The sequence below is a fragment of the Heptranchias perlo genome, chromosome 16, assembly GCF_035084215.1.
Source record: "Heptranchias perlo isolate sHepPer1 chromosome 16, sHepPer1.hap1, whole genome shotgun sequence".
Classification (NCBI taxonomy): Eukaryota; Metazoa; Chordata; class Chondrichthyes; order Hexanchiformes; family Hexanchidae; genus Heptranchias; species Heptranchias perlo.
The window spans coordinates 13,793,406-13,921,855 of record NC_090340.1 but is presented as its reverse complement, the minus strand read 5'-3'; the positions used below and the strand labels follow the sequence as shown (position 1 = coordinate 13,921,855).

The following is a 128,450-nucleotide window of genomic DNA, read 5'->3' as shown; positions in this document are numbered from 1 at the left end:
GAGTGTGTGTGTGCGAGTATGAGTGTGTGTGTGTGCGAGTGTGTGTGTAACTCAGTTGAGGATCTCCGCAATGAAATCACCTGTGAGGCTCACATAAGAGGAACGGCCATTTGAGTGAGGTACTGGTTGGTGATTGGTTCCGATCGAACTGTAACACAGCGAGGAGGAAAGAGAAAGCATTTAAACACGATGGATCATTGGCCGCGAGCTCCAGTAATGATGTTTTAGAGCAATTCGTCCATAACCCATTCCCTAACACTGTCCTGCCAACCCTCTTCCATCCATTGGCCACTGAGATTAGAATTTATCTGAGTGGAGGATCCAGTCTGAGTGTGGGAAGTCCGCTGAGATTGGATATAAAGATCATGGGTGGTAGGAAGGGGAACGTCGGCCAGGGTTCACGCTCCAGGCTGCTATCCAATCACCCCTGCTGCATGTGAGGACACGATTGGCTTCAGCTGTGATGCCCTCCACAGGCAAATAGCCGACTGGCACTACCTGTCTAGCTCACACATGATGATTGGCCATTAGGGCAAGGTATTGGGGAGCAATCAGTGCCTGGAACCCGTACCCCAACAAGAGTCGCCATCTTCAGGAGAGGAGGGAGAAATTAAAAAGGAAAAAAACGATGTAAAAAGAAAGACCTGCATTTATATATAGCCTTTCACTCCCTCAGAACGACCCAAAGCGCTTTACAGCCAAATAAGTATTATTGAATTGTGGTAAGAAAGGTCAGGGTTCCGTTGCAGTGACCCCATCAATGGGATGTCCCACCCTCGGCCCAATCTATATAATCATCATCTCACTGGTCCACAGTAATTGGTAAGAGGGGCTTCCTCCCCCCCACCAAAATTCAACCATGGTTAAGCCCAATGAAACCCTCATACAAGCAATGTCCAGCAGGGTCACTGGTTAGTGGCCAGGAGCAGGAACCCTGGCTGATTCTTCCCCCTCCCTACCTCAGGGGGAATTCAGGCCAATTGCAGTGCCCCCTCTGAACCCTGTGTAGACCAGGATTATGAAGCTGGCACCTTCCCAATCTTGGCTTCAGACCAGGAGCTGCACTCTCCCATTAAGACAAGGAGCGGGGGTGTCAAACTTCACAGCACATCCAGCTCTCCGGGTCTATGACAAAAGATTGGATACCAGAAATAAAAAGACAAAATTGCTGGAAATAGGACAGCAGGTCAGTCAGTATCTGCGGAGAGAAAAGACTACGTGCGGGAATCACCTGGGAGCCTCTCCCGCTCCACCACTGCACCTAGACGTGACTGCGACAGAAACCAGTTTATCCGTGTTTACAGCAACAGAACGGGAGCAGCTCCAGGGAAATTCCCGGCCACTGTCTATTCAGGCCATTGATCCTCCTGGGTACCTCTCCCATGCGGCCTTTCATTAAGTGTGAGCTAGGCAGTCAGCCACATCTGGCTATTTGCTCATGGAGGGCGTCACGGACAAAGCCAATCCTGTCCTCATGTAGCAGGGCCACACTTGAAGGCAGAATAGATATGTTCAGTGAAGCAATCTCTTAATCTGTGCTTGGTCTCCCCAGTGTACAAGAGACCACACTGTGAGCAACAGCTACAGTGCACGAGACTGGGGAGAGTGAATTACTGCCTCACACGTCAGGTTCCACAAATAGGCTGACGACACTCAGCTCTATTCACCACCACTTCTCTCGACTCCTCCACTTCTCTCATTTGTCACACTGCTTGACTGACGAGCAACAATTTCCTCCAACTAAATATTGGGACGATCAAAGCCATTGTCTTCGATCCTCGCCACAAACTCCGTCCCCCAACCACCGACTCCATCCCTCTCCCTGGCCACTGTCTGAGGCTGAACCAGACCGTTCACAGACTTGGCGTCCTATTTGACCCCGAGATGAGATTCCGACCACATATCTGCTCCATCATCAAGACCGCCTACTTCCACCTCCATAACATCGCCCGTCTCCATCCCTGATCTGCTGCTCAAACCCTCATCCATGCATGTATTCCCTCCAGGCTTGACTATTCAATGCTCCCCAGGCCGGCCTCCCATCTTCCACCCTCCATAAACTTGAGCTCATTCAGAACTCTGCTGCCCGCATCCTAACTCGCTCCAAATCCTGTTTTCCCATCACCCCTGTGCTCACTGACCTACACTGGTTCCTAGTTCGGGAACGCCTCGATTTTAAAATTCTCACCCTTGTTTTTAAATCCCTCCATGGCCTCACCGCTCCCTATCTCTGTAACTTGCTCAAACCCTACAACCCTCCGAGATCTGTGCGCCCCTCCAATTCTTGCCTCTTGTGCATCCCCGATTTTAATCGCTCCACCATTGGCGGCTGTGTCTTCAGCTGCCTAGGCCCTAAGCTCTGGAATTCCCTCCTTAAACCTCTCCACCTCTCTCTCCTCCTTTAAGACACTCCTTAAAACCTACCTCTTTGACCAAGCTTTTGGTCACCTGTCCTAATATCTCCTTATGCGGCTCGGTGTCAAATTTTGTTTGATAATCGTTCCTGTGAAGCACCATTTTACTACGTTAAAGGCGCTATATAAATGCAAGTTGTTGTTGTTCTTTGGGGACAGTGGTGCAGAAGGAGGTAAATGAAGGATAATGGAAATAACTGTTGGAGTTAGGGTCAGGGGCTTTGGCATTGATGTCTGAGGAAACCCCGCCACCAGAATGGAGAGACAGAAATCCAGTGGGGGAGGGAAGAGTCAGAGATGGACCACATGAAGGTGAGGGACGGTTGGAAATTAGGAAGTTCAGTCAATGAAGTTCTCCAACTCAAAGCAAAAGCAGGAAGCAAATTAACAGAGTCATCAATGTAATAGAAGAAAGTGGAGGCAGCTGAGTAACATTCAAATAAAGAGCATTCCAACATATCCAACAAAAAGACAAGACATTGCTGGGACCCAGGCAGGTTCCCATAGCAACGCCCCTTATCTAAGGGAAGTGAGTGGAGATAAAAGAGTTGTTCAAGGTGAGAACAAGTTCAGTCAGGCAGAGGAAGGTGGTGGACTGGGGAGCGGGGGAGGGCTAGATGGGCCTCTGTTCAAATTGTTGATTAGTGTCCAGAGAAAGAAGTTGTGAACATTCTCTAACTATCCCCCCACGACTTGCTGTTGCAGGGGTGCCAGATTCTGACTGTCCAAACTAGGGCTACCAATCCTCCCATATTGCCCTGGAGTCTCCAAGAATTAAAGATTAATCTCCAGGACACTGCTGCGAGCCACAAGGCAGAAAATCATAGGGGCATTCAAAAAATTCTGTATATTTTAAGGATAAAAATGGCTGTTTGACTGGGCGGGGTGGTCAGAAGCGGGAGGTCATGTGACAAAGCAGCCCACTTGATTGGCACCCCATCCACCACCCTAAACATGCATTCCCTTCACCACCGGCGCACCGTGGCTGCAGTGTGTACCATCTACAGGATGCACTGCAGCACCTCCCAAACCCGCGACCTCTACCACCTAGAAGGACAAGAGCAGCAGGTACATGGGAACAACACCACCTGCACGTTCCCCTCCAAGTCACACATCATCCTGACTTTGGAAATATATCGCCGTTCCTTCATCGTCGCTGGGTCAAAATCCTTGAACTCCCTCCCTAACAGCACTGTGGGAGAACCTTCACCACACGGACTGCAGCGGTTCAAGAAGGCGGCTCACCACCACCTTCTCAAGGGCAATTAGGGATGGGCAATAAATGCTGGCCTCGCCAGCGACACCCACATCCCTGAACGAATAAAAAAAAAGAAACCTTCGGGAATATGTCCAGAGTTGGCAACTCCACCCACTCACTACTGCAAAAGTACTGCGCCCTCATGCCTCAAAATACTGACAATCATGAAGCAGCCTTTTCTCCGTTCCCAGTTCCAGTCCCAGGCCCGTTTGCTTAAAAAGGCTGACGCCCACACCCCAAATTCATGTAACCTTTGCCCAATTCACAAAAGATGTGGGCCTTTCATCACATGGATAAAAACAGCTCCGGCCCCCGATTCGGTCGTTGGGCTGGCCCGGCAGGAGAATGGGCAGCAAGGTAATGAGCCGAGGAAAGTCAACACCAGAGAGAGCAAGAGTTAGTTGAGGGATAAGTATTGGCTAGGACACCAGGGAGAACTCCCCTGTTCTGCTTTAAATAGTGCAGTGGGATCTTTTACGTCCACCTGAGAGGGCATCCGAAAGGCGGCACCTCTGACAATGCAGCGCTCCCTCAGTCTCTGGAGTGGGACTTGAACTCACGACCTTCTGACTCAGCGGTGAGAGTGCTGCCACTGTGGCACGGCTGACACCCGGGGGCCGATTTTAACATAACCTGCCTATCGTGAAGCTGACTGGGTGGGACCCCACCATTGAAGTCAATGGAGAGCAACACTGGGCGGGGAGTAAAACCGTCCTTTCGCCCGATCCCGTGGGTTAGGTTAAAATTACCCTCTGGAAGAGAATGTACGGATAAAGTGAGTGCCAGAACTGGCAGAGAGTGAGACCGGCCCAGTCTCAGCCCACACCACCCACCGCCATTGTCTCACTGCCTGCTGAGCACTGAGTCCTCCTGAGGGGGCGGGGCCAAGTGTGCCTCGGCCCCGCCTTCCTGGCCCACGTGACTCCAGCACGGCCCCGCCCCCCCCTCCGCTGACGACTGCACGGCCCCCCCTCGCTGACGATAGCACGGCCCCGCCCCCCTCCGCTGACGACAGCACGGCCCCGCCCCCTCCGCTGACGACAGCACGGCCCCGCCCCCCTCCGCTGACGACAGCACGGCCCCGCCCCCGCCCCCGCCCCGCCCCCGCTGACGACAGCACGGCGCGCCGGAAATAGGTGTGAAGTGCTGAGCTGTTCTTGTCGCAGTCCATTCGGACCCTCGTTGAATGGTCTAAACCCGGCCGGAGCGGGTTCCCAGCCGCCCGAGGCCCTACCAACAGGCGCCGGGCAGCGCCTTCGAAGGGAGAGCGGGGATCCGGCCTCTGAATATCTCCCATTTGATTTAAAGTGGGAGCCGCGAGGGTCCGGAGACATGGCGGTGAGTGAGGGGTGACGGGCAGCCCAAGGGGGCCTGCGAGGGGCGAGGGGCGGGGGGACGCCGGGGAGGGGGAGCGGGGGACGGGGGAGCCGGGGGACGGGGGAGCCGGGGGCGGGGAGGCGGGGGGAGCGGCGGACGGGGGGGCGGGGACCCGGGGAGGGGGGGACGGGGGCGGGGGGAGCGGCTGGTGCCAGTGACGGGCCCTTGCTGCTCTCACCATCACCTCAAATCTAAACACTAACCACAGGCAGTGTTAACCGGGGGGAGCAGCCTCCCGCCCCCGGTGAATACACTGACCCTCGCCGGGGTGTTCCGCCCCCCCCGGCCGGTGGATACACGGACCCTCGCTGTCTAATCTAACTGTTACTCCCTAAAGCCAAATCTAATGAGATGAATGGATAGATATAATTTAAATCAGTTTTGCCATTGGCTATAAAGATTGTTCTTCGCTCCCCTGATCTTCTGCCCCGTTACCTCTCGAGTCCCCCACGGATCGATCCCTGGCCCCTCCTATTTCTCATCAACATGCTGCCCCTCAGTGACATTATCCGAAAACACGATGTCCGATTCCACGTGTCCACTGACGACACCCAGCTCTACCTCCCCACCGCCCCTCTCAACCCCCTTCGTAGCCTCCGTGCTGATTGTCCGACATCTAGTCCTGGCCGATCTGCAATTTCCTCCAATCGAACAGTGGGAAGACTGAAGACGTTGTCTTCGGTCCCCGCCACAAACTCCATTCCCTAGTCACCGATTCCATCCCCCACGCTGGCCACAAGCTCAGGCTGAACCAGACTGTTCACAACCTCGCCGTCCTATTTGACCCTGAGCTTCCGACCCCATATCCTCTCCATCACCACGACCGCCTGCTTCCACCTCCGTAATATTGCTCCCCTCTGCCCCAGTCCTAATACCGCTGAAACCCTCATCCGTGCTTTTGTTACCTCCATGTTTGACTATTCCATTACTCTCCTGGCCGACCTCCCATTCTCCACCCTCCATAAACTTGAGCTCATTCTAAACTCTGCTGCCCGTATCCTAACCTGCACTAAGTCCCGCTCACCCATCACCCCTGTGCTCGCTGACCTACATTGGCTCCCAGAATGCCAGTGCCTCAATATTAAAATTGTCATCCTTGTGTTTAAATCCCTCCATGTCTTTGCTCCTCTCTATCTCTGTAACCTACTGTATTCCTCTAACTGTGCTCTCGTGCATCGCCCGCTCCCTTCTCCCTACCATTGGCGGCCGTGCCTTCAACCATCTAGACCCTAAGCTCTGGAATTCCCTCCCTAAACCTCTCCAGCTCTCTCTTCCTTTAAGATCCTCAATGAAACATACCACTTTGGCCAAGCTTTTAGCCATCCGTCCTAATATTTCCTTCTTTGACTCTATCAATTGTTGTCTGATTACGTTCCTTTGAGGAGCCTTGAGAAGTTTTGCTATGTTAAAGGCTCGATATAAATGCAAGTTGTTATAGGCTATTCAGGGGGAGAGGGCTTCACAATCCTGTCAACACAAAACATAGACCCACATATTTTCCAGTAAGGGGTCCCTGGCTGTGGATCTGGAGCAGGGACACAGGCTAATTTTTCCAGTTCTGAGCCCCGTGTTGGGCTAATTGAAGCCCTGCTGCTAATGCCCCAGCTGAGATCAGGTAGCTGAGCATCGGCAGGAGATTAAAGCTGGGACTTTCCTGGTCTGAGTGGTTCAGTACCACACCTGGCAGACTGAGTCACTATATTCTTGTGTACCTGTTTTCACTGTGCCCCTGCCCCCTACTTTCTCCCCCTCCCTTAGTGAAGGCTGGGAAACAGATCTGTGGGCTGTTTCCCCTCTAATACTGAGCCCAATTGGCCATGGGAAGTGGGGTTCACTTCACCGCTGTCTTCAGCAGATGCCACCACATGCACTTTCCAACCGGGGCTACCAACGTATAGTCGAATTGAAACAGAAAATGCTGGAAATACACACCAGGTCAGTCAGCATCTGGAAAAAGAAGTCAGGTTCTGCTCTTTCGGGTGCGTGACCCTCCATTGGAACTCCAGATCGAGAGATAAACAGGAATTTCACTAAGGGTCGGAGAAACGAGGGCGACAGAATCAGCGGATGCACCAATGAGTTCTGATGAAAGGTCACCGACCTGAAACGTTAACTCTGTTTCTTTCTCCACAGATGCTGCCTGACTTGCTGAGTGTTTCCAGCATTTTCTGTTTTTATTACTGAGAATGAGTTGATGGGTCAGTGGATCTGAAAGCTGCTTAATAGAAAACAGTTAGATGCTATGAAAGGTCAGCTGTGAGATAATAGACGTACAAAAATGGGGGGGGGCAGGGCAGGGAGACATGGGAGAGATGCACACAAACCGAACATGAGAGAGTGAGGAACGAGAGAGAGAGAAGGAAAAACACAATCTGTAAATGGAGCACATCTTCAACTCAAGAAAATTACATAGAATTTACAGCAGAGACAGGCCATTCGGCCCAACTGGTCTATGCCGGTGTTTATGCTCCACACGAGTCTCCTCCCACTTTACTTCATCTCTTCCTATCAGCATAACCTTCTGTTCCTTTCTCCCTCATGTGTTTTAAGGTGTTTCACTTGTTTAATTTAATATATCTATGCTATTTGCCTCAACTACTCCTTGAAGTAGTGAGTTCCATAGTCTAACCACTCTCTGGGTAAAGAAGTTTCTCCTGAATTCCCTATTGGATGTATCAGTGACTATCTCATATTTATGGCCCCTAGTTTTGGACTCTCCCACAAGTGGAAACATCTTCTCCTCGTCTACTCTTCTTAATTTTAAAGGCCTCTTAATGAGCCTCCAGAGCTCTGGCAGAACGTGGCGAATCCATCAGTTGGGAAAAGAGGCCGGTCGGCACCGCAGACTCCCCCTGCCCAGTGCCGTGCTCCCGCCTCCGCTCCGTCTCTTCCCCCCCACCCATAATCCCACCCCACGTCACAAATACCAAAGTTAACAGTGAGTGTTCAGACCAGCAGAAAGATGAGATACTGTCTATCCCTGAAGTTTGTGTTGAGCTTCATTGGAGCGGAGCTAGTGATGAAGAACTGGAATTGGTTTCAGAATTCTCCATATTCTCTGGTGACGCTATGGGATGGGGAACAAATTGGAGGCAAATTGTTAAAGAGCAAAAATAACCTTGGTTAATACCTGATTCTGATGGAGTCATCGACCTGAAACGTTAACTCTGTTCCACAGATGCTGCCTGACTTGCTGAGTGTGTCCAGCAATTTCTGTTTTTATCTCAGTTAATAATGTTTGTTTCTGAATTGCAGAGTCGTGGTGCCGATAGCGTTTAAAATGCAGAGTCATATTCCCTTCTCCACATAACCCTGATGCTGACAAAATGATTTTCCTTCTTGTTTGAACAGCCGAAAGGAGGCAAGGTTGGAACAAAAGGGAAGAAGCAGATTTATGAAGAGAACAAGGAGACACTGAAGTTCTACCTGAGGATAATTCTGGGAGCGAATGTGAGTTAATGAATTGTGCTGATCTGTGTGGGAGGGGCCCCGAGACCCGGACCTCAACAGGCAGGACTCCAGCACTCAGTACAGGCTCTCTACAGACCAGGGGACCGGTGCCTGGACCGGGGGCGGGGCGGGGGGGCGTGTGCGCGCGTGGGGCGGGGGCGTGTGCGCGCGTGGTCTCTCCCAGGGGACCGGTGCCCGAGCATCTCTCTCCACGTTATTTTTCTCTGTCCCATTTCACTCCTCCATCTGCTGCTCCCCCCCCCCCCCCCCGGACACTCCAGCAACAGGCTGGACCTGAGGCCTGTGCCAGTTGTAGCCGTCTGTGGACAGTCTGGGTTGAATTTGTATCATGTTTTTTCCTCCTTCCCTTGAGTGAAGTATGACTATTCTGTGTCTCTATTCCAGCATCACCTGATCCTTTCCTCCTTGGAATAATCTACTCTATCCTTCCCTTCGTAGATTCCACCCTACTGACCTCTTTGACAGTTAATGACTTCATCGATCCCTGGGGTCAGTCTCCACACTCCAAACTCCAAACTGTACTGCCCGAGCCTCTGGGCGTGCGCTGCCCCGCTGTCTCCCGGCGGTGCCCGAGCCTCTGGGCGTGCGCTGCCCCGCTGTCTCCCGGCGGTGCCCGAGCCTCTGGGCGTGCGCCCCCCCCTGCCCCCCAGCAGTGCCTGATTTCAAGCAGGTATGAGAGGGTGGGATGGCACCAGCTCAGTGGTGTGCCTATCTCCTGCTCCAGTTCAGTAAGGTATGTGTGTAGGGTTTAGCAACAGAAGTAGGCTATTCAGCCCCTCGATCCTGTTCCGCCATTCAATTGGATCATGGCTGATCTGTATTTTCACTCCATCTACCCATCTTGGTTCCGTCACCCTTACCGAACAAAAACCTATCAATCTCAGTTTTGAAATTTACAATTGACCCCCAGCCTCAACAGCTTTTTGTGGGGGGGAAAGAGTTCCAGATTTCCACCATCCTTTGTGTGAAGAAGTGCTTCCTGACATCACCCCTGAACAGCCTGGCTCTAATTTTTAAGGTTATGTCCCCTTGCTCTAGACTCTCCCACCAGAGAAAATAGTTTCTCTCTACCTACCTGATCAAATCCGTCCGTTCTGACGAAAGGTCTTCAACCTGAAACACTAACTCTCTTTCTTTCTCCACAGATGCTTCACTTGCTGAGCTTTTCCAGCATTTTTTGTTTTTATTTCTATCAAATTCTTTAATCATTGTAAATATCTCAATTAGATCACCCGTAATCTGTTATATTCAAGGGAATGCAAGCCTAATCTGTGCAACCTGGCCTCATAATTTAACCCTTTTAGCCCCGATACCATTCTGGTGAATCTATGCTGCACCCCCTCCCAGACCAGTATATCCTTCCTGAGGTGCGGTGCCCAGAACTGAATGCAGTTCTCCAGTTGGGGGTCTAACCAGAGCTCAGCACAGCTGTAACATAACATCCACCTCTTTGTATTCCAGCCCCCTTGAGAGAGGCCAACATTCCATTGGCTGCTTCATTTATTTTTTGTACCTGTCCACGAGCTTTTAATGATTTCTGTACTTGGATTCCTGAATCTCTCTGCTCCTCCACAGTTCCTAGCTTCTCACCATTTAGAAAATATTCTGATCCTTCTTTCTTGCCACAGATTTGTCCACACCCAATCGAAGTGCCTTTTGCAACTTTTTGCTCCAATCTACACTATTTACTGTGCCACCTAACGTGGTGTTTCCAGCAAATTTAGATAAAACGTTCTCTATTCCATCATGCTAGTCATTTTATAAATATAGTACAGATCCCTGGGGGACATTGCTAGACGCACCCTGTCAATTTGAGTACATACTCATTATCCCTACTCTCTGCCTCCTACCTCCTAACCAATTCCATATCCAAGCCAATAAGTTGCCTCCAATTCCATGCATTTTTGTTGACAGTCTCTTATGTGGAACCTTGTCGAATACCTTCTGGAAGTCCATACAAATAACATCAATAGACACTCCCTTATCTACCACATTAGTTACCTGCTCATAAAATTACTATCTCCTGCTCCTGCTCCGCGTGGTTACACTCCCTGCATTGGAGCAGGAGACGGCATCCCCTGTGTGGGTTTGTTGCCCTCGTTGCTAATGGCTGCGTTGTCTCTTCCACAGGCAATTTACGGGGCAGTGAATGTCTTCCTCTTCTACAGTTCAGTCACCTTCTGGACCTGGGTAAGTCGGAAGAATCTGCTCTGGGTACCTCCTGGTTGTTCCTTTATCACGGTTGAATCCGATGGTATCCTTCTCACCTGATCACACATACAAGCTTGCAACTCTGGCTTGTTTTTTCTCTCCTTTGTAGCCCATTGGTGCTGAGGCCAATTAGGTGTGGGTGGTGTTCATGCATTTCTGCATTTTTAAATCTTGCTTCTTCTAAAGACTCTGACAGGTTTTAGGGTACAGTTCCATGAACACTGACAACCACCACTGCCTCACCCAAGTGTCCGTTCTGGGATCAGACCGGGAATGGCAATGGGCTAGTCAACCACAATGTGCATCGCAGCAGAGCTGAATCGTGTCCTTTCCAATGGAGGGCACTGGATAGTGGTTAGGAGTGGGAGGAGTGGAACTGAGGCCAACTCTAGCCCCAACCGTAATCAGCCAACTGAGCACAGGCTGTGAATGGAGCCTGGGATCTGTGTGGCTCGATTACATTTCCCTTCATTTTCACCACTGAGCTCTTGCTGCACAATCGGTCTCCTCCCCGCTCTTCCCCACCCCCCCCCACCCCTGGGGGGGAGGGGGAGGTGCGGAGGGGCGCGGTGTGGAAACTTAATACTTATTCTATATAATGCATTAACACCCAAACAAAGTAGTACAAGAGAGAATTTATTTTTTACTTGTATACAAGTGGAAGAGCACCTCAAGACAATGTTTGAGAGTACATCTTCGCCGAGTTCAAGAAACAGCTCACGTTTATACAGCTCAGTAACAACGGCCACCTGTCATAGAATATGGGCGTACACATACATTCTTTATTGGCTCAGGTAGTTGGTCAATCAAAATAGGGAACCCACCCTAGAGTTCCCATAGCCATCTTGATATCTTGGACACAGGCCTGGGAAAGTGCTTTTCCCTAAGAAACTGTCTTTCATTATCAGTAGGTCTGTAGCTAGTCTCAAGGCTATATGGTCATTTATTCCTGTAGTCAGCTACCTCTCTATCTAAAGGGAGGACAGCTATCAGCATAAGAAACTCATAGTAATTACACAATTGTGCTTCTATGTGTTTTCGTGAGAAACTTTATTATGTGAGTTTAAGTGAATTAGCTAGTCAGTTAATATGGTCAAGTATCCTTTCATGCATTTCCACATTCGTGAGTTAGGTGAATTAGAGAGAGAGTTAATATGGTCAGGTATCCCTTTGTGCACTTCCACGGGGGAGGGGGGGGGGAGGGGTGCAGTGGGGGAGGGGGACGGGCGCGCAGGGAGGGGGAGGGCGTGGCGCGCGTGGATGGGGGAGGAGCGCGGGGAGGAGGTCAATGTGGGAGGAGGAGGGAGGGTCGGATGGTGTGTGAGGGTGGGTGACGAGCTGTGGATATATCCACATGTTTCCCAGCTGATAGAACTTGTACTTTTTTTCTCGTCCATTTTGTCTCATCCTGACCTGAGGGGATTGACCGAACCCCCCCCCACCACCACCAGTGACGATTCTCAGTGTGAGATCCCATGCTGGCCGTTCGATATCTTGGGGTGGGGGGGTGATGTGGAACAGCTGTGCCTGGCGGAAGCTCCTTGCTCAGTATGGCTCCGCTGCGCATTGTCCAAACCTGTTTCTCTGCCTCCCTTTAATGTGGCCCTTTCTCTTTCTCCGACAGGGGTTGCTTGCCTTCGCCCTTGTTGTCTACAGCTTCAGCTACCGGTGGATGCAGGGAATGGCTCAGCCTGTGTTCTCTGAAGACCGGGCCCTACTTGACGGAGGCATAGACTTGAACATGGAGCAGGGTATGGCAGAGTGAGTGTCCACAGTTCCACAGGGTTCGGACTGACACTCTGTGCTGGAATAGCCCGGGCAGTGTTTGAACGTGCGAGTCTTTGCCAGATAAAGTCTCCACTGGGTGTTCCTCGATTGTACGATTATATGATTGTACGATGGCTTTAGCTAAGAGGTGAAACACAATCCAGTTACTTAGATTCCTGTAAACGGAACATACTGATTTGCTTCTTTGTTTCTTTACTTGTCCCATTATCATCCCCTTTTGCCTTGCACTATCATCCCCTTTTTGTTATTTAATCACTCCTGTCTTCCCCACCCCCCCCCCCCCCCCCCCCCCAGACCAGGGTTTCTACCCCAAGATCACTGTATACTTGATAACTTACCACAAGGGTGAGGTGACAGGGAGCTGCTGGTCTGTGTACCACTGGAGCTCAGCATCTTCAGGTAGAGAAAGAGGGGAGACATTTGCTAGAAATGAGACAGGACAGGACACGGAATGAGCAATGACTGGGCCTAGAAATGAGTGACCTGAGTAACAACAACTTGCATTTGTACAGTGCCTTTATAAAACAGCGATTATCAAACAAAAATTGACAGAGCCTCATAAGAAGATATTAGGACAGGTGACCAAAAGCTTGGTCAAAGAGATAGGTTTTAGGGAGGGTCTTAAAGGAGGAGAGAGGTGAAGAGGTTTAGGGAGCGAATTCCTGAGCTTAGGACCTAGTCAGCTAAAGGCACGGTCGCCAATGGTGGAGCGATTCAAAATCGGGGCTGTGCAAGAGGCCAGAATTGGAGGAGCGCAGAGATCTCGGAGGGTTGTAGGGCTGGAAATGTTAATGATGTCAGTGATGGGACTATTTTCCTTCTCCGCTCTTTTTCCCCACCACCCAGCTCCCAAATGTTTGCTGATGTGTAACTCTGGGGTGACAGCGGGCATCAGGTTCGATTGGTGAGCTTGAGCAGTAAATCCAAGCAAAGAGGAGAGGGGAAGATGAACAAAAGAGAGGAGGAAGTATCAGTGGGAGTGAGCTGTAACCTGCTTAAAAGAAAACGGGGAGGTTGTTAAAACGGCTGAGATGATCTTTATAACTCAGACAATGGAGAGAAGCAGCAAAGACATTAGAAGGACAAAACATGTGAATAGCTGAGGCAGTGGAGGCAACCCAAGGAAAGGAGACAGATTGAAAGCCTGCAGATCAATTTGAAATTAAAACAAGAGAAGCTGACGACCTAGAGTGCAGTGCTGCAGCCCCGAGAAGAGAATCCGGCCACGCCAGGGGTTCAGACTCTCCCCAGCTGTTCGCAGTATTAAAGCGGCTGGCTCAAGGAAGATTTTTTTTTTCCCCTTTTAGTATCTCAGTACCAAAATACTAACTGAGCCAGTGAGCACACTGGTTGCCCTTGGTAACCTCCAGCCCTACAACACTCTGCGCTCCTCCAATTCTGGCCTCTTGCACGTCCCCGATTTTAAGCGCTCCACCATTGGCGGACGTGCCTTCAGCTGCCTAGGCCCTAAGCTCTGGAATTCCCTCCCTAAACCTCTCCGCCTCTCTCTCCTCCTTTAAGACCCTCCCTAAAACCTACCTCTTTGACCAAGCTTTTGGTTTCCTGTCATAATATCTCCTTTTGTCACAGTGTCAAATTTTGTTTGATAATCGCTCCTGTGAAGCGCCTTGGGATGTTTTACTACGTTAAAGGCGCTGTATAAATGCAAATTGTTGTTGCACCTGTAAAGATAGATGACCGTGCTTTGTAGAGTTCATCTCCATTGGTGCTAACCTGTTGCTCTTTGCCTTCCAGGCATTTGAAGGACATGATCTTACTCACTGCTATCTTGCAAGTCCTCAGCTGTGTATCCATGTACTTCTGGTACTTGTGGCTCCTGGTAAGTTCTTGCTGCATCCACCAGCTCTTCACCAATTTGAAGCGATCTTTGTGCTGAGGGAGTTGCTATTTACATCTTCATTGCTGTTTTAATTCTTTGTATGTGGGTGGGGGGCAGCTAGAGAAGTAACGAGACCCACGGGCAGAAGGACGTGTTGTGTAGACCCCCGTGAAGTGAGGGTGGCAACCGTTGCCCAGCCTGAACCAGACGGTATCTGCCTGATATTAGGTTGGATTGTGCTCGTGCACAACAGCCCACAGGGTGGCTCCCTCTCGCCCGCCCACGAATAAATCCTATATTCCGTACCTAACCAGCTAGTGTTTCTGTGTCAGCCTGGAGCACGTGCTCGTCTCTGGAGTGGGACTTAGACCCATAACCTTCTGACTTGGAGGCGAGAATGCTGCCTACCGAGCCACCGCTGACACCATCTGTGGAACCGTGCAGTGGAATAAATATTTCTAATCCAACTCTCGTTATTCTGTGCACCCTCTATAAAAAGAGAAAGAACTCTCATATTTATACAGTGCTTTTCACAACCTCAGGACGTCCCAAAGTGCTTTACAGCCAATGAAGCACTGTAAAGAGTTCCAGTTGAACCTGTATGGCCGCACTAACTGACTGCTCTGTGTTTCAGGCACCGGGGAGGGCTCTTTACCTGCTGTGGGTGAATATCCTGGGGCCTTGGTTTACCGCGGAGCCCCCCACCAATCCGGATATATCTGAAAAGAAACAGAGACGGCAGGAGCGACGACAGATGAGGAAGCAGTAGGAGGAGGATGAGATGGTCCCGGGCTCTTATTTACTGACCAATTACCGGAAGCCCTTCAGCTGGCCCCCTCGCTGAGATTCCTCAGGCGCCTCGGACCGATGTCCTCCCGTTAGTTGTGTCTGTACTGGGGGGACACTTGCTGCTTCTCAACCATCCCCCGCATTTCCCGTTACCGTGCCGCAATTATTTCAAGGCCAAAGAGAGCCATAATGGGAGATCGCTCGCTATGTGTACACACTTCTGCTGGATCAGTGCTCGAGCGTTTCCAGCTTCAATTTGCCCCCCGCCCCTGCACCCCCCCCTCCCCCCGCTTTTGCCGGCAGAGTGTCGCTGAACCAGTGGGTGGGGCGAAAGTGAAGGAAGTGCTGACATTTGTGAACCAAAGTCGCTCGGCTATGAATCACTACCTCAAATGTTTGCTTGTGTAAATTAATCACCATGGTTCCCCCACCCCCCCCCCCCCCCGCCTCCTCCAGACATCCCTTACTGGGGTCTAGTTCCTCGGACGTTAAGTTGCCTTTCGAATACCTCGGCCAAGTGGACATTGCTGATGTGTGACCTTCAGGTGATGAGTGTGGGCCAAGAGAATCATGGCTGAGCTGGGCCCTGTCCTTCCCCGGTATCCACTTTCCAGCGCAGGGTAGCAGCTGGGAACAGGAACCTGGACAGGGCCGTCGCAACCAATTGGAACCTATTGCTGTCCCAGCTGAGCCCAAGTAACTCGGTACAGGCCCGAGATCAAATCCGGAGCCTTCAGCTCAGTGACTGTGAGTTTTAACTTGATGCCATTCAAGAAGTCCCTGTTCCGTGCTCGTGACCAGGGTGTTTGCCGATATCTCCGTGGCTTTCGTCGGTGCCACTCGGTAATGGACTGTCATCAGCGGTGCCTCCCTGTGTCTGCACACACACACAACCCCCCCACCCCTCCCCTCCCGAAGAAAACAATGGATTGCCACCACTGAGCATCCCAGTTGGGAGGGGGCATTGCAGTGTTTGCTCAGGGCATGCTCCTCCCTCCTGCTGGGAGACTGCTGCTCCTGTTCCCCACTCACTGTGTTCAGAAGGGCTGAAATGCTCGTTGTACCCAACCACCCACGGTCTGCCTTCAGATCTTTTCCCATTTTGCTTCTTTAATATGTGCTCCCCTTTTCCCCTCCTGCATGTCAGCTGTGGCCCCAGAGTGAACCAAAGTTGTGGGTTCGAGCCCTGTTCCTGAGACTTGAGCCCATAATCCAGGCTGACACGTCAGTGCAGAACTGAAGGGGTGCTGCACTTTCGGGGGTGCTGTCTTCCTGATGAGACGTTAAACCGAGGCCCCGTCTTCCCCCTCGGGTGGACGTAAAAGATCCCACGGCCACTATTCGAAGAATAGCAGGGGAGTTCTCTCCAGTGTTCTGGCTGATATTTATCCCTCAACCAACATCACTAAAACAGATTATCGGGTCATTATTTCATGTGGGATCTTGCTGTGCACAAATTGGCTGCCACATTTCCTACATTACAACAGTGACTACACTTCAAAAGTACTTCAGCGACTGAAAAGTGCTTTGGGACGTCCTGAGGTTGTGAAAGGCGCTATATAAATGCAAGTCTTTCTTTCACCTGAATGAATCCCTATCCAGCAAGTCAAGTCTTAATATCTCCGCAGAATAAACGGGACCAGCGGAGAAATACCAATCCACGGGGCACCGTGTCAGGGAAGCTCATTGCGAGGCGTTGATCTGTGCAGCGGTCTGCGGTGTTTCGCAGCTGAAGAGACTGTACAGGGGTGGGCAGCGGTGGCGGAATGACCCCAAGGACCAAAGGATTTCACATCTCTTCACCTATCGATATCTTAACCCATCGCCTGTGGGAGGTGAGGGGTGTGAACAAGTGCACAATGGCCTGTGTAGGTCAAAGGTCACCGCTGAAGGTCCTCCATTTACTGTATTACATCAGTGTCAATTAATTGTATTTAAAGTTTTATTAAAATATATGAAACAATAATTGTTTACACAATCAAATAGATACTGAATAAATATTGTACAACATGCTACACCGTGCTGGTGACTGCCTCAGATTTAATATTTGGGCGATGGGTCTGATGGTACGGTTGGCTCCTGTGGGGAGTGTAGAGGGAACGCTGTCACAAGTGTATTCAAATCTTCCCACCAGCTTCCCTGATTGATCAGCGGCTACAGGAGTGTGTCCTACTGAGCTTGGACCAGTGATTCCGAATGTAAAGTGCAGGCATAAGACCAGGATCAGGCTCGACTATGATGCCGACTATGGTGTACTATTGTGCTGACACTCAATACCCAGGCTCTCTCGTGACGAATGGTCGCCTGGGCGAGGCACTGCAGTGTTGCTGTCATTCATTCAATGGCTGACTTGCCTTCAGCAAAGGATGGGGGATAATTGTGAGGGGGAGGGCTGCTAGTACTTTGTGAAATGGATGGTATGCTTAAGTATGCTACCTGGATGTCTTACAGTATTCCTTTCCTTCTCTTAATTAAGAATGTTGGTCTTCAGTATGGATCATACAACAACAACAGATTGCTTTTAGATAACTCCTTTAACGTGGAAAACCGTCCCAAAGCACTTCACAGAGGCATCGAAAAATGGACGCCGAGCCAAAGGAGAAGACATTGCAAGGGATGACCACAATCTCGGTCAGAGAGGTAAATTTTAAGGAGGGTCATAAAGGAGAAGAGGAAATTCAGCAGCAAGAGGGGTTTAGGGAGGGAATTTGAGAGAAAGGGGGTTTCAACAGCTGCAGGCACGGTGAACGTAGTGAGGCAAAGGAAGAGGGGATGAGCAAGAGGTCAGAGTTGGAGGAATGGAAAGTTCAACAACAACTTGCATTCATATAGTGCCTTTTTAATGTAGTAAAATGTCCCAAAGCGCTTCACAGGAGCGTTATCAATCAAAATTTGACACTGAGTTACATAAGGAGATTTTAGGACAGGTGACCAAAAGCTTGATCAAAGAGGTAGGTTTAGGGTGGGAATTCCAGAGCTTAGGGCCTAGGCAGCTGAAGGCACGACTGCCAATGGTGGATTGGGGATGTGCAAGAGGCCAGAATTGGAGGAGTGCAGAGATCTCGGAGGGTTGTAGGGCTGGAGGAGGTTACAGAGATAGGGAGGGGCGAGGCCATGGAGGGATTTGAAAACAAGGATGAGAATTTTAAAATTGAGGTGTTGCCGGACTGGGAGCCAATGTAGGTCCGTGAGCATGGGTGATGGGTTAATGGGACTTGGTGCGAGTTAGGTTACGGGCAGCAGAGTTTTGGATAATCTCAAGTAACAGAGGGTCGAAGATGGGAGGCCGGCCAGGAGAGCATTGGAGTAATCAAGTCTGGAGATAACGCAGTCACGGATGAGGGTTTCAGCGGCAGATGGGTGATGTTAAGGAGGTGGAAGTGGGCGGTCTTGGTGATGGAGCCGGTACGTGGTCTGAAGCTCATCTCAGGTTCAAACAGAACGTCAAGGTCGCGAACAGTCTGGTTCAGCCTCAGACAGTGGCCAGGGAGAGGGATGGAGTCGGTGGCTAGGGAATGGAATTAGTGGCGGGGACTGAAGATAATGGCTTCGGTCTTCCCAATATTCAGTTGGAGGAAATTTCTACTCATCCAGTACTGGATGTTGGACAAGCAATGTGACAAATCAGAGACGGTGGAGGGAGGTGGTGATGAGGTAGAGCTGGGTGTCGTCAGCATATATGTAGAGCCTGGCATATTTTCGGATGATGTCTCCGAGGGGCAGCATGTAGATGAGAAATAGGAGGGAACCAAGGATAGATCCATGGGGGACTCTAGGGGCAATGGTGTGGGAGCAGGAAGAGAAGCTATTGCAGGTGATTCTCTGGCTACGACTGGATAGATAAGAATAGAACCAAGTGAGGGCAGTCCCACCCAGCTGGACGATGGAGGAGAGGTGTTGGAGGAGGATGGTGTGGTCAACCATGTCAAAGGCTGAAGACAGGTCGAGAAGGATCAGGAGGGATAGTTTACCACGGTCACGGTCACAGAAGATGTTATTTGTGACTTTGTTGAGGGCCGTTTCAGTACTGTGGCAGGGGCGGAAACCTGATCGGAGGGATTCAAACATGAAGTTGCAAGAAAGATGGGCACGGATTTGGGAGGCAACAACACGTTCAAGGATGATCCTGTAATAGTGAGCAGTTTTGGCAGAGGAGAGCAGGACCCTATAGTGCTTTATGTGGTCCAGCCAGATATGGCGATAAGTGGCTAAACCAGTTGTCCGCCATAAACGTTCAAGTCTGCGTCCCTTGGACTTAAGGGAGCAGAGATGAGGGCCATACCGGGGGAATGACCAGGGTGAGAGAGTGTAATGGTTTTAATGGGGACAAGGGCATCAAAGATGGATAAGAAGGTGTGATTGAGCAGATCGGTAGCTGTAGAACTATCGTGGTGAATGGAGGGCCAAAAGTTACACAGTTGGGAATTTGAAAGTGCCGTCGCAAGTGAATTGGGGGAGAGTTTTTTCCAGGGGCGAACACAGAAGGAAATGGGGTTGAGAGGGAGATGGGAGAGGGTTACAAGGAAGTGATCAGAGATGGTCTTATCTGTGATTGACACAATAAGAGTAGAGAGGCCACGTGAGATAGCAAGGTCGAGGGGGTGGCTGTGAATATGAGTAGGGGAGTTTATGTGGAGGGAGGATAGGAAGACGGTGAACTTAGAGGAGAGAGAGCATGATGAGTTGAGATGGAGGTTGAAATCACCAAGGATGAGAAGTTACTTGTTGCAGAGGCTGAGGGAGGAAAGCAGTGAAGATATCTCAGTGAGAAACTTGGCCTGGTACTTGGGTGGGTGGTAAAGAACGAGGATTTTAAAGGAGGTGAGGGGGTGGAACAAAGTGAGATGCTCAAAGGAGGGGAAGGTGCCAGAGGAGTAGGGGGACAGACCAGGGAGTGATATGGTGATAAGGGCCACACCGCCACTGCGGCAGTCTGGGCGGGTCAAGTGGTGAAAGATATAGCCAGGTGGGGAGGCTTCATTAAGAGGGAAGGTGACATCACCTGTCACCCAAGTTTCTGTCAATGCAATCACCACAATAAGCTCGAGGATGGCAAGGGCCTTGTGAACAAACTGGAGGGAGATGCGGAGAGGGGCGGTGTTAGCTGATCCGCTGGGAGAGTCCACAGGGTCAGCACTGGGAGGGGTGAATGGGATGAGAAGGAGATTGGCAAGATTAGCCCCCAACCGGCGCTCTGCGCGGGGAAGTCGGTGAGCAAGTAGGATGGGGCAGTTGGAGTTGCTGCTCGTAAGGAGGCAGCGATGAGTGCCTCGATGGGCCCTTCGTAGGATGCCAAGAGAGGTGCAGAGGGAACTGCAGGCTTATCTAAGAGAGAATCAAGCCTGGGACGGCGACAGTAGAGTAGGAAGGTCAAGGAGTGCTGAAGGGTGAGGTTAGAGATTTGGGGGAGCAGAGTACGTGAGAGGGGAGAAATGAAAGCAGGCGTGACAACAGGAGAGAGGGGGGCCTAGGAGGGGTAAAGAGAAAAGAACAACAAAAAAAGGGGAAGTAGAAGTGATTGGCTCGGGTCCGGAGCAGCAGCCAAAATGGGCTCATGAATGGACACCGGGAAAGTTCGGTGGGAGGGAGGGGTGGTTGTTGGGCTGGACGAGGGAAGAGCGAGGCCATGAAGGGATTTAAACACGAGGATGAGAATTTTAAAGTTGAGATGTTGGGGGACTGGGAGTCAATGCAGGTCAGCAAGTGTTGGGTGAATGGAATTTGGTGCAGGATAGCACCAATGGGCAGCTGTAGAGGCAGAGGGTGGGAGGCCGGCCAGTGGAGTCTGGTTGTCACCGGTATGGATTGCAGGGGAGAGGGATTTAAGGAGACGGTTGGCCATGGAGAAAAGAAACTGGGGGTTATTTTTGCTCTTGAGAAAGATCCTGGAGTAGTGAGAAGTTTTGGCAGAAGAGAGCAAGGCCCAACAGCACTTGATGTGATCCAGCCAGATCTGCTAATGGATGTCTAAATCAGTTATGCACCAGATATGCTCGTCTGCGCCCCTTGGACTGGAGTGAAGATGGGGACCATACCCGGGTTAACGACCAGGATGGGAGAGAGTAAAAGTTTTGCTGGGGACAAGGGCATCAAAGGTGGAGGTGAGGAAGTGGTTGAGCAAATCAACAGCAGCAGAAGTATCGTGGCAAATGGAGGGCCAAAGATTAGGCAGTTGGGAGTTTGCATGGGAGTTTAAAGTGACTGGTTGGGTGAGTTTTTTCTGAGGCAGATGAAGAAGAGGATGTGGGTGGTGAGGGATACAAGGAAGTGGCTGGGGGTGACCTTGTCAGTGAACGAGATCACAGGAGTAGGGAGATCACGGGAGGTGGCGAGGTTGAGGGAGTGGCCTTGATTTTGGGTGGGGTAGTTTATAGGGAGGGAGAGGTTTAGGGAGGTCAGAGGGCAGTAAATTCAGAGGATAGAGAGCAAGAGGATTGAAAGCTGTTGCTCAGTATGGAGCCTGGGGGAGGATATCGCGTTGTGAAACTCAGACTGGGGCTTGGTAGACAACGTGGATTTTAAAGGAGAGGTAAAAGGGGTGGAACAAGGTGAGGTACTCGAAGGAAGAGACAGTCCCAGAGGAGTGGGGGAGAGAGACCAACGGGTGATAATCAGCACACATGGCCGTTCAGTGCTTCAGTCCCTCCCCTGGGTCTTGTTTCTCCTCCTCTTCTGTAAATAGTTAACCCCTTTCATAGGAGCCAGCACTTTCCCGCCCACTCAGCCATTCTCCATGCATGTACCTAGGTGATGAGTGTTGGTGAGCTATTTGACCATGGGATGCCTTCACTCAACATTCACACACATGCACTTTGTCAGGAGTTGCTGGATAATTAGCAAAAGTGAGACCCTGATTTTTTTTCCCCGAATCACTCCACCCTCCGTAGCCCATGGATGCTAAAGCCAATTGTATCATCCCTGCTGCCACCCACCCAAGACCAGCTAAGTCCAAGCCAAGCATTGAACCTGGGATCTTGCTGGTCTGTAGCGCCCACCCATTTGGATTTACCCATACACTCTGATCCCAGGATCCAGCTTCTCTTGACTCAGTGTATTTGAAGTAAAAAGCCTGTCGTACATATTGAAAATTGCTGGTTGCTTCACAGCAGGTGAAATGTTTCAGTTTAGAAGCCCGTTTCCTTCTCCTGATGGGCAATCTGCTGTCGTGTTTAATTTGAGTAAGTGGGGGGATGGTTTAATGGACGAGGGTGGGAGATGTGATAGGACAAGACAACAGCTGGAACTTTAAGCCTTGGCGGGGCTGCAGAACGGCCAATATTGGAGCAGCCGTCAGTTTTAAGTCACGGCCGATTTTCCTTTCCACTGACTCAATGGACATCTGATCTGATATCGCCCGATTTACACTCCCACTGTACTTGAAAGTTTCGCCTAATCTCTCCCCGTTGCTTTGAAACTCTTTTTTCACCTTTCCTAGTTATAACAGGCCAGCTGTGTCGTGTTCTCTGCTAACTTGCCGTCGAAGGTCGAAGGTGACGCCTTAAGAGGGTTTGGGATTTCTCGAGCTCACCAGCTGTTCGAACACTGTGGCTGTTTGGGTGGTGACTGTTCTCCTTGGACCATCCTGTCTGTCAGTTGCCCAAATAGGCGGCCTGCGAGCAACCTCCAGAGACGGAGGTGGGTGGCGATCACAGAGATGTGGACACAAGGTGAGGTCAAAGGGCAGGGCCTCGAATTGTTAACATCTGGTCACCAGTTGGAAGCAAAAGAGCTTTCTGCTGCATTCTACATGGAAGGAAACCGTCTCTTAATTGTAGGATCCCGGCCCATCCCCGGGATGGTAATGAGCAGGGTGCCCTTGTGAAACAGAGGCCTGAGCATATAATCTAGGCTGACACTCCAGTGCAGTACTGAGGGAGTGCTGCACTGTCGGAGGTGCCGTCTTTTGAATGAGGTGTTAAACTGAGGCCCCATCTGTCCTCTCAGGTGGGCATAGAAGACCCAGTGGCTCTATTTCGAAGAAGAGCAGAGGAGTTCTCCACGGTGTCCTGGCCAATATTTATCCCTCAACAACATCACTATAACAGATTATCTGGTCATTATCTCATTGATGTTTGTGGGACCTTGCTGGGCACAAATTTTCTACATTACAACAGTGACTACACTTAAAAAAAAAGTACTTAATTGGCTGTAAAGCTCTTTGGGACGTCCTGAGGTCTTGAAAGGTGCTGTATCTTTCTGCGCTCTCCTGCCCCACGAGCCCCCATCCTTCTAAGTTATCACCATAACGCAGTAACAATTAGTCCCGATGGCCCTGAAATTCCATAGTGGTTCTTCCTGTCTCCCATGGTAACAAGCGGGAGACCAGCAGAGCCCACCGGCAAACAGCCTTTTTCCACATTTCCCAGGGATCTCTACTAGTTTCCCACTGAAGTTACGTTCCATTCCCAGTCCTTCCGGCTCCAAGTGAGTGGGAGGATGAGATCAGGCCGGTGCTGCGATGCCTCATCTAATTGAATAGTCTATTGCTGCCCGCCGGCTCACGTATGAAAAATGGCCGTTTGGGTCCGGGGGAGGGGGCTGTTGTTCGGTAGCGGAGGGTTAAGGAGAGAAATTTGAAAAGAGTAACAGAAGGAAGCTTTTCCCAGCACTGCCCAGGATACAAAGGGGTGAATCTGCCGCCCGATTTACGTTTCCATCGGGCAGGGTGTAAAATGGGAAGCCGATCTGGTACTGACCGTTCTCCGCCCGGTGGTAAAAGTCACAATTCACCCCAAAGACTTTCCCCTAAACACAGGTCCTTGCCCCAAGCACTAAGTTAACCATTGATAAATATTAACTCCCTTGTACTATGCAGTGAAGTAAACCCTGCTAACATCGGTCCACGGGCCTGCTCTGCATTTACAGTGCGATTACCAACGGCCTTACCTCAGCTATTGAAATACTAAATATCGCAGCATTTTAAATGATCTCTCAGTTTTTGCAGGAGTTGGAGTATTACAGGCTGGCCTCAGTGCCCCTGGGCTATAAAGGGCAATAATCAGGCCAAGTCCCCACTCCTGATCCCTATCTGGTAACACGTGTTGAGTGAGGACAGGGTCGGGACAGACTGAGATGACACTATGGTTGAATGGCCTGCTGGTACTTCCTGCCTCACATGAAGAATGGTCATGTGGCCACTTACAGGCGGGGTGGGCGGAACTGAAGTTTGGGAAGGGGAGAGAGAGAGGCTTTTTTTTAAACTTTAAATGTATATTTGTTATAAAGAATAACACAGCCAGACTGTTCACAGGTATCTTGGTGTTGAGATGATGTTGATAAAAGCTGATTGAGCTTCATTCTTGTCGTTGATGAATTACCCGAGTCCTTTGTTGTGAAATGCTTTGTAATCTGTTCCAGGGTGGGGTGGGAAGAAGCATAATGTCTGACTCTTCCCTTCGCTTCCCTTACCTTCCCGGGCTTCTCTCCTATCCTTGGCGACGGGTTTTCCACAAATACCTATTACAAGCCCACAGACTCCTACAACCACCTTGATTATATCTCTACCATTCGCGCCCCCTATAAGGACTCTTTCTCCACCTCCCGCACCAGTTTCTCCCTCTCTGTCCCATTTGCTCCGATTTCCACACTGGTGTCAGCGGTGGCTCAGTGGGCAGCACTCTTGCCTTTGAGTCAGAAGGTTGTGGGTTCAAGTCCCATTCCAGAGGTTTGAGCCCATAATCCAGGCTGATACTCAAGTGAGGGAGTGCCGCACTGCTGCAGGTGCTGCCTTTCGGATGAGATATTAAACCGAAACCCCGCCTGCCCACTTAGGTGAATATAAAAGATCCTATGGCCACTATTCAGAGAAGAGCATGGGAGTTCTTCCCAATATCCTGGCCAATATTTATCCCTCAACTATCACTAACACAGATTATCTGATGTGGAGATGCCGGTGATGGACTGGGGTTGACAATTGTAAACAATTTTACAACACCAAGTTATAGTCCAGCAATTTTATTTTAAATTCACAAGCTTTCGGAGGCTACCTCCTTCCTCAGGTGAGGAAGGAGGTAGCCTCCGAAAGCTTGTGAATTTAAAATAAAATTGCTGGACTATAACTTGGTGTTGTAAAATTGTTTACAGATTATCTGGGCATTATCACATTGCTGTGTGTAAATTGGCTACTGTGTTTCCTACATTACAATAGTTACTATACTTCAAAAGTACTTAATTGGCTGTTAAGTGCTTTGGCACGTCCTGAGTAGTGGGATCCTGTTATAGGAGATATTAAGAAGGAGATATTAAAGAGATGAGCTTGTTCACCGATCAAACATGCTTGGACTGTAAGGACTTTGAACATTTTATTACCCTACTCTGTCTGGGTTTCCAAATAATTGCCCATTGCTGTCAGTCCTCTTCCTGCTCATTTCCAAAAGTCAAATAATAGTTGCAACAAATTACTGTGGATTATTGTTCAGATCTGTCTCAACCACAAGCTTCCTGAGTCTCTGAGAATCCGTCAGTCAGGCCTTTTGTTCCTAGGAGATCCAGCAGACGGCCTGTCCCCACTTCATTTACTGTTCTCAACTGTGATTTGTAATTAAAACTGCACCACCTCCTCTCGGAGCCTGAATCAACCACTTTCAAAACCATTCCCCCCCCCTGCCTCTGATAAAAGAGAGACATTTCGTGCAGCCTTATCCGGTGTTACTCTGTCGAACAGTATCCAAGATAATTTTGTGTTGGGAAATGAGAAGAAAGTGTATTTACTATTCAGTGGGTTGGATTGATGGCCGTGGTGCCCGTGGTGATTTATTTTATGCAGCTGCAAAAGTTTTCTTTGCAAGCATGAGAAGTCCACTGGGCACGGCAGAGTCCGCCTGGAAGGGTCTCACTGGCGCACAGTGCCAAGGGGAGCGGAGAGGGTGATAAGAGATACTTGACGCTCAATCTCAACTGTGCTGTTGCGCCATGCGGAGGAAAGCTGGGTGTCTCCTCGCAGGGAAGGTGGGGCATTAAGAAGGGGAGCAGAGCTTGCCAACCGTCCAGGATTAGTCCTGGAGTCTCCAGGAAAGAAAGAACTTGCATTTATATAGCGCCTTTCACAACCTTAGGATGTCCTAAAGTGCTTCACAGCCAATTAAGTACATTTGAAATATAGTCAGTGTTGTAATGTAGGAAACGCAGCAGTCAATTTGCGCACAGCAAGGTCCCACGACAGCAATCATTGGAAGTTCCTCTGCATGATTTGCACTTTGCAGGCCGCTAACCTTCTGTGGCACTGCACTACTTTCCCACTTTCCAAAATCCCTACCCACCTAGCTGAGTGTGTGGGCTCACACATGGAGAATGGCCACTTGAGTGAGGTACCAGGCACCCGCTGGTATGGAAACATACCCGGCATTCACCACCTTCATAACAGGGAGAAAGTAAAGAAAGAACTTGCATTTATACAGCACCTTTAACTTAGTAAAACGTCCCAAGGCGCTTCGCAGGAGAGTAATCAGACAAAAAAATTAATACCAAGCCAAAGGAGACATTAGGAGAGGTGGCCAAAAGCTTGGTCAAATAGGTAGGTTTTAAGGAGTGTCTTAAAAGAGAGAGAGGTTTAGGGAGGGAATTCCAGAGCTTCGGGCCGAGGCAGCTGAAGGCACGGCCGCTAATGTTGGGGCACTGGAACTGGGCGATGGACAAGAGGCCAGAATTGGAAGAACACAGAGATCTCAGAGGGTTGTAGGGCTGGAAGAGGTTACAGAGATAGGGAGGGGCAAGGCCAAGGAGGGATTTAAATACAAGTATGAGAATTGGACCGGTAGCCAGTGTAGATCAGCGAGCACAGGGGTGATGGGTGATAGCTCCTTATCACAAACTCAGGACATCCCAAAGCGCTTCATATCCAATGGATCGCTCTTTGAAGAGCAGCTACTGTTGTGATGTAGGCAAACACAGCAGGCAATTTGCTCACAAGGTCCCACAAACAGCAAAGGGGATGAATCCATTTTTGGTGGTGTTGGTTGAGGGAGGAATATTGGCCTCATTAATGGAAGAACCCCCTGCTCTCCTTTGAATGGTGCCAAGGGACCTTTTTGGCTCCAGAATTTACGGGGAGGTGGGGAGGGAGTGGGGTGGGGTCGTGGCGGCCGGGAAACGCGGAAATGCGGGTAACACGGAGGCCCCGCCCAATTTAATGGTAGGAACTCATTTAAATTCTTTGTCTCCGTTTCCCGGCCGCCGGCCAGCCAGATTATGAGGCTGATTGGCTGCCATGCGGGAAGACCTGTGGCACCAGGCCGCAGCCGGGGAACGGAGAGGAGGGAGGGAGGGAATGAACGGAAAGGCCTTGGGCAGATCAGAAAGATCGAAGCGGGTGGGGGCCGGCCAATCGTGGGGGAGGGAAGCAGGTTTGCTTGAGGGGCTGGGGGAAGCACTCTTGCTCCTCCTGGCCCACGAGCAGTGCTGGAAAGGCACTCACCTGCTGGATCCAGCCATTCCCCCCTCCCTTCAGCTGCCGGGTTTCCCGAGCTCTGGGAAAAACGGTCCACAGGCATTAAACCTAAAACTCTGCTAAAATTTGAGGCACGCACTCTCATTAAAATATTTAAATGATGGCCTGCACCAAGAACTGGAAGGAGCGGGTCGCCAAGGCCAAACAGAAGCTTGGTATGTGGGGGGGGGCCGCTCCCTCTCCATGGCTGGCAGGAACCTGGTGATAAGGTGTTAGGTGCTCGTGGTTTTGCTTTTTGTGGCCCAGGTCTGGCCCATTCCCCACCGCTCTGCCATCACAGTCACCTGAGCCATCTTTCACTTTGGAGGTCCAAGATGGACTGTGTCCGTAGAGACACCAAGTACAAGCCCCCAGACAAAGTGGGGAAGGGCGTCCCCAATGCCGCTCTGATCCTGATGGCCACCTTTGAGTGTGGCTGCCTCAGGATGTGTGTAGAGCCCTGGTACGCAAACACCAAGTGTCACTGTGTGCTGAGCTTCTACCTGTCCAACACACTGCAAAGGTTGGGTCTGGCGATGCTGGCCGAGCAGACCCAGGACATCTCGTCCAGCTGGACCGTACCCCATCGCCTGTCCCAGGGGGAGAAGTTCCTGAAGAGGAACCCTTTCGACTACAAGGCCGTCACACAGTGGTCGGCACGGTACGTTCTGGGGGTCCTGCAGGGAAAGGAGAGGGTGGATCCAATCGGGCAGTTCCCCAACCAGACAGTTGAAGCAATTTGGCAGAACGTCTCGTCACTGGAACTGACCATCCAGGCACCAGGTTGTAGCCTGGATGGTGGTGAGAAGGGCCCTCCCAGTGGAGTCTTTCCTACACGCACGGAATCTCAGCACCCTCACCGCGAGCTGCCCTCGAGGCTGCAGCGGGGACGAGACCACCGTCCACCTCCTGGTGGTCTGCCCCTTCGTGCAGAGGGTGTGGAGAAAGATGCATTGGTATCTGTCCCGGTTCACCCCAACAGTTCATTAACACAGGACGCTGTGCTCTACAGGCTGGTCCCCGGGACGCACACCGAGACAGATATCAACTGTTGCAGGAAGACCATCAACTCGTTGAAGAAGGCCCTTTGGTCCAGCCAAAACCTGCTGGTCTTCCAGTTGAAGGAGCTGTCCACAACCGAGTGTTGCCGACTGGCACACTCCAAGGTCCAGGAGTACGTGCTACGGGACGCACTTAAGTAAGGCGCGGCCTACACAAAGGCTCTACGGGGAAAGGCCACCATGTAAGGCCACCCCACTTTGTATTGTACACCATGTATTAGAAGATATGCACTGTGTTTTGAATTGTAATAATGGGATCGGAATGTGTACGATCTGTATTGTTTTGAACTGTAATATTTACATTGAACTGTGTGTATCTTTAAGTTTTATGAAATAAAGTATATTTTGAAATTTATAAAAAGTCAGTCTAGATTATGCGCCAATGAGAGGGTTTAGAATCCTGCAAGTTTCTCTCTCCGAGCTGGGAGACTGCGACCACTGGGCCAAAGTGACATCAAGTTAAATTAAATAAAGGAATTTTAAAATAAGGCAGTTTGTAAAGTTTAGTCTCGGGGTTAAGAAGGCTGGGAGATTCAGGCGTTAAATGTAACACTGGGCACAATGGCCTGCTAAGTGTGTGTCTTCATTGATTCAAGACAAAAGAGAGGAGACGGGATGTTAGCAGCTTCTTATCCTGGCACCGAGCTGTCTCTGTCTCTTCATCACTATGGCGATGTACTTTTGGACAAAGTAACTCGGGGGAGCTGTTCTGACACAGTTTGATTCACCGTGTGCAAGGACAGCCCACCTGGTGTAACACTCTTGGAAAATCTAACGAGTTTTTCTTTCTTTCCTTCTTTGCAGTCTCTCACCTCCCTCCTCCAGACTCTCTCACAGAAGCAGGCACTATACCTTTTCTAATGAACCCATAAGGAGATTAGTTTAATGAGGCAGTGTGAGTTTACGTATCATTGCTGCATTCACCGACATGTAACTATGTAACAAGTAACAAAAACAGAAAATGCCGGAAATACTCAGCAGGTCAGCCAGCATCTGTGGAGAAAGAAACAGAGTTAACGTTTCAGGTCGATGACCCCTCGTCAGAACCGGAAGAAGCTGAACATTAAGAACAAAAGAACATACGTAATAGGAGCAGGAGTAGGCCATACGGCCCCTCGAACCTGCTCCGCCATTCAATAAGATCATGGCTCATCTTTGCCCTCAACTCCACTTTCTTGCTCAATCCCCATATCCCTTGATTCCGCTAGAATCCATAAATCTATCTATCTCGGCCTTGAATACACTCAATGACTGAGCATCCACGGCCCTCTGGGGTAGAGAATTCCAAAGATTCACTACCCTCTGAGTGAAGAAATCCCTCCTCATCTTAGTCCTAAACGGCCGACCCCTTATCATTAATATAGATTGTAAATAGCTGAGGCCCAAGCACTGATCCTTGCGGCACCCCACTAGTTACAGCCTGCCAACCTGAAAATGACCCGTTTATTCCTACTCTCTTTTCTGTCCATTAACCAATCTGCTATCCATGCTAATATATTACCCCCAACCCCATGAGTCCTTATCTTGTGTAACAATCTTTAATGTGGCACCTTATCGAATGCCTTCTGAAAATCCAAATATACCCTGTGAGTTACATCCTCAAAAAACTCTTAATAGATTTGTCAAACACTATTTCCCTTTCATAAAACTATGTTGACTCTGCTTAATCATATGATTTTCTAAGTACCCTGTTACCACTTCCTTAATAATGGATTCCAGCATCTTCCTGACGACTGATGTCAGGCTAACTGGCCTGTAGTTCCCTGTTTTCACTCTTCCTCCTTTCTTGAATAGCGGGGTTACATTTGCTATCTTCCAATCCACTGGGACGGTTCTAGAATGTAGGGCCCTGTCAACTACAGTGGCGGAGAACTCTCGGTTGAGGGAAAAGGAAGACATATCGGAAGCACTGGTGTGGAAAGTGGCATCGTCAGAACAGATGCGACGGAGATGGAGAAACTGGGAAAGTGGAATAGAATCATTACAGGAAGCGAGGTGAGAGGAAGTGCAATCAAGATAGCTGTGGGAATTGGTGGGCTTATAATAGATATTAGTTGACAGCCTATCCCCAGAAATGGAGATAGAGAAGTTGAGGATGGGAAGGGAAGATTCGGAGATGGACCATGTGAAGGCGAGGGAGGGGTGGAAATTGGAAGCAAAGTTGATGACATTTTCCAGTTCGGGGCGAGAGCAGGAAACAGCATCGATACAGTCATCAATGTACCGGAAAAAAAGGTGAGGGAGGGGACCTGAGTAGGACTGGAACAAGGAATGTTCCACGTATCCCCCAACAAGGCAGGCATAGCTGGGACCCATTCGGGTTTATTTGGAGGAAGTGAGTGGAGTCAAAGGAGAAGTTGTTCAACATAAGAACAAGTTCAGCCAGGCGGGGAAGGATGGTGGTGGATGAGGACTGGTTGGACCTCCGTTCAAGGAAGAAGGGGAGGGCCTGCATGCGGTCCTGGTGGTGGATGGAGGTGTAGAGGACTGGATGTCTATGGTGAAAAGGAGACGTTAGGGCTGGAAACCATTAAAGTGGTGGAAGGTGTCAGAAGAGTCACGGATGTAGATCGGAAAAGATTGGACAAGGGGAGAAAAAATAGAGTCGAGATAGGAAGAAATAAGTTCCATGGGGCAAGAACAGGCTGAAATGATGGGTCTAGCTGGAGCAGTCCTGTTTGTGGATCTTGGGAAAGAGATAGAAGTGGGCTGTGCGGGGTTAGGGGACTATGAGGTTGGAGGCCGTGGGGGGAACATCTCCAGAGGAGATGAGGTCAGTGACAGTCTGGGAAACTGTGGCTTGATGTTCGGCAGTGCGGTCATGGTCCAGGAGGAGGAGTCGTTCAATCTCCGCAAGGTAGAGGTCTGTTCGCTAGACAACAACAGCGCTGCCCTTGTCAGCAGGATTAATGACAATGTCAGGGTTGGACCTGAGAGAACGGAGTGCTGCAAGTTCAGAGGGAGGGAGGTTAGAGTCAGTGAGGAGAGCAGAGAAATTGAGACAACCGATGTCACCCTGGCAGTTCGCAATGAAAAGATCAAGAGAGGGTAAAAAGCCAGAGAGAGGGGCCCAGGTGGAATGAGAATTGTGACTACGGGAGAAAGGGTCTGCTGTGTGGGGGGGAAGACTCCTGGCCAAAGAGCGAAGGCAACGGAAGAAGAGCTCAGCATTGTGTCGAGCTTGAAATAAATTGAAGTGGGGGCGTAAGGGGATGAAGCTCAGGCCTTTGCTGCGGCCTCATCGTTCAGGGTCAGAGAGGGGAAGGACAGATGGGATAGTGAAAATATGACAAAGGGTGAGATTGGAGGGAGGGATGAGGCCAGAGGAAAGTGAAGGGGAAGAAGGATCAGGAGGGGCGTTGGTATCTAAGAGTTCTTGAAGGAAGAAAAAAGTTTTTTTTGTTAAAGTGTCAGATGAGGCGAAGGATGAAATGGAACTCTGAAACAGGACAACTCTGAAATAGAGTGAGTCGGTGCTGCTGGAGAGAGAGGTCGAGAGAGTGCGTGTGGTGGTGCCTGGAGTGTACATGTAACAAGTAACTTGCCTACTAGTAACCTAAGATGCTACGCCGTATGAAATTTATTTAAGTTTTCTTGCTCAGTTGAATGCGGAATGGAGCCTATTTATCTCTCCTGTACTGACTGCTAACTATTCAGGTTACAGGATAACGCTAATTCATTATGCATGTTCAGGGGCTCCTGAGACCCAAGGACGACCTTCTCCAGACAGCAGAGGGCTAGTATCAGACAGGCATGGTTATTAAAACTCACGAGGTGAAATCGTGCCATGTGTAATCAGTAAGGAGCACGATGATGAATTTCCCTTGATGACCACCCAACTCCCCTTCCTGGCCCCCATGTTAACTGACATTGTAAACTGCTCCATCTCCTCAGATACTGCCCACCTCCCCATCAAATCTGCCATCACCACACCCCTCCTGACAAAACCCACCCTTGAACCCTCTGTCCTTGACCAGCCCATCTCCAACCTCCCTTTCCTCTCCAAAGTCCTTGAACGTGTTGTTGCCTCCAAAATCCGTGCCCATCTTTCCCGCAACTCCATGTTTGAACCTCTCCAATCATGTTTCCGCCCCTGCCACAGTACTGAGAAGGCCCTTATCAAAGTCACAAATGACATCCTATGTGAATGTGACCATATTAAACTATCTCTCCTCATCATTCTTGACCTGTCTGCCGCTTTTAATAAGCAATTAATAAGCAGAACCTCAAAGGTAATAATCTCTACCTGAGCCACGTGCAAATTGGCACAGGGACAAAGAGATTAGATGGTTAAATGCATGGTTCAAAGAGTGGTGTGGGAGACAGAGGTCGCTAGAAAAAAAGTACTTGAGAAACTAATGGGACTAAAAGCCAATAAATCACCTGGACCTGATGGCCTACATCCAAGGGCTCTGAAAGAGGTGGCTGCAGAGATAGTGGATGCATTGGTTGTGATCTTGCAAAATTCCCTAGATTCTAGAATGGTCCCAGCAGATTGGAAGGTAGCAAATGTGACCCCGCTAGTTAAAAAAGGAGGGAGAGAGAAAAAAGGGAACTACAGACCAGTTAGCCTAACATTAGTGGTCTGGAAAATGCTGAAATCCATTATTAAGGAAGTGATAACAGAGCACTTAGAACATCATAATATGATTAGGCAGAGTCAACATGGTTTTATGAAAGGGAAATCGTGTTTGACAAATTTATTGAGTTTTTTGATGATGTAACTAGCAGGTTAGATAAAGGGGAACCAGTAGATGTAATATATTTGGATTTTCAAAAGGCATTCGATAAGGTGCCACATAAAAGGTTGTTACACAAGGTAAGGGCTCATGGGGTTGGGGGTAATATATTAGCATGGATAGAGGATTGGTTAATGGACAGAAAACAGAGAGTAGGGATAAATGAGTCATTGTCAGGTTGTCAGGCTGTAACTAGTGGAGTGCCGCAAGGATCAGTGCTTGGGCCTCAGCTATTTACAATCTATATTAATGACTTGGATGAAGGAACCGAGTGTAATGTATCCAAGTTTGCTGACGATACAAAGCTAGTTGGGAAAGTAAGCAGTGAGGAGGACACAAAGAGTCTGCAAAGGGATATGGACAGGTTAATTGAGTGGGCAAGAAGATGGCAGATGGAGTATAATGTGGGGAAATGTGAGGTTATTCACTTTGGTAGGAAGAATAAAAAAACATTTTTTTTTAATGGTGAGAAGCTACTAAATGTTGGTATCCAGAGAGACTTGGGTGTCCTGGTATAAGAAACACAAAAATTTAGCATGCAGGTCAGCAAGCAATTAGGAAGTCAAATGGCATGTTGGCCTTTATTGCAAGGGAGTTGGAGTACAAGAGTAAGGAAGTCTTACTACAATTGTACAGGGCTTTGGTGAGGCCTTACCTGGAGTACTGTGTATAGATTTGATCTCTTTATCTAAGGAAGGATATACTTGTCTTGGAGTCGGTGCAACGAAGGTTCACTGGATTAATTCCTGGGATGAGAGGGTTGTCCTTTGAGGATAGGTTGAGTAGAATGGGCCTATACTCTCTGGAGTTTAGAAGAATGAGAGGTGATCTCATTGAAATATGTAAGAGGGGGCTTGAGAGGGTAGAGGCAGAGAGGTTGTTTCCCCTAGCTGGAGAGTCTAGAACTGGAGGGCATAGTCACAGGATAAGGGGTCGGCCATTTAGGACCGAGATGAGGAGGCATTTCTTCACCCAGAGGGTTGTGAATCTTTGGAATTCTCTACCCCAGAGGGCTGTGGATGTTAAGTCATTGGATATATTCAAGACTGAGATCGATAGATTTCTGGACTCCATGAGAATCAAAGGCTATGGGGATCGGGCAGGAAAGAGGAGTTGAGGTAGGAGATCAGCCATGATCTTATTGAATGGTGGAGCAGGCTCGAAGGGCTGTATGGCCTGCTCCTGCTCCTATTTCTTATGTTCTTATGACACAGTTGACCACACCATCCTCCTCCAACGCTTCTCCTCCATCATCCAGCTGGGTGGGACTGCTCTCGCCTGGTTCCATTCTTATCTATCCAGTCGTATCTAGAGAATCACCTGCAATGGCTTCTCTTCCCACTCCCACACCGTTACCTCTGGGGTCCCCCAAAGATCTATCCTTGGTTCCCTCCTATTTTTCATCTACATGCTGCCCCTCGGCAACATCATCCGAAAACACAGTGTCAGATTCCACATGTACGCTGATGACACCCAGCTCTACCTCCCCACCACATCTCTCGACCCCTACATTGCCTCTGATTTGTCATGCTGCTTGTCCGACATCCAGTTCTGGATGAGCAGAAACTCCCTCAAACTAAATATTGGGAAGACTGAAGCCATTGTCTTCGGTCCCCATCACAAACTCCGATCCCACCACCGACTCCATCCCTCTGCCTGGCCACTGTCTGAGGCTGAACCAGACCGTTTGCAACATTGGCGTCCTATCTGACCCCAAGATGAGCTTCCAACCACATATCTGCTCCATCACCAAGACCACCTACTTCCAGCTCTGTAACATCGCCCATCTCCGCCCCTGCCTCATCCCATCTGCTGCTGAAACTCTCATCCAAACCTTTGTTACCTCTAGATTCGACTATTCCAGTGCTCTTCTGGCCAGCCTCGCATCTTCCACTCTCCAGAAACTTGAGCTCGTCCAAAACTCTGCTGCCCGTATCCTAACTCGCACCAAGTCCCGTTCATCCATCACCCCTGTGCTCGCTGACCTACATTAGTTTCCAGTCTGGGAACGCCTCGATTTTAAAATTCTCATCCTTGTTTACAAATTCCTCCATGGCTTCGTCCCTCCCGATCTCTGTAACCTCCTCCAGTCCTACAACCCTCCGAGATCTCTGTGGTCCTCCAATTCTTGCCTCTTGCACATCCCCGATTTTAATCGCTCCACCACTGACGGCCGTGCCTTCAGCTGCCTAGGCCCTAAGCTCTGGAATTCCCTCCCTGAAACTTTCTGCCTCTCTCCCTCTCTCTCCTCCTTTAAGACACTCCTTAAAACCTACCTCTTTGACCAAGCTTCTGGTCAGCTGTCCTAATATCTCCTTATGAGGCTCGGTGTCAAATTTTGTTTGAAAATCGCTCCTGTGAAGCGCCTTGGGATGTTTTACTTTGTTAAAGGCGCTATATAAATGCAAGTTGTTGTTGATTCACTATTTTAGTCAAGGTGTCGATCCATTTCAAGGTGTCAGCCATGGCTCAGTGGGTCGCACTCCCGCCTCTGAGTCAGAAGGTTGTGGGTTAAAGCCCCACTCCAGAGATTTGAGCTCAGCGAGGGAGTGCTACACTGTCGGAGGTGCCATTTTTCAGATGAGACGTCAATCCGAGGCCACGTCTGCCCTCTCAGATGGACGTAAAAGTACCCAAAAGCAGGAGAGTTCTCCCCAGTGTCCTGGCCAATATTTATCCCTCAACCAACATCACTGAAACAGATTATCTGGTCATTTATCACATATCTGTTTGTTGCAAGTTCTTCCTTTTTTCAATGTCCTCAGTACAATGGGATGCAAAGGATTTACTAATATTGCACAGTGCAGTTTCAACCATACATGCCTCAGTCTGATTGAAAGAACTGCAACACCACATGGTGGCAGGTGGTGGACTGAAAACAAACACAGGGAGCAGGTTGCATGTGAGAGGCCAAATACAAAAAAAACAGAACCTATCCTGGGATAAAGAACTTGCATTTATATAGCGCCTCTCACGATCTCAGAACATCCCAGAATGCTACACAACCAAGTACTGTTGTAATGTAGGAAACGTGACAGGCAATTTGCACACAGCAATCAGGTAAATGATCAGATAAGCTATATTTTTCAGCATTTTTGGCTGAAGGATAAAAGATGGCCAGGACACCGGGAGAACTCTTTGAGTAGGGCTACAGGACCTTTTACATTCACCTCAAAGGGCAGACAGGGCCTCGGCTTAACATCTCACCCAAGAAACAGCACCTCTAACAGTGCAGGACTCCCTCAGCACTGCAGTGTCAGTCTCAAGTCTCTGGAGTGGGGCTTGAACCCAGGATCTTCTGACCTTTGTGACTCTAAGGCAAGAGTGCGACCAACTGAGCCACAGCTGACACCACATGCTAGAGACTACACCTGCCAAGTGACAGCAACAATAAGAGATAGTACAGGACACATGGAGGTTACTCAAAGGCCTGGCTAAATATATTCAGAGACTCGAGCGATGCTGGAAAGCTTCCATTTTATGTTAAAATGTGAGGTGGTTCACTGGCACGTGTGAAGAGGAAGAAGCTTTTATAAGTTTGCTCTTTTAAGCAGAAAGGGGAAAGTTGTGGAAAGAATTAGAGTCTTGTTCTGGTGCACAGATATGTAATTTTTAAAGAAACAAAGTTTAGCCAAAGTAAATAAAAAGAGAGGGAATCTGTAGACAGTTTTGTCACAGATCTACACAGATATGACGCACGACACAATGAAATGATTCATGACTATGTTATAGCTGGCCTGCAAGATGAAAGGCTGTTGGATAGGATTCAGCTCGACCCTGACCTCACACTTCAGAAGGTAATATAACAGGCAAGACAGAGTGAAGCTATTAAAAAGCAACAGGCCATAGTTATAAAAACAGCCAGACGGGAAAGCAAATGTAGATCAGCTCAAGGCTCAAGGCACAGAGAGAAACTTAACAGCCTACGCAAATGTCCTAGCCAAGGTAGCCTCTGAAGTAAAGCCCCAAAATGAGAGAAGCTCACTGATATACCAAAAACCCGAGACAGGTTCATAACTCCAGTTCTATATCTCAGGGAGGTGCGTCAGGCTAGAGACATGAAGTGCAACATGTGCAAAGGTTGTATGGATGGCACAGAAAGCCATTGGTACCATTCAGGAGCGTTTTTCTCCCAATTCATTCTGGGGATATGGGCATCCCTGGCGAGGCCAGCATTTATTGCCCATCCTAGTTGCACTTGAGAAGGTGGTGGGGCCTTTTTCTTGAACCGCTGCAGTCCGTGCGGAGAAGGTTCTCCCACAGTGCTGTCAGGTGGGGAGTTCCAGGATTTTCACTCAGCGACGATGAAGGAACGGCGATTATATGTCCAGATTCGGATGGTACACCAAGTCATGCTTGTCCATCATACCCCTCTCGCTGACCTACATTGGCTACCAGTTCCCCCAAAATCTCAAATTTAAAATTATCAACTTTGTGTTTAAATCCCTCCATGGCTTCGTCCCTCCCTAACTCAGTAACTTTCTTGAGCCCTGTGCCCTCCCCAGAACTCTCCGTTCCTCTGAATCCATCCTCGTGAGTATTCCCCCCTCCCCCACCCACTCATTTCTCCTCGCCACTGATGAGTGTGCCGTCAACCATTTAGTTTTCACTCTCTGGAGTTCCCTCCCTAAACCCCACTGTCTCTCCACCTCCCTCTCCCTCCTTAAATGTTTCTTCGCAGTAGAAACAGCTACAAATCGAAGAACTGGTAGCATCACAGTCCCAAAATAAAATGGCCAAGTATGAATCTGTGTGGATTTGACTAGGCCCAATGAGAAACATGTACTGACAGTGGTAGAGGAGAATTTAGTTTTCTGGGAAAGTCAAGTGCTCTCCAAACTGGAGGCTAATTCCATATTATGGAAAGTACCACTTTCAAAACAGTCGGTCCTGCTAAACATTTATTACATGCTCTGATGATACCTTTCCAAGGGACTATAGTTCATGATGTCCTCAGAACTGGAAGCTCTTCAGAAGTACATGTCACAACAACAACAACAACAACTTGCATTTATATAGCGTCTTTAACACAGTAAAACATCCCAAGGTGTTTCACAGGCGTGTTACCAAACAAAATTTGACTCTGAGCCACATAAGGAGATATTAGGACAGGTGACCAAAAGCTTGGTCAAAGAGGTAGGTTTTAAGGACCGTCTTAAAGGAGGAGAGAGAGGCAGAGAGATTTAGGGGGGGAATTCCAGAGCTTGGTGCCTAGGCAGGTGAAGGCACGGCCGCCAATGGTGGAGCATTTAAATTGAGGATGCGGGAGAGGCCAGAATTGGAGGAGCACAGAGATATCAGAGGGTTGTAGGGCTGGAGGAGGTTACAGAGATAGGGAGGGGTGAAGCCCTGGAGGGATTTGAAAACGAGGGTGAGAATTTTAAAACTGAGGCGCTGCCGGACTGGGAGCCAATGTAGGTCAGTGAACACAGGGGTGATGGGTGAACGGGACTTGGTGCGTTTTAAGATACGGGCAGCAGAGTTTTGGATGAGCTCAGGTTTATGGAGGGTGGAAGATGGGAGGCCGGCCAGAAGAACATTGGAATAATCAAGTCTAGAGGTAACAAAGGCATGGATGAGGGTTTCGGCAGATGAGCTGAGGCAGGGGCGGAGACGGGCGATGTTGCGGAGGTGGAAGTAGGCGGTTTTGGTCTGAAGCACATCTCAGGGTCAAATAGGACACCAAGGTTGCAAACGGTCTGTTTCAGCCTCAGACAGTGACCAGGGAGAGGGATGGAGTCGGTGGCTAGAGAACTGAGTTTGTGGCGGGGACTGAAGACAATGGCTTTGGTCTTCCCAATATTTAGTTGGAGGAAATTTCTGCTAATCCAGAACTGGATGTTGGACAAGCAATGTGACAAATGATAGATAGTGGAGGGGTCGAGAGAGGTGGTGGGGACGTAGAGCTGGGTGTCGTCAGCATACATATGGAACCTGACATTGTGCTTTCAGATGATGTCACCGAGGGGCAGCCTGTAGCTGAAAAATAGGAGGGGGCCAAGGATAGATTCTTGGGGGACTCCAGAGGTAACGGTGCGGGAGCGGGAAGAGAAGCCATTGCAGGTGATTCTCTGGTTACGACTGAATAGATAAGAATGGAAGCAGGAGAGCGCAGTCCCACTCAGCTGGACGACGGAGGAGAGGCGTTGGAGGAGGATGGTGTGGTCAACTGTGTCAAAGGTTACAGACAGGTTGAGAAGGATGAGGAGGGATTGTTTACTATCGTCACAGCCACATAGGATGTAATTTGTGACTTTGATAAGGCCCGTTTCAGCGCTGTCGTGGGGTGGAAATCTAATTGGAGAAGTTTAAACATGGAGTTGCAGGAAAGATGGGCACAGATTTGGGAGGTGACAACATGTTGAAGGACTTTGGAGAGGAAAGGGAGGTTGGAGATGGGGTGGTAGTTTGCAAGGACAGAGGGGTCAAGGATGGTTTTTTGAGGAGGGAGGTGATGACGGCAGATTTGAAGGGGAGGGGGACAGTGCCTGAGGAGAGGGAACCGTTAACAATATCAGCAAACATGGGGGCCAGGAAGGGAAGTTGGGTGGTCAGCAGTTTGGTGGGAATAGGGGTGAGGGAGCAGGAGGTGGGTCTCATGGTCAAGATGAGCTTGGCGAGGGCATGAGGGGAGATAGGAGAGAAACTAGAGAAAGATGCAAGTTCAGGGCTCGGGCTGAAGGGAACCTGAGGGGAAGTTTGGCTTGGAGGGCTCGGGGAAGGGAGGAATGCAGCCAAGGCAGATCTTCTCAATCTTAGTGACGGAGAAGTCCATGAGCCCCTTGCACTTGTTGTTGGATCTGTGAGTGGAGGAGTCGGGGAGAGGAGATTAAGAAGATGGTTTGTAGTGGAGAAGAGAAGCCAGGGGTTACCTTTGCATTGCAGGATGATCCTGGAATAGTGAGCAGTTTTGGCAGAGAAGAGCGGAGCCGATAGTGCTTTATGTGGTCCAGCCAGATCCGGTGATGAATGGCTAAACTAGTTGTTCACCATGAACGTTCAAGTCTGCATCCCTTGGACTTAAGGAAGTGGAGATGAAGTCCATACCAAGGGGAATGACCAGGGTGAGTGAGAGCAATGGTTTTAATGGGGACAAACCATAAATACTGTGGCCACAAGAGCAGGTCAGAGGCTGGGTATTCTGCGGCGAGTGACTCATCTCCTGACTCCCCAAAGCCTTTCCACCATCTACAAGGCACAAGTCAGGAGTGTGATGGAATACTCTCCACTTGCCTGGATGAGTGCAGCTCCAACAACACTCAAGAAGATCGACACCATCCAGGACAAAGCAGCCTGCTTGGTTGGTACCCCATCCACCACCCTAAACATTCAATCCCTTCACCACCGGCGCACTGTGGCTGCAGTGTGTACCATCTACAGGATGCACTGCAGCAACTCGCCAAGGCTTCTTCGACAGCACCTCCCAAACCCACGACCTCTACCACCTAGAAGGACAAGGGCAGAGGCACATGTGAACAACACCACCTGCATGTTCCCCTCCAAGTCAAAGACCACCCTGGCTTGGAAATATATCGTCATTAGTTTATTGTCACTGGGTCAAAATCCTGGAACTCCCTACCTAACAGCACTGTGGGAGAACCTTCACCACACAGACTGCAGCGGTTTAAGAAGGCGGCTCCCCACCACCTTCTCAAGGGCAATTAGGGATGGGCAATAAATGCTGGTTTTGCCAGCGACGCCCACATCCCATGAACAAATTTTTTTAAAAGGGCATCAAAGGTGGGAGTGAGAGTGTGATTGAGCAGATCGGTAGCTGCAGAACTGTCGTAGTGAATGGAGGGCCAAAGGCTAGACAGTTGGGAATTTGAAAGTGCCGTCATAAGTGGCTTGGGGGAGAGTTTTTTCCAGGGAAGGACAAAGAAGGAAGTGGGGTTGAGAGGGGGAAGGGGACATGAGTGGAGAGGGATACAAGGAAGTGATCGAAGATGGACTTATCTGTGATTGACACGATGGGAGTAGAGAGGCCACGTGAGATAACAAGGTCGAGGGGGTGGCCGTGAATATGGGTAGGGGAGTTGTATGGAGGGAGAGATTATGGGAGGATAAGAGGGCACTGAACTCAGAGGAGAGAGAGCATGATGAGTTGAGATGGAGGATGAAATCACTGAGGATGAGAAGTCGCTTGATGCAGAGGCTGAGGGAGGAAAGCAGTGAAGATACCTCAGTGAGAAATTTGGCATGGTACTTGGGTGGACAGTAGAGAATGAGGATTTTAAAGGAGAGGTGAGAGGAGTGGAACAAGGTGAGATGCTCGAAGGAGGAGAAGGTGTCAGAGGAGTAGGGGGACAGACCAAGGGTGATTTGGTGATAAAGGCCACACCGCCACCGTCATAACTGTTAGAAGGAACTTTGTGCCAAATGGATGATATCCTGGCATATGGGGAGAGCCAAGTAGAACATCCTCACTAACTCAAGGCAGTCCTTGAGGGAAGCTTCAAGACAAAGGAGTTACCCTGAATGATAAGTGCCGGTTGAAGTTCTCAGGGCATGTGATTGACTCCTCAGAAATTGGGGCAGATGCTGAAAAGATACAGGCAATCACTGACCAGTCTCCAACAGTGAACATTTCTCAGGGTGCAAAAAGTAATCAAAAATGCTAATGGAATGTTGGCCTTTATCTCAAGAGGGTTGGAATACAAAGGGGTGGAAGTGATGCTTCAGTTGTACGAAGCCTTGCTCAGACCCCATCTGGAGTATTGCGTTCAGTTCTGGGCACCGCACCTCAAGAAGGATATATTGGCCCTAGAGAGGGTACAGCACAGATTTACCAAAATGATACCAGGGCTTAAAGGGTTAAATTATGAGGCAAGGTTGTATAAACTTAGGTTATATTCCCTTGAGTTTAGAAGGTTGAGGGGTGATCTAACTGAGGTATTTAAAATGATAAAAAGATTCGATAGAGTAGGTACAGAGAAACTATTTCGTCCAGTGGGGGATCCAGGACAAGAGGGCACAATCTTAAAATTAGAGCTAGGCCATTCAGGAGTGAAATCAGGAAGCATGTTTTCACACAAAGGGTAGTAGAAATGTGGCACCCTCTCCCCCAAAAGGCTGTGGATGCTGGGTCAATTGGAGCTTTCAAGACTGAGATCGATAGATTTTTATTGGGTAAGGGTGTCAAGGGATATAGATCAAAGGCGGGTAAATGGAGTTGAGGTACAGATCAGCCGTGATCTAATTGAATGAGCGATCTTCTCCTTTCGGGGTCTTGTCTGCTTTCTTGCAGCTCTGTAAAAACTTGATGTCTGTGTCTATATCCTTCAGGGAATCCCACACTTCACCTGACGAAGGAGAAAGCCTACGAAAGCTTGTGATTTTCAAATAAAACTGTTGGACTATAACCTGGTGTTGTAAGATTCCTTATAATTGAATGAGGACCAGGCTCGAGGGGCTGAATTGTCTACGCCTGTTCCGATGTTCCTAAGCTCAACAAATCTTAGGTATGGTGAACGAGCTAGGAAAATTCTCAGCACCTTTAATGGAGAGGATGAAGGATCTACTGTGTAAAACAATGCTTCAAGTAGGAGTAGGGTTTGAGAGAAAACACTTCGGGAGCTTGAAGAAAATCAGTTACACTGGCACCTTCTGGCCATGAGAGGGAGACCTGCCCGTTAGCAGATTCTTCGTCCTTTGGACCTTGGTGCTGTATTGTGGCAGAAATCACGGGATAGTCCTTGTGACCTGTCGGTTACACTTCACAGCCAAAGATCAGCACCGAGCGAAGATATGCGCAAATGAAGAGGCTTTGGCCATAACTCGAAAGATTCAGCAACAATCTGATTAGATGATTTTCCACACGGAGACTGATCACAAACTACTCACATCATTGAAGTCAATGGACGTAAAAATTGGGAGAGATGTAAAACTGCCGATTCGCTATCACATCCTTTTACACTATCGCACAAAGTTAAAGTCTACCCCTCATGACCCAGCTATCGTATGATGAAGTGTGTAAAGAAAGACATGCATTTACACAGCGCCTCTCATGACCTCAGCACATCCCAAAGTGCTTCACAGCCAATGAAGTATTTTTGAAGTGTAGTCACTGTTGTAATGTAGGAAACATGGAAGCCAATTTGTGCACAGCAAGATCCCAGAAACAGCAATGTGATAATGACCAGATCATCTGATTTTGGTGGTGTTGGTTGAGGGATAAATGTTGACCAGGACACCAGGAGAATTCCTCTGTTCTTCTTAAAACAGTGGCACAGAATCTTTTACAGCCACCCGAGAGGGCAGACTCATAGTGTCATCCAAAAAACACCTCCAACAATGGGGGAAACTTTCAGAGACAATAATCGGTGACAAAATTAATTGGTACTTGGAAAAGTATGGGCTAATAAATGAAAGTCAGCATGAATTTGTTAAAGGAAAATTGTGTTTGACTAACTTGATTGAGTTCTTTGACGAAGTGATGGAGAGGGTTGATGAGGGTAGTGCGGTTGATGTGTATATGGACTTTCAAAAGGTGTTTAATAAAGTACCACATAATAGACTTGTTAGCAAAATTAAAGCTCATGGGATTAGAGGGACAGTGGCAGCATGGATATAAAATTGGCCAAGGGACAGAAAGCAGAGAGTAGCAGTAAACGGTTGTTTTTCAGAATGGAGGGAAGTATACAGTGGTGTCCCCCAGGGGTCAGTACTAGGACCACTGCTCTTTTTGATATATATTACTGACCTAGATTTGGGTGTAGAGGGTATAATTTCAAAGTTTGCAGATGTTACAAAATTTGGAAATGTAGTAAACAACGTGGAGGATAGTAACAGACTTCAGGAGGAAATAGACAGACTGGTGAAATGGGCAGACACACGACAGATGAAATTTAATGCAGAGAAGTGTGAAATGTGATGCATTTTGGTAGGAAGAATGAGGAGAGGCAAGATAAACTAAATGGTACAATTTTAAAGGGGGTGCAAGAACAGAGAGACCTAGGGGTGCACATACACAAATCTTTGAAGGTGACAGGACAAGTTAAGGAGGCTGTATAAAAGTATATGGGATCCTGGGCCTTATTAACAGAGGCATAGAGTACAAAAGCAAGGATGTTATGCTAAACCTTTATAAAACACTGGTTAGGCCTCAGCTGGAGTATTGTGTTCAATTCTGGGCACCACACTTTAGGAAGGATGTCAAGGCCTTAGAGAGGGTGCAGAAGAGATTTACTAGACTGGTACCAGGGATGAGGGATTTCAGTTATGTGGAGCGACTGGAGAAGATGGGGTTGTTCTCCATAGAACAGAGAAAGTTAAGAGGTGTTCAAAATCATGAATGGATTTGACAGAGTAAATAAGGAGAAACTGTTTCCAGTGGCAGAAGGGTCGGTAACCAGAGGACACAAATTTATGGTAATTGGCAAAAGATCCAGGAGCGACATGAGGAAACATTTTTTTAACACAGCGAGTTGTAAGGATCTGGAATGCACTGCCTGAAAAGGTGGTGGAAGCAGAGTCAATAATAACTTTCAAAAGGGAATTAGATAAATACTTGAATTGAAAAAATTAACACGGCTATGGGGAAAGAGCAAGTTGGAGAGCTCTTTCAAAGAGCCAGCATGATGGGCCTCCTGCTGTGCTGTACCTACTATGATATTATGAATGCAGCACTCCCTCGGTACTGCACTGGAGTGTGCAGTATGTGCTCAAGTCTCTGAAGTGGGGCTTGAACCCACAACCTCTGACTTAGAGGTAAGCATACTATCACTAAGGCAAGGCTGACACCATGGTCTGATTATGAAATACTGCATGAGGTGGGTGGCAGACTGAACTCACACCAACCTGTGAAATGTGACTCTTAATGCAAGATGGCTTTTGAGAGGCACCGTCTAGTGATGCCTACATTGGTGCGACCCAAGATACCAGAGAAAGTACACACTGGACATCAAGGTAATAGGAAATACAGAGAGTGGGCTCAACAGATGCTTGGGGTGGGGACCCTCCACATTACTCTAGTGTGACGGTATGTCTTTTTTTATTTGTTCATGGGATGTGGGCTTTGCTGGCAAGGCCAGCATTTATTGCCCATCCCTAATTGCCCTTGAGAAGGTGGTGGTGAGCCGCCTTCTTGAACCCCTGCAGTCCGTGTGGTGAAGGTTCTCCCACAGTGCTGTTAGGAAGGGAGTTCCAGGATTTTGATCCAGCGACGATGAAGGAACGGCGATATATTTCCAAGTCAGGATGGTGTGTGACTTGGAGGGGAACGTCAGGTGGTGTTGTTCCCATGTGCCTGCTGCTGTTGTCCTTTGGGAAGTGCTGTTGAAGAAGCCTTGGTGAGTTGCTGCAGTGCATCCTGTGGATGGTCCACATTGCAGCCATGGTGCGCCGATGGTGAAGGGAGTGAATGTTTAGGGTGGTGGATGGGGTGCCAGTCAAGCAGGCTGCTTTGTCCTGGATGGTGTCGAGCTTCTTGAGTGTTGTTGGAGCTGCACTCATTCATGTGGTTGATGAATTATTCCCTCAAGGCTACATTGTCCATCTCTCCACCCCTGAAGACATTGATTCCCTTGTTGGAATATGGTTCCACCTTATGGTACCTCACCCCAAGCGGCCATTAGTTTTGTGTGATCGCTGACAGTGAATGCTGGCACTAGACTGCAGAGGACCAAGCCTGATATTTCCCTCACCTGGCACCCAATGTTTCCAATAAGTCAGTGTCGTCCAATACATTAGCCACTAACCACAAGTGGCTAATCGCATTTCTGACTAGTAAATGGAAAATGAGTAATAGACGTTTTCGTTGGGCATGAGATCTCAACACTCAGTCACACGGTGTGTGCATGTGTAGTTTAACCTTGTGTAATTATTGGTAAAGACGAAAAGCAGAGTGTGTTTATTGATCGTTGTGGGTGCTTTACTTGCTTGGTTGCAGAACGGTGGTAGCTGTTTGTTAAGTAAATATACATATGAAGTACATTTACATGTACTGTGTGGGTACACGTAAGGCGTTTCTCTATTAAAATGAGTGCATGTGGCTGAAACAGTGTCACCACGACCACACTTGTGGCTAGTCAGTAATTGCTTTTGAAAAACACTGCAACAAGGGAATCAGGAGCAGGAACCCTGCTCAATTTAGAAGTGCCAATTGTAGCGCCCCTCCCGCCACCCCGAGCTAAAATATAACCATTCCTATTCAATAGTTGAATCCTCCGCTAGTGGATAAACCATGTTGCAGAGTTATGAATGAAATAAATTATGAATGAATGAGAAGGGCGTGGTCTCCTCCCTCCCCCCACACACACACAAACTTACACCTGACGCTGAGCTACGCGGTGACGTTGGAAAACGGCGCTCCGCCCCCTCCCCTCACCACGTCCAAAGAGGAGGCGGAAAAAAAAAAGCGGCGCCAGACGCTCGAGACACAGAAAGTGCGAGAAGATGGAGCGTGCGGCGGGGAGAGGCAGCGGCTGGGAGCGAAGCTGAAGAGAGAGGAAGGGGTGGAAGAGGCCGAAGAAACACCGGGGATTAAAGAGGGCCTACGAGAGATTGACCGGGGGTGGGGGGCGAAACAAAACAAAAAGAAGAACGACGACCGGTGAGGGAGCCCCCCCCCGCCCGCACCCACCCACCTACACCGACCGACCGACCGACCCCACACACGGCGCATCCCGGGGGGGAATATGAGCCCCCGTCGGCCCGTCAATGTGGATTTCTCGGTCGCTGCACAGGGGAGCGGTTCTCGCTGAGGAAGCCGAGCGGCTGCCCTCCAGGCCGGCAGAGCTGGCCCAGGGCCGCTTCTACCCGCGCTGTTACCAGCGCTCGGACGCCGCCATGGCCGCCCCGTTCTGCGGCCAGGAGCAGCAGCAGCAGCCGCCGCCACAGTCGGCTCAGCCGCGGCAGGAGCAGCCGAGTCCGGCTCAGCCGCAGGCCCCGAGCCGGCAGGAGGCGGCGGCGGCGCGGCAAGAGCAGCAGCAGCAGCAGCAGCCGCCCCAGCAACAGTGCGGCCTCTGCTGCTCCCGGGGCCCGCCGGGGTCGGGGTCGCGCTCCCGCTCCAGCCCGGCGGCGCTGCAACCTCAGCCCCAGGCCGACGAGCTGCGCCTGCTGCCCTGCCGCCACTCCTTCTGCCAGCCCTGCCTGGAGGCGCACGGGGGAGGCGGCCGGCGGAGGCGGGGAGGGAACGGGCCGGGCAGTAACCGCGGCCGGCCGGGGAACGGGCCTGAGGCCGACCCCTCATCGTCCACCGCTTCCTCCTCCTCCTCCTCCAGCAACTCCTGCGGCCCCGGTGACCTGGGCTGCCCCATCTGCGAGCGCCGCATGCCGGCCGCTGAGAGCGAGGGGCTGCCGGCCGAGCTGCTGCTGCTCAACAACCTCCTGGACGTGGTGTCGGCGGCCGAGGACGAGCTGGACGGAGGAGGAGGAGGAGGAGGTGGTAGCGGCGGGGGGAATGGGCAGCGCCGGGGCCGGGGCAAAGGCTCGCAGTCCGGCTGTAGCTCGTGTGACGAGGGCGCGCCGGTGACCTCCCGCTGCATGGACTGCGCCGAGTACCTGTGCGATCACTGCGTGCGGGCGCACCAGCGGGTCCGCCTCACCAAGGAGCATGTCATCCACCGCTTCAGGCAGCAGCACTACAACCAGCAGCCCTTCCCCAGCCTGCCGCTCACACACGAACGGGTCAGCTACTGCCAGCAGCACGAAAACGAAGTAGGTTTTCAACAATTCGTTAGGAGCATGGTTTTAAAAAAAAATAGTTCGTTGCCTGGGGGAAAAAAAATTGCAATGTTTTTCGTTCGTTGTAGTGGGGGGAAAAAAATGCAATGTTTTTCGTTCAGTGGGAATATTAGTTGTAAGATAAAAAATTCCAATGTTTTTCGTTGCAGTAAATTCTAAGTTGAAGATTTGTGTTTTTTGAATTGAAAAAATCCTGTCTATTTTAAGGGATATGTTGAACTTAAAAGTTATGTTTGATTTTGACGGTTTTATAAAATACATTCTAATTCAGCACTTAATTTTGGTTATCTTCAGAAGTTCAATATTTGTACCCAGTTCCTCTGGTTTCACCAGTAACATATTGGCTTAGTAAACTTATTTAAAAAAAAATAATTTCGTATTGACAAAGGGTGCGATGGAGGTAAATGGCATATTGAGAGTATTACATTGTGAATAAATGCTTTTAAAGATTTAGCATTTTTTGTTTCCCCTTTTAGGTATTTTAAGATGAGATAATTTGAGGTCTCATACAAAATTCTAGTATGTTTTATCACGTTTAAGATGTTTCAAGTCGGGTGTTTAGTGCACATGACCGTATATTCACCTTTATTCCCAAAAGGTCGTGGTTATGTTTCCTTGGTTGCCGATCATTTTAATTCGAGCAACGACTTGAAACTGTTCTTATAGGTGTAACTATTAAGCAATTTCGAGTCCATTAGTCAAAATTTTCGGTATGTCACTTTCTTTTTAATTTTTTCTGTAGCTTATTGAGATAATCTGGAGGCAACGTGTTCTGACCCGATTTGTAGCCGATCTTCAGACAAAACCCATGGGTGTAATGATTAAAATGTAGTGACCGATACTTTATACGTTGTAGGGATGTTTTTATTTCGATTGGAAATTTCGGATAGTATTGCAGGAGCTGGCGACATCTTCATGGCTTCTGCGTTTGAATGCATTGCGGGATTTTACTTCAGTTTGTTGTTTCAAACGATTTCGTGTAAAACCATTGCATAAATAATATTTAAAGTTACATGGATCAATAGAGACAGAAGTTGTAGGTTAAAATAAATCTTAGTGTTGCCGACTTAAGTTTACACGCGTAAAAACGAAAAGGACGACTTGTGCAATTTTTATTTTTGTGCTGGAATTTGTACATTGATATATTAGAAAAACAGTGGCGGTTTTTGCTTTTCTCTAATTTAATTTGGTGAATTATTTTTTTGTTTCCCCAAGCGATGAAAAGACGCCAACCATCTTTCATCGCGATGGTATCAGTGTGTGGTAATGAGTCTCATTCTTGGCACCTGGAAACAATGTGTCCTCGGAAACGTGGTATCGGGAGCAACGCAGTCTTGTTAAGTCCTGTAATGTAACAGCCTGTGTTTTTGATCACTCGTTAATGATGTACTGTGTCCATTCATGTTCCAGGCAGTGTGGATTGCACAACATATCAATAACGTATCGATTAATCTTGGAATGTTGTGAGTTAGCAGGAATAATTTAATTCAGCACTCCGGAGAATTTAAAATGTCTGATTTTGTAGCTTTGATTTTGTGTGTGTGTATACACACACGTGTCTTCCCCCTCCCAATCCAGGGGTGCTTTTCCAAACAAAATGGTGCCTGCTGTTGGGCGGGCTGAGTCAGAGCGTGCGATTTTCTCTAAAGAGATTAGGTCCATTCATGTTTTGCATGCTGTAAGCAAAAGGGCTTTGTCCCCCCACGCTGATCTCTCTCGTAACAACGTGAAGGCAGCACTGTCCACGAGTAGCTTGCAACGAGCGTCAGCGTTGTCATTCATTAATTTTTATCCCTTTTGGTTAATATCGGACTGCTTTGTTTATACACGAGTAGGACCCTTCCCACCCAGAAGAGAGAGAAACTTTTAATTTAAGGAATTCCAAATTTACTGCATAGCTAATGGTCGATTTGTAACTCTTTGGCTTAATCTATCCAACTGATGGATTTTTAAAAATCCTTTTTTTTTGTTGGGGAGAGATGAGGAATGTCCAAGAATGTTGATTGTTTTAATACTATGGCCAAGAATTGTAATGTTTTAAGTGCTAATGAGTGAGAATAATTTTCTAATAACAATGGTCATCATGGGCCGATTGGTCTATGGGGCCCATGCCCAGGGGCTCCTGCTAAAACTTGCCATTCTGCAGAAAAGTTGCATACAGCCCCAGGATCAGTTCCATTTGAACTACTATATAGTGATAAGAACATACAAAATAGGAGTAGGCCATACGGCCCCTCAAGCCTGCTCCACCATTCAATAAGATCATGGCTGATCTTCTACCTCAACTCCACTTTCCTGCCCGATCCCCATATCCCTTGATTCCCTTATGAGTCCAAAAATCTATCAATCTCAGTCTTGATTATACTTAACATGCACATCCCTCAGGTAGAGAATTCCAAAGATTCACAACTGAGTGAAGAAAGTTTCTCATCTTGGTCCTAAATGGTTGACCTCTTGAGACTATGACTCTTAGTCCTAGATTCTCCAGCCAGGGGAAACAGCCTCTCAGCATCTACCCTGTCAAGCTCTAGAATTTTTATGTTTCAATGAGATCACCTCTCATTCTTCTAAACTCCAGGCCCATTTTACTTCATCTCTCCTCATAGGACAACCCTCACATCCCAAGAATCAATCTAGTGAACCTTTGTTGCACCCCCCCCAATAACTATAACCTTCCTTAAGAAGACCAAAACTGGACACAGTAATCGAGGTGTGGTCTCACTAGAGCCCTATATAATTGCAGCAAGACATCCTTACTCTTTTTATACTCCAACCCCCTTGCAACAAAGGTGAACATACGAATTAAGAGCAGGAGTAGGCCATTTGATAAGATCATGGCTGATCTGATTGTGACCTCAACCCTACTTTCCCGTCTACCTGCTATAACCTTTGACTCCCTTGTTAATCAGGAATCTATCTAACTCAGCCTTAAAAATATTCAATGACCCTGCCTCCACTGCTCTCTGGGGAAGGGAGATCCACAGACTCTTCCCTCTGAGAAAAAAATTCTCCTCATCTCCTCCTTCTTAAATGGGAGACCCCTTATTTTTAAACTGTGACCCCTAGTACTAGTCTCTCCTACAAGGGGAAACGTCCTCTCAGCATCTACCCTTTTTGTCCCTCAGGACATTTCAATAAGATCACCTCATTCTTCTAAACTCCAGTGTATACAGGCCCAACTTGTCCAATAAGATAACCCCCTTATCCCAGGAATCATTGGAGTGAACCTTCTCTGATCCGCCTCCAAAGCAATTAAGTCCTTTCTTAAATAAGGAGACCAAAACAGCGCACAGTATTCTAGATGTGGTCTCACCAATGCCCTGTACAACTTTAGCAAAACATCTCTACTTTTATATTCCATACAGACCATTTGCCTTCCTAATTGCTTGCTGTACCTGCATGGTAACTTTGTGTTTCGTGTACAAGGACACCCAAATCCCTCTGAACACCAACATTTAATAGTTTCTCACCATTTAAAAAATATTCTGTGTTCCTATTCTTCCTACCAAAGTGAATAACCTCACATTTCCCCACATTATACTCCACCTGCCACCATGCCTACTCACTTAACCTGTCGATATCCCTTTGCAGACTGTGTCCTTGTCACAGCTTACTTTCCCACCTGGCTTTGTATCGTCAGCAAACTTGGATACATTACATTCGGTCCCTTCATCTAAGTCATTAATATAGATCGTAAACAGCTGAGGCTCAAGCACCAATCCCTGCGGCACCCCACCAGTTGCAGCCTGCCAACCTGAAATTGGCCCGTTTATTCCTAATGTTTTCTGTCCATTAACCAGTCCTTAATCCATGCTAATATATTACCCCAATCCCATGAGCCCTAATCTTGGGTAACAACCTCTTATGTGGCACTTTATCGAATGCCTTTTGAAAATCCAAATATCCACCAGTTCCCCTTTATCTACCCTGCTAGTTACACCCTCAAAACTCAATAGGGGTCACCATTGACCAGAAACTTAACTGGACCAGCCATATAAATACTGTGGCTACAAGAGCAGGTCAGAGGCTGGGTATTCTGCGGCGAGTGACTCACCTCCTGACTCCCCAAAGCCTTTCCACCATCTACAAGGCACAAGTCAGGAGTGTGATGGAATACTCCCCACTTGCCTGGATGAGTGCAGCTCCAACAACACTCAAGAAGCTCGACACCATCCAAGATAAAGCAGCCCGCCTCATTGGCACCCCATCCACCACCCTGAACATTCACTCCCTTCACCACCGGCGCACCGTGGCTGCAGTGTGCACTATCCACAGGATGCACTGCAGCAACTCTTCAAGGCTTCTCCGACAGCACCTCCCAAACCCGCGACCTCTACCACCTAGAAGGACAAGAGCAGCAGGCACATGGGAACAACACCACCTGCACGTTCCCCTCCAAGTCACACCATCCCGACTTGGAAATATATCGCCGTTCCTTCATTGTCGCTGGGTCAAAATCCTGGAACTCCCTTCCTAACAGCACTGTGGGAGAACTGTCACCACACGGACTGCAGCGGTTCAAGAAGGCGGCTCACCACCACCTTCTCGAGGGCAATTAGGGATGGGCAATAAATGCTGGCCTCGCCAGCGACGCCCACATCCCGTGAACGAATAAAAAAAACACTATTTCCCTTTCATAACACAATTAGGCAAAGTCAACATGGTTTTATGAATTTCTAAGTGCCTGTTAGTACGTCCTTGAATTGATTCTAGCATTTTCCCTACTACTGATGTCGGGCTAACTGACATATAGTTCCGTTTTCTCTCTCCCTCCTTTCTTGAATAGCAGTATTATACTTACTACCTATCAATCCATGGGGTCTGTTCTAGAATCTAGCGAATTCTGGAAGATCAAAACCAACGCATCCACAATCTCTAGCCACCCCTTCTAAAACCCTAAGATGTAGCCTATCTGGTCCAGGGGATTTGTCGGCTTTTAGTCCCATTAATATCTCCAGTACTTTTTTTTAATAATTACTTTAAGTTCCTCAATCTCATTAGACTTTAGGTTCCCCACTATTTCCAGAATGTTTTTTGTGTCTTCTACCGTGAAGACAGATACAAAATATTTGTTTAATTTCTCTGCCATTTCCTTATTCCCCATTAAAATTTCTCTTGCCTCTGCTTCTAAGGGACCTGCGTTTACTTTCGCTAATCTTTTCCTTTTTACATATATGATTTGATTTACTTTTTATTGATGTGTTAACGTTCTAAGGCCTATTTCTTCATGCATTTTACTACATGTTTGTGATTCTGTGAATGGGATGGTGGAGTGCAGAGGTGACCAGAATATTCTGTGCCTAGAGCCCCAAGAAATTGTTAATCCGGCTCTGATACTCATTCCTGTTTGACAAAACAAAACCATGAGTTATTTCTATTCTCCATTACAGAAAAGGTTTTGTTTACTATTTCTGTCTTGACTTAACTGGTTAGTTGCATTTGGCTTTTTCTGGGGAAGGGGTAGCATTCTTGTGTCGGCATTTTGCAACATGGCCAACGCTCCTGTGGATTCCTGACTGGAGTTGCCTCAGATGAGAGGTTAGAACAGGAAACTTGACTGCTCTATCCTGGCATTACTTAGAGTGGCAAATTCTCCTGGAGCCCTCACTAATGTTCTTATTGCGATTTGTGGGACTTGCTGTGCACAAAATGGCTATTGCATTCTCCTCTAACTGACAGCACATGAAAAAGTAATGTAATATTTGCAAAGCATTTTGGGAATTTTCATGAGTGACATAAACTGATACGTAGTTGCAAATTAATTCCTGACCCTGGTCTCATTGGCAAACTTCTGCACTGTTTAAAAAGGGCAGCGCAATGCATGGCTGGGAATTGAAATTTTGAGGATTTGGTATATGGATATATTTCCACTTCAGTTCTACTGGATTAGGATGAGTCTGCTGGACTAGCTGGTAGTGTTCTAGAAGGCGGCCCTTCTGTTCAGAGTCTGGGTTTTGATCTATCCCAAATATATCTCCCTCATGGTTAAAAGATAATAGAATTTTACACAGAGCCATTAGACTGCCTTCTGAATAAGCTACCACTTGTCCAATATCCTTTTCCCCCCAAATATTTATTCATTTGTCATTTAAAAGCTATTATGTATTCTACTTACTCCATTTTAACAGCCCCCCTTAAAAAAAATATATAAATTTTTCCATAGATCTTTTGGTGGCGCTCACCTTGAGTCAGATGCTCGTGGGTTCAAACCCCACTACAGACATTTGAACACATTATCCATGCTGGCACGAGTGCTGCACTGTCTTTCGGATGCCCGATTCCCCGTCCGCCTCCACACAATGGCCGTAAAAGATCCCATGGCAGTGTTTGGCCAGAAGTCCCCTGTTCTCTGTCATTTATCTAATTGTTTGTGGGATCTTGCTGTGTGCAAATTGGCTGGCGTGTTTTCCTACATTACAACAGTTACTACACTTCAAATGTATTTCATTTCCTGTGAAGGGTTTTGGGACCTCCTGAGGCCATGAGAGATGCTATATAAGTGCAAGTTATTTTTTAATGGTTTTATCAGCCTGTCTTCCTATTTTTAGATTACATAGAATGTACAACACAGAAACAGGCCATTTGGCCCAAAGAGTCCATGTCAGTGTTTATGCTCCACTTGAGCCTCCTTCATCTAACCCCATCAACATATCCTTCTATTCCTTTATCCCTCAATGTGTTTATTTAGATTCCCCTTAAATGTATCTATGCTATTTGCCTCAACTACTCCTTATGGTAGTGAGTTCCACCTTCTAACCACCCTCTGGGTAAAGAAGTTTCTCCTGAATTCCCTATTGGATTTATTAGTGATTATCTTATAGTTCTGGTCTCCTCTGCAAGTGAAAATGTCTTCTCTGCGTCTACCTTGTCATACCCTTTCATAATCTTAAAGACCTCCATCAGGTCACCCCTCAGTTTTTTTCTAGAGAATAGAGCCCCATCTTGTTCAATCTTTCCTGATCGATATAACCTCTCAGTTCTGGTATCCTCCTAGTACATCTTTTTTGCACCACCTTCAGGTTATAATTGTTATAATATGGAGACCAGAACTGTTCATAGTTCACAAATGTGGTCTAGCCAAGGTTCTATACAAGTTTAACATAAATTCTCTACTTTTCAATACTATCACTCTAGAAATGAACCCCAGAACTTTGTTTTTTTTCATGGCCTTATTAACCTGCGTCAATACTCTGTGTATCTGCATCCCCAGATCCCTTTGTTCCTCTACCCCATTTAGATTCTTATTTTCCAAGGATTATGTGGCCTCCTTATTCTTCCTGCCAAAATGTGCCATCTCACAACTATATTAAAATTCAATTGCCAATTACAAGCCCATTCTGCAAATTTATTAATGTCTTCCTGTATTTTGTCACAGTCCCCTCTATTAACTATCCCCCCAATTTGGTGGTGTCAGCAAATTTTGAAATTGTACTTCCAATTCTCTAGTCCGAATCATTTATGTAAATAGTGAATAGCAGTGGTACCAGCACCATTCCATGTGGAACACCGCTTCCTGCTCTTTGTCAGTCTGAGTAACTACCTTTAACCCCCACCCTCTGTTTTGTTTTATCGCCAGCTTGCTATCCATTCTGCTACTTGTCCCCTGGCTCCACATGTTCCAACTTTAGTCGAGTATCATGTGGTGCCTGATCGAAGGCCTTTTTAAAAAGATGTGTGAGCCCCTTAACATATAGTAAAGTTTACTATATGTCCTTATTATTCCTGTGAAATGTAACACCTTCCATGTCTCCATATTAAATTTCTTCTGATAACTGCTCAATTTGTCTCTATCCCCTGAAGTCGTCTTCAGTTCTCCTTAATTAGCAACCCCCCTCTGCTTTTGTGTCATCTGTAAAATCCTAGTGGAAAATAATTTTGGTCAATTTTAAATTTAAAGCCAAGAGATAGACTTTCACAACACTGTGCACCCCTTAACTTGTTATTCTGATCTGATGCCTAATTGTAGTGAACCAAAAGTGAAAGAAGTGACAGTATCTGTTTGCGTGTCCAGTGTAAGCGAGGGGGAAGACAAAGAAATTAGTTTGGACTTTGTTTTAAACACATTCCTGAGTTATCCTGGGCTAGGAAGATTAATTGGGGTTCGGCTTTTTGTTTAATTTGTTCATGGGATGTGGGCGTCGCTGGCGAGGCCGGCGTTTATTGCCCATCCCTAATTGCCCATGAGAAGGTGGTGGTGAGCCGCCTTCTTGAACCGCTGCAGTCGGTGTAGTGAAGGTTCTCCCACAGTGCTGTTACGTAGGGAGTTCCAGGATTTTGACACAGCGACGATGAAGGAACGGCGATATATTTCCAAGTCGGGGTGTTGTGTGACTTGGAGGGGAATGTGCAGGCGGTGTTCCCATGTGCCAGCTGCCCTTATCCTTCTAGGTGGTAGAGATCGCGGGTTTGGGAGGTGCTGTCGAAGAAGCCTTGGCGAGTTGCTGCGGTGCATCCTGTGGATGGTACTGGTGGCGAAGGGAGTGAATGTTTAGGGTGGTGGGTGGGGTGCCAATCAAGTGGGCTGCTTTGTCCTGGATGGTGTCGAGCTTCTTGAGTGTTGGAGCTGCACTCATCCAGGCAAGTGGAGAGTATTCCAACACACTCCTGATGTGCCTTGCAGATGGTGGAAAGGCTTTGGGGAGTCAGGAGATGAGTCACTCGCCGCAGAATACCCAGCCTCTGACCTGCTCTTGTAGGCACACTATTTATGTGGCTGGTCCAGTTAAGTTTCTGGTCAATGGTGACCCCCCAGGATGTTGATTGTGGGGGATTCAGCGGTAGTAATGCCGTTGAATATCAAGGCTAGGTGGTTAGACACACTCTTGTTGGAGGTGGTCATTGCCTGGCACTTGTCTGGCATGAATGGTACTTGCCACTTATCAGCCCAAGCCTGGATGTTGTCCAGGTCTTGCTGCATGCGGGCTCGGACTGCTTCATTATCTGAGGGGTTGCGAATGGAACATTACACTGTACAATCATCAGTGAACATCCCCATTTCTGATCTTATGATGGAGGGAAGGTCATTGATGAAGCTGCTGAAGATGGTTGGGCCTAGGACACTACCCTGAGGAACTCCTGCAATAATATCCTGGGGCTGAGATGATTGGCCTCGAACAGCCACTACCATCTTCCTTTGTGCTAGGTATGACTCCAGCCACTGGAGAGTTTTTCCCCGATTCCCATTGACTTAAATTTTACTCCGGCTCCTTGGTGCCACACTCGGTCAAATGCTGCCTTGATGTTAAGGGCAGTCACACTCACCTCACCTATGGTATTCAACTCTTTTTTTTGTCCATGTTTGGACCAAGGCTGTAATGAGGTCTGGAGTTGAGTGGTCCTGGCGGAACCCAAACTGAGCATTGGTGAGTAAGTGCCACTTGATAGCACTGTTGACGACACCTTCCATCACTTTGCTGATGGTTGAGAGTAGATTGATGGGGCAATAATTGGCTGGATTGGATTTATCCTTTTTGTGGACAGGACATACCTGGGCAATTTTCCACATTGTCAGGTAAATGCCAGTGTTGTAGCTGTACTAGAATAGTTTGGCTAGAGGTACGGCTAAGTCTGGAGCACAAATCTTCAGCGCTACAGCCGGGATGTTGGGGCCCATAGCCTTTGTTGTATTCAGTGCACTCATCCGTTTCTTGATATCGTGTGGAGTGAATCGAATTGACTGAAGATTGGCTTCTGTGATGGTGGGGATATCAGGAGGAGACAGAGATGGATCATCCACTCGGCACTTCTGGCTGAAGATGGTTGCAAACGCTTCAGCCTTGTCTTTTGCACTCACGTGCTGGACTCTGCCATCATTGAGAGCCTCCTCTTCCCGTTAGTTTAATTGTCCACCACTAGTCACGTCTGGATGCAGCAGGACTGCAGAGCTTTGATCTGATCCGTTGGTTGTGGAATCGCTTAGCTCTGTCTATAGCATGTTGCTTCTGCTGTTTAGCATGTACGTAGTCCTGTGTTGTAGCTTCACCAGGTTGGCACCTCATTTTTAGGTATGCCTGGTGCTGCTCCTGGCATGTGCTTCTACACTCCTCATTGAACCAGGGTTGATCCCCTGGCTTGTTGGTAATGGTAGTGAGGAATATGCCAGGCCATGAGCTTACAGATTGTGCTGGAATACAAATCTGCTGTTGATGGCCCACAGTGCCTCATGGATGCCCAGTTTTGAGCTGCTAGATCTATTCTGAATCGATCCCATTTAGCACGGTGATAGTGCCACACAACATGTTGGTTGGTGTCCTCGGTGCAAAGATGGGACTTCGTCTCCAGAGGACTCCTACCAATACTGTCATGATCAGATGCATCTGCTACAAGTAGATTGGTGAGGACGAGGTTAAGTAGGTTTCTCCCTCGTGTTGATTCTCTCGCCACCTGCCGCAGGCCCAGTCTGGCAGCTATGTCCTTCAGGACTCTGCCCGCTCGGTCAGTAGCGGTGCTACCGAGCCTCTATTGGTGATGGACATTGAAGTCCCCCACCCAGAGTACATTCTGTGCCCTTGCTACCCTTAGTGCTTCCTCCAAGTGGTGCTCAACATGGAGGAGAACTGATTCATCAGCTGAGGGAGGGCTGTAGGTGGTAATCAGTCGGAGGTTTCCTTGACCATGTTTGACCTGATGCCATGGGGTCCGGAGTCAAATTGAGGACTCCCAGGGCTACTCCCTCCTGACTGTATATCACTGTACCGCCACCTCTGGTGGGTCTGTCCTGTCAGTGGGACAGGACATACCCAGGGATGGTGATGGAAGAGTCTGGGACGTTGGCTGAAAGGTATGATTCTGTGAGTATGGCTATGTCAGGCTGTTGCTTGACTAGTCTGTGGGACAGCTCTCCCAATTCTGGCATAAGTCCCCAGATGTTAGCAAGGAGGACTTTGCAGGGTCAGCTGGGCTTGTTTGCCTTTGTCGTGTCTGGCGCCTAGTGTCCGATGCTGGATGGTCTGTCTGGTTTTATTCTTCTGACTTTTTGTAGCGAGATTGTACAACTGAGTGGCTTGCTAGGCCATTTCAGAGGGCGATTAAGAATCAACCACATTGCTGTGGATCTGGAGTCACATATGGGCCAGACCGGGTAAGGACGGCAGGTTTCCTTCCCTAAAGGACATTAGTGAACCAAATTGGTTTTTACGACAATCCGGTAGTTTCATGGCCACCATTACTGATACTAGTTTTTTTATTTCAGATTTTATTTAATTAATTGAATTTAAATTCCCCAGCAGCCGTTGTGGGATTTGAACTCATGACTCCGGATTATTAGTCCAGGCCTCTGGCTTACTTGGCTATAAATCGCTGTCCCTCAACCCCAAGGTGGAAAGCTCACAAGTAATATTGTTGGGTGAGGACAGGGTTGAGTTTCGATCTGCCGAATACCCAGCCAAAACTAGCTGCCTCGGCTTGCATATGAAGGGTAACTGATACTTGAAGGCTCTCTGTTTGCGTCAGAACCTTCAGTAGAAGCAGGGTGTCAGATTTGGGTTATTTTTAAAGGATCTATAAGGCCAAGCCACGATGCCTCTTCATAGTTCCAACAGCTCGTGGTTGAGGCCCCCTTCATGAATGATAGTCACATCAGCAAGGTACTTGAGGGTGGCTTGCATCTGCTCCTTTGGTGGGGATGACAAGTGGGAGTCAGGGGACTGGAAGGGGCAATAAAGTGGGGAAGATTGCATGGATATGGTGGGGTATTGGTAGTTGAATACGGTGAGTTTAAATTTGATATGCTGGCTCAATGTGAACAAGTAGCCAGGGAGAGGAATGGAGTTGATGGCAAGAGGCATGAGTGCTTGGGGCCAAGATAATGGCTTTGATTTTCCAGTGTTCAATTGAGATTGTGCTTCATGCATGACTTAATGTCAGATGGGAACTCCGAGTTGGATATGGGAAATGGGTGGTGACTTAGCTGTGTTTTTCTAGTTGATTATTAGAGATTGGGATGGTGTTAAGATCTTTGTGCTTTTGTTTTGTTGCAAGAGTGTTGATTATAATCACAGTGGGTTCCCTAGGTTTTTAAAGCGATCAGCAAGCTTAAGTTGCTTCATTGAAAAGCTAAGTGGACAAGCATTCACCTTTGTTAGGAAATGGACAGAGCAATCCTGATGGGAATTTGAGATATTATTGCACCTATTTGTGTGTATGGATTCTTGATCTGTGCAGTTGGTGAAATATTAAGGAAGGCAAGGTTTTTTGGTTACTTACATACACCACCTAGTAACTGCATCTGAGCATTGGCAGACCTTTACCTGCTACCTGTGTAGCTTTACAGTTAGGCTCAGACATTTATAGATGAAAATACAAAACACAGCCCTCTGATAGTTTATGGGATAGTATTGTGGCATAGCCTTGAAGAGCAGGAATTATGCTGAGCTGACCAATCTGTTGGGGTGCACAGTTGGTTTTTGTTTTGGGTGGGGGGGTGAGGAGGAGCAGCAGAGAAGTTTGGCCAAGGTCCCTGTTGCAGACTGTTCAACAATTTCCTGTCTGTTCAGATGTTGGCTAAGAGCATGATTGGACTTGGCAGTGATGATTCCCATGAATTCAGACTGCTGAATTTCACTATTTAGGCACATGGGTGAAAAATGGCTACATGAATAAAGTACTTGAAGACTGATGGCATCGATGGACCATGTACATCAGCACATATTGTCTTCAGGAGAGATGGATAGGTGGAAAATTTTAATGGAAACAAAGTGCAAAAGGTACTATGTATTTTGTGCCAAGGTGACATCTAATGAGACGGTATAGAAGTGTACAGATTCATGCTGGTGTTAATAGATTATTTGACTGTTTGGGGTGGAGGAGGGGATAGCAATCATTGCAGTTTGACTAGATCTGGCCTTTCACCCACAACAAGCATGCACATGGCCAACTATGTTCCCTCCCTTTTGCTTGGTGGGGCTCAATCAAACCTGGAATCTTGCAGACTTGTATGGCTCAGTGCAATTGAGAAGTGGGTGGGGGTTTATCTTCTTGATGCTGAGGATGTTAGGAGCCCACCTTCATTAATTGCTTTATGGGGCTTAGGAGAGGCCTGTGGAACTTCAGCTTTGTGATGTCAGTTGTGCAACTTTATGATGATAAAACTGATCGGCCATCTATATCAAGCACAAGTCCTTAATACCAATTGTGTTTATTGCAACTGATATTTCAATTGCCCTGATCTCTGGAGATAATGCTAATTTTGACACAACTCTGGACTTTTTTTGCTAGTTTGAGTATTTTAAAGGTTCTGTTAATTCCCAGCAGCATCTGCTCCATACGACCTTTTTCACAGAATGCTGCACAGCTGTGTAGTTTTATTGATTGCACAGAGGAGGGACCCCATGGTGCTGAACTAAATTTAATGCTGTGCTGGAGGCATTTTGTTGAAATCTATATATAGGTTTATTCCTGTGAATCGGTTTAAGGATGTATCCTGCTTCATAATTTTTTTTCCTCCAGGCATAGCAAGTGTCCCCATGTGATACCCGATGCTTTAATGAGGAACAGCACCACAGTTGGGCCCACTGCTTACTTTCAGCTGTCTTGCATAAGTAGGAGGCATCTTGCTTACTGGTAATGACTTGGAGTAAATGCACTATATATATTTACCATCAGAAATGTCAGCATTTTTATGCAGGTGCAGTAAGTCGTTAAAAGGTGAGCAATGGTGATTGCAGTGATGGTCTATGAAATTGTCTTTGTGATTTCCCTACCCCCAACACTCAAATTAACACTAAGGGTAGCCATACTGTTCTTGTGAATTGGGTGGGGAGTTCCTGTTGGCTTCTAAAGAAGCCCACCCCTTATGTGTTTTTATGCTCAGTCAAGCTGTCTTTCAAAAAAAGTTTCTCAATGGGCCCTATAGAGTTGGATGCTTCTAGATTAGTAATTGACAGTCATTGCTTCAGCTTTTTAGGCATTAAGGACTGGATTGAGCCGTAAAAGATTCCCCAGGGCAGATTCAGGTGGACTCCCAAGATATAGCGCAGGTTTTAAATGACTACTTTGTAGCAGTATTCACGACAGCAGATAATTGAGTTACCAATAACGAATGCACCTTCCCCTCCCAAGTGTCTCCACCCCGACTGTTCCTTCATTGCTGCCTCAAAATCTTGGAACTCCCTAGCCCAACAGCACTGTGGGAGTACCTTCACCTCATGGATTGCAGTGGTTCAAGAAGGTGGTCCACCACCTTCTCGATGGTACTAGGAAGGGGTAATAAATGCTGGCCTTGCCAGCCACCTCCATGTCCCAAGAATGAATTTTTAAAATGTGCTCCAGTGTGAATCTGAATTGATACTTCTGGGAGAGGGAAAAGGGAACTGTGGGGGGGCGGGGAAGAAAAATTCCATGGGTTACTGAGCAGGTCAGTTCCGTGTTGTACAGATCAGGAAGGTCCCTGGCTGGTGATGGTAGTTGATCTGAGCGATGTTCGTGGTGAGGGTGCTGCAATTAGTCTCGGTGCCTTTGAGTTCAAAATGGTAAATATCAGCTCGTTTTCCTCCCCTCGGGTGATTCTATGCTGAAAAAGACGTGTCTGTGGACGTGATATAGCTGAATTGATGCCCATTCCCCATGGGCGAATAGCCTGCTGACACTTTTATACGTGTATCCATAATGACCACTTGGTTGAGGTATTGCAGGACAACTGATGTTTGTGGAACTATACCCCAGTATTTTTTTTTTTATTCGTTCACGGGATGTGGGCGTCGCTGGCGAGGCCAGCATTTATTGTCCATCCCTAATTGCCCTCGAGAAGGTAGTGGTGAGCTGCCTTCTTGAACCGCTGCAGTCCGTGTGGTGACGGTTCTCCCACAGTGCTGTTAGGAAGGGAGTTCCAGGATTTTGACCCAGCGACAATGAAAGTATGATCCTTTCCAAGTAGTCACTTCCAGTAAGAATCACTGGAAAGTACTGACTGGTTTTACCCTTGTTCTGGAATCAGTCAGGTCATATGCTGATTCTCATTATCACCTTGTGGTCCTGCTTTGTATGGATCAATGTATCAAGTGAGGCATTTACCCACTGAGCTACCAACAGAATTTTCTTGATTTTCCTCATTCTGTGCATGTAGAAATGTTGTCAAAATACATCTGTAAATGTAATGTGGATTGTGTTATCACTAGATTTAACGGTCAGTGTTTGTGCTAACATATGGGTTTGTTCATTGTAGCAAAAAAAAGCAATTTCAACTTCTCCGATCAGCTACCATTTCCCAATCCCCAGTTCTTAGGGAAAGTGAATAGAATAGTTAATATGGTTATGATAGATACATAGTAAGTTTGGTTCAAGTTTGTTGCACTGGGCCTCCCTGAGCAGTCTCGATCCAGTTCTTAAAATATGGGACCAAAACTGTCCTTGGCACAGAATTGGCAATCCCACTCGAGTAATTAAAGAATGGTTGGTTTGGGGAATGGGCAAATATCACACTGGCAGAGGGAGTGCATTTTTGAAGTTGGGGGCTGAGGCACATTGGAGCAGAGTAGAAGGAACTTTATTTTGTCTTATTCTTGACCTTGGAGTGTATGATGCTGACACTAGGTGCTTAAAATGGGAAGTATTCTGGTCCCTTGTGTGCTATTATCCTTTACTGTGAGCATGAAGGTCACAAATCATTTAAAAATACCATGGCTTTGGCTCCATGGTAGCATCCTTTGCGTAGAGGTTAATTGTACTCTTTGTAATTGAATTTATTCTGGAATTAGCCTGTTAGGCTGGTACCAATATTGATACACTATTCTGTATAAATTTGAGATTGATCTCTGACTGGAATCTGTACCCTTCCCTTCTCTCAAAAATACTGTCTGACTCGCACCACCTCCCATTCAAAGTTCCCTCTAAGATCTGCCAAATTACATTTTTGCTATAGAAATTATTTTAAAACAGCCTATACAGAAAGTAATGACTGGTTTAAGTACTTCCCTTTTTAGCTTTTCAATCCTAATTTAGAATTCGGGCTGCAGGAACAAAGCTTTACCTGTGTAAAACCCGAGTCCTAAATAAGGTCAGTTTGGACAGCCTCGGACCAGTTCTGAGTGGGCCTGCTATTTGCTTACTACCCTAACTGCTCACAAATTGGTACTGGACAGACTGTCTCTGGCCACAAGAATGGGCATTGCAGGAAGTGGAAGAAAACTAATTGGTGCAGTAGGGGATGAGCTGAGTAGAGAAAGATATACTTGTTGCACTATACCTGGCGACTTGATCCAGATACTGGTTGACAAGTGTTCCATTAGTCACCTTAAGTGAATCTAAATATTCATGAAAATTTACCAGAGAAACTGCCTGCTGTTATTGGGGATGGCTCCACTAATACTGCCTTCAGATTGGAGAGCTGAGCCTGGGTTTATGGTAGTGGGATATATAATTGAAAAATTAGGGAATATGATGCTGAGATGTGAAGTTTGATGGTTGTTATGTTTGTACTAAAGATGACTGAAGAATTTAGGCATATAGACTAGAGGACAATGTCGTGCGTCAGCTCTTGACTGGAGACAAGTAGTGCAGATCGAATTCATTTCATGGAGTTATTCAGTTAAGGGCCTCATGGAAAGTGTGGTGAATTAATTGCGTTAGAAAACTAATAGTAACTTGAGCTGGAATTTAACCGGACATTGCTCTCCATCAAAAGTTATTTAAGTGGTGCTATTGCAGAGTCACTAGCTGAAGATTTATTTGAGGTGAGCAGGAGAGGACTTTCTACTTGGCTACCTCATTTTCTCCTGAAATATGGTGTTCAAGTGTTCCCCTTTCCCTCCCAGAATGTGTCTTCGTATTTGGTGTACAGTGGGAAAATGTTAGTTTTTCTTCCTTTTGCAAGGGCTCTTGTTCCAGACTGTCAAGCAATTCTATTTTGATAAAGGGGGAGAAAAAGGTACCACCTCTAATGATGGATTACTAGTTAAAAAGGTACATTGCCAGCAAGAACTTACACTGGGGCTTTTTTGCTCCATATGTAGTATGTTTTTTTAATATCTGTGTGTATATATCCTCAATTGTTGTAGGGACTGAGTGGCTAAGTAGCAGTTAGAACGGCAGCTGCTGTTAATGCATTAATAACAAATGGCAGAAAGGCATGGCACTTTTTTGTCACTGGTGACCTTGTGTTCCTGGGGATGTGACCTTACATGCCTCTCTTTGAATTGTGTGCTTAGGGTAAGACTCTAGGCATCCAAGGGGGAGGAGAGGAATGGGTTTGCTGCAGATGGTGCTGTTTTCTATCCTCTGGAACTGAGTCTTGCTTTTTGCTGTCAAAAAATGGTTGGATCTTGGCGTTCAGCTTGTTTCATTCTTTCATCCTTTGAAGTTTACTGTTTAGAAGATGAAAATTTGCAGTTGGGATGCTAAAACTAGCCTCAGTACTCATGGGCCATGGAAGGGAAAAGTAAATAGGGGTTCTTGATCCCTATCCAGTGACTCGATGAGGGCAGGATCTATGTTGTCTCTGATTCCCTTCGTTGTCAAAAGCTTGGTCAAAATGGGTTTTAAGGAGCCGAGGTAAGTAGATCGGTTTAGGGAGGGAATTCCATTACATGGACCATAAGCAGCTGAAGGGAAGAGGTGACGTGCAAGAGGGCAGAGTCAGAGGAACAAAGCATTGGGGGAAGGGCTTACAGAACTGGGTGAGATTAGAGATGGGGAGGCATGAGGCCATGAAAGGATTTAAACATGGGGATGAGAATTTTAAATTTGAGGTGTTGGGGGACAATGTAGGTCAGTGAGAATGGGGGTGATGGGTGAGTTAGGGTTGGTGCAGTATACGACGCCGGAGCAGAGTTTTTAATTAAGTTTACTGAGGATGGAGAATGGGAGGCCAGCCACAAAGGCAATGGAATAGTTGAATCTGGAGATGACAAAGGCAGGATGAGGTTTTCAGCAGCAGATGGGTTGAGGTGGGGTAGACATGGGCGATGTTAGAGTTGAATTTGTTGCCATGCATTCAGTTTTTCTCGTGCAAATATTAAAGCTGACTTGCCCCCCCCCCCCCCCCTCCCCAAGCAGAGTGCAGTGACAGGGCTAGTAGGAATGAAACATTTGTTTTGAAAGTTAGTGGCTTGTCCTCGCTCCCTCAGACTATCCAACCAGCCAGTGCATTTAAGATTGTCGTCTTTCTGCCCCATGTCAACCCAGTCGCTCTAGGTAAGACTTTTCTATCTCAGTAGGCTTCCAAAAAGGGCTAAGCAGCATTTTGATTTATGATGTGCAACTTGCAGTGCAGTGTTGCTCAGCTATTTGGGGTCTTAGTGTTAAAGTAGCAATTTGTGCCCTGGGGCACTGGCATAATGTTGGCATCCAATCCACTCATATTTTGACATTCAGATGGAGAGTCGTGGAAACAGCATTGGCAAGGTCCTCGTGAGCAGAGTACCTTCCTGTCCTTGTAGCCAGGAGGAAGGGGATAATTTAACAATGCAGCACAATAAACTGAGAAGAAAGATTAAGTTGAGCTGCTAAATGGTAGCCCTGTTACACATGCTGTCTTTTTATGGGACTTTTAGATTATCCTTTTTTTTTAAAAAGTGAGCTAATATATATTTACTGAACTGCACACATTGGCACTTCTTCCTAGCCTCTAAAGAAATCATTGGTGAAATTGATGTGAATTATCAGCACTTAATGAAAACAGTCCTGGCATATTGCCAGAACAGTTGAAACTGGCTCGTATCCAGACACTGAGGTGTCAACAACTGGGAGTAAAATAATGATTATGCATTTTTACCACCCTGTAGGCAAAGGTTGGAGAAAAGTTATACAGAAGAACATCACTTCCATACTCCACCTGGACTGAAATCAGGTTATGGGAAATAGCTTCTAGCTTTTATGTGCTATTCATGTGTGTAAAGTTCTAGTTTTGGGTGCCCCAAGACTTTTTTTAAAAACTCAATTGTTCATGTATAATTTTCCAGAGTGGGTATCTATCTGCCCTGTTTTTCTCTTTTTCTCTCTCTTTTTCAATCCTGCCCCCCCCCCACCCCCCCAACCAATTATTTTGAATTAATTAATCAGATTGAATCTAAATTAACAGTACTCTTGTGTTCCTTTTAGAAAATAGGAATTACTAATGAAATAGGCACTAAATGGTGTTGTGAGCTACAATGCTGTTCCTTATCCCTGGATTTAGATTCTGATGGAATGAAAGTCTCTGGCTATAATGATCCTGGGCAGTCTTAACCTGACTCACAACTGCCTATAATTTGGCACTAAATTAGCAATCTTGGCCACCCAAAAAGACACAGCAAGTGGCTGGATGGTGAAGAAATAAGGAAACTTGCACTATTAGAGTAAGAAATGTGCTTTTGAAGTATAGGGTTAAGATTCAGTGTAATAGAAAAACATCTAGAAACCCAAAATATCATGAAGGATAGTCAGCACGGATTTCAAAAGGGAAGGCCATGCTTGACCAATCTTATTGAATTCTTTGAAGAAGTAGTAGAAAGGGTAGACAAGGGCAGTAGAAGTAATATATTTTGATTTTTCAAAAGGCCTTCGATAAGTAGTAGACTCGTGACTAAGGTCTGAGCACGTGGAAGCGCAGAATGGATAGCAAGCTGGCTACAATCCAGGAAACAGAGTAGGGGTTAACGGTAGTTACTCAGACTGGCAAAAGGTGGGAAGTGGTGTTCCACAAGGATCAGTGCTGGGACCAATGTTTACTGTTTACACAAATGATTTGAATTCTGGATTCAAAGTATAATTTCAAAATTTGCAGATGACTCCAAATTGGTGGTATAGTTAATACTGAGGAGGACTGCAACAAAATACAGGAAGGCATTAATAAACTTGCAGAATGGGCTTGTAATTGGCAAATGAGTTTCAGTATTGAAGTGTGAGGTGGTAAATTATGTAGGAAGAATAAGGAAACCACATACTCCTTGGAAAGTAAGAATCTAAATGGGTTAGAGGAGCAGAGGGATCTGGGGGTATAGATACACAAATCACAAAGTAGCAACGTAGTTAATAAAGCCATAAAAAAAGGCAAACCAAACTTTGGGGTTTATTTCTAGAGGGATAGAATTGAAAAGCAGAAGTTATGTTAAACTTGTATAGAACCTTGGTTAGACACACTTGGGAGTACTGTGAACAGTTCTGGTCTCCATATTATAAAAAGGATGTAGAGGCACTGGAGGTGCAAAAAAGATTTACTAGGATACCACCAGAACTGAGGGGTTATACCCATCAGGAAAGATTAAGCAGGCTGGGGGGGTTTTCTGTAGAAAAGAGAAGACTGATGGGTGACCTGATAGAGGTTTGATAGGGTGGACGTAGAGAAGATCTTTCCACTTGCAGGGGAGACCATAACTAGGGGCCAAAAAATGAGATAGTCACTAATAAATCCTATAGAAGTTCAGGAGAAACTTCTTTACACAGAGTGGTTAGAATGTGGAACTTGCTACCATAAGGAGTAATTGAGTCAAATAGCATAGATGCATTTAAGGGGAAGCTAGATAAACACATGCGGAAGAAAGGAATAGAAGGATGAGTTGATGGAGTTGGATGAAGAAGGGGGCTTGTGTGGAGTATAAACTCTGGCATGGACCTTGTTTCTGTGCTGTACATTAGATGCAATACCCTGGTGGAGTCACAAACTGCCCTGCATCTAATCTGGGAGTAGTTGGTGTTGACATTGGGTGCTCAAAATGGAAATGCTTCATTTCCCAGTTTAGTATCTTTGGCTCATATCAAATGCAAGAGTAAGGCTTTGCTGTTTTCCAGTAGTTGTGTGAACTGTGCAGTCACATTGTAGCCTCAGTTTTCTTGGGTGGCTGAGTTTTTTAAATAAATTGTAAGAGTGTGAGGAATGTTTGCTGATAGTTGTGATGTTGACCTGAGGTTTGTTTTTTCTTTAACTGCAATGTGATAGTGAACATAATGCACATTGATGGGGCTCCTGTGCATTTAACATTTGATTACAATTGTGCCTTCAGCTACTGGAAGCTCTGAAAAGAGCTTTTTTACTGCCAGTTTTCTCCCCTCTTTGTATATTGTGCTGGCAAACCCCCTACGACCTTCCCCACTGGCATTGATGTGTTGACCATGGCGGTTTGTGTTGGTAGGCTATTTGACTTGGTGGAGGGCGGGATGGGGGTGGTTTGGAATAGAGAGAAATCCCAGCGGAGCCCAATCTGGTCCGTCCTTGATTTACGTGGAAGTGCACTTTCAAGTAGAGGCCACTGGATAATGATCAGAAGCAGCTGAGGAAGCACTGAGGGTAGCAAGGGCACAAAATGTACTCTGGGTGGGGGACTTCAATATCCATCACCAAGAGTGGCTCGGTAGCACCACGACTGACCGAGCTGGCCGAGTCCTGAAGGACATAGCTGCTAGACTGGGCCTGCGGCAGGTTGTGAGCGAACCAACACGAGGGAAAAACTTACTTGACCTTGTCCTCACCAATCTACCTGTCGCAAATGCATCTGTCCATGACAGTATTGGTAGGAGTGACCACCGCACAGTCCTCGTGGAGATGAAATCCCGTCTTCGCACTGAGGACACCATCCAACGTGTTGTGTGGCACTACCACCGTGCTAAATGGGATAGATTCAGAACAGATCTAGCAGCTCAAAACTGGGCATCCATGAGGTGCTGTGGGCCATCAGCAGCAGCAGAATTGTATTCCAGCACAATCTGTAACCTCATGGCCCGGCATATTCCTCACTCTACCATTACCAACAAGCCAGGGGATCAACCCTGGTTCAATGAGGAGTGTAGAAGAGCATGCCAGGAGCAGCACCAGGCGTACCTAAAAATGAGGTGCCAACCTGGTGAAGCTACAACTCAGGACTACATGCATGCTAAACAGCGGAAGCAACATGCTATAGACAGCTAAGCGATTCCACAACCAACGGATCAGATCAAAGCTCTGCAGTCCTGCCACATCCAGTCGTGAATGGTGGTGGACAATTAAACAACTAACGGGAGGAGGAGGCTCTCCAAACATCCCCATTCTCAATGATGGCGGAGTCCAGCACGTGAGTGCAAAAGACCAGGCTGAAGCGTTTGCAACCATCTTCAGCCAGAAGTGCCGAGTGGATAATCCATCTCAGCATCCTCCCGATATCCCCACCATCACGGAAGCCAGTCTTCGGCCAATTCGATTCACTCCACGTGATATCAAGAAACGGCTGAGTGCACTGGATACAGCAAAGGCTATGGGCCCCGACAACATCCCAGCTGTAGTGCTGAAGACTTGTGCTCCAGAACTAGCTGCGCCTCCAGCCAAGCTGTTCCAGTACAGCTACAACACTGGCATCCACCCGACAATGTGGAAAATTGCCCAGGTATGTCCTGTCCACAAAAAGCAGGACAAATCCAATCCGGCCAATTACCGCCCCATCAGTCTACTCTCAATCATCAGCATAGTGATGGAAGGTGTCATCGACATTGCTATCAAGCGGCACTTACTCACCAATAACCTGCTCACCGATGCTCAGTTTGGGTTCCGCCAGGACCACTTGGCTCCAGACCTCATTACAGCCTTGGTCCAAACATGGACAAAAGAGCTGAATTCCAGAGGTGAGGTGAGAGTGACTGCCCTTGACATCAAGGCAGCATTTGACCGAGTGTGGCACCAAGGAGCACTAGTAAAATTGAAGTCAATGGGAATCAGGGGGAAAACTCTCCAGTGGCTGGAGTCATACCTAGCACAAAGGAAGATGGTAGTGGTTGTTGGAGGCCAAGCATCTCAGCCCCAGGGCATTGCTGCAGGAGTTCCTCAGTGCAGTGTGCTAGGCCCAACCATCTTCAGCTGCTTCATCAATGACCTTCCCTCCATCATAAGGTCAGAAATGGGGATGTTCGCTGATGACTGCACAGTGTTCAGTTCCATTCGCAACCCCTCAGATAATGAAGCAGTCCGAGCCCGCATGCAGCAAGACCTGGACAACATCCAGGCTTGGGCTGATAAGTGGCAAGTAACATTCGTGCCAGATAAGTGCCAGGCAATGACCATCTCCAACAAGAGAGAGTCTAACCACCGCCCCTTGACATTCAACGGCATTACCATCGCCGAATCCCCCACCATCAACATCCTGGGGGGGGGTCACCATTGATCAGAAACTTAACTGGACCAGCCATATAAATACTGTGGCTACGAGAGCAGGTCAGAGGCTGGGTATTCTGCGGCGAGTGACTCACCTCCTGACTCCCCAAAGTCTTTCCACCATCTGCAAGGCACAAGTCAGGAGTGTGATGGAATGCTCTCCACTTGCCTGGATGAGTGCAGCTCCAACAACACTCAAGAAGCTCGACACCATCCAAGATAAAGCAGCCCGCTTGATTGGCACCCCATCCACCACCCTAAACATTCACTCCCTTCACCACCGGCGCACTGTGGCTGCAGTGTGCACCATCCACAGGATGCACTGCAGCAACTCGCCAAGGCTTCTTCGACAGCACCTCCCAAACCTGCGACCTCTACCACCTAGAAGGACAAGGGCAGCAAGCGCATGGGAACAACACCACCTGCACGTTCCCCTCCAAGTCACACACCATCCCGACTTGGAAATATATCGCCGTTCCTTCATTGTCGCTGGGTCAAAATCCTGGAACTCCCTTCCTAACAGCACTGTGGGAGAACCGTCACCACACGGACTGCAGCGGTTCAAGAAGGCGGCTCACCACCACCTTCTCAAGGGCAATTAGGGATGGGCAATAAATGCCGGCCTTGCCAGCGACGCCCACATCCCGTGAACGAATTTTTTAAAAAAAGCTGCCTTGATGATTTTCCTCAATCTTCCGAGCTCAGGGCATTGTGGCCAATTGGTCTTTGTCCTTTGGCTAAGGAGGGCGTGGGGAAATTAGCTTCAGATCACTATTGCTTTCTCCTTGAACACATGGGTGTCATGTGAGGATATGATTCGGGTCAGCTGGAATGTTTTTTTTTTAAGCCCCCCCATCCCCTGATCAAGTCGACTGGCCAATACCGGAAGAATGGCCCTTTGGGTAAGGTATTGGGCTGCTGATACCTGTAGAACCAGATCAAGATTACTCAGCAATTTCAGGAGAGGAACGAGAAAATTGGAAGGCTTTGGCAGGCAGAAAGCTAATTTTATATATTAAAAAAATTCTTATACCAGCAGCCTATAATTTAGTTCAGTGCTAACAAGGTGTTTGGACTGATAGGCTTGGTGCTGTGGTTAATTATTTAAACAAAACAAAACTCCATCAATGTGATGACCTGCAGGATGTTCTCATGATGGAGCATCTATCTCCAGTTTATATGGTGAGATGGGGGTGAGGAGGGAGAAAAGTGTGTTTGTAGTGTGAAGGCACCTGGTTTGAACAGACTGGTTGAGAAGGCTTTTATTTTCTGACCTGGGCTCACCTTTCATAGTTTTCCAAATGGCTATCGTAGTACTGTGCCACATGTGCTTAGTTTTGAATGGTATCTTCCAATTTTCAATGTCTTCATGTTGCGCTGCCTTTCAGATAGAAAAAGAAGTGACTGGTCAGTTTTTATATCCTTGCTATTTGAAGGAGCTGCACGATAGAAATAGTTTCTAATACTTGTTTTACCCCTCTTTTTGCTTAAAACACTTAATTCTTACTAGTGTGCAGTGTCATGGATTTTGGCTGCCCTCTGTTGCCTCACCCCTTGGGTATTCTTTCATTAGTGTAGGTGGTGAGTGTCAAGCTTTTTTGGTGAGGGGGAAAGAGGAGGAAACAGCTGATTCTGATCCTCAGTTCACCCAATGCCCATAAATATACACATTTAACCTGTAGTAGGAACCTGTTTCCCCCCCCCCAAGCTCAGGGTACTGAGGCAAATTTTATGCTCCTTTTTAAGAGATCAGTTAATTTGGCAAAGGCCAATAAAAAAACATGGGACCTTCTTGGCATGTATACTTAACAATGTATGACTTCAACTGAACTCTACCCATGGAAGGTGTTCAGGGAGGGGCACACTAGTGGATTTTGGAGAGGAATTCAAAATGACACCTAATTGGAAAATAGTGTTTTTGACATAAGCTCTCCTCGTCTCTTTCACCCCCACTAAGACTATTTTGATTTCTAAGTAATTTGTGAGGAGAATTTAATTGCAATACACTGCAGCTTCACTGTACTAATTAAAATTAAAAAAACTACTTGTCAGGACTGACATCTCTAAATGTCTTGATTGGAATGAGCTGTGACCCAGGAAGTTCTGAACTTCAACTCAAGTTGAGCTGAATTAATATAATTATAGCAGTTGAAAGCACCTGCATGTACAATTATAGGAAATGGTCTCTTTATAGTGTTATGCTTCAAAGTATCAATGGATTTACTTGAGCCAGATCAGAACTGGCACTTGACTGGAGCAGGCCATAACACATGATTGCCAGATAATGCAGTAACTTTATTCTGTATGTATGTGCTGATTTTACAGATTTGCATTTGGTGTCCTATTTTGAAAATTTTCTCTTTGAAATTTTGTAGTGCCACTCTAACAATCAGACTTTTGTGTTTGACTTGTTGGCCAATGGACGGTAACATCTTCTTGTTTGGAGTGGGTTGGGAATCACTTACTTATGGTGAGTGGGATAGAAACACACTAATGGCCTAAATTTTATATACCCCCTGTTCATATCAGACTTTTTACAAATGTTTGACTTACTTGTGAACCAATTTGCTTCTGATGAATTTGTGTGACTAAATTGTTTGGAAAGTAGGTTGTGATTGCAGAAGTAACCCTAATCTCTAATTTGGAGCAAAACTAGCTCACTGAAGTGCGCTGCTTATAAACTGTACCTTTGCAAATCAGCCTGTTATGCAGTACTCCTTGTTGACGATTGACAGTGTAGTGGTTCAGAAGGGTTTTAATTCTGTAACATTTCACATCTGGGATGTTGCCAGCAGCAGCCAAGTAACTAGTTGTATACTCTATACTCTAGTTGACATTGGGGGAGCCAGGGCTTTAAGCTTCATACATTCTTAATGTACAATAGAATCATAAAATCATTAGATTTGTTTGCTTAGTTATGTAATTTTTTTTGTGATGTGGTTATAAACCTATACTGAGGCAATTCTTGATTTCTCCAAACTTTAATCACTGTGGCCACACTTCACAATTGGGTAGTGGAGCTGAGTATGTAGATCTGTATACAATAGAGAAGTGTTTTTTTTCCTTTATGCAGTAGGATCCCATAAAGCTTTAAAGATCAGTTTTTGTAAATTGAGGGAAGAGGAAATAGTGACTGAAGTATTGAAAAGTAAAGATTGCTAGTAGGTAGATCAGTATTTGTGCTGCTTTCTTTTTCAAAAATGAATTGAACTAAATTTCCAGGCTACAATTCCTTTTTGTAAATTGAGCGAAGTGTTGAATTGAAGAACTATGGAAAACATTTCCTCTTCCCCTGTCTCCCATTGCAGGAGCAGGACAGCCTGGATTAATGGTGAATGAAATTATCGATATGCTTGTGAAATCGAAGTAGTTGAATTGCCTTAAAAACAAAAACCCATATTTGCCAAAGGAATTTTTCTAATGAGTACGGAACTGAATATTTAGTTTTCCTCTGGCCTAGCTCTTTTTTTAATAGCACACAATTTGGATATGCTGCATCAGTAAGAAATATTGCGTAATTGTGTAATTGCCACGTGCACTAAACCATTGAGTGTATTTATGTGCTATTGAGTCACTAATAAACCAAGTTGTACAGTATTTTTCTATTTGATTGTGTTCCTGTTTGACCCTGGATTTTCAAAAGTGCCTGCCCCTGTAAAATGTTAATGGCAGACAAAATGCATTAGTTACACAATGCATTCAGGGTGTGCATTCTTTCACCAGCCATGGAGTTCTACAAGTAAATGCTGGACAAAGCAGCATTTTGAGCATGTTCAATTTATGGTGGTTATGCAACAGTTCAAGAGCCAGATTTTTGGCAGATATCCCCCCCCCCCCCAGCCAACTACTTCTGCCTCCTAAAGTATAGTATAAATCGAGGACTTCATTGGGTGGAGGGAATGTAAAATAATGAACAATATCTAGTTTTTGAAATTGTTCAATGTTTGAAATGTTGAATCCAATTTGGGAATATGTCACCAAGCTAATTGGCAGTGGTTCTGCATGTGAAACCTGTTTGAAGTTGATATGGGAATTATTGGAAAACTGGATGTGACTATTTTGGCTTGGAAACAAGTGTTAATAGAATCCTTGGATGTTTGCCATAAAGGCTTGCTGACAAGGTACTGTGGTATGTACATGTACAACTATTGACTAGATGAATTAAATTGCTTTAATTTCACTTATACCAAAAGTGGTAATTTTATAGCATTTAAAATGTACATAAATGTAAATGATTTCAGAAAGAAGCACTTGGATAGCCTGCAGCATAGTCTTGATTCGGAAGTCTTTGAAAAATTCTGATGCATACCACATTTGATTTTAAATTATTAAAACATATAGGTGCATGATATTAAACAGGTTAAATCAAATGCATTGTCTGCCACAGTGAAGTTTTGATGTGGAGATGCCGGTGATGGACTGGGGTTGACAATTGTAAACAATTTTACAACACCAAGTTATAGTCCAGCAATTTTATTTTAAATTCACAAGCTTTCGGAGGCTTCCCCCTTCCTCAGGTGAACGATGTGAAATGAAGTCCTCGAAATGAAATCGCATTTATAATTCACAGAACAATGCTTGGTGAGTACAGACAGTTTTTTCAACTGCCCGTTGCCAAGGCAATCAGTGTGCAGACAGACAGGTGTTACCTGCCAGGTCTCACAGAATATACAAATCACCAAAAAAAAAAAAACCAACAAACAAAAAAAAACAGAGATAGAGAGGTAGAAACATAGAAAAGACAGCAACTGACCCGTTATATTAAAAACAGATAACATTTGTTCGCTGGTGGGGTAACGTGTAGCGTGACATGAACCCAAGATCCCGGTTGAGGCCGTCCTCATGGGTGCGGAACTTGGCTATCAATTTCTGCTCGACGATTTTGCGTTACGATTTTACCTAGCTTTCAAGAGAACAGCGTCCACGACACCACACAACCCTGCCACGGTAACCTCTGCAAGACATGCCAGATCATCGACACAGATACCACCATCACACGAGAGGACACCACCCACCAGGTGCATGGTTCATACTCCTGTGACTCGGCCAACGTTGTCTACCTCATACGTTGCAGGAAAGGATGCCCCAGAGCATGGTACATTGGCGAGACCATGCAGACGCTGCGACAACGGATGAACGGACACCGCGCAACAATCGCCAAACAGGAGGGTTCCCTCCCAGTCGGGGAACACTTCAGCAGTCATGGACATTCATCCACCGACCTTCGGGTAAGCGTTCTCCAAGGCGGCCTTCGAGACACACGACAACGCAAAATCGTCGAGCAGAAATTGATAGCCAAGTTCCGCACCCATGAGGACGGCCTCAACCGGGATCTTGGGTTCATGTCACGCTACACGTTACCCCACCAGCGAACAAATGTTATCTGTTTTTAATATAACGGGTCAGTTGCTGTCTTTTCTATGTTTCTACCTCTCTATCTCTGTTTTTTTTTGTTTGTTGGTTTTTTTTTTTTTTGGTGATTTGTATATTCTGTGAGACCTGGCAGGTAACACCTGTCTGTCTGCACACTGATTGCCTTGGCAACGGGCAGTTGAAAAAACTGTCTGTACTCACCAAGCATTGTTCTGTGAATTATAAATGCGATTTCATTTCGAGGACTTCATTTCACATCGTTCACCTGAGGAAGGGGGAAGCCTCCGAAAGCTTGTGAATTTAAAATAAAATTGCTGGACTATAACTTGGTGTTGTAAAATTGTTTACAACAGTGAAGTTTGTACTTTCATCACTCTTAGCTGGTGTGGTCATCTATGCAGATTACTATATCAAATCTGAACAATTTAATGTGACCTAATACCATTTAGAACCTCCAATGTGCCAAGCATGTGACAAAGTGGAGTTATGCAATTTTGAGGCATCCTCTAATTTATTCCTAATCTTGTAGCTTTGAGTAAAGAACATTTAATGTACCTGTGTACGTCTTTGCCAGATCCCTTTCTTTAATTCCTTGAGCTTTGAAGGAATATTGCCCCTTCTCCTTAGTTGTGCTGCTGCAGTGTTAGATTTCAGAAGCATGGCATTCCATTATATTCGTCTTTTTTAAAAAAAATAGAAGCTGGAAAAAAGCTGTGTGTGTTTGTGACCACCAGAGGAGCTATTCACGATCTTAGCATTTTCTTTGTAATGGTCTCAGTGAGGCGTTTAGCATATGCTCCTTTGCTGTACTTCTTTGGGGGAGGGAGTGAAAGGTGATTCTCTTGACCTCTTGCTCATGTTTTTTATTCCTCCCTTCCCCTCCTCCAAGAAGGATCTCAATGGAAATGGGGCCTTTGTTTTGTATGCTAATTCCATACAAATCAGTACTTCACTCAGCCCAGTTAGTGGATAGCCTTGTGTGTCTTGAAAGTGTTTTTTCAAAAGTGAGGTTTCTTCGGACCGTGGGTAAATGGCTGGAATGCCTCTAAAGCTTCGTCTTTTTCATTTGGCTTACTATATATGTTTTAAGTTAATACATGGATGATTTTTGTCAAAATTGGTTTTGTGGGCCAATCCAGGATATAGTGGGCTGTACACCAAGGCAGAAGAGGTGAGAGCTGTGAAAAATTGTTCTGGGGTGGGAGGGGGCAAGGAGGAGAAAGAGGGTATCAGAATTTTAGTTTACGGTTGTTCGGGGGGAAAAAAAGCTTTTTGAACTAATATACTGAGACACACCACCCATCCCCTTTTCACATATCTATGCTTTTCACCTAAAGTTTTAAAAAACTACCTGCTTTCTCCCTTTTTAAAGGCTTTTTTTGTGAGATTCTAGGTTTCAACCCTGGTCTGTGCTGGTTAGTTGATTTTAGGCAGGGTGGCAGTAGTTACACTGGAAATGGTGTAAGAGGGGGAAATTCAAGGTTTCCCTTAACTGAAAAAGGAATGCTGGACACTGGATGAGAGCAAGATCAGGCTTTGTGATGCCTGTGGTCACACAGCCTGCTGATGTAGTCTATACTCCAGTATGAATGACCCTTTTTAGATGAGATACTGAAGATGAATTGGTCCTTTTTTACACCAGCATGAGTTAATGCCCTCAGAAGAGGAGGAGAACAAAGAATCTGTTCAGGGAGCTGCACGATAGTTCGAGAGCCAAAACCTAGTAGTAGGATAGCGATCCTGATTCTTGCTAGGCTAAGATTTGCCTGAGTCTTGTGTTAATGCGGTGGGGAATGACATCCTTTTCTTTTGTTGTCAGTTGGATCTGCTGAATGTCACCAAATCCAGTGTTGTGTGTGACAAAAGGGTTTTTGTCCTGTGTAATATGGGGAAAAATCCATCCATGTCATATGTAATGTTGAAGTAGTTAAAATTAAAGTTGACTTCCCATGCCCAATTCCAAGATGGAGGTCTGGAAACTATTTGGCTACAAGGCCTGCTCTGCTGTTTTAATGTGTAAAGTATCAAATATGCAAAGGCTTTGTTCCAGGTGCTAATGGTTGAAGAATTAACAGAAATGTGATACTTGGGGCGAGATGGGAGCCCTTGTCAAGTCATTCCATGCCAGCGTCCATTGACACTGCTGTGTCAGCCAGTGAGTTGTGCTGTGTCAGCCAGTACTGAACTAAGGAGGTGTGTGTATCTTGTTTTTTTTCTTCAAGGATGGAGGAGAGCAGATAATTTATGGTCAAAACATTAGTATCCTTAATGCAAAACTTGAAATCTGTTTCCTGTATGCATTCCCCCTTTTCTCATCTCATCTTTCTCTTTTCTCTCTTTCCCCCCCCCCCCCCCCCCCCCCCAAAAAAAAAAACATTTCAGGTTAACAGCAGTCAGTATCTGAATGTAAGGACATGTGTTATCAGGACCTTGAAATTTATCTGCAACAAAGTAAATATGTTCAATTTATGTTGCCTGATTAGTTGTGTTCAAATCCATAGGTCATTCTGAAATTCTAAAGTGTCCTGTTCTGGCTGTATCTGGAATACTCTGCAGTTGTGGTCACTGACAGCCATTCAGATTCTAGAAGCATTGCAAAAGAGAGCAGTGAGGCTGGTCCCCAATGTCTGAGGGAAGAGCTACGAGGAACAAAAAGCTTGATAATTCTGTCCAAAGTGACTGGTTATTTGGATATTGTTTTGTGTTTATTTTTTCTGTTGTGCTTAGATACCGTAGAGCAGCAGGATGAGGGTTATGAAGGCAAAGTTGGGTGCCCAATAGCTGAAGTAGGACATGACCAATTAAACAGCTAAATATAATATTCTGGGAGGATGAGCCCAAATGGGTTGAGAGGAGATTTGATAGAGGAATTCAAAACTGTGAAGGGTCTGGACAAAGTAGATAGAGAAATTCTTCCCATTGGCTGAGGGGCCAAGAACCAGAGGATGTAGATTTAAGGAGATTGGCAAAAGAACCAAAGGTGACATGAGAAACTTTTACACAGCGAGTGGTTGTGATCTGGAATGCACCGCCAGAGGGGCTGGTGGGGGTAGATTCAATCGTGGCTTTTAAAAGGGAATTGGATAAGTACTCGAAGGGAAAAAATTTGCAGAGGTACGGGGATAAGGTGGGGGAGTGGGACTAGCTGGATTGCTCTGCAGAGAGCCGGCACAGACTCGACAGGCTGAATGGTCACAGCACAGAAAGAGGCCATTCAGTGATTCTAACTCCGTCTGAATCAATCTTGTGATTTCGTAACATTATTTGTGGACGGAATGTAGAGTTGGGCAGGAGTATGAAACCAATTACCTCCCATTGAAACAAGTTGCATTTTGAAACACGTGAACAATTCTTTTTTTAGTTGGTGACCTGGGGTAAATTGAGCTGCTTTAAATATTGCTCTTCGGCCACTGATTCCCATAGCCCAGGTTTTTCACAGCTCGATGCATGGAAAATACATTTTTAAAGTTAAGACTGGCTGACATTGAGACTTGTTTCATTTTGACTTGGTCTTCACGATTGCTGCCAGTCTTCCTGCTGAGGTAGCAGCACATGTCTGACATGACAGTCATTATATGTGTATACTGATGTTCTCTGGGAATACTACTAGTCTGCACATGTGAATTGGCCAAAATGTTGAGGCCAATCTGCATATGTATGGAATGGTGGGTCCATAAGGTGAAGTCAGTTTACAAGATGATGGGCTGTATGTTTATAGAAACTATTGCTCATTGTGAAAACAGTGAAGAAAGATATGTTGCGAAAACTTGGAACAGACCATGGTGACAAATTAGTTTTAGTGGGGAGGGGTTACGAGTGAAATATGTATTGTTTGAGGAACAAATTTGTGTTCATCTTGGAAGTTGAAGTGTGGCATGCATCGTTTAGTAATGTTCAAATCCTGTGCCTGTGGTCTGAGATTTAAATTTTATCTAGACCCATAATAAATGCCACATTCCCTTTTGCCTTCAGTGTGTTTTTATGCACAGCAAGTATTGCCGTACCATCAACCCAGAGAAAGCGGTTACAGGTGAAAAATGTGCAACCTGTTTAAAATTGTACCAGTAACAGAATCTAGCTGTGTATTACTTATAAAACTTTAAGCTGACAGAACTAAATGAAGTAGGAGTTGCAGCCCCAGCCTATCTGTAATAAATTGGATAGTTGCTTCCAAGCCTTTATTCACAGGATTAGCCACTGTGCACCCCCTAGATAAGCTCTCATATAAATGGATACAAGAGACACCCCGATTGATACGCACCACCTGAATATAATTAACACTAATTGATATAAATCATATGGATACAATTAACACTATCTAATTTGGAATAGTTACACACATTCCTTCATGTGGTACAGGTAGCAACTAAAGTCAATATCTCCAGGTAAATCTGACATCTGTTAATTGCTAAATGAAATTTAATTGGACAGTAGTTTTGGTGTCCCCACCTACTATTTGATTTCTAGGATTTTCACTTTAGTGCAATTTTCTCCTTATTTCCCTTGAAAATCTGTTTGTATATGTCTTGTGTGAAGGCATGAGAGTCATACTTTGACTCTGCTTTATAACTATTGATAACTTCACAAACAATGGGAACAATTCAAGACTTATTTAAACACATTCCTCCTTTCTCATTTGACATATTTAACTGAGGGCTGGAATCTTTGAACCTCATTCTGCTGTGTGCAATGTAGTGGTGGGAAGTGGGTTGATGTCCAAGATTCCCCCCAGACATGGTTTTAGTGACATTTTCTCTAGCACTTTGGCCGGTGCTAAGTGAAGACCATGCACTTTCTCCTAGTGACATGGGGAAACGAGGGACTTATCACTGGATGGTTGTATTCATCCTAGCACCAAGTTCAGAGCAGCGCTAACAGAATCCTGGGAGTAGGTCTGTTCCATGATATCTGCTACATGTGGCCTTGGGAGCTAGAGAGTGAAGGAATATTTGCTCCCAAAGACAGTATTGCACCTATGATTTGCCATGCTATGAAATGAATTTGGAATATTTTAGCTGAACAATCCTATGATTTTGGGAGATAACTGGGACCATGATTGCAATATACAATCTGTAATATTTTTGTTCTGCAGAAACTTCTGCACTTTCTATTTCAGTGGAATTATCTACAGTTTTTACAAGGCACTTTTAGAATTTGAACTCCGATCTCTTGATATTTTGGCCAGAACAAGTTTCATTTTCATTAACAAAATTGGCCTTGACTTCAGATTAAACGGACTCGCTAATTTAAAATGATAATCAACGTTGATGGTTTTCTTCCCTTCTAGGTGATGCGTCTGTACTGTGATACCTGCGCCGTACCGATTTGTCGAGAATGCACAATAAGCCGTCATGTAGGGCACAGCTTTGTCTACCTCCAGGATGCCGTACAGGACTCCAAAGAAATTACCCTACAGTTGTTAGCAGATGCGCAGCAAGGCCGGCAAGCTATTCAGGTTTGTAAATGTGAACTTCCGTTTTAAAAACCCAAGTAAGTCAGGTTATAACTCGCCCATATGCATTGTTCTAATTTCTTGCATCTTTTTGTTCTGTCCTCATTTCAGCCTAACTTCATGATCACGAGACCCCAAATCTTCTCTCTCTGTCTTAGCTTATTACTGTTCCCAGTTTACTCCCTTGTGTTTCCTCCACTTCTGCTTAACGAAAGATCTTTAAAATACTTAGATATATTTCCTCATGCATACGAATTGTAAGTCCCAGTCTGCGTCAAGATTAATATCCTCGTTATTACATCTGAGGCCCCAGCACTGATCTTTATAACTTCCGTAGCACTGCATCTGTTTTATTTGCAGTGGCCTGTACTCCTATACCCACTGCTAACATTTACCCCTTTCGCTCTTCCTGTTGCCTCTATAGAGCCTCTGCCAACTCCCAGTTCCGTGTTCTCAGCAGCACATTAAACTTTTCAGTGCCACGTCACCCCCTTTCTTTCTCTCCTCTTGTAGCACCCATAGCTCTCCAGATTTGTTCCCCACTCATCCTCTTTTAACCAAGTTTCAGTATCTATCACAATATCTATTGGCTTCCTATATCTATATTTCTAACATATCCACTTTATTGATTTTGCTCCTAATATTTGTATAAGTACACCTTGGTTAATTCCTTGCTGTATGTATTGACACAACTTTCCAATAATTCCACACTGTTATCCTCTCACCCCCCCCATCTCTAGCTTAAATCCATACCAACTGTTTTATGCCCCTTTTTGGTTCCTCTCCATTCCTCTTACCAGGTCCTCTTGTGGGTCCCTTTTCCCTTTGCTCCACAATTTACGTGTCTGCCTTCAGATGCCCAGGCCTCATACTCTGGAATTCCCTCCCTAAACCCCTCTGCCTTGCCATTCCCCTTTTAAGATGCTCAAAACACTCTTCAATCAAATTTTTAGTCACCCCTCCTAATATCTCCTCCTTTGGCTCAGCATCCATTTTTTGCCTTCATGAATCACCTTGGAATGTGTTTCTATGTTACAGGCACTATATAAATGCAAGTTGATGGGTGTCCAAAATTGCAAACCACTTGTAGGTTTCTTCAGTGACAGCTTTTGTTATTTTTCAAGGATCCTAATTGTATAACCCAGAATCTCATTTGTCTTTTTAAAATTTTTTCCACCTGCAATGTTCCTTCGCTCCATTGAGAATTTTACTGTTTAGGGTATGGTGTTCTCTCTTCCAAAATGTACCATTTCATATGTTGGGACTGTATTCATCTCACATCTGCCCACTATAATCCTGCATTCTTCAGTTTGCTATGTTCCCTAATTTGGTATTGTCAGCAAATTTATAATTGCTCCATACCCACGTCCAAATTGTTTGTCTTTGGAGAGCATGAGATAGACACGTTTCTGGACATTACCCTAGCTACATCCCACCAATCTAAGACACATCCATTTTACTCAGGGTAAGATAAGGCAGAAAAAGAAAGCCTATGATAGACACCCAGGAACTCAATACTACAAAAGCTTAGAGGAGTATACAAAGTGCAGCGGTGAAGTTAAAAAGGAAATTAGGAAAGCAAAGAGAAGGCATGAAAAAATATTAGCAGGTAAAATCAAAAAAAACCCAAAGATGTTTTATAAATACATTAAGAGCAAGAGGATAACTATTAGAGACCAAAAAGGTAAACTTTGTGTGGAGGTGGAAAATGTGGGTATGGTTCTTATCATATGAATGAATACTTTGTATCTGCCTTCACAAAGGCGAGGGATGATAGAGATTGAAGTTGAGGAGGAGTGTGAAATATTGGATTGGATAAACAGTGAGAGGAAGTATTAAGGGGGTTAGCATTTTTGAAAGTGGATGAATCACCAGGGCTGGATGAAATGTATCCCAGGCTGTTAAAAGAAGCCAGGGAGGAAATAGCAGAGGCTTTAACAATCATTTTCCAAACTTCACTGGATACAGGCATAGTGCCAGAGGATTGGAGGACTGTTGATGTACCATTGTTTAAAAAGGGAGCGAAGGACAGACCGAGTAATTACAGGCCAGTCAGCCTAACTTCGGTGGTGGGCAAATTATTGGAATCAATTCTGAGGGACAGGATAAACTGTCACTTAGAAAGGCACGGACTAATCAAGGACAGTCAGCACAGATTTGTTAAGAGGAGGTAGTGTCTGACTAACTTGATTGAATTTTTCGAGGAGGTGACAAGGAGAATCGATGAGGGTAGCGCAATTGATGTAGTCTACATGGATTTTAGCAAGGCTTTTGTCAAGTTCCCACATGGCAGATTGGTCAAAGAAGTAAAGGCCCATGGGATTCAAGGGAATATTGCAAATTGGATCCAAAATTGGCTCAGTGGCAGGAAGTAAAAGGCAATGGTCGGGTGTTTTTGCGACTGGAAGGCTGTTTCCAGTGGGGTGCCGCAGTGCTCTGTATTAGGTCCTTTGCTTTCTGTGGTATACATTAACGATTTGGACTTAAACGTGGAGGGCATGATTAAGAAATTTGAGTATGACACAAAGATCGACAGTGTGGTTGATGAGAACACAAGAAATAGGAGCAGGAGTAGGCCAATCGGCCCCTCGAGCCTGCTCTGCCATTCAATAAGATCATGGCTGATCTGATCCTAACCTCAAATCTAAATTCATGTCCAATTTCCTGCCCGCTCCCCGTAACCCCTAATTCCCTTTACTTCTAGGAATCTGTCTATTTCTGTTTTAAATTTATTTAATGATGTAGCTTCCACAGCTTCCTGGGGCAGCAAATTCTACAGACCTACTACCCTCTGAGTGAAGAAGTTTCTCCTCATCTCAGTTTTGAAAGAGCAGCCCCTTATTCTAAGATTATGCCCCCTAGTTCTAGTTTCACCCATCCTTGGGAACATCCACCCGATCAAGCCCCTTCACAATCTTATATGTTTCAATAAGATCGCCTCTCATTCTTCTGAACTCCAATGAGTAGAGTCCCAATCTACTCAACCTCTCCTCATATGTCCGCCCCCTCATCCCTGGGATTAACCGAGTGAACCTTCTTTGTACTGCCTCGAGAGCAAGTATGTCTTAAGTATGGAGACCAAAACTGTATGCAGTATTCCAGGTGCGGTCTCACCAATACCTTATATAACTGCAGCAATACCTCCCTGTTTTTATATTCTATCCCCCGAGCAATAAAAGCCAACGTTCTGTTGGCCTTCTTCATCACCTGCTGCACCTGCATACTAACTTTTTGATTTTCTTGCACTAGGACCCCCAGATCCCTTTGTACTGCAGTACTTTCCAGTTTCTTGCCATTAAGATAATAACTTGCGCTCTGATTTTTCCTGCCAAAGTGCGTAACCTCACATTTTCCAATAATGTATTGCATCTGCCAAATCTCCGCCCACTCACCCAGCCTGTCTATATCCCCTTGTAGCTTTTTTTATGTCCTCCTCACTCTTTACTTTCCCTCCCATCTTGTATCATCTGCAAACTTTGATATGTTACACTCGGTCCCCTCCTCCAAATCGTTAATATAGATCGTAAAGAGTTGGGGACCCAGCACCGACCCCTGCGTAACACCACTGGCTACTGGTTGCCAGTCCGAGAATGAACCATTTATCCCAACTCTCTGCTTCCTGTTAGATAACCAATCCTCCACCCATGCCAGAATATTACCCCCAATCCATTTGGGGAGTGCAAATAAGGGAATACACAATAAATGGGAGGATACTGAGAGGTGTAGAGGAAGCAAGGGACCTTGGAGTGCATGTCCACAGATCCCTGAAGGTAGCAGGACAGGTAGATAAGGTGATTAAGAAGACATATTGCGTGCTTTCCTTTATTAGCTGAGGCTGGAACTGTATAAAACACTAAGGCCACAACTTGAGTACTGTGCACAGTTCTGGTGGTCACATTACAGGAAGGATGTAATTGCACTAGAGAGGGTACAGAGGAGATTTACGAGGATGTTGCCAGGACTGGAGAATTTTAGCTATGATGACAGTTTGGATAGGCTGGGGTTGTTTTCCTTGGAACAGAGGTGGCTGAGGGGGTGATATAATTGAGGTGTACAAAATTGAGGGGCCTGGATAGAGTGCATAGGAAGGACCTATTTCCCTTAGCGGAGAGGTCAATAACCAGGGGGCATAGATTTAAAGTGATTGGTAGAAGGATTAGAGCAGAAATTAGGAAATTTTTTTTCACCCAGTGGGTGGTGGGGGTCTGGAACTCTGCCTGGTTGGGGCAGAAACTCTCAACTCATTTTTTTTTAAAAAAGTACCTGGATGTGCACCTGAAGAGCTGTGACCTGCAGGGCTACAGACCAAATGCGGAAAAGTGGGATTGGACTGAGTGGCTCGTTTCTCGGCCGGCGCGGACACGATGGGCCGAATGTCCTCCATCTGTGCCGTAAATGTTCTATGATACTCCTGTTTTCTCTTCAGCCAAACTGACATCTGTGCCTTGATCTTTACAAAAAGTCTCAAGTCATGTTTGATAAATTTGTTACAAAAGTTCGAACATACTATATCCATTTCATTCCATTGTATGTTTAATAACTTTGTTGCCCTCCCAATACAGCACCCAAGGAACTATTGATGTGTGAGCCTGGACAGCGAGTACCAGCAGGATAGCCAGCTTGGGGTATAGAGGGGTAAAGGTGAAAAAAGGAAGAGAATTGCAATGAAGCCTAATTCTGTTCTCTTGTAGCATCCATACATGCACACATCCAGTAGGGGATCGCACAATCGTGTTTGGGAGCGAGAGCCCTGGCCAAAGATTTTTTTTCCCCCCTTAACCCAAAGGATGATGTCGATTATAACACAGCTAGCTGAGATCAGCTAACTGAGCACAGACTAGTGACTGAACCTCGGACCTTTGTTTTGTATGGCTCAGCTATCAATTGTGTTTATCTGCTGAGTCATAGTGGGGGCCTTAAAGATATTAAAAGCCAACATAACTGCCCTGAGTTTTTGGATTCGGGTGACTGCCATAGCAGTAACGTGTCTGTCACGTCTGCTTCCCCCACAACCAAAGGGTTATTAGAAGGGTGTGTGCTTCAGGCAAGTATTCCACAAGGAATGCTTACAAAGATCATCTGTTCATGCTGTGCAGCACTGATTTTCTTATTGTGGTTTCAAAATTAAATTAATGCTGGCACCAGCAGTGTATTTATTTTGGGCTGCTGTTCAGATGTTGCTGGCAAGTACACCCAAATCTTTTATTCTTGCTAGGACATACCTTAGTGTTGGGAAAATAATTTGTGTACACAAAATAAAGTTGACCTGTCTTTAGGGGCGAAGGGGTACTTGTGGTTAAGGTTTTAATGTTGTGTAATTAGGTTTTACTTTCTTTACAGAAATGAGGACATAAATCTTGGCAAGAGAGATAGGGCTGAATGATGTAATTTAAACAAAAACACAACAAACAAATAAACTTTACAAGAAGTTTTTTTTAAACTAACATTCTTATCTCCTTCCCTAAAGCTGACACCCTAAAGATGTCCTGGTCCTTGGGTGTATTCAGCCCTCTGGTACCTTGGAACGTATGAACAGGAGTAGGCCATTCAGCCCCTCGAGCCATGATTCAATTAGATCATGGCTAATTTATATCTTGCCTCCATTTACCTGCCTTGGTTCCATAACCCTGAATACCCTTACCTAACAAAAAAATCTATCAATCTCTGTTCTGCAATTTTCAATTGACCTAGCCTCAACAGCTTTTTGGGGTGGGGGGTGGGTGGTGAGTGTTCTAGATTTCTATTACCCTTGCCTGTATGGTGGGTGCAGGGGTACCATACCTGTGCCTAATTCTGTCTTAAAAAATCTGAGTGCAAAATTTCACCGGGCTCATTGAGTACTGGTCAGAGCATGAGCCGTGACTTTTCTCATGATTGTGCTACTGCTGTTGCAGTTCATGGCACAGACTAGGGACATTCCTTCCTGCATTTACCTATTGAGCTATTGGAGGATTAAGTTTTAGGGCAAATAAACTGTTACCAAAAATGACATAGAATGTACAGCACAGAAACGGCCATTTGGCCCAACAGGTCCATGCCAATGTTTATGCTCCACATGAGCCTCCTCCCACCCTTCTAACCCCACCAACCTATCCTCTCTTCCTTTCTCCCTTGTGTTTATCTAGCTTCCCCATAAATACATCAATGCCAGTCACCTAGACTACTCCTTGTGGTGGCGAGTTCCACGATTATAACCACTCTCTGGATAAAAAAGTTCCTCCTGAATTCCCTATTGGATTTATTAGTGGCTATCTTATATTTTTGGCCCCTAGTCTGGTCTTCCCCTGCAAGTCTTCTCTATGTCCCTATCAAACCCTTTCATAATCTTAAAGACCTTTATCAGGTCACCTCAGTCTTTTCTAGAGAAAAAAACTCCAGCCTGCTTAAACATGGGAACAACACCACCTGCACGTTCCCCTCCAAGTCACATGCCATTTCGACTTTGAAATGTATCGCCGTTCCTTCATCGTCGCTGGGTCAAAATCCTAGAACTCGCTACCTAACAGCACTGTGGGAGAACCTTCACATGGACTACAGCGGTTGAAGAAGACGGCTCACCACCACCTTCTCCAGTGCCTCTACATCCTTTTTATAATATGGAGACCAGAACTGTTCACAGTATTCCCAAGTGTGGCCTAACGAAGGTTCTATATAAGTGTAACATAAGTTCTCTGCTTTTCAATTCTATCCCTCTGCTATTCTATCCCTTTTTTATGGCCTTATTAACTACACTGCTACTTTGATTTGTGTATCTGTACCCCCAGATCCCGCTCCTCAACACCATTTAGACTCTTACTTTCCAAGGAGTATGTGGTTTCCTTATTCTTACATAATGTACCACCTCACACTTATTGATACTGAAGTCCATTTGCAAATTACAAGCCCATTCTGCAAGCTTATTAATGTCTTTCTGTATTTTGTTGCAGCCCTCAGTATTAACTGTACCCCCAATTTGGTGGTGTCTGCAAATTTTGAAATTACACTTCTGATTCCTGAGTCCAAATCGTTTATGTAAATGGTGAATGACAGTGGTCCCTGCATCGATCCTTGTGAAACACCACTGCATTTGCCAGTCTGAGTAACTACCCCTGCTCTTTGTTTTGTCGCCAGCTTGCTATCCATTCTGCTATTTGTCCCCTGACCCCACATGCTCTGACTTTAGCCATGAGTCTACACTGCGGTACCTTATCGAAGGCCTTTTGAAAATCCAAATATATTACATCTACTGCACTACTACCCTTGCTATTACTTCAAAGAATTCAATACGGTTGGTCAAGCATGAACCTTCCCTCTTGAAATCCTTGCTGACTACTTATTTTACGTTTCTAGGTGCTTTTCTATTACATGTTTGAGTAAAGATTCTATTATCTTCCCTACCACCGATGTTAAGATAATTAGTCCGTCGTTCCCTGGACTTGTTCTATCTCCCTTTTTAAATATAAGAATCACTTGGCTGTCTGCCAGTCCTCTGGTACTATTCCCTTTCCTAATGAATTTTTATATATATATATGTAATAGTGCCTCTGCTGTCCCTTCCTTAACTTCTTTTAATAGGCAATCCATCTGGACCAGCGGTTTTATCCTCTCTAAGTTTGATTAGCTTATCAATTATCTCCCCCTTTCTATCTTGCATGCCTTTATATCTTTGATCTCTTCTAATGTTATGCCCACCATGTTTGTCTCTCTGGTAAATACTGAGGCAAAGTAATTATTTAATATTTCTGCCATTTCGCTGTCATTACCTGTGAGTTTATCATCTGTATCCCTTAGTGGACCTATACTTTTCCTTTGTTTGTCTGTAGAATACTTTACTATTTCTCTTTATATCCCTTGATTATTTAATTTCATAGTTTCTCTTTGCCTTCCTAATTGTTTTAACTTCTTTCTGAACATTTTCATATTCCCTTTTGTCATCCTATCTGTTGTCTATGTACTTAGTACTTTCAATTTTGATCTTATTTCTTTATTCATCCACAGTGTTTGCCCACTTAGGTGTTTTGTTTCAGCTTGTTTTTCAGGTATCCAAGGTGAGAGGATGCTGCAGACTATATATATTTAAGCACAGCTGAAAGGGTGCACAGAATGAATCACGAGGGTGGAATTTTCTGTTGGGGGGTGGAATCGGGAAGTTACGCCCAAAATTTTGCCAATGTCAATTTATGCCTAAATTTCCTGCCAATCTCGGCATATGCTGGAGCATAAACAATCGCGGCCCGAGGAAAGTATGAAAATTGAAGTTTCAAGCCATCTAACCATTCATGCACATTAGGTACAGCATGTTTAAGAACATGCAATCAAAGAAGCGTTTCAATTTTGAATGTGACTTATACTGATGCCATAAAAATGTGTTCAAAGAAACAGAAAATACATAGGACTCAGTAAGGATTTAAAAAAGGCTTAAAATCCCAATCAAACACCAGAAAAATGACACTTTTCTGCTGCGCCTAAAATTCTGGTCGTAATTTTTAGACCTGCTTTGAACCAGGGTAATTACAGGAAATTCACGTGTACGGCTCTTTAGACCTGAGGCCGGAACCATTATAATGAGCTGGGATGTGTTCTTACAAATTTTTGCAGTCAGCAGATGGGTAGTAACAAGTCACATGGGTTCTCCTAGCAATAGACTTTTTGGCTTTGTTACTTTCTGCTTGGAGATGCCTGCTCCAGACTCTTGACTCAATTGTTAAAATGGACTAATGACCTTCAGAATGTTCTGGCTTGATTTTTGTCTTGTTGCAAAGAGATTTGAAAAAGAGAATTCAAGTTTAAGTAACATTTGGAAAGATGGGCCGTGCTCAGTGCTTGCACACAAGGCTACAGCAGAGGTGTTAGGGGTTGGTTGGCGCTGGCAGGCTCTGCACAACCTCCTTCAGTGTTGATCACAATGGCTGTTTGTGTTCAGCACTAAGCTACCACTTAGTTCTTCAGCTTTTTAGAGCTGGAACCACCTCCTCCTTCAGGGAGCTTGTGAAATGAGAAGGAATGTCTAGGGTATAATTTCTTTGCTAATCAAAGAAAATTTTAGCTTCAGAAAAGTTTTCTGACTACTCCATTGATGCAATACCCTTGCTTATTCCAGTGCAGTTGCTTGAGGGTGTGCCCTGGTGACTTAAAACTTGCTTGAGAGCCGCAGAGCTCCAAAAAGGCATGCCACAGCCTCTGGAATCTACTTTCCCTACTATTCTGCTGAGAACTTCTTTACAAAGTATACTTCCACTTCTTCCCCCTTCCTCTCTGAAGTTTAGTTTGTGCCCTGATTCATTTATTCAGCGTGCATCTAGTGTGGTACTGAGCCATACCGGTTGCGAAGGTTCCAGGTTCGATCTCTGTTCTGTGCTGAGTAAGTTGCTGACTTTGGATTCGATGTCCTGTGGCCTCTGGATGGGGGAGAATACAATCAGGGTTCTTGCTATTTATTATCCAGTGAACCTTACTGTAAATATTGAGAATGCTGCTTTGGACTTTTTTTAGTAAAAACAAGTGTCTCTGCTTTCATAGTAAGATTGGCTACTTGGGCAAGTTGCATTTGCCCACTCAACTAATGAAACGCTTGGTGCCGTTTTTACGTTGCATCCTTTTTGTTAGCTTGATTGTTTAAGGTGTACATGAGAATGAGGCAGAGCAGAAAGATATGTGCTTGTGTATCATTTTCTAATGGCCTGAATCCACATTTTTTCATTCCTTTTATGTGAAGATGGCAATTTTTGGTCTGTATAATTTTGGTTTTGTATAGTACAATTTATAATGTACATAAAAATTTATATCTTTATATAGCTTCATAGTAAATCTGAAGAGTCCCAATTGGCAATTGCGTACTTTATCAACCTGACCAAATCAATTCCGTTTTGGTGGAATTTAAAATGAGTACTTGAGAAGGTGAACAGCATAATGTGTGTTTTCTTGTCCAAGTGAGTGGTGGCTTAACATTATGGAATAATTCCACTTTCAGGAGCTGACTGAACAACCATGGCTTGATTTCATAAGCAGCTAACCTCATGTTGTATAATCTAGGTTGTACTAATGTGATTTATTTGTGTCACAATTTTAACCATAAGACTGATCCTTAAGTTTTTCATTTTCAAGTCCAGTGGGTTCATTTCTTTGAGTTCAAAAAGATCTGATTTGAAATCTGAAGACCATTTAAACGGAGAGGCTGGATTATATTTACATTCCTTTTACCAAGTGAGCCATGCTCAATATATTGGGCATGATGCCATGTGTATGAGAGGACTATATTTACATGATCCTTGCACTGTAGTGCTGATATATTGGCATTTAGTAAAGCATCTTCCTAAATGCATATTTGAAGATGAAATGTAATTTTAAGCATGTCATAGAACAGAGATGGTCCCTGCCCTCTGTGTTGCATTTTTCCTTCATTGCATTATTGCTGACACTTCTTCCCAACTTGTTGGGATTCTAGTTTGGTTAATCTGACCTGACTTGATGAGTCTCTGTTTTTACATGAATCAGCTGCTGGGGAGAGGAACTGCAAGTACAACAAACTCATTTATTTTCTTAGGGGTGTTTTTCTCCAGTTGGTAGCATGGAAGCAGACTGAGCTTTGGAGAGGAATAGAAAACTGGGAAGCTTGCCAGAATAATGGATCTAGTAAAGGCCCCTAATGAGACGCAAACTTTGTCATAACTACTTGTCTGTAATGAATTTGTCTCTGGCTGTAGTCATGACTGTTTGACTGTTTAGAAAGTTAGTAAATCTGTAACTTAAGTGCCAGTAATTGAAATGGAATATGTTTGACTATTCATTATCAGTTTAGCTGTTTAATATTTTCAGCATCCTCAAATTGTTAATGAAATTCAAAGTAATATATTTGTCTTTTAAAACATACCTGCTGTTTGAATAAATTGTGCTATACTGTGTTCCAAAGGAATGAATGGGAAGTTTTATGTTGGTGAAAAGTGACATTTTCATTGTTCCCTTAATTTACTTTTGCCATATCTTAGAACTGTTTCTGCCCAACACCCCACCCCGACACCATAAGACTAGTGCTTGGCCTAAACTTGGTGTCTAATATCTGCAAATCAGGATGAGCACTGAACCTGATCTGGCCTCTGCATCTGTTTTTCCCCCACTGGTATGCTGCAGTATATCAGTGCCTTGAACAAACTTTGCTGAAATAATGAATTAATTTTCAACTTCCCTTTTCCTGCTGGGGTATGGTTCCTTGAAAGGAATCTGTTTTCCAGTACACCTCTGAAGTGGCTTAATGTATGAGCTGGGACAGAGTGTGTTAAATATTGGGCTATGGGGGTTGTCACAGACAAGCCTGATGTCATCTTCCCTGGTGTCAATAAGTGCATCTCTAGCAAGGCTGCTACATAGTGATCAAAGGCGGTCATGTTTTTGGTTCTTGCACTAGATATTTTCTTGGGTTCAGCCTCAACAGCCATTCCTGTAAGCAGACCTCACACACTCTGACCCAACATGCAGCCTTTTCTGTCCATTATCTGGGTAAATAATAGCAAGACCCAGGGATTGTAACTCAGGGCCCTTACTTTGTACACTGGCTGCTGGAATGTATCATACACTGCCACATGATTCTCCTCTTTGGAAAGTGGAATGAATATACACTTTACCAGACAGAGACTGAACCAACATTAGTTTTATTTACATAAGTAAATGGTATAAAAGTGAATCATGATTTTCTCTGCTCTTAGATGCATAAAATAACATACCACTCACTTTTTTCTCTCTAAACAGAGACTTTAAAACATAAACTCACTACTTGTGCTATGCAACATATCACAGCCTCAGAATTGACCCAACTCTTCTGGTCAGCACATAGCACTCTGGCTGTTGGCTGCAAAGCTGAAGCACTCACTGTAGACTAAACACATGGATAGAATTTCCACAGGGATTTCTTCCAATCTGCCACTGCACCTACAGAAACCACAGAAGCAGTGTAAATGGCCATTCACGTCGGTTCTCCAGGAATTCCGCTGATCTGCGGGAGATCAGGAAATGTTCCATTCCTTGAAATCGATAGAATCATCTGTCCATGAGCTGTCAGTCAGAAGACTGCTGCTGCCAATCAGTGATCGTGTCCCCCTTCTCAAGTCTCAGACACAGCTGTCAATCAAGCCCACTACCCTGGGCCTGATTTTTTTGGTCTTTGCGAGGTTGCATGAGACCACCTCTACAAAATTGTCCACAGAAATATACAAATGGCAATAGATGACTACATCTCATAATTACATCTGATCAACAGCCATCCACAGCACTTCTCATCAGTGTTGAATAGAAAGCCAACCTTTTGACAGTGGTTTGTGATTGCAAATGGCTTATGGTCAGTTTAACAATTAAAATTTTAAAAAGCCCACTGTGCTTGCCTTAGAAACTCATCTTGTGGAGCCCTGCAGCTAGCCTGTCTGAACTTTTCCATTGCAAAGTACCCTGTGACCCAGGGTCTTAGCCCCTTTCATACAGATTCAAGCCATAACGCAGCCAAATCAAAAATGTAATAGTAAAACGGTACATTTTTGTCACGACCCTCTCAACTCTTGGCCTAAAAAAAAGCCAATCATTGTGGAGGTGAGTTTGTAGGGGCCTCATTGTTGCCTTGGCTGACATAGAAAACTCATCATAACGGGATTGAACTGGAACCTCTGGTCTGTATGGTCTTCAGTGCATCTAGCTACAGTCATCAATAATTCCTGCTCTTCAGTTACCTTGCTCACAACAGGACCTGTACAGGATTTGAGAACAAAATGTACCAATGACCTACCACCCCATGGTAAATTGAGTCTTAATTTTAGAAATGGGGGGGGGGGGGTGGTATCTGGCTGTCCTGGTACTTTTATTGTCTGATTTGGGGAGAAAACAAGTCACCTGCTTACCCTCTTTAAGGTATTGTGGGAGGAGAGCTGAAAAACCATTTTGTACTGGGGGCAGAAGAGACTAACACCTTGTAGCAGTAGTTTGAGCAGATAATCAAGCTAGCCTGGGTTAATGTCGTCTTCATAGTGAGCTCTTGCACTGTGAAAGGCTGCATTGCATGAGTAGAAAAACTGATTCTAAAACACAATATGTAACAACGTACGGTTCTTCATGCAAGTAGCTGCTAACACGGACATCACACTAGAAAGAACTGTTTTCTAGTGGCTGGAATGATCTTGAAGTAAAACTTGTGGCTTCATGTTTGTAATGCATACATGGGGACCCCACCCAGGTTTCTCAATACACTTTCTTGTTTTAAACCGGTTCCCACTCCTCCCATGCCTGCTTTAAAGAACTGCTTTCACTTGGCCTGAAAGGGTTAACTAGCTTTATCAGAAACAAAAGCCTAGGCTTCCCTTGGTAAGCAGTCGTTGGGATGATCCTTTATGGTAGGGAATGCCTGAGTCAGCAGTGATACAGCAATTAATTGAAGGGTTTGTGTGGGTGCAGGAATGGAGACAGGTTTTACTGCCAGTAATAGCGTGAGTTGCTTCTGGCCAGTGTGTCAGCAGGAATACATGACTATTGTTAGGGTTGTGTGGGAGACTGCTTGAAAATTGTCTGGTAAGTTTGTACATAATATATTAATAGATGTCAGGATCTCTCCCTCTTCAAAGTTTTTTTTTGTTCTGGGGCTCAACAAAAGGATGCAAACTCCCACCGTTTTCTACTAGGATACTGAAACAAAACAGAATCTGAAAAAAGAGGTGATTGGCCCACTGCCCTCCATTAATTGGAATTATAAACTCCCTGGTTATCTTGCTTCAAGTTTGGAGTGTCCTGGAATTGATCAGAGCGCATTCTTCATTGCTGGGTGGAGAAGATTTTAAATCTTGGCCTGCAATTATTACTCAGTATGGTACTTCATCTCCATCGTTTTGCTCCTGATAAATAGGTTAAGCATTCATATGTGGGATAATTCACTCAAATAATATGGCACTTTACGACACTTTAAAACTTTTAAGAATTTCTATAATGGAAATATAATGTGGTTATTGACAAAGACCCTAGTCCTTATCAAGATCTGATGTACCATATTGACTCGAGTTGAGATTAAAAGTTCTCTTTGAACCCCTGGCCAAAATTAGGATTCAGTGAATGTTGTACTGTCTGAGATATGTAAAATATCAAACTGTAAGATACTTGATGCTTTAGTCTTTGCAAAGGAAGACTTAAAAGTAAAATGAATTTTGAATGATTAGCTGTGATTATCTGCTTAGTCTCCAAGTTGTGGTTTTTGAATTATTTTATGATCACTGCAAGGTGGAATGTTCGTGTTGCAGCATGAGTTGGGCCTCCCACCAGGCTCTGGTTGAAACCACATACTATGGACCGCAGTCCAGACAGTCCTGCTCACACCCTGAGGCAAGACAGATGCCAACAGATATGGTTCCCCTTCCTTGAGTGGCTTGTCAGTGCTAGGCTCTCCCATCACAACTGCTTGCTGAACTACTTCAAAGGAATTGGGGGGGGGGGGGGTGGTGTAGGAGGAGCCAGCCAGCCAGCCAGCTGAGACCAGGTTCCAATGGATCTTTGTGTCTTTCCTCCTAAGTGATTTAACAAGTTTGGTGATCCAGTCCCTTGCTGGGGTCTGTCCTTGAGGCTTCCCTTTGCAAAACTTCTGACTGGTAATTAGCACCGTCCGCCATTTGTGTCCCCTTCCCTGGGCTTCAACTATCTCTACCAGATGTCTGCCTTGTCCTTGCTTTACAGAATAAACATCTGGGTATATCATGTTACCTTACTTTACCTATGTGAACTTACACTGATGATTAGCCTACTTTTGTAAATTACTATCTACTAAAAACAAACTGCTGTAAATGCATAGAATCAATTTTTATTCTCTCAGCACCCACTGTCTCATATGCTGATCTACCCACTGTCCATTTTAAGCTTCGTTATTCTTGCCTCCTGAAGGTGCTAACTCTCTGGGCTACGGATGTTGACCACACTCTGGTACCTCAACCAAGTGGCCATTCAGCTTGTGAGCAGGATAGACCGATTTATAGAGAGCATTCAAGCTTAACTCAATCCTGTCCTTGGCACTTTCCAATAGAAATTACTGGACAGTGATCAGGACGGAGAATCATGCTGACTTTTTTTCCACTCCCTAGCCCAATTCTAGTGGCTCAAGTGGTTCACTGCCTGAGTTGAGCTAACTCGACAGGGAATCAAACCTGAGTGCCTTTACCACAGTTTTCTTAACTCTGGGTTTAATGCTTTTTTTTAAAGAAGAGAATTAGTTTAATTAAAGCAGCTTCTGAACATATCTGAGTTTGATACTGAAGCTGCAAGAAAGACCCATTAATAAAATTTGTACTTCTGAATAGAAGAAAGTAATTCACTTGGGAGAGGACAGAAAAGGACTTTACAAAAGATTACCATGGGGGGGCAAATTAGCATTTTTGAATTCAAATATAAATTTGCAGTGGTTTCCTCCCCTCTCTGCTCTTCCCCTTCCCCATTCTTTACAGAGTGTTTACTTTGGGGTGGTCCAACTTTAGGCAACTAGTAGGGCACTCCCTCGTAGCGACATGTTTCCATGGTATGTCCCTTTTGGGGCTACTGCTATTTTGGATTCATTACATGCCGGCAGTATTAACTATGTAATTCTGCACTCGAATCAGAGCAGTCTTCGCACTGTATGGGCAGCTGTCTTCACTGCAGTTGAAATTCTGGATGTACGATGCTATTTAGTGTACTTGAATAAATTGCATAGGTGCATACTTGAAATATGCAATTAATGACACTACTTATTTTAAATCTTTTAAACTGTTATCCATTGGAGTAATGTTAGGTTTGAGGATAATGCCCTTTTCCCCTGAGCCATGTGCAGTTACTTGGCTGAGGGGTCGGGCAGAACCAGCCTCTCCCAGACCTTTTGTGGATGGTGTTCTATAACAGATCATGTGGTGAGTTAGTGGCAAGGGATGATTCCTTTAGCTTTTCCTCTTGCGATATGTCTGCCTTTTGTTCAGTGGCTCTTTTTGGTATGGCTTGGAACAGGGCAAATTAACAGGCCTAAACCCTTCATCTTAATAACCAGTAGGACAATTGCACCCTTCCCATAAATGCTTGGAGTATGTTGTAGTTTCATTTTGTGGTTTGCTGCCTTCCCATATTGCTAGTGCAGTTGTGTCTGAGCTCCTTAGTAGCCAACAATCTGACTTGGCTGTAAATGCCTAAGTTATGTCCCTAGGCTGATGCTTTGTTTTGAACTCCCCTTGTGCTTTATAGAAATTACTGTATGTTGCATCCTGAGAATCATGTTTTATGCAAACAAGTTACGGATAGCTGCAGGAAATGAAGTTTGCTACAATTCAAAATTCTGCATGAGCATTGAAGTGGATGGGATTGTTTTAAGGGAATGGTGAGCCTAGCTATTTTTAAGAGCTCTTTACTCAATATTTGTTGCCAGTAGTGAGCCTGGGGTGGGTTTCAGTAATGCATGTTACATTGCTTTAGTTGGTTAACCCATTGGTGACTGGGAATCCCTTTTCAAAGTGAAGTTACTCTACAAATGCTTAAACTCTGTTCTTAAATCTTTAGTAAGAAAATGCTGAAAAAACATAGCAAGCAAGAAAGATGTTTGATTTTCTTTCAGATGTTGACCATTTGCAGCATTTGTTTCCAATGTCAAGTCTTTATTTCCTCTAATTTTTTCGAATAGAAAACCTGACTTAAGCTTTAATTTTTGTCCTTGGAAAAGCTATGCTTTGATCCTAATGGAAGACTTTTGGAACAATAATATTTTGAATAGCGTATAGCCTTTTGAGACACTATGTATATGTGGAAGAGAGTTATGTTTTGTTATAATGCCCTTCATTGATAATGAGTAATATCCAAGGGTATAGTGGAGGGCCGTTACAATGGGAAAAATAACAAGAGCTCACAGTTGAATCAAGGCTAAAGTTTTTAAAATTCATTTTTGGGTGAAATGGAAAAAGAATGGAGATGCATACAATTGAGTAATCTTCATAGAACCACATTATAAAACCTCCTTTTATAGCATAGCATAGTATGAGTGGGTGCTGAGTTCTATAGATAGGGGATAGTCCCATGTTCATTCAGGTGGAGATAACTGGGATGCTACAGTTGGCCTTAGTGCCCCTGGATTAGTGAAGGGGAAGAAGTAAACCAGGTTTTCCCCACTTATATGTAAGACTAAATATCAAACACTGCCATTGGCTAAGGACCCCAGGGAGTGGAGTAATGTCCATGTGCCCATCAATGTGGTGTGACCGACAGGTAGTTGACTTTTTAAATGATGTACATACAATGGGGAAAGAACAGAAGGAAACCTGCATCTCAAACTTCCTATGTACTAGTTTTAAATATTTTTCTTTACAGTCTGCATCTTGTCTATTCTGCAAATTTATATTGGCATTTGGTCTTTACAGAACCAAAGAAGTCATTTGAATTATGTATGATGAAGATCTTTTTAGTGATGTTGGCTGAGGGATAAATGTTGGCCAGGACACTGGGGACAACTCTCCTGCTCATAGGAACAGGAGTAGGCCATTCAGCTCCTCGTGCCTACTCCGCCATTTGATAAGATCATGGCTGATCTATGATCTAACTCCATATACCTGCCTTTGGCCCATATCCCTTAATAACTTTGCCAAAAAGCTATCTATCTCAGATTTAAATTTAGCAATTCCGGAATAGTACTGTTTACCACCTCGTCTGAAAGGTGGCACCTCCAACAATCCAGCAGTCCCTCAGCACTGCACTGAAGTGTTGGCCTACTTTATTTGCTGAAGTCTCTGGAGTGGAGCTTGAAGCCATGACTCTTTGATGCAGACGGTAGTGCTGCCATTGAGCGTGTGTGCTCTTTGTCATAGCAAATGGGCTGTTTATGTTGAAGTTAATCACAAATAAGAGAAACTGAAAATAAGGGAGAAAAGTCTTCCACTGGAACATGTTTACTTCATGGACTGGTTATGCAATTGGGATTATGTTCAACACAAACAGCCCAGCCAATATCCAGATCAGAGAGAGAAAAACCCAATCTCTAGCTGTAAACCATATTTTGATTGTAAATGAATGACCATAATATTTCTGGAAGCTTCAAATCACTGCAGTGAATTGGAGTTTGTTTTGGGGGATTAATGTTTAGTCAGCTATCATTATTAAATGTGCTTTGGGAATATTTCTCAAATGTGATTTCTACTGTAGCTTAAATTTACAGTTCCCACCACTTGCACGGCATTAACCTGCTCATGCACTGAGAAGGTAAGATAAAGTCAGGTGAGGGTGGCATGACTGAGCTCTTTATTGTAGTCTCTCCTGTGAGAAGGCTCTGAGGTGCTCGTTAGCATATGATGTTGGGTCCATTTTGTCAACACTGAATTGGTTTTCCAAATGGAGATTTGTCTACTCCAGATCAAACCACAATATGCAAGCATTCCTGCCTCTGTCATTCAAACCATTTAGATTAAAAATAAACACGTGTATCTACATTTCTGTAAAATGAGATAATCAACCTGTTCCCTTCTAATACCCGTTGACACTGAACATCAGAAATTTCTGTCTGGTTAATCCAGAGTAAATTTGATCCTCTTGGTATTCACTCTGAGCAGCTCCCTTCTCTAACACTACTGCAGCTTACACCAAAAACCTAGTTAGGTGTCAAGTAGTCTGGGAATTAAATTAGACTGGTCATGATTTGAATCAAAGTAGTTCTGCATTAATGGCTGTAGCTCCTGTTGCTATAGAAATTTCTGCTTAATATTTGGACAATTAATGTTGTAGCAACTGTGTCCATGTTAAACAGTTGTGTATAGATGCCCTAAAGGCGCAGCTGATACAAGGCTGTGAAAGTTGAGCCATACAGACAAAAAAGTTTGATCCCTTATGCTGTACTAAGCTGCTATAGATGGCCACAGTGTCCGAGTTAGGGAGGGCAAAATTGGTTAATGCTACTACTCATCCCCACTCCTTGAAATCTGTGACCACAAGGTGTCCTTGGATAGTGTGGATGTTGGCTAAAGACAGAATTATGCGACTGGTGTAATCTTTCTCCTTCCGCGCCCCCTCCCCCTCCCAATCCAAACATTCAAAAAGCCTAACAATTCCCATTATTTGGGCTCCCCCATGGCAAAAGGGCAATGTGGTCTGACTGGTGTTAAAAAAAAGCTCTGCATCATTGACTATATAACAAAGATGCAAACTGACTACTCTTCATTACCTTGCCCAAGTTGCTGAGCCTGGATGGAGAGTGCCTGTAGGCTATTTCACCCTTTGGTCAGGTTCAGTTTTGTTGCCTCCTCAACCAATCAGTGCCCAGGTGGCTTCTCTTGCTGGATAAGGGAGGGGAAAGAAAGAAATCAGCCAGGGTCATCACCCATGATAACTGTCCAGTGAGCCTTACTGATGCTTGCAATCCTGGCTCATGAATGCAAAACTGGTCATTGGGTGACCAGCTGGTTAGGAACTGTGAAGACACCCCCTGTATAGATTGACCTTTTAGGGGGGGAGGGATTGGGGGGGGGGGGGGGAGAGAATTGGTGCTTGAAGGATGAGAGTCCAAGTAAGTTCTTACTCTTCATTTGAAATTTCCTGGGAATTTTTCAGCTCTTTAAAGATGGATAGAATAGCACCCTGAGATGCTGGAAGTTTTGGGAAATTGTGCAGGTCAGCGAGTCAATTTTCAAGTGGTTAGGAACAGTTCTAAAACTGCAGAAATGATCAGTTGGGAAAGGAATTGCAATCCAGGGAAGGCTAATTGTTAAAATTGTAGTCTGGACTGTTTTCTTGTACATTGATTGCTGTGTCACCAGGGAACATTGGATGCTGCAGTGATTTTTGTTGGCATGTTTCTGCAAATGTATGAAGAGGTATTTTGGTGGCTCAAATTAACTTTTTTTTTCTTCCTCCCTCACCCTTTCCTTACAGCTCAGTATAGAGAAAGTCAGGGCCATGGTGGAACAAGTCGAGATGAAAGCTCAAGTGATTCGATCAGAAGTCAAAGCTGTAACCTCACGGCACAAGAAGGCTCTTGAGGAACGTGAATGTGACCTGTTAAGAAAGGTGAGTTACTCTTTCAGCTTGCGATGTGAAGCTGTGGTGTTTGAGCAACCTGGTTGCAATTAGCCTTCAATTAGTCTTCCCTGATCTCATTGGTTTGTGGTTCACCACTGAATGCTGTGTTTTCACATGAGAACCCAAATTAGCATTTCTTTCTAGTCACTTTTTGCCCCTTCCCCTGACTCATGCTGCAGTATAGCTCCATTGTTACCATGCTTGTAAGCTTAGATGGTAAGTTGGGGGCTATTGGACTGGTAATGCGGGCGTTGTATCATAGTTTAGCTAATATCATAACCAAAAGTCCCTATACGTACTTTCTAGTAGCGGGCACTGGGTAGTGATCAGAAGTAGAAACCTGCAATTTCTCTCATCCTATTTTCCTCAATCACCCTCCCAAAGTTGACCACTGAGGCCTATGTCCCTGAGGATTGAACCTGAGACCTTGCTAATCTTGACTAGCTCAGTACAGCTACATAGTGACTTCATCCACTGAGCTGTCTTAAGCTTCTCTTTCCCGATAAAAGACTATTGCTGTCTGCTGCCCAGATCTCAGAAGCATGCAATTTCTAGAATTTATTTTAATTGATGTATCCACCAAGGTGGTGTCACTTCTGGGGAATGGACCCCAACCTTAAAGCACCTGATTTCTGCACCATTATGCCTCATGTATTGCAATTTTTTTTACTGAATTAATATATGCAGTTTTGTGCCTTGGGCTTGAACAGTGTTGAGATTATTCCTTTCATTTCTCCCCGCCTTCTCTCTCATTCTCTTTCTCTCTCTCTCTCTCTCTCTCTCTCTCTCTCTCTCTCTCTCTCTCTCTCTCTCGCTCAAACAAATCAGTTGGTTTACACATGCAGTAGCAGCAGACAAACAGTTATTTTCCATCCGAAAATCAAAATGGTGGTTCATACTGCTGGGAAGTTGAAATTGAATATATAATAATTACTTGGGTTAAAGCAAAGAGGGCATGAAAAAATATTAGCAGGTAAATCAAAGAAAACCCAAAGATGTTTTATAAATTTGTAAGAGCAAGAGAATAACTAAGGAAAGAGTAGGGCCTATTAGAGACCAAACAGTAAACTGTGTGGAGGCTGAAGATGTGGGTATGGTTCTTAATGGATACTTTGTATCTGTCTTCACAAAGGAGAGGGATGATACAGGGATTAAAGTTGAGAAGGAGGGTGAAATATTGGATTGGATAAACATAGTGTGAGAGGAAGTATTAAGGGGGTTAGCATTTTTGAAAGTGGATAAATCACCAGGGCCGGATGAAATGTATCCCAGGCTGTTAAAAGAAGCCAGGGAGGAAATAGCATAGACTTTAACAATCATTTTCCAAACTTCATTGGATACAGGCATAGTGCCAGAGGATTGGGGGACTGCTAATGTTGTTTTAAAAAGGTAGCAAAGGATAGACTGAGTAATTACAGGCCAGTCAGCCTAACCTTGGTGGTGGGCAAATTATTGGAATAAATTCTGAGGGACAGGGTAAACTGTCATTTAGAAAGGCAATCAAGGATAGTCAGCACAGATTTGTTAAGGGGAGGTAGTGTCTGACGAACTTGATTGATCCTCCTGGTCACCACCTCAAAATTCAATGAGGGTGGCGCAATTGATGTAGTCTACCTAGATTTTAGCAAGGCTTTTGACAAGGTCCTACATGGCAGATTGGTCAAAAACGTAAAGGCCTATGGGATCCACGGGAATCTGGCAAATTGGATCCAAAATTGGCTCAGTGGCAGGAAGCAAAGGGTAATGGTTGGGTGTTGCGACTGGAAGGCTGTTTCCAGTGAGGTGCCGCAGGGCTCAGTACTATGTCCTTTGCTTTTTGTGGTCTACATTAACGATTTGGACTTAGCCATAGGATTAAGAAATTTGCGTGTGACACAGATAGGCCGTGTGGTTGATAGTGAGAAGGAAAGCTGTAGACTGCAGGAAGATATCAATGGACTGGTCAGATGGGCAGAAAAGTGGCAAATGGAGTTCAATCCAGAGAAGTGTGAGGTGATGCATTTGGGGAGAGCAAACAAGGCAAGGGAATACACAATAAATGAGGATACTGAGGTGTAGAGGAAGTGGGGGACCTTGGAGTACATGTCCACAGATCCCTGAAGGTTGCAGGACAGGTAGATAAGGTGGTTAAGAAGGCATATGGAATGCTTTCCTTAGCTGAGGCATAGAATATAAAAGCAGGGATGTTATGCTGGAACTGTATAAAACACTAGTTAGGCCACAGCTTGAGTACTGTGCACAGTTCTCGTCACCACATTACAGGAAGGATTTAATTGCACTATAGAGGGTACAGAGGAGATTTATGAGGATGTTGTCAGGACTGGAGAATTTTAGCTATGATAAATTGGATAGGCTGGGGTTGTTTTCCTTGGAACAGAGGAGGCTGAGGGGTGATTTGATTGAGGTGTACAAAATTGAGGGGCCTAGACAGAATGGATAGGAAGGACCTATTTCCCTTGGAGGGGTCAGTAACCAGGGGCCATAGATTTAAAGTGATTGGTAGAAGAATTAGAGTGGAAATGAGGAAAAAAATTTTCACCAAGGTTGGTGGGGGTCTGGAACTCACCGCCTGAAAGGGTGGTAGAGGCAGAAAACCTCAACTCTTTTTTTAAAAAGTACCTAGATGTGCACCTGAAGAGCCTGCAGGGCTACGGACCAAATGCGGGAAAGTGGGATTAGGCTGGGTGGCTCGTTTCTCAGCTGGCGCTGACACGATGGACCGAATGGCTTCCTTCTGTGCCATAAATTTTCTATGTGCACAGCAAGGTCCCACTAATGGGAATGAGATAATGACCATTTAATCTGTTTTAGTGATGGTTAAGAGTTGGCAGTTGGCCAGTAATCCAAAGGTCTCTATTTTAATCTAGTTGACTCACTATTGCCTTGGTAATCATTGAGCCAAGTTTCAAGCTGTCCGCAGTGTTTTTAGTAAAGCATAATGTGGGGTAGAGGCCAAAAAGAGTACGTGTTTTTGCACATTGTTCTTCTGCAGTTGATGCGCACATTCAGCAGTATAGTTACAGATTTTGTCCTTCCAAGCTTTGTGTCTGGAGGGCATTTTAAGCTGTGTCATGCTAGGGCAAAGTTGTTGTGGTTGGTCGTTGCTGGGAACAAGTGGTAGAAGCAATTTGAGGTAATGAATACTGTATTGCATAGCGTTAAGTGCTCCTTCAATAAGATCAATGCAGTGTGTAGTTGAATCATACGTACTAGAAGGAAATAGTTTCCAGCATCAGCTGACCTCAACTGGGCTGGAATGGGAGTTTGGGTGTTTCATTTGGATTCAGTACCCCAAATTATAGGGAAAAGTTGGCTTTGGTGCCTGATTCTGATTGTTAATCCACTGGCCCCTGCTTGGGGTGGGGGGGAAAAGGTGTGAATGTCTGGTGAGGACAGGATCTGGCCTGAGGCTATGGCCACATTTTTTTTAAAAAGCTACTTGAGCAAAGCACCAGAGTGCAAGCAGTAAACACTTTTTTTTAGCAACAAGGGGAGAAAATTGGTTGGGCAAAAAGTTGCTCATTTTATAGGGGGAGAAATCATTAGAATAGCATTCAGTATTCTGAATGAAGCTGATTTAATTGTTTTTTTTCATGTGAACAGGTAGAAAAGATCCGGCAGATGAAGGCCAAGACTCTGCACCTCCAGGTGGAAGCGCTACGTGAGAATCTAACCAGGCTGGAGAGCACTATAGACTGTGTGCAGAAAGCCCTATTGGATGGGCGAGATGTTGATGTTCTCTTGGCAAAAGAGCAAATGTTTGTCCAAATCCAGGACTTGAAGAAACTGAGGAATCTCCTTCAGCCTCAAGACGATGATACACTTTCATTTATCCCACCTGATGGTGTACTGTACAAAGCCATCAAGTCACTGGGCATAATCAGTAGCAGTGCATATGCTCCAATATCTACAGCCACTGGTGAGGGATTGAAACGGGCGTTGCGTGGGAAAATGAGCAGCTTCACTGTGATCACCAAGGATCACACTGGCGAAGGGAGATCATCCGGTGGTGATTTGGTGGTGGTCGTTATCATGGGACCTGACGGTTGTCTCTTTCGAGCTGACGTTCTTGATCATCACGATGGCACCTACACGGTCAGTTACTCTCCACATTTGGAAGGAGAGCATGTGGTCTCGGTCACGATTCGTGGCCAGCATATTGAGAACAGCCCCTTTCGAGTAATTGTCAAAGCAGGCCGCAACTACGCTGGAATTGGGCTTCCAATTTGCTCCTTTGGCGGAGAAGGGGATGAAGATGGGCAGCTTTGCCGGCCATGGGGTGTTTGTGTTAACAAAGAGGGCTATATTATCATCGCTGACCGTAGCAACAACCGTGTTCAGGTGTTCACGCCAAGTGGAACCTACCACCACAAGTTTGGGACGGCAGGTGCCAGACCTGGGCAGTTTGATCGTCCTGCTGGTGTTGCCTGTGATCAGAATTGTCGAATCATAGTGGCCGATAAGGACAACCACCGCATTCAGGTTTTCACCTTTGAGGGACAATTCGTCCTTAAGTTTGGGGAGAAAGGAAGCAAGAATGGCCAGTTCAACTATCCGTGGGATGTTGCAGTCAATACTGATGGAAAGATTCTAGTGTCTGACACTCGCAATCATAGAGTTCAGCTTTTTGGCCCAGACGGAAACTTCGTAAGTAAATACGGTTTTGAGGGAGCATTGTGGAAGCACTTTGATTCTCCTCGTGGCGTGGCCTTTAATCATGAAGGACACCTTGTAGTCACAGATTTCAACAACCACCGACTACTGGTAATCCACCCCGACTTCCAGTCGGCACGTTTCCTTGGCTCCGAAGGCACAAGCAATGGTCAGTTCCTCCGACCTCAGGGCGTGGCTATTGACCAAGAAGGGCGCATCATCGTAGCTGACTCGAGGAACCATCGCATTCAGATCTTCGAACCAAATGGCAACTTCCTGTGCAAGTTCGGGACCCAAGGCAGTGGCTTTGGGCAGATGGATCGTCCATCCGGAATAGCCCTGATGCCAGATGGACTGATAGTAGTCGTCGACTTTGGCAACAATCGTATCCTCTTGTTTTAATAATGCTGTGTGCTTGTTTTTCTATATTGTGGATTTGTTGCTCAGGGACAATGTCTTAATTGTTTTCCCTAGAGAAGACAGGTATTTTTTTTCTGTGCTGCAGTCATCTACCTCATGTTGGTAAAGTGTGAGCTGTGTGACTACTTCAAAACTACATAAATTTATAGCAGACCTACCTCACTGCCTGCAGATGTTGGGCTGACTAATGTTTGGATATTTCCATGGAACTGTGCAAATGTGTCCAGGCAATTGGTGCCTTTTATGACCTGAATCCAAAGACTTGTTTCTTAGTATTAAAATTGTCCTGTAGCTTTATTTAAAGAAAAATCTCTCAGGTAGGAAGACTATTGGCCACTTCTATAGCCTAAAAATGGCCATTTGTGGGTGACTGATAAAGGCTTTGGCTGCCTACCTGCATACATTTTGTTTTCAGGGATTATTTGATATTGAATATCTTGTATGTTTAGCCCTACACTCTTTCTGAATGTAGCCCTACACTCCACCTGAATGTAAACTAAATACCTCTTTTTTTTGTTTTTAGGGTGTAATGTTCTTTGGCCTGATGCACATAATGGTGAACATAGAAGTTGTTGAGGGTTCTTCTGAGTGTTTATTTGGGGTATTTGTATAAGGAAGATTTGGGTTGTCATTTGATACCCTGAAGATCAAAGTATATTAAGGCACCTGGGATAATCAAAATATATTTACCTCGACTGCTACCTCAGGTACCTGTATAAAATCAATTTCCTACTGAATTGGTAGGTGGTATTTGGTCTCGGAGGCAGTATTACTTTGTGTTGGAAGTGTGAATTGGCTGATTTAAAAGACAGTCACTTTTTCGTAGGGTCTTGTTTAGTCCTAGTTGGGAATCTACAGAAGATGAGTTCAGGGTGGGGAAAGTCCACTGGTCCATTGGTGTACCACTGCTTGGATGCACACACACTGTTACAGATGCCATAAACAGAAATGAAATAGAACACCGAACTTGAATGCCCAATTCATTCTCAACGCCAAGCTTTCTAAATAGGGAAATCTTCAATCATCCAGTGCTTCGTTGAGTGATGGATTTGGATGTGACTGGTGCTTTTTGCAATATTTCTGTTGCATTTTGAGAAGGGCTGGCCAGTTCTTTGCTGGTGGGGTTTAGACAATGGGGTTTGCATTGTTTAGTCCCTTAAGTAGAGAATGGGTCAGTTCTTTACAGAGCATGATTGTAATGGTTTGTGTGTGTCATGCGCTGGAGCAGTAGTGACACTTGTGAAGACCCATAAGGACTGGCAATAATTGCTGATTGTAACAGCGCTGTTATGTGAATATTCTGCCAGAATTCTGGTTGTAGCTAATAGTTAAGAAAATATATATATGCTGTAGTAGTAGGAACATGGGTAGAATACTTGGATTTTTTTCCAGCTCTGAATCTTCCGTTTTCCCTATAGCCCAAAAGTGACCAATTAGTTTAGAAATGAGACGATGTCTCTTTAAAACTATTTTAAATTAAGTTTATGCAAATGATTTCCATCACAGCCTTCTCTTAAATACAGATTTTAGAAAAAACAGTATTTTTACAGTCTAAGAACCGCAGCATATAAACTTGACATTTTACAGAAACCACACTGAATATTTTTGCAAGAACTAGAAGTAGTTAACAGCCATAAATTGTATAATTTTAACTCAGAGCCAGTTTCATCTGACCTGCTAAGATGCTCCATTAGTTTTCCTGCCTTGCTAGTTTGATCAGAGTTAAAGGCACAAAATCCCATTTCAATTTCATTTTTAACCATTTCCTTGCCAGTTATTTGCAGCCGTGCTGCAGTCTGTAAAATGATACATTCCCTCTTTACAGTAACAAGTGGGCATTGCCTTTTGGTAAGGAAATGGGTCCAAATGTCTAAAAGCTGTGATGGTTAGTGATTTCCAAATATATTTTCTTTATACAATCGGAAGACTACATGATCTTGTTTGGATGAAAAGTGACATGCCCAGCTGTAGATGCAGGCTTGCTTTGGATACATTGAAGATCAACTCAGCTTATGTAGCTTCCCAAATCAAGGGGTTGCTCTAGAAAGGGTTGGTTTGCTGCGCAGGCCAACCACCAAAGAATAAACTACCAGGCCAATCTCTGAATACAGTTGAACCATCAACTCTGAACCACAAAGAATTGAGTTCAAGTACAAGAGCTGCTGTTTACTTGAAACTTGCTTCCATTTGGCTTTTTTTTTTCCTGCTACCAGCTGGTTGAAACAATGCCTTTTGAGTTTTTGGCAGGACGAGGTGCTCACCAGTAAAATCGTAATGGGAAATCTAACATGACCATGGGGCAGTATTGATGTAAATTGAGGTCCCGAGCCCCCTAGTCTGGAGAAGGGTGGTTGTTTCTGGTTAATTTTCAGTAAGATTGGAAATTGCTTCAGAATTTGTTGTGGTCTCCATTTTATAAATGTTAAAGTTAACATCCTACATAATCGTGAGCTCCCTAATGGATCTGTTTAGCTTTCAAGATGAAACTGGCTAATATGCTGCTTCAGACTGATTGTAACAGTTGGTGGAATATGTCGTGGTTAGATGTTGTAGCGTAGAATGGCTTTTGTTTTACACATTGGGAAATTGTTCATGAGCAGTGGTTAATGATTAATGCAAAACTGTTAAGGAGCCCCATCAGTTTGAAATATACATTCAAACACCCCAACTTTTGAAGTATGAAATAAGCTTTGTCTTTAGAATTAAATAAAACCCTACAAAGTCTAGTTCCTGTATTTTGAATGCTGTGCTCTTTAGCTTTGAGGTTTATGCAGTTCCAGCTTTGGGTGGACTGTCTCATCTCCTTGAAGCCATTTTTTCCCTTTTTAGCACAAATTTAAAGATACAAGCACACACTTGTCATGCCCACTTGGGGTGGTTTTTTAAAAAAATAATTCAGCCTTCTTTATAAAAACATTATACTTCAAAAAAAGAAACTTTTACAGACCAAATAAGAAGTCATTATCATTACCTTATTATCGAGTTCCTTTGGGATAGCAGAATAGATACAACCTCTGAAGCAAATTGAACCTTTTTTAAAAAAGGACTATGGGATGTATCCTTAATTAAAACCCCGTGTTCAAAATATATCTTTTGTTACTGTGGTTAAGTATATTGGTATGATGTATGATTCAAAATGGTCTGGGCAGAATGATGCTGTTAAGATGGCTGTAGTCCAGCACTACTTTGCTGATGGCTCCTGGTGAACTTTGCTAATATAAAGTGTGATGACCCCTCTGATCATGTTGCTCACAAGCTAGGTCATCAGATAACATTTGGTGGAATGGCCATTCAAGGCAGACTGGGGAGCATGTTCAAATATATAACTTTTTTTGAATGTCTTTTGAACATTCTGGTTTTAATGAGACCATACATTGATCTGAAAGATTGTGGGACCTTTTCCAGATGTAAAACTCCAAGTTAAAGGTTGGGTGCAAGGGGAAAACATGAAGTCCTCGTTTTAAAAATTCATCCTTTAATCTTTCCTATTTGGCTTAAGTGTCTGCTATCCAATTGGTAACTAAGATGATCTTGATTGGTTTTCTGTACATTTTGAATTGAGTGGGTCAGGGCTTGGAGTGTTCAAAGCTTATCACTTTCCAATTTTGTAACTAGACAAATCCCCGTAGTCTGTTTTAGCTTGAGAATTCACACAAAACAATTTCACACAGCCATACAAGCAAATTCAGAGAGAATTCACTAAAAGTGCTTAATGGATTATGTTCGCAATTCTTAAACTTTTAATCAGGCACAGTACCTTACCTCAAATAACCTCAACAAAAGATCAACTTGCAGAACCCCAAGAAGCCAATAATTCAGAGACTAGGGTCTAAATGATACATAATTCTCAGGGAAGTGATCCTACTATCTCTGAAGGTAATGGGGGTGTAAGATGTGGTTCTGGTGCCTTGTCAGGTAATGGCTTTTGTCTACCTCGGTGCTTCTTTCCGCGGCAGCTTCAAACTACCTCATATTGAAACCCAATTGGCTCACCTGCCATTGGGTGAACAGCTTGCACCGGGGCTAATGTGCAGTTTTTTGATATCAGGATTTTAATGGAATCCATGAATCAGCTGCTGAAAAGGGCATTAAAAAAATATATGAATGCTGGTTGGTGTAAAAACCTTACTGGTAAAGCTAAGTTATCTCCTCCAGCCACCTTTTTAGAAATTCCTGCTTAGCATGCCGTTGGTATCATCTTGATAGCATCTGAAGTTCAACTTCAGAAAACTTCGCAAATTGGGAAAAAAGCACCCTTTTAACAATGTCAACAGCACTCCTTCCTCCCTTTCCTCTTAGAATGGGGATTTCCCTAGTTAAATACATTGTTTACAAGTATGAGAGGCTCTCATGCTCCCAAGCATTTTCTATCAATTTAATGGCATTAAAAGCTCCAGGAAAACTCAAAGCAGGTGACTAGTTGTCTATCTAGCCCTGCTCTCTTTTGGAAGTTGCCATTTTATGAATAATTGCCCTGTGATTTAATTTAGTGACATCACTGAGCAGGCCAAATAAAAAATCTCTTCACATAGAATATATGGGCCAGTTCATTCCCATCAACTTGGTAAACATGCTGGCCCAAAAAGGCTTGTGCCCTCTTTTTACTGTTCAGAAATGTTTTTTCACTTGAAGGTTCCGATAGTGGGAGGTGTTGTGGTTGGTGGCAGATGGGCGAGCTATTGATTAAATGACTGGAGTTTCTCGTTAAGATTATTGAGTTGATAACGTGGCATTCCTTTAGTTTTCCTTTTTCTACATGTCGAATTCAGTTCGATATACCAAAAGTGTAGAAGATGGGGCTGTTCAGGTTAATTGTTGGAAAGAGGTGGCAGTGCCGTGCTTGGGGGCAGGGAAGGAGTCGTGGGTATGGTAGGTTTGGGGAACAATTGGACTGGGCGAGTTAGGTTATTAATGTAAAGCCCTTACCAGCTACGTACATGCCTGCACAATAGAAATTTGGAGTTGATTTTCTAAGCTTGCCAGTGGGTTCCATTGACTTCTTGCAGGGTTTGGCCATTTACAAACCAGTGCAGTTTACTCAAAGCTGAATGATCGGAAATTTAATAACCCGTTACACACACCGAATAGTTGGATGTTGTTAAAATGTAGACAAAGGAGTTGTTGACTTTTTCATTGACAAAATGTGACCCCAGTTGATAGTGGGAGCACCTGATGTGCTGTTTGTTTAAACAAATTTTGTTTTTGTGAACTGATTTTATGAAGTGCTTAAGTTGTTTTTTTATATTGTGAAACTGGGTTTCAAACCACTAGTTAAGCAGACTTTATTCAAAATTTATTCTTGAGAATTTAAGTGTCTGGTCCAAGATCCAGAAATCCTGGTTGAGAAGACGTAATATATAGCTTGAAGAAGTTTTCGCTGTTTTCTAAAAACAGTGAAACTAAGTTCTGGGCTCAAATTATTTTACACAGAGGCAGAGCTACAGTAAAATCAAAAGTTCTATTGATTTGTGTAAGAAGTGATTTTGCTTATTGCCTCTGTTTTTCTTTTTCTAATTTTAACTTTGTAGTCTGTGTTCTACATTAAGGGGATAGCATTAAAATGTCTGGTGCAAGTGGTCAAAGGCCCTTTTCTCAAACTTGGACAAGTGCCTCAAAATGACGGAGCCTGTTTCTGTATTTAAAGATGTCCGAGCAGTATTGTTTAAGTTACTGTTGTGCAACAACCCAGCATTTAATGTTCATCGGTGGTTACCACTGCTTAGAGGAGAGGGGAAATTGGGGTCCTAGACTACCAGAAAAGTGTTAGTTTTAAAAGAAAATTCCTCTTGGGGTTGTCTTTACAGTAAGGTGACGGGTAATTTTTTGTTTCCCCCTTTGTATAATTTACCTCTGAATTGTAAGATCCAGCCTCTGCACCAAAGAATGAGGTTTACTGACCTGGAACACTTCTTATTCCTGTGTGTTTGAAAGCCTAAATTGATGTTTGTGCAATTTTATCTGGATGAAAGTTCAATAAAATTTGTTTACAATTGATACATTCTTGTGCAATTTCTTTCCGAAGTGGTGAATCAGTGCATGGTGTACAACTGGCTTTGGGACTTCTCACATGGAATAACAGATGGTAATTAGTGTGGCTCAATTTTATTCTGATCAGTTCTGATTTCATCAAACATGTCAGATTTGTCCTGCAATTTATAAGTGTTTGATCTTAGTTAAGTTAAAGTCCTATATTCCATTATTTAACTTCTTTAGCCTACTCTTGCAGGATATGAAAACTGTTAATGGTGGCTTACAAGCAGAGGTGAAGTTGCACTGGGAAAACTAATTTCCTTGCTGTATAAATCCTGATTGATTGGGGTATAATGTCGGAAGCAATTACAAAAGATTAAATGACTCCCTAAATCAATGGACCAGAGCTCACTGAAATGGTTTGAAGCCTGAGACAAGAGTAATCTCTGCCTGTTATTGTGTGGATGTCGTACTTCTAATCGGCTCATATTTACATAGAACAGCAACAACTGAACAAGTAGGGACCTTAACAGGTAGCAAATAGAAATCAAAACTACCAATCAAAGAATTGTCAAGTTCTCCTGTGCACTTTTTTCCATTCAGAAATCCATTAGCCCCAGAAATCTAGGGCTTGAGCTTTGTTGCATGTTTCCTAGGTCCCTATGGCTCCACCTAACAGCACGGCTCCTAGAATAGACCAGTGTCACTACATGTCATACTGGTGGACTACAACTTCCACAATGCACCAGTGTCAGTGAGATGCTGCTTGATTGCAACTCCCAGAATGCAATTTAAGCCTGCCTTTCTCTTCAGTTGAACACAGTGTAATGGTTAAGTTACTTGATTAGTAATCCAGAGGTCTGGGTAATAATTCAGAGAATGTGAGTTCAAATCCCACCATGTCAGTTTGAGAATTTGAGATATATATATATGTATATATGCGCGCGTGCACACACACCATAGGCCTGATATTAGGAGGGAGGCATGTTGGCATCAGGGGGTCGACCGGGCGCATGGGTAACGCACCCAGTGAAATCTGTGTACTCTACACGCGATTGCAGCCTAATTGAAGGTACTTGCGTGTGCTTCCGGGTTTCCCGTTGCAGACCCAGAGGCAAGGCTGCTCCAAGGTTCTCAGACTCCTCACCCCAGGTGCTGCTCGATAGGGTCAGGAGGAGAAGGGACATGTTTTTCCCTGTGGACAGGAGGAAGTGGCCACCAAGAAGGTCTGGCACGAGGTGGTCAGCAGCAGTAGTAACATCTCCCAAACCTGGCTCCAGTGCAGGAAGTGCTTTAATGACCTAACCAAAGTGAGTATACTTGCGGATTCTCCCACACTCCGTCTTCCACATCACCTCCACCACCACACAACTCCTTCTGCACTGCCACCACAACGCTCTTGCATCACTCCTCACATCCACTCAACCATCATCTTCACCTTGCTTGCACTTACCGCCCCAATTCCCATTCGAACACTACCACGCATACCAATCCTCATACAATCTCATGGCTGTCTCTCATGCACCCTCCTATGCATCTCCCTCAGTCACCCCCACCCACTCCAATGCATGCAGCGGGTCACTATGCAACCATCACTCAATCATGCCTCTGTTTTGCCTTGATAGGAGGAGACGCCAGAAGGCCCAGGAGAGGGATGATGGCGAAAGGGGACGTGGAGGTGGGGACGCCACTCAAAGTGCTCCCACATCTCACCCGTTGCCCCCCTCAACGAGTACCTGCAATGCTGCCTCCTCTCCAGGTGGCTAAGTCTGCCCCTGCACAGGTGCAGGTGGAGCAGTCTTTAGAGGGGCCCTCACGGGCACAGAAACCCAGAGGGCGTCGGTGCAAAGCATCTCATTGGTCAGGGCATGGACAAGAGCAACCTGCCACTACCTCTGCTGAAGCTACAGGGGTAGCACCATGTAGGGGTTCCCGTAAACGTGAGGCTAAGGTTTTGAGAGCTCAAGGGTATATGACACAATGTCATGTTTTTCATTTAGTTTTTGTTTTGCCAAGCACATTAAAATTTATCACCACTGCTGCCATGTCTTTGCAAATCTTGTCTGGTTTGTGCAATAATTCCCTTTCCTGAGGATCACCATGAAGACCCACACCTGATGCCACCATTGGGTCACTGCAGAGTGGGTGTAGGTGTTATTTGCAGGGCTCTTTTGTGCAGACGACTGAGATGCCGGCGATGTCCCCGGTGGCACCCTGGAAGGATGCGGAGGAAAAGTTGTTGAGGGCAGTGGTGACTTTGACAGCGACAGGTAAGAAGATGGTGCTTGGGCCAGCCGGGAGCAGCTCGGCATTAAGGAGGATGCAGATGTCCATGACTACATGTTGAGTGACTGAGCCTCCGTGTGCACTGCTCCTCAGGTCCAGGAAGCTGAGCCTCTCTAGACCCTGTGGTGAGGGTAGTGCCTTCTGCAATGCATCCCTCTCTGTGGTTGCCCTCCCTCCTGCTATGCAGGTGGATGTGTCACAGCACTGTGTTGTGGAGCTCCACGTGTCATGTGGCCGGCGAGGTTGGTGATGCTGTTCGTCCTCCGATTAGGTCATGACTGCGGCTATGGCGGCCCCCATCCGCAAGATGTACGTTTGAGGGGGTCTGTAAGGTAGGTAAATTTGTCTGCACACCGGGGTTGAGGTTCCATGTTTGAATTTTTGTTTTAGGAGGGTGGTGCAGGCCAAACTTCGTCCAAAGTGACAGTGGCCTCCTGCAATGAGTGAGGGTGTCTCCCCACCCCCAACCTGTCAAATGGACCTTTGCAGCTCCCACAGGCTGGTGGCTGCAAACACATCTGTTTCAACTGGGAGTGTTTTCCCCCAGTATGGGAAACACGCTCAGCTGAGATGAAAATCCCACCCCTCCTAAAATATTCTCCGAATCAGGTCTGCAAACGACCCGCATCTAAGCGCGTCATTGGGGAACCCGGAAGTGGGCGGGTTGGAGCCGGGCTCCGGACCCACCCCGGCAATCCCGAATTTTAGCAGCCCCTCTTCCCCCGCCACAAACGCACCCGCTCGGCCATCCGAAAATCGACCCCATGAATCTGTTGGATTGTCATAAAAACCCAACGGGTTCACTAATGTCCTTTTAGGGAAGGAAACCCGCTGTCCTTACCTGGTCAGACCTGTATGTGACTCCAGTCTCACACCAACGTGGTTAACTCTTAACTTCCTCCTGAAGTGGCCTAGCAAGTCACTAAGGCACTTCGGGGCAATTAGGGATAGGCAATAAATGCCAGTGACACCCACGTCCTGAGAATTTTCTTTTAAAGTAACGGACAGGCTAACGAACAGGAAACTATGGCATCATAAAAATGGATCTATTAAAGATACATCCTGATATTCTAATTACAAACAAAAGTTGCCCCACAAGGCAAAAGGTATATAATTCAGAACAGCTGTCATTGAAGTTCAGTGCCTCTGGCATTATAAAGCAGTTAAGCCCTCCATTTTCTTGAAGTTTTAGTGGCTTCCATTTTAAAATCTAAAGTGCCCTCTTCCTGGTATTGCTGTGCTCCTCCCCCACCAGATGAAGCACCAGAAACAAGTGACAAAAGAACCAATGCATTAAAGATCACTGGGTGAGAGGGCCCCTATCTGTCGGTTCATTTCTAATGGGCAGAGAGGAGGGCAACAAAATGGCGCTCAGCAACTAAAGAACATCGAAACACTGACACTGGAGTTGAGCCTGACTTAGCAACAAAGTATGTTCCAGCAGGGCTTACTGGATTGAGGTCAGGAATGGAAGCACTTGACTGTCTGCCCTAGCCTAGGGCATGGAGGCAAATTATAACTGTTGCCCTATCCTCCTCCTCTTTCCTTCCCCTGCCCCCCACCCCCAAAAAAAAACTACTGTCCTGATGAGATGTCACTGATGAGGAACTGAACCTTTGAAGCTCCACATACTCTATCTTCTACAGAAGAAAATCACTAGGGACATTATCCACATCAGAAAATCATGCCGTAAATACTTTATCTCTCCACTGTACTCTATCTTAGCCTCTGTTTGAAGTAGGCCTTCCGATTCTCTCTCTAGCCCCCTGCTCCACTCTGGCAGTGGAAAAAGTTTAGGGGTGTAGGGAGAAAAAGATTAAGTTTTGCTTTTTTGGTAAAAGTTTTAAAACAAGTTAACACTCTGATGGAAGTCTATTTAGGCCTTCCCTCCCCCTCCCCTTGGGTTGATGTTATCTCTGTTCTAACTGCTGATTCCCAGTTTTAAAATATTGCCGCATGCCCAGTGACTTGCATTTCACCTGTTAATTGCACAATAGTTTCCTACCAGACGGCTCTGCTGGTCTCCTGAATATCCAAATGTGACTTTCTGGCACGATGTTGTGCACTCGGTTAAGGGAAGGAAGTACTAGGACTAGGTTGAGCCACATGCCATGTCTACTTGGACACCCAAGCAAATGGTGTAGAGGAGCAAAGGAGTTCCAGATCTCTTTCCCCCCCCCCACCACCCCAGTGTCTACCATTGATCTAAACATTGGGTTTCTTTGGCACTGGCTGAGTGATCAGTGTGTCTAGAAGCCTGTGAAAGCATGTTGGCTTGCCTGATTGGTACCCTATCCATTACCCTAAACATTCACTCACTCCCTTCACCACTGGTACACCATGGCTGCAGTGTGTACCATCCACAGGATGCACTGCAGCAACGCGCCAAACCCGCGACCTCTACCATCTAGAAGGACAAGGGCAGCAGGCACATGGGAACAACACCACTTGCACGTTCCCCCTCCAAGTCACACACCATCCCAACTTGGAAATATATTGTCGTTCCTTCATTGTCGCTGGATCAAAATCCTGGAACACTCTACCTAACAGCACTGTGGGAGAACCTTCATCAAATGGACTGCAGCGGTTCAAGAAGGCGGCTCACCACCACCTTCTCAAGGGCAATTAGGGATGGGTAATAAATTGGACTTGCCAGCCATGCCCACATCCCATGAACATTTTTTTAAAAAGCATTATCTCTACTTCACTGCCTAAAGCAGCCATCTGAGCTTTGGGAATTGAATTAGTTCACACCCATCGTTTACATGAAGTTGGAGGGACTACTGTTTCAACAACCAAAAAGGCATCAATTGACCGTCCCATTTTAAGAAGATATTCTCGTGACTCAGTAGTGTGTTGCTTTTGATATATTGTACCATACTGACATGTTTAATCCCTGGTCTGAGTTAACTGATCTCAGCCAACACAGTCTGAAACGCTCAGGGGTTTCTGTTCTTGATCACCATCCTGTGACCTTCTGGAAGGTGCATGTGTGTGGAAACCATGTAAGATAAGGGTTGAATGTGGCTGTGAATACTCTTCCAATGTGACCATTTTTGATAGACCTCTGTGCCCACCGATCATGGGAGGCCTCAAGTGCCTTGACACGTATCAGCTGGCTGTTCCTGGAGGAAAAGTGGTAGCTTCACAGCCATACCCTATCGTATTCTCCACTGAACATCGACTCATTTAGCCTGTTAATGTCATTGTACGATTTGTGGAGTCACTGAACAGCAAACAACGGCAAGATATTTTTCTAGTTAGCCCAAGGCTGCTCCGGTCAATTGTATTGTCTTTAGCCCAACCCTGGCTGAGACCAGTTAATATGGGCCAATCAAGTTTGGGACGATCTCTTCCAATATGGCTAGATCAGTTGATGCTAGAAGAGCTGATCTGTGAGATTTCAACTATTTAAATCTCCTGCCAAAAATGCCTGGGAGATATCCAGTGGTAATGGTGGGAGCAGTCCCCGAAGCATTAATGCTGCCCACAGATCTATTGACTTCTGCTACTGGCTGTGCTTCTGCCATGATCCAAACAGGAGCCTCACAGTGACCTCTGCTGAATTGTGCTTGCCTCCAGCTATTCTCCCTCTAAAGGAGCTGCTGATCTTTCTGGCCAGGGACCTTGGTGCCTTAAAGGCTGTTAAGATTAATTTCACCCTGAGAAAACCACTCCTAGCAAATTGTATCCCCAGAGAGTAGACCCTTCACCCACTGCTTCACAATGGGCCAGGACTTCTTGCCCTGCAGCTAGCCAATAGCATGACTCTGATACCCAGATCAAGTTACATTACATAGAATTACGTAGAATGTACAACAGAGATACAGGCCCTTCAGCCCAACAGGTTTATGCTCCTCCCTCCCTACTTTATCTAACCGAATCAGCATTTTCCTTTCAACCTCTTGTTTATCTAGCTTCCCCTTAAATGCTTCCTTCTATGCTAGTCACCTTAACTACTTGTGGTAGCGAGTTCCACATTCTAACCACTCTGGATAAAGAAGTTTCTCCTGAATTCCCTATTGGATTTATTAGTGGCTATCTTGTATTTATGGCCCCTAGTTCTTGTTGCCCCACAAATGGCAACAACATCTCCACGTCCAGCCTATCAAACCCTTTCATAATCTTAAAGACCTCTATCAGGTCACCCCTCAGTCTTTTTTCTCAAGAAAAGAGCCCCAGCCTGTTTAATCTTTCCTAATGGGTATAACCTCTCAGTTCTGGTGTCATCCTAGCTAATCTTTTTTGCACCTTCTCCAGTGCCTCTACATCCTTGTAATAATAGAGACCAGAACTGTTCACAGTACGCAAACATAGAAACATAGAAAATAGGAGCAAGAGTGCGCCATTCGGCCCTTCCGGCCTGCTCCACCATTCAAAATGATCATGGCTGATGTCTAACTCAGTACCCTATTCCCGCTTTTTCCCCATATCCCTTGATCCCTTTAGCATTAAGAAATATATCTATCTCCTTCTTGAATACATTCAATGACTTGGCCTCCACTGCCTTCTGTGGTAGAGAATTCCACAGGTTCACCACCCTATCAATGAAGAAATTTCTCCTTATCTCGGTTCTAAATGGCATACCCCCTATCCTGAGACTGTGACTCCTGATTCTGAACTCCCCAGACATCGGGAACATCCTCCCTGCATCTAGTCTGTCCAGTCCTGTTAGGATTTTATATGTTTCAATGAGATCACCTCTCATTATTCAAAACTCTAGTGAATATAGGCCTAGTCGACCCAATCTCTCCTCATACGTCAGTCCTGCCATCCCAGCAATCAGTCTGGTAAACCTTCGTTGCCCTCCCTCCATGGCAAGGATATCCTTCCTCAGATAAGGAGACCAATACTGCACACAATACACCAGATGTGGTCTCACCAAGGCCCTGTATAACTGCAGTAAGACATCCCTGCTCCTGTATTCAAATCCTCTTGCAAAGAAGGCCAACATACCATTCGCCTTCCTAACTGTTTGCTGCACCTGAATGCTCGCTCCCAGCGACTGGTGTACAAGGACACCCAGGTTTCGTTGCACCTCCCCTTTTCCCAATCTATCACCATTCAGATAATACTCTGCCTTTCTGTTTTTACAACCAAAGTGGATAACCTCACATTTATCCACGTTATACTGCATCTGCCATGTTCTTGCCCACTCACCCTGCTTGTCTAAATCACATTGGAGCCTCTTTGCATCCTCCTCACAGCTCACGTTCCACCCCAGCTTTGTGTCATCTGCAAACTTGGAAATGTTACATTTAGTTCCCTCATCCAAATCATTGATATATATTGTGAATAGCTGGGGCCCAAGCACTGATCCCTGCGGTACCCCACTAGTCACTGCCTGCCACCCGGAAAAAGACCCGTTCATTCCTACTCTGTTTCCTGTCTGTCAACCAATTCTCAATCCATGCCAGTATATTCCCCCAATCCCATGTGCTTTAATTTTGCACACTAACCTCTTGTGCGGAACCTTATCAAAAGCCTTCTGAAAATCCAAGTACACCACATCCACTGGTTCTCCCCTATCTATTCTACTAGTTACATCCTCAAAAAATGCCAGTAGATTTGTTAAGCATGATTTCCCTTTCATAAACCCATGCTGACTTTGTCTAATCCTGTTAATGCCCTCCAAGTGTTCTGTTATCACATCTTTTATAATAGATCCTAGCATTTTCCCCACTACTGATGTTAGGCTAATTGGTCTGTAATTCCCTGTTTTTTCTCCCTCCTTTTTTAAATAATGGGGTTACATTTGCCACTCTCCAATCAGTAGGAACTGTTCAAGTCTATAGAATTTTGGAAGATGATCACCAATGCCTCCACTATTACCTAAAAGCACTGTGGGAGCATCTTCACCACACAGACTGCAGCAGTTCAAGAAGGCGGCTCACCACCGCCACCTCAAGGGCACCGAAGGATGGACAATAAATGCCAGCCTTGCCAGTGACGCCCATGTCCCGAGAGTTAATTTTTAAGTAATGGTGCAGCTTTGCTAGCTACTTAATTCAATGCTACCACACCCCACAAACTGCCTTCGCATGCTGCTAAGCTCCTGAATCCCCCTGTCCACAGTAGTCCAAAGTGAATTCTCTACGTTGCTGCCAACCTCAAAGATACCTCTCTCCCCAGTGCCAAATCAAAGACCTCCCCTTTCCCCAGTGCTGCTAGAGCCCAAGATCTCCCCAGAACTACTAGAGAAGCTATTTCCTCTGATGGGGAGAATCCCGAACAAGTGAGCACAATCTTAAAATTAGAGTTAGGCCATTCAGGAGTTCAATCAGGTAGCACGTTTTCACCCAATGTGTAGTGGAAATCTGGAATCCTCTTCCCCCCCAAAAGGCTGTGGATGCTGTGGATCAATTGAAATTTTCAAGACTTTTTTATTGGGTAAGGGTATCAAGGAATATGGAGTTGAAGTCCAGATCCAATTGAATACAAAGAGGAAGAAGTTATGCTGCAGCTGTATGGAGCCTTGGTCAGACCCCATCGTGGAGTACTACGTTCAGTTTTGGGCACCGCATCTCAGGAAGGATATACTGGTCTTGGAGTCGGTACAGCCAGATTCACCAGAGTATACCGGGGCTTAGAGGGTTAAAGTATGAGGCTAGGTTGTATAAACTTGACTTGTATTCTTGTGTATAGAAGATTGAAGGTTAATCTAATCAAGGTATTTTGATTGAATAGGGTAGATACAGAGAAGCTATTTCCTCTGATGGAGGAATCAAGAACAAGGGGACATAATAAAATTAGGGCTGGGCCATTCAGGAGGGAAATCAGGAAGCACCTTTTTACACAACGGGTAATGGCAATCTGGAACTCTTCCCCCGATAGGCTGTGAATGCTGGGGTCAATTGGAGCTTTCAAGACCGATCAATAGGTTTTTGTTAGGTAAGGGTAGCAAGGGATATGGAGCAAAGGAGGGTAAATGGAGTTGAGGTACAGATCAGCCATGACCTAATAGAATGGTGGAGCAGGCTCGAGGGACTGAATGGCCACATAAACATTAGTGAAAACTGAAATAAACCATTAATACAACTTTGAGTGGTAGACATCGAGGGGTATATTCCCCCAGCCCTCCCGAGCAGATGTCAGGTGGCTGGCCGGCCGGTCACTTGATAGTCCTGGTGGGAGACCTGTCTCAGTTTGAGGGCCGGATCTCATTAGCATTGGGACACGAGCTGTGGCCGTAAATCGAGCGCCCTGGGGCAACTTGCCACAACATCTGGCAATCTGGGCCGGAAGAAGGTGGGTCCATGGGGTGGAGGGGGGGGAGCACTCCCGGCCCCAGAGAAATAAAGGAGTATTTACCATTGGGCTCCTCTTTGAACGGGCCCTCAGCTGGTACCAGGCGAGGCAACACTGCACTCTCCACCCGCCCAGGCCGCGTGGCCTAAGGACCCCAGGAGAATGGCTTGCTGGCAGGCAGAACAGTCAACTGAAATGGGGCATGAAGTCTTCCTCCCCCTGCACACCCCCCCCCCCCCCCCCCCTCTGATGTTTGAGGTTCTACTGTTTTTGCCAGAGTGGGAAGCCTGAAAATTCAGCCCAAGATCTCAACCCCCCCCACCCACCCTGGAGTGTCCAGATTGGGGTGGAAAGGTCTCCCCGGTGGGCTATTTACAGCAAAATTATAAACACAACGCAAATCTTCCCCCACTACTTTTTAACAGGCTGTGAATTTAGGCCTTTATCCTTGTGGATTATTCATTCTTTTTAAAATGCAAAAGAAAGCTTCAGTTTATGAGGGGTAGGTTGTAACCGGACTGGTTTTGAGTTGTCAGCTCCATGTCGCCTTTCTGTTGCTTTTGATCAGCTTTTACTAGTTTGTAGGTTGATCTGTGTGTGTTGTTGGCCGTGGCTCAGTGGGTACTCTTACATCTGAGTCAGAGGATTGTGGGTTCAAGTCCCACTCCAGAGGCTTGAGCTCATCATCTCGCCTGACACGCCACTGCAGTACTGAGGGAGTGTGGCACTTTCAGATGAGGTGTTAAACCGAAGGCCCTGACTACCTTCTCAGGTGGTCCCACTGCACTATTTCGAAGAAGAGCAGGGGAGTTCTCCCGGTGTCCTGGCTGATATTTATCCCTCAACCAACATCACTAAAACAGATTATCTGGTCATGTAACTCATTGCTGTTTGTGGGATCTTGCTGTGTGCGAATTGGCTGCCGCGTTTCCTACATTACAACAGTGACAACACTTCAAAAGTACTTCATTGGCTGTAAAATGCTTTGGGACATCCTGAGGTCATGAAAGGTGTCGTTTAAATACTCCCTACTTTGCTGATTTTTAGCAACATTTTTCTCTCATTACTTCTTCCATTAATTTTTTAAAAATCTTCAGCTACATTCTCTGCACCACGATATTTTTTTTCACCCCTATCAACTGTTCTCTTTCACCTTTCCGCTCTTCTTTTCTCTCCTCGCTATTGCGGGTTCAATTTCTTTTTTTTTCGCTGTATGACCTGATTCTCTTTGGTTACGGTCCAGGACAATTGTGCTCTGGTGAAGTGTGGAAATATTGTGTGTGCAAAAGGCCGAAAAAATAACCGTCATAAAAGAAAGGCTGAGTCAACAAGTCAGAGAGCAGAGGTCAGTCACTGGGGGAGGAGTGCTCCTGAGGAAATATGATGGAAAGGGACAGGACCGAAAAGGAAGCAGGTCGGCAAATCAGTGTCTCCATGACAACAGCCCTTAAAATGATGAGGATGGGGAAAGGAGGTGGAATTTGGGGGGGGGAAAGGAGCAGCAAATGGAAAATGGTCTTTCTCACACTTGTTTTTGAGGAAAGTGAATGCAAATTGTTTGAGACAGAATCAAATGCCCTGTGGATTTACAAGCCTTTAAGTGTTTTTTGATTGGCTGAATCTCGACACACGTCACTTGTGCATCGAGGGTAAATGTTCCAATGATGCCAGTAATTTGCCTGTGGTGTTGGACACAGTCAGTTCATGAATAGAAGTTTTTATTATATACCAGATGGTGATGGAGTTCATAGAATCAGAGGGGTCGATATTAACTCCCCCCTAGGACGGGCGAGAAAGTGGCGGGCTAAAAATTTAAAATCGCGAAACGCATCCCCAATCCGCCGTGTATGTGCCAGCTGCCATTTTTACGGTGGTGGGTTGCGAGCCGCATCTGTGGCCCGTCGTCGAGGCGGACCCTTCATTATAATGTTTAAATCACAGTGCAGTTGGGAGCCTGATTTAACTTTAACACTGGATGGCCGGGTTTCCCAGGGCTCAGGAAACTTGGCAGCTAAATGGAGACGGAAGCAGATAGATCAAGCAGGTAAGTGCTTTTCATAGCACTGCCAATGAGCCAAGAGGAGTAGGAGTGCTGCTCCCCCCACCAGCCCATCAAGCAAACTTTCTGCTGATCGCATGGCCTCCTCACTGCTGCAATCGGTCGAGCCCCCCACCCTGCAAACCCCGATCTTTGCCTCCCTCCCGATTGCTGTGCTCTGTACCAACCCCCGCCCCCCCCCCTCACCACGCCCCGATCTTTTCCAATTGCTGGCCGGTTGTGTCCTTCCACTGCTGGCTTACCTGCCCGGCAGCCGGTCAGCCTCTCAATCTGGCCTGCTGCCGGGCAGGAAACGGAATAAGAAAATGATAATGGGGTCCTGCCGTTAAATTCAACAGGATCTCTGCGTTCCCGGCACTTCCAAGTTTCTCTTCCCCCCCCCCCCCCCCCGCCCCCCGCACCGCAAACGCTCTCCCTCCCCGCCTCCCTTCTATATCGGTGCAATAGAGTCATACGGCACAGAGGGAGGCCATTCGACCCATCATGCCTGTGCCAGCTCTTTGAAAGAACAAGTGAACAGGAGTAGGCCATTCAGCCCCTCGAGTCTGTTCCGCCATTCAATGAGATCCTAACTCCCAGTTACCCGCCTTGGCTCCATATCCCTTCATACCCTTGGTTAGCAAAAATCTATCGATCTCAGATTTAGAATTATTCATTGAGCATCTACTGCTTTTTATGGGAGAGAGTTCACACTTTTACCACCCTTTGCGGTAAGAAATGTTTCCTAACTTCACTCCTGAATGGCCTGGCTCTGATTTTAAGGTTATGACCCCTTGTCCTAGACTCCCCCACCAGCGGAAAAAGTTTCTATTTACCCTAGCAATTCCTTTTGGAATCCTAAAAACCTCAATCAAACCACCCTTTAATCTTCTATATTCCAGGGAATGCAAACTTAGTTTATGTAATCTCTCCTCATAATCTAACCCTTGGAGCCCTGGTAACATTCTCATGAATCTGCCCTGTATTCCTTCCAAGGCCAATATATCTTTAGTATGGTGCGGTGTCCAGAACTGTACACAGTACTCCAGATGTGGTCTAACCAGGGCTTTGTATAGCTGCAGCAAAACTTCTTCCCTTTATATTCTAGCCCTTTAGTTATAGAGGCTAACATTCCATTAGTCTTTTTGATTATTTGTTGTACCAGACTACTACATTTTAGTGACCTGTGTACGTGGACCCCTAAATCTCTGTTCCTGGCTTTTTACCATTTAAAAAATACTCAGATCGATCCTTTATTGGTCCAAAATGGATGACCTCACACCTACCTGTGTTGAAATCGATCTGCCACAGTTCTGCCCATTCATTTAATCTATCAATGTCTCTGTAATTTTATGCTCCTGTCTACACTACTTACTATGCCACTAAAGAGCTATCCAATTAATCCCATACCCCTGCTCTTTCCCCATAGCTGTGTAAAGTTTTTCTTTTCAAGTATATATACAATTCCCTTTTGAAGGTTTTTACTGAATCTACTTCCATCACTCTTACAGACAGTGGATTCCAGATCAGAACAACTCGCTGCTTAAAAAAAAATTCTCCTAATTTCCTCACTAAATTTTTTCCTATTATCTTAAATTTATTTCCTCTGGTTACCAACCCTCCTGCCAATGGAAACAGTTTCTCCTTATTTACTCTATCGAAACCTCATAAAATTTTGAACACCTCTGTCAAAACTCCCCTTAACCTTCTCTGTTCTAAGGAAAACAGCCCCAGCTTCTCCAGTCTCTCCACATAACTGAAGTCCCTCATCCCTAGTAACATTTTGGTAAATCTCCTCTGTACCTCTCCAAGGCCTTGACATCCTTCCTAAAGTGTGCTGCCCAGAGGTGGACACAATAGCTGAGGAGTAACCAATGACTTATAAAGGTTTACCATAACTTCCTTGCTTTTGTACTCTATGCCTCTATTTATAAAGCCAATGATCCCGTATACTTTAACAGCTTTCTCAACTTGTCCTGCCACCTTCAAAGATTGTTGGGAGAGGCTTCAGAACCTCACTCCTCAGAGCCACCTAGTAGTCAGAACCCACAGCTAGATTGTGACAGTTAACGCAGCAAGATTGAATGGGAATAAAAACAGAAAATGTTGGAGACACTCAGCAGGTCAGGCAGCATCTGTGGAGAGAGAAACAGAGTTAACGTTTCAGGCCGATGACCTTTCATCAAAACTGGAAGATGTTAGAGATGAATAGTTTTTAAGCAAATACAGAGCCAGGGCAAAGGGGGCAGGGAAAGAACAAAGGTCTGTGATTGGGTGGAGGGCAGGATTGATTAAATGACAAAAGGGATGATGATGCAGGGCAAAAGGGGGTGGTAATGGGATAAACATGGAAACAAAAGATGGGTCCAGAGGAGGTGTGAATGGTTACAGCAGAATAGCAGAGGGAAGGAAAGCATAAAAAATCTGGCAAAATGGAGCAGACTCCCGTGACCTGGGAATGTGGCAGAGACAGGTGGGTAGACCCCAGGGGTGCGGACCACCCTGCCGGCCGTGTATCGATAGGGGATCTCCACCCCAAACACCGACCCCCATCTCCACCACTCTCAGTGGCTCTGGTGCAGCCGTCCTCCATCACCAGCACCTGCTGTCTGAGAGAAAATGGGAGCAGTGGTTAAGATCTAAAGTTGTTCAACTAATTTTTGAATTGCTGGACGGTCATCGGCCTGAAACGTTAACTCTGTTTCTCTCTCTACAGATGCTGCCTGACCTGCTGAGTGTTTCCAGCATTTTCTGTTTATATTTCAGATTTCCAGCATCTGCAGTATTTTGCTTTTGTTTTAAGATTAAATGGGAACTGTTGACATAGCAATTTACAATGGGAAATGTTGACAGCAAAACGTGACCAAAAATCGTGACGAGAGGCTTGTGGACAAGAAGTCTGTGCTTTATGCAAGGTTCTTAATTGTATGTAGATGTTCAAAGAGAGAGATGTCTGAATCATCTGACGCTTTACCAAAAAATGTTTCTCTTCCTTTCAGGTGTGAAGGCCTGCAAGTTTCAACAACTCTTAGATATTAACACCCCTCCTGATCCTTCTTCCCCTTCATTTTCCTCTGACTCCACCCCTCCTTCCACACTCATCCTTTGTCGTGTTTTCACTATCCTCTCTGACCTTCCCCTCTTCGACCCAGAACGATCAGATCGCAGCAAAGGCCTCAGCTTCATCCCACCTCAAATGAATTTCAAGCTCGACATGATGCTGAGCTCTTCTTCTGTCACCTTCACCTCCGTGCCCCCGTCAACTCACACCAGCTCGCTGACACCTCCTCCTACCTCCCCCTGGACCATGACCCCACCACCGATCATTAAGCTATAATTTCCCAAACTGTCACTGACCTCATCTCCTCTGGAGATGATCCCACAACGGCTCCACCCTCATAGTCCCCCAACCCCACACAGCCCACTTCTATCTCCTTCCCAAGATCCACAAACAGGACTGCCCCAGATCGTTTCAGCCTGTTCTTGCCCCACTTATTTCTTCCTATCTCGACTTTTTTTTTCTCTCCTTGTCCTCTTCTGACCTACATCCACAATTCTTCCGACGCCCTCCGCCACTTTAACAGTTTCCAGTTTCCCAGCCATAACCGTCTCTCCTTTTCACCATGGACGTCCAGTCCCTCTACACCTCCATCCCCCACCAGGACAGCCTGCGGGCCCTCCCTTTCTTCCGTGAACGGAGGCCCAACCAGTCCCCATCCAACACCACCCTCCTCTGCCTGGCTGAACTTGCTCTTACGTTCAACAACTTCTCCTTTGACTCCACTCACTTCCTCCAAATAAAAGATGTCGCTATGGGAACCCATATGGGTCCTAGCTATGCCTGCCTTGTTGGGGGATACGTGGAACATTCCTTGTTCCAGTCTTACTCAGGTCCCCTCCCAAACCTCTTTTTCCGGTACATTGAT

General features: G+C 45.5%; 2 protein-coding genes across 4 annotated transcripts; both read left to right on the top strand.

The window, feature by feature from the left end:
* The first annotated feature begins 4,790 nt into the window (after nt 1–4,790).
* Nucleotides 4,791–28,952, top strand: tmem208 (transmembrane protein 208). Of its 3 annotated transcripts, XR_010965903.1 has the most exons (8): nt 4,791–5,010; nt 8,401–8,499; nt 10,651–10,710; nt 12,356–12,492; nt 14,275–14,359; nt 17,625–17,788; nt 22,584–22,815; nt 28,585–28,952. XR_010965903.1 is itself a non-coding variant. In XM_067997658.1 (7 exons), the coding sequence occupies exons 1-6, from the start codon at nt 5,005–5,007 to the stop codon at nt 17,766–17,768; spliced, it is 531 nt and encodes a 176-aa protein (XP_067853759.1). In that variant the 5' UTR covers nt 4,791–5,004; the 3' UTR covers nt 17,769–17,788; nt 28,585–28,948. The 3 variants fall into 3 exon arrangements, 2 of the variants coding, with proteins under 2 accessions (XP_067853759.1, XP_067853760.1); XM_067997658.1 differs by lacking the exon at nt 22,584–22,815 and having other exon boundaries at nt 28,585–28,948; XM_067997659.1 differs by lacking the exons at nt 17,625–17,788; nt 22,584–22,815; nt 28,585–28,952 and adding an exon at nt 14,994–17,163 and having other exon boundaries at nt 4,796–5,010.
* A 17,799-nt stretch (nt 28,953–46,751) lies between these two features.
* On the top strand, nt 46,752–112,976 carry trim71 (tripartite motif containing 71, E3 ubiquitin protein ligase). Its single transcript, XM_067997657.1, has 4 exons — nt 46,752–48,030; nt 81,744–81,911; nt 101,763–101,897; nt 105,513–112,976. The coding sequence occupies exons 1-4, from the start codon at nt 47,032–47,034 to the stop codon at nt 106,962–106,964; spliced, it is 2,754 nt and encodes a 917-aa protein (XP_067853758.1). The 5' UTR covers nt 46,752–47,031; the 3' UTR covers nt 106,965–112,976.
* Nucleotides 112,977–128,450: the final 15,474 nt, after the last annotated feature.

Excerpts from the sequence above, each read along its gene's own strand:
- tmem208 (XM_067997658.1), top strand. Across the intron at positions 10,711-12,355 it reads CAGTCACCTTCTGGACCTGG|GGGTTGCTTGCCTTCGCCCT; the intron begins GTAAGTCGGAAG and ends TTTCTCCGACAG. Across the intron at positions 14,360-17,624 it reads TCTGGTACTTGTGGCTCCTG|AATGTTGGTCTTCAGTATGG; the intron begins GTAAGTTCTTGC and ends CTCTTAATTAAG.
- trim71 (XM_067997657.1), top strand. The coding sequence starts at position 47,032 with ATGTGGATTTCTCGGTCGCTGCACAGGGGAGCGGTTCTCGCTGAGGAA. Across the intron at positions 81,912-101,762 it reads AAGGCCGGCAAGCTATTCAG|CTCAGTATAGAGAAAGTCAG; the intron begins GTTTGTAAATGT and ends CTTTCCTTACAG. Across the intron at positions 101,898-105,512 it reads AATGTGACCTGTTAAGAAAG|GTAGAAAAGATCCGGCAGAT; the intron begins GTGAGTTACTCT and ends TCATGTGAACAG.